Source organism: Phoenix dactylifera, chromosome 1 (assembly GCF_051530095.1).
Source record: "Phoenix dactylifera cultivar Ajwa chromosome 1, Ajwa_hap1_PhDact_Kaust_v1.1, whole genome shotgun sequence".
NCBI lineage: Eukaryota > Viridiplantae > Streptophyta > Magnoliopsida > Arecales > Arecaceae > Phoenix > Phoenix dactylifera.
The window spans coordinates 37,817,172-37,927,440 of NC_143190.1; the positions used below are offsets into that span (position 1 = coordinate 37,817,172).

Genomic DNA, 110,269 nt, shown 5'->3' on the forward strand with positions numbered 1-110,269 from the left:
CACGAGAAAAAAAAAGAAAAAACCGCTCAGCCATTTTGTAATATATTTCAATTTTGGAATGAAGTGACCTCAACGTTAGCTGCAATGAGATCTGGACTATTCTCGTATATCTTTACTAAATAATAGCTGGTACTCGCTTCTAATTCCAGGCCAGGTTGGCTAAGTTGGCGCTCGGGCTGAGCAATATGGGCTTGGGGCATTGGCCCATGGTTTTGTATGAATAGAACGACCTTCGACATTTTTGTAGGGTCTCTTTACATAACTTTATTAGTCCAATGATCACTCATTGTTAACCTGCTAGTGACCTGGTAAGTAGATAAAATTTCACAAGGAAAGAACACAAGATTTGCCTCAGGAGAGGAAGAGTTGCGTCAGGCACTCCGTGAGTTTGTATTTTCTGATTTTATTGGGTGTATTTATATACGCATTATATGATTAACATATTAAATCAAAAAAAAGAAAAAAAAAGAACACAAGATTCTGCTATTTCCTGGGGCATCATTCTGTGGGAGATACGGGCTGAAGCCGGTAGCACCTGTCGACTTCAGTCCCGTTCCCCTTTTGGGAAGAGCGGAATAGAGGATCGCAATTTGCGATCCTCTCCGGCTCTTTCGGGGACGATCGGGGCGAGGGCACCAAAGGTATCCCGCGGCACCCCCTCCAGCTAATCCGCAGCCGATCCGCGGTCGCGGATTTCGCTCGACCGCCTCGATCTTCGCGGCGGAGAGCCATTATGAGAGGGGTGATAACAACCCCCCCTCGCGTCCAAGCCCTCCTCCCTACCCTCTAAGCCTCCTCCTCTTCCTCTCCTCCCTCTCCTCTCCCTCTCCTTCCTTTGCTCCCGCTTCCCAAGTCGCCGGTGAGCCGCCTCGGCCAACCACCACCACCACCCGAGCCTTCCTTGTTTCGAGATCTCCTTCCTCTCGGTTTCGAACGCAGCCGCCGCCGCTTGACCGTCGGATCAAGCCTCCCCTGGCCGAGATCTGCCACCTCCGTCGACTGCCGGTAAGCCCACTTTCCTTTTTGCTCTTCGATCTAGCCGGAACATGCTTGATTTCTTTTCTTTGCTTTGGCCCTAAACCGAGATCACTAGGTTTTCCTTCGACGTCCGTCGCCGCAGCAACCGCCGGCCGCCACTGCATTCGCCGGCCATCGACCGGGCAACAGCCCTCGGCCGCTTAGGCTGACCCCCCAGCCGGCCCATTCTTCCTCCTTTCGGTCTCCATCTCCCCTGTCTATGGGGAGCTCGGTGAGGAAGAAGGCCCGCTATGGGTCGTGGGCAGTTTGATGGGCCATTGGGCCCTATCCATTGCAGGCCAAACTTGGGCCCAGTTCAGATCCGAACCCAGAACCCGAACCCGAACGTGAAACCTGGAACTCAAAATCCGAGCCCATTTGGTCAATAAATGGAATTTTGCAGTTAAGCCTTTGGCAGTATATTATTTTACAAAAGGATATTCTGTAATTTGTATTTGATCCTTATAGGAAAGATTTATTACATAAAGGCCCTCAACTATATTTGTTTGGTCCCTTTACTCAAGCTTTATTACTGTTGACCCTCTAATGGATTTTGATAAATACAAAACACTAGAGTATAATTCCATTTATCTTAACAATTTATTTGAGAATTTTAGGTGATTAATTAATAATATTGTTAAGAAATGTCTAGGCAAGTTCCCATAATTTTTAAGGATTTATTGAAGAATTTTTTAGTTGAAGAAAATAGATCAGGGACAGCCGAGACGTCTCCGGGTTGTCTCAGAGACGTCTCTGGCACAAACAGGAAGAACTGGCACGTCAGGAGACGTCCCCGGCACCTGGCGAGGCGTCTCGCAGGGTCGGAGTCGACTCTCTCAGAGGCGGCAGAAAGGCCGATTTCAAGGGATGCGCGCGAGTCGTCTCCACAGGACGCGGAGTCGTCCCCGCGAGTAAAAAGCAGACTTCTGGAGTCGTCCCCGAGGTAGCGGAGTCGACTCTCTCAGGGTATTCCAGAGGATGTCTTTTTCGATGATAAGGCAGCGGAGACGTCCCCTGAAAAAGCGGAGTCGACTCTCTCAGAGAATTCCAGAGGACTTGTTTTTCGAAGATAAAACAGCGGAGTCGTCCCCGAGGCAGCAGAGTCGTCCCCATGCAAAAAGTGCAAACATCCCGAGACGTCCCCGTAAAGTGGCGAGGCGACCCTCTCAGAAAAACAGAAAAACAAGCATTCAAACGGTTCATCATCAGAGTCGTCCCCGTAAAGCGCCGAGTCGACCCCAAACAACGTCAAAAGAAAAATTTTACAGCCGAGACGTCTCGCGTTGAAGCGGAGACGTCTCCGGAGCGCCTAGGACGCGACTGACACCTTTTTGCAGGTTTGTTTGAATTTCAAACGTTTCTTTTTTTGTGTCTAACGGCTATATTTGCTTTTTGGGCTATAAAAGGGAGCTCTTAAGTGCCTTCCAACAACTTCTCACCAACCCAACACAAGATCATTCAAGAGAGAAGTAAGAGAAAGAGGTTCAAGGGAGTTAGTGCATTCAAGTGAAGAAATCAAGTGCTTTCAAGCTTCCCAACTGATTTCGAGCTCAACTACTCTCTTCCGATCGGCATTCAAAGCTCACATTCAAGACAACGCGATCCACATCGGAAGAACCACCATTTCCCACGCTTCCAACGGCTAAAAGGGTTCTTCCGGATTTTGTTATTTCTCACTGTTTTATCTGTTTATTTAGAGCTTTCAAATCTTTTGTAAAACCTTTGGTTATTGTGCTTGTTCCAGTCAAGGGACTTGGAACAAGGGAAAGGCGTCCCAAGCCTAGGTGAAATTGGGGGTTGTAGGGTTCGTTGTTAGCCCGGTGTAAAACAACGAGTTGGGTAGTGCACTCGCAAAACTACCGGACTGTAATCTTGGATTATAGTGGAAATTCCCAAAGGTGCTTTGGGGAGTGGATGTAGGAGCAGTGGAAGCTCCAAACCACTATAAAACCTTGTGTTTGCGATTGTCTGTTTTCATACCTCTATTTTTACCTTAGCTCATACATTTGTGTGTTTTATTTTTAATTGGACAAAAAGTTTTAAAACACCCAATTCACCCCCCTCTTGGGTGACCATCTCTGGGCAACAAGTGGTATCAGAGCAGGTGCTCTGTGTATTTCTTGAAGACCTAACCGTCTTGGCCAAAGATCTAGATGGCAACACCCTTCAACAATGTTCCTGCTGAGGGGCAGGCAACCAATAGACCTCCACTCTTCAATGGGACAAATTATACCTATTGGAAGACTAGAATGAAGATCTTTATTCAAGCACAAGATTATGCCTTGTGGAGGGTCATAATCAAGGGACCACACGAACCATCTCACATGGTTAATGACATTCGAATTCCCAAACCTGAGGAGGATTGGGATGAGAATGATAACAGGATGGTTCAACTCAATGCTAGAGCCATGAACTCATTATTTTGTGCTCTAGATGTGAATGAATTTAATAGAGTCTCCACATGTAGTTCCGCTAAGAAAATATGGGATAGGCTTGAAGTTACCCACGAGGGTACAAATCAAGTCAAAGAATCTAAAGTGAACATTCTAGTTTACAAGTATGAGTTATTTAAGATGGAACCCAACGAAACCATCTCATGCATGTTCACACGCTTCACCGATATAATAAATGGTCTAAAGAATTTGGGCAAATCCTACACTAACCCAGAACTTGTAAGTAAAATTCTCAGGTCCTTGCCAAAAGCATGGGAAGCGAAGGTCACGGCGATCGTAGAAGCTAAAGACCTCAACACATTGGGACTTGAACAACTATTGGGCTCATTGATGACGCATGAGCTCACAATGAAGCAACATGAAGAAGAGTTGCCAAAGAAGAAGACAATCGCACTCAAGGCTACTTCGAGTGTGTGTGAAGAAGAAAGTAGTGAGAGTGAAGAAGAAAGCGAAGATGAGGACTTGGGTTTAATAGTAAGGAAATTTAAGAAATTCATGAGAAGAAAGAAACCCTTCCCAAGAAAGAAGTTTGGAGGGAGAAATGATTGGAAAAAGGAAAAAGATAAGGAAAGAGACCCAATCATTTGTTATGATTGCAAGAGACCGGGACACATCCGTTCCGAATGCCCTCAACAGAAGAAGCATTTTGGAAAGAAGAAGAAGAAGGCATTGAAAGCAACATGGGATGATAGTGACACATCATCCTCCGAGGAAGAGAAGGAAGAGACCGCCAATTTGTGCTTCATGGCATTCGAAGACGATGAGGTAAGTCATAGCTCAACTACAAATTTTACTTTAGAAGAATTATATGAAGCTTTTCAAGAACTCATGAGTGATTGTAGTATGTTAGGAGCAAAGAATAAAGAATTAAAAGCCTCCAATCAAAAACTAAAGGATGATATTGAAAACCTATTGATTGAGAAGGAGAGCTTCAAAAATGTTAATACCATTGACCTAGAAAATAAAAATTCAAAACTTAGCATTGAAAATGAAACGGCAAAAACACAAATTAAGGAATTAAATCTAAAAGTTAAATTCCTACTCAATAGTAATACCTTACTTGCGCAAAATGTTGAACTCCTTAAAAAGGATAAGGAAGAATTAGTTAAAGAAAAAGTGGATCTCAAGAATGAGGTACATAAGTACAAACCAATTGTTGAAAAATTTACACATAACTCTGAAAAGTTAAATCTTATTCTATCCAATCAAAGAGCTGTTTTTAATAAAGCCGGTCTAGGATATAAAACTAGCAAACAACAAAAGTATCTAAAGAATTTCTTTGTGAAAGCAAAAGATGTCAAATCTGAAAAATCTACATGCTTTCATTGTGGAAAAAGTGGACATAAAGCCTACTCTTGCATTCAAAGAAAGATTCAAACTAACAAGAGTACATTTGTAAGAGGTAAAAACATAACTAAAGTGTGGGTGCCTAAGGGAACCAACTATACTAACCAAGAAGGACCCAAGAAGACTTGGGTACCTAAGAGCATCACTTGATTATTTTGCAGGTATGCCTTGCAGCCGGAAATAGAGAGAGAATGTGGTATCTTGATAGTGGTTGCTCAAGGCATATGACCGGTGACAAGAGTCTCTTCGTCACCTTGAAATCAAAAGAAGGAGGAGTAGTCACATTTGGAGATAATGCTAAAGGTCAAATCGTTGGTGTTGGTAAAATCTCCATATCACCCTCCTCTTTTATTGACAATGTATTGTTAGTTAATGGACTAAAACATAATTTATTAAGTATAAGTTAATTTTGTGACAAGGGATTTAAAGTGTCATTTGAATCATCACTATGCATAATTAGTAGTCCAATTGACAATGAGATCATACTCACAGGACATAGGCATGGAAATGTTTACATGGTAGATCTTGATGATCTCACCATGAAGGATGGCCAATGTCTTGTAGCCATGGATCCCAAAGTCAATGAGACTAGTTGGTTATGGCATCGTAGGTTAGGGCATGCTAGCATGGATTTAATCTCTAAATTAATTACAAAAGATCTAGTCAAAGGACTACCAAAAATAGACTTTGAAAAGAACAAAATTTGTGCTGCATGTCAATTAGGGAAACAAACAAGAAGTTCTTTCAAGTCTAAGAATATAGTCTCAACATCAAAACCCTTAGAACTAATTCACATGGATTTGTTTGGACCCACTAGAACTGCTAGTCTAGGGGGTAAGAAATTTGGTCTTGTAATTGTTGATGATTTTTCACGTTTTATATGGGTTTCATTTCTTACACATAAAGATGAGTCCTTTCCCGCTTTTATCAAGTTTCATAATAGGGTTTCGAATGAACTCAATCTCAAACTAAAAGCAATTAGGAGTGATCATGGTACCGAGTTTGAAAATCAACACTTTGAAAAATTTTGTGACGAAAATGGTATCAATCATAATTTCTCGGCCCCTAGGACACCCCAACAAAATGGGGTGGTAGAAAGGAAGAATCGCACACTAGCAGATATGGCTCGTACCATGTTATGCGAATCGGATCTACCAAAATATTTTTGGGCTGAAGCAATAAATACTGCATGTCACATTTTAAACCGTGCATTAGTCAGATCTATTTTAAAGAAAACACCTTATGAGTTGCTGAATAATAAGAAGCCAAATATATGTTACTTTCATGTTTTCGGTTGTCGGTGTTTTATTTTAAACAATGGAAAGGACAATCTAAGTAAATTTAGTGCTAAATCAGATGAGGGGATCTTCTTAGGTTATTCCTCATCTAGTAGAGCATACAGGGTCTTCAACAAGAGAACTCTCGTTGTTGAAGAATCCATTCATGTTGTTTTTGATGAAGCTAATGGAGATTCTTCTAGAAAAGAAGAAGATAGTGATGCAGGTATACTTGAAGACAGAATGAAGGAGTTCTCCATACAAGACAAACAACTTGAAGATGAAGTCAAGGAAGATACAATTCAGCAAGATGAAGAAGATCAACCTCAAGCAAGAAATCAAGATCTTCCGAGGGAATGGAGGTATGCACATGGTCATCCAAGGGATTTAATCCTTGGTGATCCCTCACAAGGGGTAAGGACAAGATCCTCTCTAAGAAATACTAGTAATTATCTTGCTTTCGTTTCACAAATAGAGCCGAAGTCACTAGAAGAAGCCGAAAAGGATGAAAATTGGATAAATGCTATGCAAGAGGAATTAAATCAATTTGAAAGAAATCAAGTTTGGACTCTAATGAAAAGACCCCCTAATGTTTCAATCATAGGCACCAAGTGGGTGTATAGAAATAAACTAGATGAAGATGGAATAGTTATAAGAAACAAAGCTAGACTAGTTGCCAAAGGCTATAATCAGGAGGAAGGAATAGATTTTGATGAAACTTTTGCTCCTGTCGCTAGGTTAGAGGCTATTAGGCTACTTTTGGCATATGCTTGCTTCATGGATTTTAAACTCTATCAAATGGATGTAAAAAGTACTTTTTTAAATGGTTATATAATGGAGGAAGTTTATGTAGGACAACCTCCAGGTTTTGAAAACCACTTACATCCAGATTATGTTTATAAATTACATAAAGCATTGTATGGACTAAAGCAAGCCCCTAGGGCATGGTATGAAAGATTAAGTAATTTCCTAATTGAAAATAAATTTAAGAGAAGAAATGTAGACAAAACCCTCTTCATTAAAAGAAAAGGAAATGACTTATTGCTTGTACAAATTTATGTGGATGATATAATTTTTGGTGCTACTAATGATAGTCTTTGTCAAGAGTTTGCCAAGCTTATGCAGGGAGAATTTGAAATGAGCATGATGGGTGAGCTCAACTTCTTCCTTGGGCTACAAATAAAACAATCAGAGGAAGGCATCTTCATCAGTCAGTCCAAATATATCAAGGAAATGTTGGAAAAATTCAAGATGAAGGATGCAAAGGAAATCAGCACACCCATGGGCTCAAGTTGCAAGCTTGACAAAGATGAAAAAGGTAAAAGTATAGACTACAAATTGTGCAGAGGTATGATAGGCTCTTTACTTTATCTTACTGCTAGTAGACCAGACATATTATTCAGTGTTTGTATGTGTGCTAGATACCAAGCATGTCCTAAGGAATCACACTTGCAAGCTGTTAAAAGAATTTTTAGATATCTAGTAGGGACATCTAATGTAGGCTTATGGTATTCTAAACAATCTGACATAAATTTAATTGCTTATTCCGATGCTGATTTTGCCGGGTGCAAACTCGACAGAAAAAGCACAAGTGGCACATGTCAATTCTTGGGTGCTAATTTGGTTTCTTGGTTTAGCAAGAAACAAAATTCAGTTGCCTTATCCACAGCTGAGGCTGAGTACATTGCAGCTGGAAGCTGTTGTGCCCAAGTTCTTTGGATTAAGCAACAACTTGAAGACTTCGGTATCAAAATGGACAATATACCAATTAGATGTGATAATATAAGTGCAATTAATTTAACAAAAAATCCTGTCCAACACTCAAAATCAAAACATATAGAGATTAGGCATCACTTTATAAGGGATCATGTGCTGAAAAATGATGTGATGATTGAGTATGTATGTACTGAAAATCAATTGGCCGATATCTTTACAAAGCCCCTTTGTAAAGATAGGTTCAACTATTTAAGGAATGCTTTGAGCTTGTATGATCCTAGCAAATAAATTGAACTTGTATTGCAATGCTTTGCTACTCAAACTAATAATCCACCTCAAAGTCACAAATAGCAAACCTAGTATCTATTAAGTGAAAGCATGAATCTATCTAAGTTAAATGACGAACTGTTTGACTTTCCGGAGGATGGTTACCCTCCCTTGGACTCTTCATAGAGATATTTTCAGAGCCTATTTCATAGGTATTCGAAATTTGGTCAAACATTCCTCATTTCAATATTAATAATTCAAAAAATTATTATCAAACTTTTATAGGGTATATTATTAAAGGGAAGGATCACAAACAAACTCACTCTATATTCACCAAAAGAAATCATGTTGATTAGTGTGGTTAAATAAAATAAATTGGAAAAAGATAGAATTCAGTCTGAAATTTTTCAGTGCCGGAGACGTCTCTGGCAAATCGCAGAGACGTCCCCCCGGCGAGACGTCTCGCGTTAGTCGCGGAGACGTCTCGGGGACCGAACGAGGGTTTTTAAAATAGGTCGAAACAGCTCGAGCCGACCCGAGCTATCTCTTTCGTCCCCAACAAAATACAAAACCCTACCCTCCATTTTTCTCTCCACCTCAAACCGAACCAAAACTCCCCATTTCCCTAGGGTTTCTAATCCATGGCACCCAAAAGAGCTAGGAGAACAAGTGGGAGGCGTCCTAGGGTAGCGACCGACGCCGAGGAACGGAGGGAAGAACCTTCCGCACCGTCTCCTCCGGTTGCTCCGCCAACCTCGACCATTTTTTGTGCGAATCGCACAGTAACCACGGGTAGGTTTATAGATTTCCACTTTTTAGAGAGTGAGGGGTTCTCTATTGGTGAGAGACTCCGTGCCCAAGGTTGGAAATATCTTTGTACTCTCAACACATCAACCTACCCCGGTCTAGTTAGAGAGATGTTTAGTAATATGGCCTTAGGGGACTCGGGGTACACTGCCTATGTCCGAGGGACATTGATAGAGATCAATGAGGATACCCTATCTAGTGTATTACAAATTCCTAAAGACGGTGAGGCTCCGACCTCACATCCCCAAAGGGAAATAGCCCTAAACCTAGTTTTAGGACGAGAGGACTGCGGCCCTCTTGATGTGGTTAACTCACAAGACCTAAATGCCGAGATGAGACTACTTTTGAGTATTGTCAACCGGGTCTTGTTTCCAAAAACCGGTCGCTTCGATTTTGTTTCGGAGCGAGATTTAGTCATCATGCACCACATCCTACTAGGGATTTCCCTAAATCTCCCTAGACTTATGCTAAACTACATTTCTATATGTCATAGGTATTCTAGGTTTAGCATACCCTATGGGATGATCTTTACCCTAGTATTCAAACATTTCGAGGTTCAAATTCCAGAAAATGAGCCTGCAAAACCCTTGAGAAACACCGACTACTATAATGAAAGCACAATGCGTAGAATGGAGTTTCACAAGGTAGATGGGTCTTGGGTCAAGGTACCAAAAAGAAAATCTCAAACCTTAGAGCCCGAGATCCCACATCAGGAGCCTGACCACCACTCTCCTCCACATAGCCACATGGCCTTCCCTGATGTACCCTCCAGCTCAGCTGGACCTTCCACATCTGTGCCTCCTCCTCCTCCAGTCAGTGGGCCCTTCTCCCTATCAGAAGAACAGATGCGCACTTTAGCATCTGTAATATGCCAGCAGATGAGGGAGGAGATGAGATCGATGATTTCTGCTGAGTTGGCCCCCATCAGAACCTCACATGAAGGGCTTCTACAAGAGTTGAAGGAAATTAGAGCTCAGATAGAAGCTACAGCGACAGAACTAGTTCATGTGAGTGCCACCCAATCCTTCAGATCAATTGAGCTACAGGATGACTTGAAGAGCATATCAAAAAGCCTTCAAGAATTGACAAGCCCTGGAGGCAATGTGGGCACTGTGGTTGCCCAACTTAGAGGAAGAATTGAAAGGGCAAGCATTGAATTTGAAGCACTAGTGGCAGCCTTCCATCAATCTCAAGGAGAGCAGTTCAAAACTCTACTGGACTCAATTAATGCATTTATAGATGCAGCTGCTAGGGCTTATGAGCAACGTCGCCGATGAGGGACATTTTGTAGACATCTAGAGTTCATCGGTTTTTGTAAAACCCTAGGCTCATTTTGACACTTCTTTTGTATTAGGAATCAATACTTGTAATGATTTCCTCTTTTTTTTTAACCTTGTAATGCCTTCAAATGATTGCAATGACATATGAATGACATACAATTTCTTTTGAAATCTTGTGTTTGTTTCAAATCCTGTGGAATCAAACTTTGTGTATGCGATTCTGTGTTGTGCCATAAAAATCTCATAACATACCTTAAGTGTTCAGATTTGACACAATTTATCAATGCATATAAAACAGGGGGAGCACATCTTGTGATAACTATCTTAAACAAAAAGAGGAGTCTGAAATGAATTCCAAAACAAAGGGGGAGTAAAATGAATGCTGAATTCTTTAATAAAAATAACTTGAATATCCTTGAGTCGTTCATGGTAATATGCTGAATTCTACTAGGAATTGAGTTTTAAGTACCTAAGGATAATTTGTCCCCTTCATTGTTGATGACAAAAAGGGGGAGTAGAACCAATATGGATATTGGATATATTGGAATGCAAAATTTATGGAGTGTATTGAGTAGATATATATATATGGAGTATATGGAGTAGAACCTAAATATGGAATGCAAAATTTACACTCATACTTAAAAAATTGAATTAGAAAAAGATAAAATTGAAGAATATTGGCTTTAAGATAATTGCCCTTCTGGAAAAGAAAGGGGGAGTCAAAAAGAACTTAGCCTTCAATTGTCTTTAGCATCAATATTTCATTAATTTAAATTTTAACTTGATTCAAATTCAGTTGATATGCTAAAATTGCTTAAGAGCTATTAAGATCAATCTTATGCATAAGGATAGAACTGAAAGTTGACTATTTTGAATTATGCACACTGTATCTAGCTCAAATCAAAACATTATACTTGTACATCTGATCAAATACTGTGTATATGTTTAAATTTTGAATTTTGCATATATTCAGTGTTTTGTCATCATCAAAAAGGGGGAGATTGTTGACCCCCTAATGGATTTTGATAAATACAAAACACTAGAGTATAATTCCATTTATCTTAACAATTTATTTGAGAATTTCAGGTGATTAATTAATAATATTGTTAAGAAATGTCTAGGCAAGTTTCCATAATTTTTAAGGATTTATTGAAGAATTTTTTAGTTGAAGAAAATAGATCAGGGACAGCCGAGACGTCTCCGGGTTGTCTCAGAGACGTCTCTGGCACAAACAGGAAGAACTGGCACGTCAGGAGACGTCCCCGGCACCTGGCGAGGCGTCTCGCAGGGTCGGAGTCGACTCTCTCAGAGGCGGAGTCGACTCTCTCAGAGGCGGCAGAAAGGCCGATTTCAAGGGATGCGCGCGAGTCGTCTCCACAGGACGTGGAGTCGTCCCCGCGAGTAAAAAGCAGACTTCTGGAGTCGTCCCCGAGGTAGCGGAGTCGACTCTCTCAGGGTATTCCAGAGGATGTCTTTTTCGATGATAAGGCAGCGGAGACGTCCCCTGAAAAAGCGGAGTCGACTCTCTCAGAGAATTGCAGAGGACTTGTTTTTCGAAGATAAAACAGCGGAGTCGTCCCCGAGGCAGCGGAGTCGTCCCCATGCAAAAAGTGCAAACATCCCGAGACGTCCCCGTAAAGTGGCGAGGCGACCCTCTCAGAAAAACAGAAAAACAAGCATTCAAATGGTTCATCATCAGAGTCGTCCCCGTAAAGCGCCGAGTCGACCCCAAACAACGTCAAAAGAAAAATCTTACAGCCGAGACGTCTCGCGTTGAAGCGGAGACGTCTCCGGAGCGCCTGGGACGCGACTGACACCTTTTTGCAGGTTTGTTTGAATTTCAAACGTTTCTTTTTTTGTGTCTAACGGCTATATTTGCTTTTTGGGCTATAAAAGGGAGCTCTTAAGTGCCTTCCAACAACTTCTCACCAACCCAACACAAGATCATTCAAGAGAGAAGTAAGAGAAAGAGGTTCAAGGGAGTTAGTGCATTCAAGTGAAGAATCAAGTGCTTTCAAGCTTCCCAACTGATTTCGAGCTCAACTACTCTCTCCCGATCGGCATTCAAAGCTCACATTCAAGACAACGCGATCCACATCGGAAGAACCACCATTTCCCACGCTTCCAACGGCTAAAAGGGTTCTTCCGGATTTTGTTATTTCTCACTGTTTTATCTGCTTATTTAGAGCTTTCAAATCTTTTGTAAAACCTTTGGTTATTGTGCTTGTTCCAGTCAAGGGACTTGGAACAAGGGAAAGGCGTCCCAAGCCTAGGTGAAATTGGGGGTTGTAGGGTTCGTTGTTAGCCCGGTGTAAAACAACGAGTTGGGTAGTGCACTCGCAAAACTACCGGACTGTAATCTTGGATTATAGTGAAAATTTCCAAAGGTGCTTTGGGGAGTGGATGTAGGAGCAGTGGAAGCTCCGAACCACTATAAAACCTTGTGTTTGCGATTGTCTGTTTTCATACCTCTATTTTTACCTTAGCTCATACATTTGTGTGTTTTATTTTTAATTGGACAAAAAGTTTTAAAACACCCAATTCACCCCACTCTTGGGTGACCATCTCTGGGCAACAATTACGAAATAGTACTTTATAATTAGGTATTGGCCCCTAAAATGAATTTTTATTATATAAATAAACCAATTAGAGGCCAACCTTGGGGGCCTTATTGGGCCGAGTTCAGTAGAATTATTTTTGGATTTTGCTTCGCTCTGAAATTTACAAAGAAATTAATTAAATGTTAACAGGTGAACCTGATTCGCCTACCTGAAGTAGGAATTAAGTGAGAAGATGTAAGTAACTTAATACTTCAAGTGTGATTCCCAAATTATTTGATAAATTGATTAAATTTTGACATATGTTTTGTATTCAGTAAAAAGGGTCAGGCATGTTAAATTTTATTTGAAAATTATGTTGTATGCTCTGAAATCCGTAAAATATGACTGGATAATTTATGAAATCTATTTTTGTATATATGCATTCTCAGCATGGCTATGACCTGTTCTGTTCTGTTCTGGCCCCGCCAATGGAGATTATAAGTTGGACCTGTCGACTTGTAATTTGTGAGGAATCGGTTTCGACACCGTGCCACCGGTGATTAGAATAGTGGTTTCTGGACATCGTTGCCACCGGTGACTAACAATAGTGATTTCTGGCACTTTGTGCAACCCATGCCACTAGGTTACGTGGCCGTAGTCTATTATGTTGAGATTCTGATATCAGAGTTTTCGGAAAAATAATAATAAGTTTTGAAAACAGTAAAACGATGTTATTTATGATTTATTCCAGACATTATTCTGTATTTTGATCTGATATGCTCTGATCCTATTTTGGAGTATTTTGTTGCTTACTGGGCTAGTATAGCTCATTATTTTATTTTCTCTATTTTTCAGATCCAGAGGCTTAATCGCATAGGATTGGAGAGTGCGTTAGATTTTCTGATGATTTCTTCGGTCACTGGCATTTTAGTTAGATTAGTTTGGACATTTGAATTATGTTAGTAAATGTTATGTTGGAATTTTGTAAGACTGCTTTTGAATAACTTTAATTATTTATATCAATTTTAAGCATCTCTGATTAACCCTTAAATAAGTTTTGAACATCCGTATTTGCTCCGACATGTTTCGAAGCCTTGCATGCCTGTGCGGCCCGCCGTGTGGGCGTGCGGCGTCTGCCGTGCTCCGGGCTCGGGGCGTGACATTCTGTAAAAGGGAGTGGCTCATGAGGCCTGCCTTCTATGAATTTTAATTAACTCAAACCCAAGCCAGAGTTGGGCCAGGCTGGTTTGATTGGGGGTCTGGGGCTCATCATTCTTTTCGAAATTTGGCATTATCATCGAAAATGATGCAAAATTTCAAATTAGCCTTACTCTGGATCAACTTGAACTAGTTTCATATTTTCTCTCAAATACATTGAAGTACTTCAAAATTTCTGCTTGAGACGGCGTATTCAGCAGGTGGAAGTTCTTAAAATGGTTAACCAAAAGTTCTCATGCCACATGAAATGAGAAGATTGGTTTAAATCACACAAATTAATGCAATCCATAAGGTAGTTGAATTTCAAGTTGCTAAGCCAGCTTTAATGGGCCCAAGAAATTCTTCGTGTGCACAAAAAAGGATTTTTTTTTTCAAATTTATAATGCTATCAAGAACATGGGGCTGTGAAGACCATGCATGGAACAAAGCAAGATAAAGGCAGCTAGGGCCAAATATCCAAATAAATAATTCCTGTAGCACCAAAATTATGGGAAGCCTCCCAATTTGATTATCTCATGGACTTGCTTGCCTTTTATTCATCTACAATGGAGGCTTGCGCTGCCCATTCTACAAAATCATTTGAAAAACTTATGCATCCAAGAAGGTAAAGATATTTCATACTGCTGAAATGCTTGCTAAAAAAAGGTTGCAATATCATTCAAAGCTGCCCTTTATGTGGTGTGTTACTTCATTAGGGCAGTCTGGTCCTCTACTTCTGCACAACTAAATCTCAGGATTTGCCTCTTAATCTCCATCCCTTTTGGTCTACAAGGCGGCGTAGGAAGATCCAAATAAGGTGTTTGGGTTGTATTTTTCGCGTGAAAGAATAATCGACCTTCTTTCATAATATTAACTATTGGATAGCATATTATGCGAATCTCAAAAAACTCCAATATCTTTCTTTTATCAGCTTGCATGAATTCAAAACGGCCATTGCGTGATCCAAAATGGTTGATGACACAAAAGAAGATGAATCATCCATTCGTATGAAAGGTACAACTTGAACCCGGCCCTTTCCGGGATCAATTCTGCATATGGCATGTTTGGCAAGGAAGAATTTCCAAAATCTTCATAAAAAAAGAAATACTCTCCTTGGTCCGTGATGTGTAAGGCCTTTCTCGGAATGAAGGCATCTGTGCTCCTCCTCAGTTACAAGACAAGGCCATCCTCTCTTCTCTCTCCTCATTACTCCCTTTACCTCTTCTGTATTTCGTCTCTCTCGTAACCCCATTGTAACTTATGCTCTTTCTTAATAATGATAGGGGGAAGTTTCTCATTTCCTCCATTTTCACCAAAATTATTGGCTGAATACAAGCTAACATACTCCGAAATTCTTCCTGCTGGCATCTTGAAGCACAATCGATATATTGTTTTATCTGATGACTCTGAAGAGAGAGCGGATTTGACCACAGGTTTTGTGTTTCTTGTCTTTATGTTTCTTGTGGCTGTCTAATGGGCTGGTTAAGATAAACAATGTTATCTTTGTAAATTATGTCTGTGAATTGGTCGGCTTACTAATAAAATGCTAGCTCTAAATTAATGAGCTTGTAACTGTAGTGGTTGAGAATGAGACTTATTGCATCAATAAATAAAAAAAAGAAACAGATAAACATAGTACGACAGTTGTATAAAAAAAGTGAACTAACATGAATTGACATTTGAGTGCTCAACGGCTGATGTTGATGAATTAGAAATGCATGATGATGTCGTTGACGAATTATGTAATCATCATATTTAACAACAAAAATATATCAGAATTGCTTTCTTTTTTTAAAAAAAAAGCATGGACTAAATCTGATCATAATATTGGCCCTAAGACATATTGATGAGAACAAATCTAACTCTAACTACAATGAAAAGCTAGAAACACGGGGCTGCTGAGTAAATAGTTGCTTGTATCACTCTTTCCTTGGTGGGGAAGCTTAAAAACTTAGAAGCTTTTAATAAAATTGTGGGAAGTGGCTTACGTTGGCTCTTTTTAAATCTTCTTTCTGCAGTGTTTCAGACGTAAATTCTTGCCTGCAGTCTTTCTTGTGTGTACATTAACTTTTTCTTCCCCTTTAATAAAATTGCAGGTGACTAATGTGGCTCGAGCTCATTAGTCTCCTATTCTCTCTCAAAAAAAAGAAAAAAAACTTAAAAGCTTTCTTTTCTTTCATATACATTCGTTCTCGATCAGATCTAATAAACTGGGGAAGTGGCTTACTTCCTCCTTATTTCCCTAAAAAAGAGAACAGTCAATTATAGAGACACACCACCTACAACTCACTATCTAAAGCTACGCTCTGTCGTTGTCACTTTAAAAAAAGAAAAAAATAATAATCTCTTTCGTAAGTTGACTTTTGGCATCATACTGGTAGATGGTCTGCATCACAAACCTCTTATGTTTAACCTGTCATATTTTCTAGAACCTAGACGGCCACAAGAAATTTCTAGCGGTCTTAGTTAACAACGTTCAACTTCTAGGAACCTTCTAAATAAAAATAAAATGCCAATACTTTTTTTTTTTTTTGATTGAATGGGAGGTTGTGCTGCCTTTTGTTTAATTAAATAATAATTATGTACATATTGGATTGCTTCATCGGCGGTATGATGCTGACTGAACCCATAGATATCGGCGATATGTAAGGATCTAAATTATGAGGATTAGAAAAGGACTAACCTACAACTCTTACAAAAAAATAACTGAAGACACGAGTTTGTGAATTTAGAAGGTCGATCGTTGGATCGTACCTTGCATGGATCTCAAAAAACTCCGAACTCTCTTATTCATCTGCTTGCACGGATCTCAAAATTACCATCGGCTTGCACAGAAGATCATTGTAGAACTCATCCTTCAAGAACTTGCCTTGAGGGACTTGAATGGTCAAGTAAATGCGAACTTGTCAAAATGACTTCCACTACAAGAACACAGATGTAGGAAGGAGTCTTCATCTCACTACAGAATAGTTTGGGATGTAGAGTTGATAGGACGCTTTCTTCAAGCACATGTTAGGATTATTTTCTGTTACCAACCTCCACAAAATAAATAGGAGAGATAGTAATTTCTTATTATTGGTATTAGCATCGGCCGTTGGGTGAATATTAAGATACTTTGAAGACCATTTGTTTACATTAACAATAATTCTGCATCTTTCCTCCACAGCTGGACTTGCAGTTGTTGATCTTAAATAAAGTCACTCTTCTCACAAATTCAATAATCACATATAGATCAATACTTGGATGAGCTGCTCCTTCCATATCATTGCCTGGTCAATCCTTCTGCCTGAACACATGCCATGTCAAATACTTGCAACATTGCCTGGTCAACCCTTCTGCCTAAACACACGCCATTTCCAGCTCATCCCCACTTGCTTATAAAATCCTGATACCACTTAATTAGTTTTTGAAGGAGATCCAATGCTCGCCACTGATCGACTATAAATTGATACCGTGTCCAGTTTCATTCAGCCGCAGGGGATTCTTCCATAGCTTGGTCTGCAAAAATGGTGTCTTACAGAGCTCTCTTTGGAACCTTGGTTCCTTTGGCCCTCGCACTCGTTCTCATAGGCTCAACAGAAGCACAATTGGAGTATGGGTTCTATAAAAACTCATGCCCCCATGCAGAATTTATAGTTTTCCAAGAAATGACTAAGATCATAGCAAATGCTCCATTCCTTACCGGACCGTTCCTACGGATGCAATACCATGATTGTTTCGTCAATGTAAGTAACTTAAATCTCATACGACATGCACGGTGTTTTATGATCCACGAATTTTGGATAAATCTGTTCTCACAACATTTCTTCTCTATGAAGGGATGTGATGCCTCCCTTCTACTGAATTCTACAAATAACAACCCTGCTGAGAAAGATGCACCTCCAAATCAAAGCCTTCGAGGTTTCGATGCGATCGATGATATTAAGGCTAAATTGGAGATGGCTTGTCCCGGAATCGTCTCCTGTGCAGACATCTTGGCTATGATTGCTCGGGATTCGGTGAAATTGGTAAGAGTTATGTTCTTATGACAAGAATAGTTTAACTGTATCTAAGACACTCGTTCGACTCTCAGTGATCTTCTTCTTTTCCAGACCTATGGACCATACTATGCAATAGAGACTGGCCGAAGGGATGGACGCAGATCAGAAGCCTCAGATACCCAAGCAAACCTGCAACCACCGACCTCAAACATCACTGTTCTGAAAAACATCTTTATCCAAAAAGGTTTAACTGCCAAGGACCTTGCAGTTCTAACAGGTAAAATTGACCGTGGAGCTGCATCTCAAGTTGATTATAACTAATTATTCATACACAATTTCTCAAAAAAAAAAAAAAAAAAAAAATCCAACCTGCTGATCTAAACTAAACCTTTTATGCGACTCTTTTTCTTTTCAAAGAACTAGAATGGATGAAAACACAGACAAACACTGGAGCGAGGGTGCAATCAAACCCAAGTCTCTTGTATTACCGACCCTTAAGGCCTTAACCTTACATATACTAGTCTTAGATTATAAATTTTGCATTTGATAAAGTTCAGAGATCATGGAAAACTCAGGCGTCTACACTGGTTGATAGCCAAGCCAACTTTTGGTTTCTTCATTGCATTCAGGTGCGCATACCATTGGGCTGTCACTTTGTTCATCCTTCACGGAGCGCCTCTACAACTTCACCGGACGTGGCTTCGGCTTGGACCCGGCGTTGGATCCGACCTACGTACCCCAGTTGATGTGCGAATGTAAGCCCAATGACAACACGACCCGGGTGGAAATGGATCCTGGGAGCTCCAGAAACTTTGACTTGGCCTACTACAAAGGTGTGTCCAGAGGGAGAGGGCTCTTCACATCTGATGATCAACTCCTTCATGATCCTGAGACTAAAGCATACGTCGAGCGCCAGGCCATGGCGTGGCCAGAGGAGTTCTTCAAAGACTTTGCGGAGTCCATGGTTAAAATGGGAAGGATCGAAGTCCTCACGCACGGCAAAGGTGAGATAAGGAAGAAATGTGCTTTTGTTAACTAGACCAGGTGTGATAGAAGATGTCAGAAACTTTTGCCGTGAAGTCTATTTTTAATAAGGTTACGAATTCTTGGATCGTTAGGTTGTTGAAAGGAATTGGTGGCAATAAGGCAGAGTTTCTCTGATTCTCTGCTCTGTGTGACAGTTTGTTCCCACTGTATGTGTATCCATTTACTTGAGCAGTAATGGAATGTAGTGAAGTTGCTTTGCATGCATAATTCTATATTATTAAGATTTACACTAATTTATCTCGCCTTTTCCCATTACTGGATTGTATTATAATTGCTGCAACCAAAGGATAGTCTTTAATCAAAAATCTCCTGCCGCCTTCCAAGTTCTGACTCTCAAGTTGCCATCCATCTACTTTGTTCTAACGGAGAGTCCTAACAGCTCCAACATATGGAGAAAAGAAAGAAAGAAACCACTTTAATATTTTCTTTGCATTGTATTATTTGAAGTTGGTATAAAAGCATGCAGTCGTCAGCACTGAAGCAGCCAACTTCTGGGGTTTGTTAACATACCAAAGATACTGCATCGGGGACTCCCTGGGCAGATCAATGGACGGTGGTTCTGGAGGTGTGGGTTTTATGATCACAGACTCTCTGGGCAGGTTGATAGCCATTGGGGGCCGTCGCATGCCAGGGGTCACCGTTGTTGAGGCAGAGCTGCGGGCTACTTGAGAGGGCTTATCCTACGTAAGGAGGGTCCTCGGTGCCGTGCGGGTGCATCTCGAGGGGGACTCTTCTGCGGTGATTGACTGGATCTGGGGTGCGGATAGGTACGGTGACGGTCACCCGCTCATCCTAGAGACTCGGAGATATGTTCAGGAGATGGATGATTTTCAGGCAGCACATGTGTACGGGAGGCTAACAGAGCAGTTGATTGGGTCACCTCCTACGTCGTCCGGCACTCTGGGGAGTTTCTTTGGACATTTGTAGCTGACATTCCCACCTTTTTGTACTCTATTCTTTCTTTGGATTTGGCTGGTTGTACTCAATCTAGAGCTATATGAATTATCATTTTCACAAAAAAAAGAAAAAAAAAAGATACTGCATCCGAAGATAAGGAGAGTTTAAGCAAAAAAAAAAAAAAAAAAAAAGAAAAGAAGATAAGGAGAGTTTGTCAGAATTTTGAAGACGTGAACACTTGCATGAGAGCAGAGAGTTGTAAGACTTCTGAAAGACAGGAACACTTACATGAGAGCAGCTATACTTTAATTCTAGGGGTAATTAATTCCCCACCCTCCAAAGGACCGTGCTATAACAAAAAGTTCCGGTTGACCAGTCTTAAAATCTTCTATCCAATATCTTTACCAAGTTTAATTCCCAATCCTTGAGCCCATTTTATTTTTTTTAAAGGCTGAAAATGCCCCTACCCTCCTTATCTCCCATTCCCAGAAGGAGAAGAAGAAAAAGGCTCCGCCGCTGACCATGGCCCGCCCCCGCCCGAGCTCCCTCTTGCGGCCGCCGCCAGCCCCGGCTCGCCTCCTCCCGAGCCCCCTCCCGCGGCCCCGCCCCCTCTCGAGCCCCCTCCCGCGGCCCTGCCCCCTCCGGAGCCCTCTCCCGCAGCCGCGCCACCAGGATTGCCCCCGCCCCTGCCCCCTCACGAGCCCCCTCCCGCGGCCCTGCCCCCTCCGACGCCCTCTCCCGCAGCCGCGCCACCAGGATTGCCCCCGCCCCTGCCCACTCACGAGCCCCCTCCTGCGGCAGTCGTCGGCGCAGCCCGCCCTCCTCCCGTGTCCGCCACGGCCCGGCCCCTTTTCGGAGCCGCCGACCTCGCGGGAGGAGAGATATTCTCCGCTGGCCAGCCGCGGCTGCCACCGCTGGCGGCCCCGCCCCCTCCCGGGCCCCCTCTCGCGGCCCCCTCCTGCGGCCGCCGCGGCCCGACCCCCTTCCGACGCCGCTGGCTCGCGGGAGGAAAAGAAAGAAGAAAGAAGAAGAAGGGAAAAAGCGAAGAAAAAAAAAGAAAAAGAAAAAAAGAAGAAAATGAAAGAAAAAGAAGAAAAGAAAAGGAAAAAAGAAAAGAAGAAAAAAAAGAAAAGAAAAAAGAAAGAAAAGAAAAATAAATAAATAAATGCATCAATATATATATATGAATGAACGAATAAATAAATAAATAATATATTTAATAAAATAAAATAATTATAAATAAATAAAGCTACCGCGGCTGGACCCCCTCCCGCGGCCGCCATGGCCTGGCCCCCTTCTAGCGCCACCGGCCTCACGGGAGGAGAATATAGAAGAAAAGAATAAAAAAGAAGAAAAGGAAAAAAGAAAAGGAAAGAAAAAGAAGAAAATAAAAAAATAAAAAAAGAAAGAAAAGAAAATAAATAAATAAATAAATAAATTCATAAATAAATAAATACATATATATGTGAATGAACGAATAAATAAATAAATAAATATAATATATTGCAATAAAATAATAAATAAATAAATAAAGTGGCCGCGGCCGGGCCCCCTCCCGCTGCCGCCATGGCATGGCTCCCTTTTGGCGCCACCGGCATCACAAGAGGAGAAAATAGAAAAAAAATAAAAAAAATTAAAAAAAATAAAAAAAAAGAAGAAAAAGAAAAAAAGAAGATTTAAGTGTGTGTAGAGAATATTTAATTGTGTACAGAGAACACTTAATTGTATGATGCACTCAGTTAAGTATTCTCTGTATATAATTAAATCTTCTCTGCACATACTTAATTGTGTGATGCAGAGAATACTTAACTGTGTGCAGAGAAGGAAAGAAAAAGAAAAAGAAAAAGAAAAAAAAAGAAGAGAAGGAAAGAAAAAGAAAAAAAAGGAAAAAAAAGAAGAAAAGGAAAAAAAAGAAAAAAAAAAGAAGAAAAAGGAAAGAAAAAGAAAAAGAAAGAAAAAGAAGAGAAGGAAAGAAAAAAAGGAAAGAAAAAGAAGAAAAGGAAAAAAAAAAGAAGAAAAAGGAAAGAAAAAGAATACTTAACTATGTGATACATAGAACAGTTAACTGTATGCATAGAAGATTTAAGTGTGTGTGGAGAGAAAACTTAATTATGTACAGAGAATATTTAACTTAACTGTGTGATATATAGAATACTTAACCGTGTGCAGAGAAAATTTAAGTATGTGCAAAAAAGATTTAATTGTGTATAGAAAATACCTAACTGTGTGATGCATACAGTTAAATATTTTCTATATATAATTAAGTCTTCTCTGCACACACTTAATTGTGTGATACAGAGAACATTTAACTGTATTCAGAGAAGATTTAAATATGTGTAGAAAAGATTTAATTGTGTATAGAGAACACCTAACTGTATGATGCACACAGTTAAATATTCTCTGTACACAATTAAGTCTTCTCTGCATACACTTAACTGTGTGATGCAGAGAACATTTAACTGTGTGCAGAGAAGATTTAATTGTGTACAGAGAATACTTAACAGTGTGATGCACACAGTTAAGTGCTATCTGTTCGCAGTTAAGTATTCTCTGGACACAATTAAGTCTGTGTGCAGGAAAGACTTAATTGTGTACAGGGAATACTTAATTGTCTTCTTTTTTTTCCTTTTTCTTCTTTTTTTTCTTTTCTTTTTTTTCTTTCCTTCTCTTCTTTTTCTTTCCTTTTCTTTCTTTTTCTTTCCTTTTTCTTCTTTTTTTTTCTTCTTTTTCTTTCCTTCTCTTCTTTTTCTTTCCTTCTCTTCTTTTTCTTTCCTTTTTCTTCTTTTTTTTCTTTTCTTTTTTTCTTTTTCTTCTTTTTTTTTTGTCTTTTCTTCCACTGTATCTATCAATATCAAGAAAAAAAAGGAAGAAAAGAAAATAAAAAGAATAAAAAAAAAGAAAACGAAGAGAAGGAAAGAAACGATACCTATGTGCAGGAAATAGTAGACTGTATGTACAGAACAGAAAACTGTATTTCAGGGTTAATTAAGTATGTGCCATCGTTAATTAAGTGTGTTTCAAGTTTAATCGACTATGCGCTATGCTAAGGTAAGACTTGGCTCACAAGAACAACCTATGTTAAGTGTCTACGACGTCATTATAATTGATTCGAAACATTTTACAAAAATTAGATTGCTTAACTTAACTGTATGCAGAGAAACCATACCTATGTGCAAGAAACGATAAACTGTGTGCACAGAACAGAAAACTGTGTTTCGATGTTAATTAAGTGTATGCATTGGTTAATTAAGTGTGTTTCAAGCTTAATCGACTATGCGCCATGCTAGGATAAGTCTTGGCTCACAAGAACAACCTATAATAAATATCTACCATGCCATTGTAACTGATTCAAAACATTCCACCAAAATCAGATAGCTTAACTTAACTATGTGCACAGAAACTATATCTATGTGCAGGGAATGGTAAACTGTGTGCACAGAACAAAAAACTGTGCCTGACTAGATTAAGTATTAAAACATTGATTAATTATGTACCAAGCTTACTTAAATGTGTACCATACTATATTACCTGTGTACCAAGCTTACTAACCTAACTGCCACTCACTCATTATTTTCCTTTTTCTTTTTTTTTTCTTTTCTTTTTTCTTTTTCTTCTTTATCTTCTTTTTCTTTCTTTCTCTTCTTTTTATTTCCTTTTTCTTCTCCTTTTTTTTCTTTTCTTTTTTTCTTTTTCTTTCTTTTTTTTTCCTTTTCTTTCCTTTTCTTCCTTTTTCTTTCCTTTGTCTTCTTTTTTTTTCTTCTTTTTCTTTCCTTCTCTTCTCTTTTTCCTTTTTCTTTCACTACGAGAAAACACGCGTATAGTGACGGGCAATCCCGTCACTATATCGTGTTTCCGGTTACTAATACGGAATTTGTGACCGAAGCTCCCGTCACTGAATTGATTACAAAAACACGCGTCACTAAATTTTTAGTGACGGCGGCGATTCCCGTCACTAAACTCCGTAACAGAACCGCCGTCACTAAGCCGTTACAAATCCAAACATTAAAAATTTAAAAAATTATGTATTTTCCGTCACTAACCAGTCACTAAGGTAGTGACGAGGTAACTTGGTCACTAATTTTGTCACAGAATTCGGTCACAAATTTGGTCACTGATTTGTCACAACCTTCAGTGACAAATTTAGTCGTCACAAACATGGTCACAACTTTTGTTACTAAATTTGTCATTAATCCCGTCACTGACCTAGTGACAAGGTTACCGTCACCAATTTGTCAACTCACTGAGCAAAATCAATTTTTAGTAACCAAAATCTTGTCACTAAGTTTCTGGCTGCTCGTCACAATACTTGATAAACAATTCAGTAACCAAATTTGGTCACTGATTACATTCCAATAACTTGGTACATTTGGTACATTGATTGGCTCATAATAATAATAATAATAATATCATTAATAGCAAAGGCATTCAACATTATGCAAAAGTCATTTAACATGTCATTCAAAATAGGCATCAACATGTTCTAAATCCATCAAAATCAAAATCCAAAAGTATGTCATAGAGATCAACAGAGATTTCATTTCTCCTAGAAATACAAAGACCTATCATCTAAGACAAAAGCAATCATAATGAAGCATAATCAGCAGAACTAGAATCACAATCAACATCAATACTGGCAACTTGGCTCCTCGAGATCCTGCTTCTTACCTTCCAATTAGTTCTCTCCACTAGTTTCAATACAAATTTCTCACCATTCATGCAGACTGGACAAGATGGGTCAAACTTCAGTCGCATGCGTCATAATTTCCAAACAGTTTGCATGGAAGACATGCCCACAGACCAGAATAGCCACTACAGATATCTCTTTGTTCAGAACTAGTTTCTGGCTACTCCACAAAGATCTATCATTCAATACCTTTGAGCATACTCTGCACATTTGTGAATCAGAATAAAGGAAAGTTGATGAAAGCTGAGTGCTTGAATTTGCAAGTTTTGTTGGTGCAGTAACTTGAGTGTCCGCTTCCAAATGACCATGTCTCTCCTTGGGAAGAGGACATCAATTCAGAGATATCAACTGAAGGCCAAACATCAAAAGACCCAACCTGGGAATCTGGGATCCATCATTGGATAAGTCAGTGCCCGGAAGAACAAAAGACTGCCTTCCTTCAAGAGAGCTGTCCTCATTTAAAGATTTGACAGGTGGAACTCTGTTATCAGAGAGTAGTCTTGATATCATACTTGATGTTTGGCTTGTCTTCAAAGATGATGGGCCTGCTTTAGAAGCCGATGTAGATGGAGAAATTGATGGCTCAATACATGGTGCAATTACTTGTGATCTACTGGAGTCTCTTTCCTATGCTAGGTTAAAAGAATGCAATGTTAAAATCAAAGCAAACTTAATTGAGCATCAATCATGAAAATTAACAGCAAAGAATGAATAGGAATATCTAATAAATGTCTCCATTTTATTCCAGCTCACATTGAAGGGTAAATTTCTTCTGATGGATCCATCTGTTACAAGAATAAGAATATTAGATGAGGAATTATGCAAAGAATGCATGAAAAATTATACCCTCTATGCAGCATTGATTGCATTAACATGAAACATTTATCCACTAAAATTGCAGCAGAAACTTTATTATTCTACAGAAACAAGTTAAGAAGAGTATTAAACATGATTAGTTATCCAGCTATGCTCTTCAAAATTTCCTAGGTACGATAGATTATGATAGTATTTACCATATAAAGAGGATCATGTCATAGTTTGACGAGCCTGAACAACTGACTGGAAATAATTTGACATTTATAAGTGGAACTCGTGCAGTCTCTTTCTAGACATGAGCTGTATGGATTAGAAGAAATCCATACTATATGCCACAGCTTGCGTCAGTGAAAATCACTTCTAAGTTCTAGAATTTACTGATTTGTAAATTCTTTCATGAGTTAAAGGTAAGGGCCGCTCTGTTATTTTGTTAAATTGGAGTAAAAATTTTATATATAACAGCATTTCTTCATATTGTAAAACATTATGTAACTATTAGAAAATTCTATAGATAAAAGCTTCTCAGCACAAGAATGTTTTCCCTAAATATAGAACACAATCCAAATATTTTACCTTCAGCAGCCACTTTGGAGCTACAACCAATGCTCAATTAATCAGAAGACTTCAGTTGTCTGAGTGCCTGAGAAGCTGCTACCGGTGTCTTCCCAGCTAGAAGACCTTCATGATCTGTTTCTATGCGATGCTTAAATTCTGAGTCAATATTCCCACTGTTGTGATGAGAAAACTCAGAATGGTTGTCGAAAACATCCATTGTATGAGTTCGGTTGCCACGTAGAAAGCTCCATCTAGAGGAGCATCCAGCATTCTTATAAGCAGAATGACTGCCGCTCATCTTGTAACAAGAAAACAAAGGTTTCTTCCTTGGAGCAGCCACACAACAGATGGCCCCCATAATCTTGATGTTCAAACTAGAAACCACAAAAAAAACGACTATAACCCTCCAGAGTGAAAGGAACCTCAAATAATTTCAAGTAATCCTGATATTTAGAGCCAACATTATTTGCACCAGTTCTTGGAGAAGAAACTACATTAAATCTCCAGCTGTTCCTGTATGCATTAGATGGAAATCAGTCAATCATAACAACATGAAGGTCAATACATGGAGCTAGAATTCCAAAAGTTATATTCATGCAGACTCAAATAATAAACAATCATAGAGTAGTACCACAGGTAGAGAAGCGCAGAAATTCACTCAATTAAACGGCAAATGAAAGAAAACAAAAAGGACCAATTCATCTAAAGAAACTTGATGAGAAAGATCATCTTAACACAGCCTACATATGCAGAAACAGAATCTCTGTCCAAAATAACCAAAATCATATATGCCTCCACAATGTAAAAAGAGGTTGTGAAAGAAATTCTCATCAAACTCCTAGAAGAACATCAGTACCAGGAAAAAAAAGAACTTCAAGAAGAACATGGAAAATTCTAGTCTAGTTTACTATTTTATTATTTATGCCATAACAGACCATCTCATACCTTTAACAAATTTGGTGAGCTATTGATTCTGGACCAGCGTGCCACAAAAGAAGGCAATCGCCAAATTTCACGTATAGTATCAAAAGAATGAACAGAATAAGAACTGGCACAAAATATTACATCAAAATATCAAAAGAGATTTTAAGTAGAAAGGGAATCTAGATATTAAAATGGCACAAAATATTACAATTACATCAAATGAGAACTGCTATAGCAAAATCCAGACAGCGCAAGCAACTGGTAGAGCCAGCAATCATTAATCAATATTTTTTTTCTTTTTTTCTGATGATAGCCAGCAATCAAAGTCGATAAGAGAATAATGCAAAATATTAAAAGGACATTTATTTATGTTATAAAAAATATAACAATATTTTCAGAACAAGATCAACTCTTTTTGCTAATCGTTTCCTTCTATCTGAAAATTGAAGTTTCTTGAATGAATTTCGATAGAAGATATATAGATAGAAAGCTTCGAAAAAAACTAACCGCGAAGAGCATTTAGAGAAGAGAAGCAATAGAATCGATCCAAGCCCAACACCATGGTGCCTCAGAATCCAATCCATCGCCACAACCTTAATCTCCGGGCTCTTATAAAGGAGTTTCATTAGCCGGTGCGGAACCGGAAGGACGCCCATGAGAATGTCGCCATGGCTCCCAGTGAGAGAGAGAGAAGGTCGGAAGGTAGAGCGGCGCGTGGACGGTCTTCCGGTTAGGGGTTTGTTGGATTTGGGTTAGGGAGGAGGAGGGGTTAGGGATCGCCGGGGGGGGGGGGGGGGGGGGGGGGGGGGCGGCGGCCGCAGCGGTTAGGGATGGGGGGTGGGGGGCCGACTACAGGGTTTAGGGTTTAGGGAGGGGGGAGAGGAGGGTTATTTGGGCAGGGGAGGGTGATTTGGGCGGGGGGGTGACACTTAGTTTCATTTTAGGTTTCCCTCTTTTTACTTTTTTTTATTATAATTACTCAAAAATAATATTTTTTATATTTTTGGAATTACAAATAAAATTTGGTGACTGAAATTTCTGTCAATAATCCGTTACTGCCAAAAATAATCTTTTAAAAATTTATAAACATTTAGGTTACAATTTTTTGTGACGGCTGAATTTGTCACTGTCTCGTTGCAATTTCGGTTACCAGTTTTGTGACAGATATCCCGTCACTATGGTGGTCACTAAGTTTTAGCGCCCACGCTATCCGTGTATTTTGTGACCGGTCTGTCACTAATCTGTCACTAAGTTCACACCACGGTGACCAAATTTCTGTCTGTCACTAATCCGTCACAAATAGTGACTGATAACGGGCCGTCACTAGTTTTCCGTCACTATACGCTTGTTTTTTGGTAGTGTTTTTTTTCCTTTTTCTTTTTTTTCTCTTCTTTTTTTCCTTTTTCTTCTCCTTTTTTTCTTTCCTTTTTTTCCTCATGGAACCCGTCCCCTCCCATGACACCCCCCATGATGGCATCACCCTCCTCGACCTCCCTGGCGACCCCTCCCTCCGCCTCTACCTCCCCGAGCTGCCACCAGAGCACGGTGGCGACGGGTGGAGGAAAGCAGCCCATACTCCTCCAATTCCAAGGCGGAGGCTTCTGCATCTCCCACTTCTCCTAGTTCATGTACCACCAATTCTACTTCTGCCTCGCCCGCGCTATCCCCGCCATCGTCGTCTCTGTCGATCTCCCTCTCGCTCCCAAGCAGCGGCTCCCCGCCGCTATAGACGCTGGCTTCCGCGCACCCCTCCACCTCCGCTCCCTCACTCAAGCTCCACTGCCACCGCCGGAGGCGGCGGCTGACCCCAAGATGGAGGAGAATTCTTCTCCTCCTGCGAGGCCGTCGGCACCGATAAGGGGCCGGGCCGCGGCGGACGCGGGAGGAGGGCGGGTCGTGGCCAGCGACGGCCGCAGGACGCCACGACCGCCCTTCTTCCTCTTCTTCGGCGCCTCCCCACCGTGGGGCGGGGGCGGGGGCATTCTCGGCGGCGCGGCTGCAGGAGGGGGCTGGGATGGGGTGTTTCCGGCGGCGCGGCCGCGGTAGGAGGCTCGGGAGGGGTCGGGCTATGGCCGGCATCGGCCGTGGCGGGCTCGACCTCCTTTTTTCTTTCTCTTCTCCGGTGGGATGGGAGATAAAGCAATAAGAATTAAAATATCCTTGGGGGCGTTCTCGTCTCATAATAAAGTATTGAAATATGACTGGACTAATTGTTAAACAACCAGTCAACAAGGATTAAATGTTAGAGACTGGTCAATAAATGTACCGGTGATTAATTACCCCTCAATTCTATGACCTTTCCTTGTCTACCTACCACCTACCACTAGCCTTCAAAGACACGTAACCACTGTGCTAAAATAAAAGGAGTTTTTTTTTTACCTTTAAAAGTTTTATAATAGCCAGTATGGTAGTTATTTGCCAACGTCCAAATTGAACGCCAGATCTCTCCTACGGAGACAGCCAAGGTGCCGAAAGAACAGTTGTTGGCAAATATATTTTTTCAAAAAAACAAAAAGACAGCTTATCCTTCTAATGGATATATATATCAAACGACAACTCTTTCTTGTATGATAATCCTTCCCCACTTTCTGCCAAGTTTCCTCTCATCCTAGCTACAAAAATTTCACAAAAACTTGTAAATATATGAGTTACTTTAAATTTCTTAACAAAAACTACTTTAAAAAGTTGTACAAATTTTCATTTTATAATGAAGAACAAGTAAACAAGATGCTGAACAAAAGCATTGGCCACAAGACAGATAACAAATGATTGACCTAAATTTTATTAACATAATTTCAGAGTTGGTGCGTGAGCAAAATTAGAGCACAATAACAAAATTTATCAATGTTAGCAACATGGATTAACACATTCGATGTTTGGCCTAGAAAGGTCACCTTGAAAATTTTTGTACGCATGCTCTTATTCTTTTACGACTCAAAATGAAACATTAGGCCCTAGTTTTCATATGGATCAGTTAATCAACACATTAAATGAACATCTGGTTTTTCAGACGGAAGACAGAGTTGTTTGCATGATAGCTTTGTGGTGCAGGCGAACACCCCTAGCTAACTCAATCATGACAGATTATTTGTGAGGTCTAACTAGATACGATGAACAAATCTTTGACGTTACCCTGGCCCTACTTTTTTATTTCATTTAACCTCAATCTAGGGGCATCTGATCTGTTTCTTTAAGTTAAATTTTAGTAGAGTTTTACTCCCTTCGGCTTGAACTAGTTTAGTTGGATCCAGCCAGAAAGCCTGAAATACGTCGCTACATACCTTGGGTAAGGCTGCAAATGAATCGGGTTGACCTGTGACCCGACCCGATCAATTTTGGAGAACCCACGGGGCCGGGTCGGGTTCTAAAATTGGACACATTTTATTTTCAAGTCGGATCTGGGTTTATTAAATTCAGACCCGACCCGACTCATTTAAAATTTAGATAATTTTAGATTTTCAATCCTACAACCCACCCCGACCTGACCCGAATGCATAAAATTATTTATAGAAACAGAAAGGAATGCATTATTATAAAAATAGTTAATAGAGCTGCTGATGACTAAACACCTGAACATAACAGAAAAACAGTAACATTCATAGCATTACCAAACATCAACAAAAACATCAGATATTAAAGGTCTCTGTAAACCAGCTTTTAAGGCATATGTGGCAGCCCAATACGCCGCTTGATTCCCTATCCTAGAGATGTGAGAGGCTTGAATTGCAAAACAAGAGTACGTCCAACATAAAATATCCTGCACCCGAGGAGAAGCCAAGCACCATGTATATAGTTCGGTTCATTAAACATAGAGATAATAGCCATTGAATCCCCCTCGACCCAAATTTGCGAAGCCTAGAACTTCATTATAGGACATTTAAAACCTCGTCACAATCCCAGTAACTCTGCATACGGAACAAAATATTGAGGGAGGGGCCATCCAGCCACCCACATTAGCTAGCTTGTATGATCTCATAGAATAAATCTTGCTGCTGCTGTCAAACCTCTTACGGCTCCATCAAAATTTAGTTTCAAGACACCAAGGGGACAGGAAAACCACTTACATTGCAAGCGAGAAGGGCTAACAAGCTGTTGGGTAATATTTTCCCAGTTCTTTGACTGTGTTTGAACATAAACTTGAGCACTAGGGTAATCATTATTTAGCAAGCAACACAAAGCATTCCTTACCATCATTCATATATTCGCTATGATGAAACCTCACATATTGGCCTGTCCCCACAGTTTACGGAGGGTGGGTACAATAAAAGTGCTATTCTTTGATTTTGGAATAATATTTGTTATCGTTACAATAATAGTTGTTATTGTTATATATAATATGAAATTTTTTGCCAAGATCTGGACCCGAACCAGATCCAACTCAGACCCAAACTGGATCTGAATTTGCAACCTGAATTACTCGTTGGGCCAAAAATTATAGTTGTGGACCCGAACCGACCTAACCCGATCTTCTATTGTATTCAATCTGGATCCAAAATTAGGATCCGAATAAGAAACCAGATTGAGTTGGAGTCACTCATGATCCAGTTCAACCCAACCCATTTGCACCCTAGTCTTAGGCCATTGCCGATTTTTGTGCCCAAGTGGACAGTTCTATGGGGCATAAAAGCCAGGAAAATTGATCCAATGAGCTTTTCGTGGCCCTTGTTAGGGTTGCTAATAAATTACACTCCAAGATTTGTCCCCCCACTCCCAAATCACACTCAAAACACACTTCTATTGAGGACTTATTAGGGTTACCCTTCCACTACTCTGAAAGTTCTCTCTTCAGCCTCGACAACTTACTGTCTGGCTGCCTACAGCTCCCCCTGGATCTCATCAGCTCGGAATTTGGCTGCCTTAGCCTTGCCTAGTAGGATGGGTTGGATAGATTGAGGGTGAGGAATGGCCCCTTCTAATAATGCAGATTATTATTTTGGTATGCATATAAAAATTTAATAAAAACTAACAAATGTTTATTGATATCCAGAGATTCTTTACCTTGAAATTTATGGTAACTCTAAAGACGACCTTGGCTCAAGTTTGAAAATGCAGAGTAAGGTTTAGATATGGACCAATTTAACTCGATCTATTTTCTTGATCAAATTTTGAAATTAGAATGGTTAACTTAACCTAGTTAAAACAATTTCCTAGTACGTTAAGTTGGATCTAGATTTGTGCAAAGCGTATAAAGATGTCAGCTTGCTTGTTTGACACGTTTGACAGCCAATTGTAAAAGTGTTACCCATCGTCCTATGCAGCTCCATATCAGACTGTCTTTGAACCAGACCTCAGGATTAATCTACAAAGCCTGCTACCAAAGTTCTAAGTTTGAATGGAATCCGGACAAAAACCAGGCTATGTCGGGACTAGAAATGCACGTTCCATATGCAACCCTACTCAATATACCATCAGCAGTCTACTTAGCAGCTAAGTTATTATTAAAAAATAAAAAAACTATATAACAAGTCTGAAGCTAAGATTAGAGTCTATTTACTGAAATTTTTTGCGGGTTTGCTTAGATATTTCTGTAAATCTTCTAGGAACCGAGCCTGTTGGCCCATCTAGCTTGCATTTCATAACCACCTCTCTAAATGCAATCTAGATCCTACCTTTTGGCCTGTAGAAAGAAGAAGAGCCGAATTAGGTCAGATGGGACTATGCTTAAATGAACGTTCCAATTTATAAATCTTAGGAAATTTTTAGTCGAGTTATGAAAATTTCATAGAAATAGCAAAATAGATATTAAGTGACAAAAAAAATATAGATCACATTATGGTATATTTGACAAGCTCGAAGCAGATAATTAATCTAACAAATTAATTTTTTGTGATTAAATCCATCAAGCTCGCCAACAGATAGATTATAATATTATTGTTGCTTTAACTTTCTAAATCATTCGACGGTCCCTCACCTTTTCTTTAATATAATGGACGGACATTTTAGGAGTACAGCTCATCCAGGCACTTTGGAGGGAGCTGGAAAAATTGGCTTATTCTCTTTTCTTTGAACTTGAAGTCCACTTCGATGAAAACGTTCAGACCAACATGATGCAGACCACGGTCATCGCACGCCATGTCATGCAAAAGTCCCAATCCACGTGCTCGCCACGCGCTAAAACACTAAACTAATATTAAAAAGAGGTGAGGGGGGACGCCACCCGACCTTCTGGCCATCATAAAATCGGCCATTCGCGCCGCCAACCACACGCATCGCCCACAGTCAAAACCAGTTCGTGTGGCAGCCACGCGCCTTGTCATAACATAATGCACCACCACAAGGGCTTTTTGACCCACAGCCCCACCCTCTCATGTACTTCATTCGTTTAGGTGGGCCCTAATTGCTGGAAACCCTTGACCAGTGATGTGTCATATAGATTTCTAGTTCATAGCAATCCGCATGAAAAATTGTGCACTAAACAAATAAAAAGAAGACCACGAGCCTGCCGAGACTTATAAATAGGTGGTTCGCTGGCTTCAAGCCACAGCATACATTCCAGTGTTCTAAAAGCTTTTGCCACCACTGTGAAAGATGGCCATGAGGCTTTTCTTAAGGTTTTTGTTCCGGTTAGCCCTTGTGCTCTTCCTCCTTGACTCAGCCAATGCCCAAGCCTTGAAGGTTGGTTTCCACAAAAACTCATGCCCAGGTGCTGAGGCTATAGTTCGTAAGACCGTGGCCAGCTACTTTTCTCAGGACCCAACAGTCTCCGGCCCACTATTAAGGCAACATTTCCATGATTGCTTTGTTAGGGTAATGAGATTTTAATATATATGCTTTCATTCGTTTCTCAAACATTACTATGCTTTCGTTCTTGACTAAACGTTTGCACTGGCCTATAGGAGATAATATTTGCAAGCATTTTTATTTGCCACAAGGCTGCGATGGCTCGGTACTACTGAACTCCACTAAGACTAAGGCATTGTTTGGGGAGCTTTTGGAGGGTCAAAAAATACTTTCTAGTCCTCCAAAATTACTTTTAGATAAAAAATGGTGTTTGACAAAATTTTTGAAAAGCTGTTTCAGCTTTTTCGGAAAACTGAAAATAGTTTTTTGGCAGAAGCTCTATTTTGGAACTTTCCGAAAATGTTATTTTGAGCTTTGTCGGGAAGCTCTATTTTTGACCAAAATATCTCCATTTTAAAAAAAAAATCCTCCCCAAAACCTCATCTCACTGCCTGTTCCTCTTCCAACCCACTTGCCGCTGCAGTGTCTCCCTCTCCCTCGCCGCCGCACCCCCTCCTTCTCCCCCGCCGCCACAGTGCCGTACCCCCTCCCTCTCCCCCACCGTTGTAGTGCCGCACCCCCTCCGGCCACGCGGGAGGAGAACCCTTCCCAGGGGGGCAGCCGCGGCCGCCGAGACTGTCGCAGGCGCCGCCGGCCACGACCCGGCCCCCTCCCGTGGCCGCCGCTGCCTGGCCCCGTTCCGGCGCTGCCGGCCGCACGGGAGGAGAAGAGGGGAGAGGAAGGAAGGAGAAGAAGAAGAGAAGAAAAAAAGAAAAAAAAATAAAATAAAATAATATAAAATAAAATAAAATAAAAGAATAAATAAATAAATAAATATTTATATAAATGAATGAATGAATGACTAAATAAATAAGATAACAAATAAATACATTTCAATAAATAAAATAATAAATAAATAAATAAATGCATAAATAAATATATATACGAATGAACGTATAAATAAAAAAAATGAGTGAGTGGCAAATAATCTGATCCTTATCATATTGATAGGTACAGTGAATTTGTCGCCATTGCAAATAGTTAAGTAAAGAGATGATCTATTAAACAGATAAATGGTCATTTATAGTTGTATTATACTATAAATATATTATTATATTACATTATATCATAATACATTAATATGTTATGTTAAATAATTTAATATTATATTATATTATGAGAAATTAATTTATAATAATAATTATATTATTTTATACCTTTATTATTTTAGTATACTATACATATTATATTATATTACATTATATCATAATACATTAATATGTTATTTTAAATAATTTAATATTATGTTATATTATAGGAAATTAATTAATACTTATAATTATAATATTTTATACCTTTATTATTGTATTATACTATAAATATAATATATATTACATTATATCGTAATACATTAATATGTAATGTTAAATAATTTAATATTATGTTATATTATGAGAAATTAATTTATACTAATAATATATTATTTTATATCTTTATTATTGTATTATACTATGCATATTATATTATATTACCTTATATCATAATACATTAATATGTTATTTTAAATAATTTAATATTATGTTATATTATGAGAAATTAATTAATACTAATAATTATAATATTTTATACCTTTATTATTGTATTATACTATAAATATAATATATATTACATTATATCATAATACATTAATATGTTATGTTAAATAATTTAATATTATGTTATATTATAGAAAATTAATTTACTCTAATAATTATTACCATTATGCTATGCTATGCAATGTCATATTACGATATTATAATAATAATATTTTATATTACAGTAATGTTATACTATATCGTATATTATGTATTAATATATGTTATATTTTATTATGCTCTATTGTATAATACTATGCAATGTCCTTTATGGTAATTTTGTCATATAAAAGTACTTTTTCAATTTATTTACCAAACATATGTTAAAGTGCCACAGCACTTTAAAAATATAGTTACCAAACAACAAACAGTTTTTTATAACAGCTCTACTTCCAACAGCTCTACTGCCAACAGCTCCCCCAAACAAGGCCTAATTCGGCATAGAAGAATGCATTGTTGAACCAAAGCCTCATGGATTTTATGTCATTGATGCAGCAAAGGAAGCATTAGAGAAAGCATGTCCAGGGGTTGTCTCATGTGCTGATATTGTAGCTCTCGCAGCTAGGGATGCTGTCTCCTCGGTACATATCTGAAGCTGTTCTTTTGTTCTCAAATTACTTGTTTCCATGACCTAGGGCTAGTTATATTAACGAAAATAGTTTGCTCTGGTTCAGGCCGCCGGTTCAGTCGAGAAAGGGGCTCGGACGGGGGCAACTACATTTGGGAGGTCTCCACAGGGAGGCGGGATGGGATTGTGTCAATGGCCTCTGAGGCTTTGGCTAATTTACCATCTCCTTATGCAGAGATCACTCAGCTGGAAGCATCCTTTGCTGCCAAAGGTCTAAGTGCAAAGGACTTGGCAATTTTATCAAGTATCGTTGCATCAACAAAGGAAGTTCTAGGATGGTTGAACAAATTAGATCCCACACCGCAGTATCAACAAAATATTGTGAATATTTGCATCATATAACTATCGCATTTGTTAAGCCCATTATGTATTAATTGGTTACTTAGCATGGTGTCCGAAGATTAGATTTGCTGGAGATATCTTCCATGTATTTGTTTAACTTGATTGGTTCCAATCATTGTGGTCCCTTCACATATGTGATCCAGGTCACACGTGTGAGGAGATGGTAAGCCTGATATACATTATTGATATTTTTCCTAATGCTTTTTGAGTTAACAGTATTAGATTGTAGCTTGATTCATCTTATTAGTTGAAAGGCTAGATTATTTTTAACAACACATGGTTGTGGCGCACCTGGCTAGTGCATAGTTCTCATACCGCTCTGAGTAATCCTGAGGTCGAGAGTTTGAGCTTCCCCTAAAAAAAAATCTCTCAACCCCTGAAAAATAATGGTGGTATTAATGAGCGATGAGGACAATAACGCATCTTGTGATGCAGGGCACATCACGACTGTCAGATTATTATCTGACGGTACCGGCGTTCCTGAGCTCTTTCAGATAATGACCATAGAATGGTTCTTTGGTCTCAACAAGGAAAGCCACAATTTTTTTAGGACAACTTTAAGAATTGTTTCCATGTTAATTAGATGCGGTCTTAATGACAAATAACATGGCCAATTTTTTATTTTTTATTTTTTTGGTAAAAAAGGGCATTTTATATAGCTCCTACATGGGTACAGCCTGCTAAGTCAAAGAAAATAAAATGATACAATGAAGAAGAAAGCTCAATAGCACAAGTCCAGATAAACTCTCCAGAGTGCCGAGCAACGTAGGAGATAACCCAGTCTGCTACTCTGTTCGCCTCCCAATACACATGCACTGCCTGAAATGATACCATCTATCTGACCAATCTGCAAGTCTCACGCATCAATGGGGGGTCATCTCCATATCGATCCACTCTCCATATCCAATCGATCACTATCGATAAGTCCCCCTCGAGGTGTAACTTATCTGCGCCAAGCACCCGCCTCGTATAAGAGATGCCATTCCATGCTGCCCGGAGCTCTATCACAATGACAGTTGAACCGAGAGTACGCCAACCACCCGCTACAACCAGTGTGACACAATGGTTTCTAATCACAAAACTCACTCCTCCATATGCTCCATCCGCCGATACGCTGCCATCGAAGTTCACTTTGAGATGACCAAGGAGTGGGGGCACCCAAGAAAATAGGGCAAATCTGGATGCTATAATAGCGGAATGGGTGTCCTAAATGTCCCTGGCCATTCCAAAGGAACTCGATGCAGCAGATGTGGTGATCTTTGCCGAATGACGAAAAGCCCTGTCGAGCACTGTCCTCGGATCCGACACCTTGCCTTCGAAGAGGCGGGCATTTCTATCTAACTATATGTGGTAAACTAGGTACGCCCTTCTAATGTCCTCCTCGACTATGTCCGGTCTACTTATGGACTCTCTCAAGTAATGTAACAGATCCTCTACTGACTCCAGTGCCTATGGGAAGGGCATAGAAGACCCCTCCCAAATTCGTACAGCCCTAGGGCATCTAAGGATGACATGGGTGATGGTCTCCTAAATATCCAGGCAGGTCTCACAATGCGGGGTAACTCGAACTCCTTGTCCTGCTAACATCCTTCTGGTCGGTAGGCAGCTCCATGCTACCTTCTATATAGAAAGAACTACTCGCGAATGGATCTGCATCCTCCATATCTAACCTCCCTCGATCTACCGAGCTGCCTCCCCACTGAACAACGCATGGAGGTCCCTGGCACGCACCCTGGATCGCCCCATCGTCATCCATACTAATCTATCAGGCTCCCTCCGGGCTGGAATAGAAAGGGCCAAGATCCGCTCTGCTAAGTGCTCCCCAAAGAACTCCCATATCAGCTCTGCTAAGTGCTCCCCAAAGAACTCCCATATCAGTCCCTCACTCCAACTACCCCCTTCAGGAACAAGTAGGTCACTGACCCTCTATCCAGCCAACCTAGCTGTATCCACCATAATCGGCAACGGACTAATAGGCATCTCCATCACCCAGCTATCCTCTAGTACATCAACAGACCGCCCATCGCCAAGGGCCCATCTAATCACCGGACCACCCATGGTGCTCTGGCACAAATCTCCCTCCAAATAGGTGAGCAGTGGTGTCGCGTCTGGATGCTCACCGCCACCGGATTGGCCCCATACTTGGCCCTCATCAATGAGGACCATAAACCCTCAGGCTCCAACAAAAATCGGGCTGCCAGTCTCACAGCAAGTCCTCCCGCATGGCTACTAACGATGGCACCCCCAGTCCACCAGTTCTGGTCGGCTGGCATGGTACCTCCCAAGCTATCAGATGAATACCTCCTCTGCCATCATGCCTCTTCCAAATGAAGTTTCTGAAGATCTGCTCAAGGGTTCTCAAGTGCGTCATTGGGAGTATAGGGTTGGTCATCAAGTAGATTGAGACTGAGGTCAGAACCGATCGCACCAAGGTGACCTTGCCCAACATGAAAAGTGAGTGCATCTGCCTGCCCTCTAGTTTGTGCCTGATACTGAGCTCAAGAGAGAAGCAGTCTCTACTCCAGAGGCGGTCCCAAGATCGGGACCCCCAAGTATCTCAATACACCCTCCTGCTCACCTACACCCAAAATCTCCATTATGGTTGTCTTCACTCATGGCTTGGTCTTCGGACTGAAGCAAACAGCTGACTTGGCCAGATTGACCCATTGCCCAGAAGCCTCATAGTAGTCCCTAAGGATACCCTTGATGGTCCGAGCAGGTTGCCTCGTAGCTCGAGCCAACAACAAGCAGTCGTCCGCAAAGAATAAGTGGAAAATCGGGGTGGACTCTTGCACTAGTTTGTAGACCTCCAACCCCTGGGAGTCGATTGCACGCCGAAGTGCTCTGGACATAGCATCTGCACATATAATAAAAGCAATGGAGATAGGGGGCACCCCTGATGAAGCCCGCCAGAGGACTCAAAGAAATGCGAGGGTGTACCGTTCATTAGGATGGTGAAGGATCGATGGTGCCCTAACACACCCCAATGCCCATCTGATCCAAGTCTCATGGAATCCAAAGTCCTCCAGCGCCCGTTGTACGAAGTTTCGACACATCTTGTCATAAGCCCTCTCCATATCAAGCTTTATCTCCATCATACTCCTCCTAATCGGGGCCCTATTGAGATCAAATATGAATTCCTGAGCAATTAGAACATTATCAGAAATACTCCGTCCATCCACAAATGCTCCCTACTTAGGACTAATAAGCTTCGAAAGGATGTCTCTCAATCTAACTACCAGTATCTTTGTCGTAGCCTTATATAATATAGCACACAGACTAATCGGATGAAAATGGCCCAACTCTGTGGCGTCCTGCCATTTTGGGACCAGGGTGATAAAGGTTCTCTTCCAATCTGCCGACATCACTCATGAGCTAAAAAACTACTGAATAGCCTCTATCACATCCTATCCAATAAGCCTCCAAAACCTCCTGAAGAAAATCAGTGGAAAACCATCTGGCCCTGGTGCCTTGTCCTCCTTAAGGGACCACACTGCCTCCTGGATCTTTCTCTCCGATACAGGACTGGTCAATGCTGCATTGTCCTCCTCAAACACCACAACTGAAGGCATCGGTAAATCAGGCTGGCTTCCACATTCCATCTGTTCAGTCCACCTAGCCCTGAAGAACTGCTCCAGTACTGCCCTAATCGTATCAGAGTTCTCCGACATCTGATCATTAGTCCCTCTGATAGCTCTGATCCTGTTCCGCTGCCTCTGGATGATCGTCGACTAATGAAAAAATTTGGTATTCCGGTCATCCTCCAAAATCCACTGTACTCTCTACTTCTGTCTCCAAAAAGTTTCCTGCTGGCGAAGCACCAATTTTTTATTCAGGAGCTCTTTTGACAAGAACAAATCTAACTCTAACTCCAATGAAATGCTAAAAACACCGGGTTGCTTAGTAAATAGTTGCTTGTATCACTCTTTCCTTGGTGGGAAAGCTTAAAAACTTAAAAGTTTTTAATAAAATTGGGGGAAGTGGCTTATGTTGGCTCTTTTTGAATCTTCTTTCTGCATTGTTTCAGACGTAAATTCTTGCCTGCAGTCTTTCTTGTATGTACATTAACTTTTTCTTCCTCTTTTAATAAAATTGCAGGTGACTAATATGGCTGAAGCTCATTAGTCTCCTATTCTCTCTCTTCTCTCTCTCAAAAAAGGAAAAACTTAAAAGCTTTCTTTTCTTTCATGTACATTCATTCTTGGATCTAATAAATTGGGGAAGTGGCTTGCTTCCTCCTTATTTCCTAAAGAAAGAGAATAGTGAATTATAGAGACATACCACCTACAACTCACTATCAAAAGCAACGCTCTTTCGTTGTCACTTTAAAAAAAGAAAAAAAAAATCTCTTTTGGAACTTGACATTTGGCTTGATACTGGTAGATGGTCTCCATCACAAACCTCTTATGTTTAACTAGTCATATTTTTTAGAACCTAGAAGGCCCCAAGAAATTTCTAGCGGTCTTAGTTAACAACGTTCAACTTCTGGGGAACCTTCCAAATAAAAATAAAATGCCAATATGTTTTTTTTATCTTTTTGATTGAATGGGAGGTTGTGCTGCCCTTTGTTTTATTAAATAATAATTATGTACATATATTGGATTTGTCGGCGATATGATGCTAACCAAACCCATAGATATTGAGAGACGACGTAAGGATCTAGATGGGGATTAGAAAAGAACTAATCCCCAATCTTTACAAAAAAAAAAAACTGAAGACACGAGTTTGTGGATTTATGACTTCAACTATCTCATTCTTCTTGATTAACGTGCTTTTTGAGAACTAACTCTTTACAAGTCTTTGTTTCATGTTCTGATTAGGCTTTTGTGCCTAATCTTTCCTTAAAAAAGAAAAGAAAAGAAAAGAAAAAAAAAGGATCAACCCTTTATAAGGTAGTGGCATGGAGAAATGGAAAAGGTGATGACTTCATAATGCTGGAAGATCATAGGTTTGGATTGTAACCTTCACAAGAAATAAAAATTGATCTTCTTTCGCAAAGTCAACCGTTGGATCGTACCTCGCATAGATCTCAAAGAACTCCAATCTTCCTCATTCATCCGCCTACACAGATCTCGAAACAACCACTGCGCTGAATCCTTCTTTCGTCCCCCGTCAGAAGATCATTGTAGAACTAATCCTTCAAGAACTTGCCTTGAGGGACTTGAAAGGTCAAGTAAATGCGCACCTGTCAAAATGACTTCCACTAGAAGAACACAGATGTAGGAAGGAGTCTTCATCTCACTGCAGAATAGTTTGGGCTGTAGAGTTGATAGGACGCGCTTTCTTCAAGCACATGTTAGGATTATTTTCTCTTACCAACCTCCACAAAATAAATAGGAGAGATAGTAATTTCTTATTATTGGCATTAGCATCAGCAGTTGGGTGAATATTAAGATACTTTGAAGACCATTTGTTTACATTAACAATAATTCGGCATCTTTCCTCCACAGCTGGACTTGCAGTTGTTGGATCTTATACAAAGTCAGACTCCTCTCACAAATTCAATCACCACATATAGATTAATACTTGGATTAGCTGCTCCTTCTACATCATTGCCTGGTCAATCCTTCTGCCTAAACACATGCCATGTCAAATACTTGCAAACATTGCCTGGTCAACCCTTCTGCCTAAACACATGCCATGTCAAATATTCGCAACATTGCCTGGTCGACCCTTCTGCCTAAACACATGCCATTTCCAGCTCATCCCCACTTGCTTATAAAATCCTGATACCACTTAATTAGTTTTTGAAGGAGATTTCACCATTTCCATAGCAGCCATCTAGGGAGGTCCAATGCTCGCCACTGATCGACTATAAATTGATACCGTGTCCAGTTTCATTCAGCCGCAGGGGATTCTTCCATAGCTTGGTCTGCAAAAATGGTGTCTTACAGAGCTCTCTTTGGAACCATGGTTCCTTTGGCCCTCGCACTCCTTCTCATAGGCTCAACAGAAGCACAATTGGAGTATGGGTTCTATAAAAACTCATGCCCCCATGCAGAATTTATAGTTTTCCAAGAAATGACTAAGATCATAGCAAATGCTCCATTCCTTACCGGACCGTTCCTACGGATGCAATACCATGATTGTTTCGTCAATGTAAGTAACTTAAATCTCATACGACATGCACGTTGTTTTATGATCCACGGATTTTGGATAAATCTGTTCTCACAACATTTCTTCTCTATGAAGGGATGTGATGCCTCCCTTCTACTGAATTCTACAAATAACAACCCTGCTGAGAAAGATGCACCTCCAAATCAAAGCCTTCGAGGTTTCGATGCGATCGATGATATTAAGGCTAAATTGGAGATGGCTTGCCCCGGAATCGTCTCCTGTGCAGACATCTTGGCTATGATTGCTCGGGATTCGGTGAAATTGGTAAGAGTTATGTTCTTATGACAAGAATAGTTTAACTGTATCTAAGACACTCGTTCGACTCTCAGTGATCTTCTTCTTTTCCAGACCTATGGACCATACTATGCAATAGAGACTGGCCGAAGGGATGGAAGCAGATCAGAAGCCTCAGATACCCAAGCAAACCTGCAACCACCGACCTCAAACATCACTGTTCTGAAAAACATCTTTATCCAAAAAGGTTTAACTGCCAAGGACCTTGCAGTTCTAACAGGTAAAATTGACCGTGGAGCTGCATCTCAAGTTGATTATAACTAATTATTCATACACAATTTCTCAAAAAAAAAAAAAAAAAAATCCAACCTGCTGATCTAAACTAAACCTTTTATGCGACTCTTTTTCTTTTCAAAGAACTAGAATGGATGAAAACACAGACAAACACTGGAGCGAGGGTGCAATCAAACCCAAGTCTCTTGTATTACCGACCCTTAAGGCCTTAACCTTACATATACTTGTCTTAGATTATAAATTTTGCATTTGATAAAGTTCAGAGATCATGGAAAACTCAGGCGTCTACACTGGTTGATAGCCAAGCCAACTTTTGGTTTCTTCATTGCATTCAGGTGCGCATACCATTGGGCAGTCACTTTGTTCATCCTTCACGGAGCGCCTCTACAACTTCACCGGACGTGGCTTCGGCTTGGACCCGGCGTTGGATCCGACCTACGTACCCCAGTTGATGTGCGAATGTAAGCCCAATGACAACACGACCCGGGTGGAAATGGATCCTGGGAGCTCCAGAAACTTTGACTTGGCCTACTACAAAGGTGTGTCCAGAGGGAGAGGGCTCTTCACATCTGATGATCAACTCCTTCATGACCCTGAGACTAAAGCATACGTCGAGCGCCAGGCCATGGCGTGGCCAGAGGAGTTCTTCAAAGACTTTGCGGAGTCCATGGTTAAAATGGGAAGGATCGAAGTCCTCACGCACGGCAAAGGTGAGATAAGGAAGAAATGTGCTTTTGTTAACTAGACCAGGTGTGATAGAAGATGTCAGAAACTTTTGCCGTGAAGTCTATTTTTAATAAGGTTACGAATTCTTGGTTCGTTAGGTTGTTGAAAGGAATTGGTGGCAATAAGGCAGAGTTTCTCTGATTCTCTGCTCTGTGTGACACTTTGTTCCCACGGCATGTGTATCCATTTACTTGAGCAGTAATGGAACGTAGTGTAGTTGCTTTGCATGCATAATTCTATATTATTAAGATTTGCACTAATTTATCTTGCCTTTTCCCATTACTGGATTGTATTGTAATTGCTGCAACCAAAGGATGGTCTTTAATCAAAAATCTCCAGCCGCCTTCCAAGTTCTGACTCTCAAGTTGCCATCGATCTACTTTGTTCTAACGGAGAGTCCTAACAGCTCCATCATATGGAGAAAAGAAAGAAAGAAACCACTTTAATATTTTCTTTGCATTGCTTCTTTTTTTTTATTATTTTTTGTTGCTAAACTGGGTGATCTATACAACACGTGTACGGATACACCCAATAAAATCGGAAAACAAAACATCCCGGAGCTCCCGAGGCAGCTCCCCGTCCCCAGCCCATAAGGTACTACCGGCATGGTTAGCCACATACGTGGCCACCCAATCTGCAGCCCCGTTGGCTTCTCTAAACACATGCTTCGCCTGGACCACCCCTTCGTCCCTCATCATCAACCAGATATCGCGGATCAAGGGATGGTCGGCAGCACCGGCTCTCAGACCCCCCTGGATCCAACTAATGACCGTAGCCGAGTCACCCTCCAAGATGACTGATCTAGCTTAGAGCACATGCTGAGCGTGTCGAAGACCCGCCCAGGTAGCTCTCAGCTCCGCTCCAGGAACCGTGCAGTCAAATACCTGACAGCCTCCCGCCGCCACTACCCAGGAGGTCGGGTCCCGAATAACAAAACCCGCTCCACCTATCGTGCCACCATCCAGCACGGACCCATCAAAATTGACTTTGAGGAAGCTTGGGGATGGGGGCTCCCAGGTGAAAAACACCGTGTGAGAAGCTGCCGAGGCAGAAGGGGAACCCCAGATATCCCGAGCTATCAAAAGTCCATCTAAGGAGGAAGCACGACTAATCTCTGCCGTCTGCGCTCGGGCGCTCTCCGCCACGAGCCTTGGCGACTTGCTCTGCTCACCAAAGGTTCGAGCATTCCTAGCCAGCCATATCTGGTATGCTGTGCAGGTCGCTCTAACCGCCTCTTGGCGTGTCAATGTGTTACCCGACCACCAGCGGATAGTTCGTAAGAACTGGTCCCCACGGGTCCAACCCTCCCATGGCAGCCCCGCCGCACACCACGCCGCCCTCGCCCATGTGCACTGAAACAGTACATGGTCTACCGACTCATCAGCTCCACATGCCTCGCACTCTGGGGGCATCCTCAAGCCCCGTTCGTTCAATACTGCTCTTGTCGGAAGCCGAACCCAGGCAACTTTCCATAAGAACAGTGCGACCCTCGGATGGAGGCCTAGGCGCCAGACCCAGGCACACTCCGGTCCTGGCCCATGCTCTGGCCGGAGCACACGGGAGAGGTCCCCCACCCTCACTCCGGTCCTGCACGACGTGCTCCACACCCAGGTATCCGGACCCACATACCCCGGGATCGGAAGGGACCGAACCCTCTCAGCCAAGTGTGCCCCAAACATGTGACCCAACCTAACCTCATCCCAGGCAGCCCTGCCCGGGACAAGGAGGTCACAGCCCGCAGTCCCTCCACTGCCTCAATGTCAACCATAGTCGGTCAGAGTCTCAATGGTAGGGCACCCACCCATGGGTCACCAACCACATCAATACTCTGCCCATCGCCTATCAACCATCTAGTATTCTCCTCGACCGTGGGAAGATATCTAGCGATCTCTCGCCACATGAATGAACAACGACGCCCACTGCGAATCGCCCCTGCAGTGCCAGTACGGCCATATCTGGTAGCCATAGTCTGACTCCAGAAACCCTGTGGCTCCAGCGTGAATCGAGCTGCATGTCGGGCAATCAGCGCCTCACGTTGCTCCACAAGAGACAAAACTCCGAGGCCACCCTCACTCACTAGTAGGCAGACACTCTCCCATGCCACTAGATGCATCCCGTGACCCCCTCCATACGACCCCCACAGGAAGCTCCGAAGTAGCCGCTCAATCCTCATTAGCACTGTTTTCGGAACCACTGTGTTGGCCATGAAGTGGACCGGCGTGGAAGCTAGCACTGACCTAATCAGCATCAATCTACCCATCATGGAGAGTGAAGATGCCCTCCAACCCTCCATTCTGCTCTGAATCCTCTGTACCAGACCAGAACACTCCGCCACCCGTAACCTCCGACCCGTGATGGGTACTCCTAGATAACTCCAGGTCCCGTCCTGATCTGGCATCCCAAGTAACCCCCGAATCTCCTGTCTGACCCTATGCTTAGTGCTAGGGCTGAAGGAAATTGTTGACTTCTGAAGGTTTACCTTCTGACCCGACATTGCACAGTACTCCGCTAATACTCTCCTGAGTACTTGTGCATCCTCTACCTGCGCCCTGGCCAGGAGTAGACAATCGTCTGCGAATAGTAGATGCGATATAGACCGAGACCCTAGGGCGGGAACAAACGCCTCCAGCTCTCGGTTAGCACAAACACCCCGCAGAGCCCGAGACAGGACATCTGAACAGATGATGAACAAATATGGGGATAAAGGACATCCCTGTCTAAGCCCCATAGTAGACCTAAAGAAGGGGGAGGGCATGCCGTTGATCAAGATGGAGAATCTCGACCCCCGGACGCACCCCAACACCCACTCAATCCAGGTCTCATGAAAACCGAAGCACTCCAAAGCGCGTTGCAAGAAACTCCACCGAATTCTGTCATAAGTCTGTTCCATGTCTAGCTTGACAGCCATCATGCTTCGTCGCTTAGAGGCTCGTCGAAGATCCCACATCATTTCTTGGGCCAGCATGACGTTATCAGAGATATTCCTACCCCCCACAAAAGCACCTTGCTCCTGGCAAATGAAGCCTGGCAGCAGATGCTTCATCCTGCCCACCATTATCCTTGCCACCACCTTATAAAGGGTTGTGCACAAGCTGATGGGCTTGAAATGGCTGGGCTCCCTTGCATTATTTGAAGTTGGTATAAAAGCATGCAGTCATCAGCACTGAAGCAGCCAACTTCCGGGGTTTGTTAACATACCAAAGATACTGCATCAGAAGATAAGGAGAGTTTGTAAGAATTCTGAAGACGTTAACACTTGCATGAGAGCAGAGAGTTGTAAGAAATCTGAAAGACGGGAACACTTACATGAGAGCAGCTATACTTTAATTCTATGACCTTTCCTTGTCTACCTACTACCTACTACTAGCCTTCAAAGACACGTAACCACTGTGCTAAAATAAAAGGAGTTTGTTTTTTCCTTTAAAAAGTTTTATAATAGCCAGTATGGTAGTTATTTGCCAACGTCCAAATTGAACGCCTAAGCCCAAAATGAGGCCCGTTTAAATTTAAGTTTGAATTTGAGCTCGGCTCGGGCTCGAGCAGCTCACGAGCCCAAATGAGGGCTTAGTCCAATTAACAATTTAATTGGGTCCCAATTAAACTTGAACTCAACCCAATTAAATTTTATTTGGCTTAATCAATTTAAATCCCAATCTGATTGAACCCAGTTGGATTTAGATCAGACCTAACCCGAGCTAACCCAAATCCATTTAATTTCTTTAAATCGACTTGGATTGGTTCGGGTTCGGACTCAATCCGTTAACCCGAACCCAACCCGTTAACCCATTTTTCTTTTCTTAATTTCTTCTCCTTTCTTTTGGTTTCTCCAGAACCTTCCCTGCTTCCCAACCCCTCCTTTCTTCTCGGTTTCTTCTACGTTCTCCTCACCGGCTCGCCCCCAAGCCTGAAGCCGATGCCCCCCACCCCTCCGACGACGGCTACGACGACGAAGACGATGACGATGACAATGCCGTAGACCCGATCTCAGCTCTCCGAGAAGCTCCGCCACCTCCTCCTCTTCCTTCTCCGCCCCCGATGACGACGACATACACCCGATCCCAGCTCTCCCTTCTCCTCTTCGGCTCTCTCTTCTCCGCCATCGATGACAACGACGATGACGACGCCGTACTCCCTCCCTTGCGGCCGAGCCCGCGGCCATGCCAGCGGCCGACGCCCATGCCGGTGGTGCCTGTGGCTACCCCCTTCTTTCTTCTCTTCTTCTTCTTTTGTTTCTTTCTTTCCTTCGTTCTTCTCTCCTCCGACGAACGATGGGGATGGGAAGGGCACGGGCTCGGGCAAAAGAGCTTTACAAGCCCGAGCCCGTGCCGGATTTGCCAAGTGAGCCTGAGCCTGAGCCGGGTTGTGCCAAGCGAGCCTGAGCTCAATACAGGGCTCGGTACCGAGCCCGAGCCTGAGCCCGAGCCCGGAATTTTATGAAACGAGCCGAGCGAGCCTGCGTCGGCTCGGGGTCGGCTCGGCTCGTTAGCATCCCTACGCCTGATCTCTCCTATGGAGGCAGCCAAGGTGCCGAAAGAACAATTGTTGGCAAATATATTTTTTCAAAAAAAAAAAGAAGACAGCTTATCCTTGTAATGGATATATATATATATATATATATATATATATATATATATATATATATATATATATATATTGTTAAGCAGTGGAGCCGTATCCAACTCTATCCTACTAATCTTTCATGCCACGTGTCACCATGCCATTGAAATCATGGTAGAAGACCTTACCTTCTTAACAAAATGCGATGAAGTTACGTGGGGATGGCGATGTGTGTGGGTTCTGCAACAGAATAGAGGCACAACCTGTTTCAGAATAGGTGATGGGAACAATGACATGGGCTTCTTCCTCTTTTGTGCGGTGAGCAAATGGGAGTTCCTTCTTCCTGATTTGTGGGGTTTGTGAGTGCACTGTAGAGGGAAAAGAAGAGATTAAGAACGTGAGTTCTTAGGTTGTCTTCTTTAGGAAGTAAGTTGTTTCTTTCCTGGTTCTTTTTTCCCTCTGTTTTGTACTCTTCTCAACGAATAGAAAATCATCAGCAGGATCTTCTTGGACGAAGCCCAAACTTGGGGTGAACCACGTTAAAAATTTGGTGTATTCTTGTGTTTTGCTTGCTATTTTATTCCTCCAGCTCTATTCTTCATACTATTCCATCTCCTAACAACTGGTATCAGAGCTATATTCGTGGAAAAGCCTTGCTCTTTTCCTTGGGAAAGCCCTGTTCTTTTCTTTAGAACAGCATTGTTTGTGATTCAAGTAGGAGCAATGGAAGATGGGAAGCTTAGAATAGAGAAGTCCAGCGGGATGAACTTCGGGCTGTGGAAGATGCAGATTGAAGACTACTTTTATTAGAAGGATCTTTATCTTCCGCTTGGAGGAAAAACTAAAAAGCCGATAGATATGATTGACGAAAAGAGGGAGATCCTAGATCGGAAGGCCCTAAGGCCCTCGAGACGATTCGCCTCTCCCTAGCGGCATCTGTTGTATTCAACATATCAAATGAGAAGACCACATCGGATCTCATGAGCACATTGGCAAGGATGTACGAGAAGCCATCGCCATCAAACAAGGTGTTTTTGATGAAGAAGCTGTTCAATATGAAGATGGCTGAAAACGGGAGTGTTGTTGAACATCTGAATGAGTTCAATACAATCACCAGTCAGTTGAACTCGGTCAGCATCAACTTCGACGACGAGATTCGAGCTCTGTTGATCTTGTCCTCCCTGCCAGAAAGCTGGAATGGGCTGGTCATGGCCTTAAGCAACTCCTTTGGATCATCTAATATGAAGTATGATGACGTTGTTGGTGTTCTACTCAGTGAGGAGATGAGAAGGAAAGCGTCCGGCGAAAAATCAGGGACAGCTCTACATGTGGAGGGTAGAGGTCAGTCACAGTATAAGTCAAAGAATCATAGTAGATCGAAGTCAAGAAGAAGCAAATCAAGGTTTACCAAAGACAAAGGAGATGGTTGCTGGCACTGTGGCAAGAAGGGGCATATTAGGCGTTTCTGCAAGGCCTACAAGAATCAGACAGAGTCACAGAAAGCACTACACAGGAGACTAGCTTTTCAGCAAATGTTGCTGAAATTTCTAATACTGATACTTTACTTTTATCTTTGGATGTGTAGGGTTATAGATTCTGGCGCCTCTTTTCATGCTACTGCACAGGAGGACATCCTTACACATTATGCCCAAGGAGATTTTGGACATGTCTACCTTGGAGATGGAGAGCCTTGTAACATCATTGGCAATGGAGATGTGCAGATAAATATGGTGAACGGTTCAGTCTTGAAGCTGACAGATGTAAGACATGTGCCCAGTCTTAGAAGAAATCTTATATCTATTGGATAGCTTGCTAGTGCAGGCTATGCTACTTCATTTGTTAGTGACTCTTGGAAGATCATTAAAAAATCTATGGTGGTTGCTCGTGGTAAGAAAGAGGGCACGCTCTATGTGATAGAGGGCACTGTGAGTTCCATCTCAGTTGCAGAGTTTAGCACAGATTCAACATTATGATATTGTAGACTTGGACATATGAGCGAGAAGGGAATGAAGATCAAGCATTCCAAAGAAAAGCTCTCAGGGCTCAAATCAGTGGATCTAGAGTTTTGTGAAGATTGCATCTTTGGAAAGCAGAAGAAAGTGAGCTTCTTGAAACAGAGATGACCTCGACAGTCACAGAAGTTTGAGTTGGTCCATACTAATGTCTTTGCACCAACCCAGGCATGCTCATTTGGTGGTTCTTCATATTTTGTCACTTTCATAGATGATGCTACAAGAAAACTGTGGGTTTATTTCCTAAAAAATAAATATGATGTATTTGATGTCTTCAAAAAGTGGAGAGCTCTTGTTGAGAATTAAACATGTCTGAAGCTGAAGTGCTTAAGGTCGGACAATGGAGGAGAGTATTGCAGCAAATAGTTTGAGGAGTACTGCGCTATTAATGGAATCAGGCAAGAGAAGACAGTTCCATGAACACCACAACAAAATGGTGTAGCTGAGCGCATGAACAGCACTATCATGGAGCGTGCCAGAAGCATGAGACTGCAAGCTGGGCTGCCTAAATAGTTTTGGGCCGATGCGGTGAACACTGCTGCATATTTGATAAACAGAGGACCCTCAGTTCCATTGGATGGAGGATTACCAGAGGAAGCATGGACTGACAAGGAGGTAAATTTATCACACTTAAGAACTTTTGGCTCATTTTTTATGTTTATGAGGATTCTACAAGTAGAAACAAATTGGATGCAAAGTCTAGGAAATGTATTTTCATTGGATATGGACAGAATAACTTTGGATATCGCTTCTGGGATGAAGAGAATAGGAAAGTCATTAGAAGCAAAGATGTCATATTTAATGAAAATGTGATGTATAAAGACTGATCAGCAGGATAGAAAGGATTATGTAGAGCTTGAGGAGATCTCTGAAAAATGTGTAAAGAAAAATCAAGATAATAGAGTAGTACCTACAGAACAAGAAACCCCTATTGATGTTAGGAGGTCTACTAGAACTGTTAAAGCTCCTAGTCATTATTCTCCTTCTCTACATTATTTATTGTTAACTAACAATGGTGAACCAGAGTGTTTTGAAGAGGTTTTTCAAGTTGATAGTACCACAGCTTGGCAGAGGGCTATGAATGAGGAGATGGACTCCTTGATGACAAACCAAACTTGGGATTTGGTTCAGTTGCCTGCAGGAAAGAAAGCCCTTCATATTAAGTAGGTTTACGGGCTGAAAGAAGAACAAGATAGAACCAAGAGGTACAAGGCCATATTGGTTGTAAAAGATTTTCAACAGAAAGCAGGTATAGATTACACTGAGATTTTTGCTCCTATCGTTAAATTGACTACTATTAAATCTGTGTTGAGTTTGGTAGCATCAGAGGATTTGCATCTTGAGCAGTTAGATGTGAAAACTGCATTCCTCCATGGTGATTTAGAGGAGAAAATTTATATGCATCAGCCAGAAGGTCTTGAAACTCCAGAAAAAGAGGAGATGGTGTGTAGGCTCAAGAAGAGCTTGTATGGTTTGAAGCAAGCTCCAAGACAGTGGCATTTAAAATTTGATAGGTTTATGTCTATGCACGGTTACACTAGATGCAATGTTGACCACTGCTGTTTTGTTAAGAAATTTAATGACTCTATTATTTGCTTTTGTATGTGGATAATATGCTTATTGCAGGATCAAACATGGAGGAGATTCAGAATCTCAAGAAAGAGTTATCACGTGAGTTTGCTATGAAAGTTTTGGGTCCAGCCAAACAAATTCTTGGCATGAGAATTACTAGAGACAGAACAAACAAAAAACTGAAGTCGTCACAAGAGAGCTATGTTAAGAAGATCCAACAAAGGTTCAATATGGAGAAGGCAAAACCAATTAGCACTCCGTTGGCTAGTCACTTCAAGCTCAGCAAGAATCAATGTGCAAAAACTCCAAATGATAGGGCTTACATAAAGGAAGTACTGTATGCCTCAGCGGTCGGCAATCTTATATATGCTATGGTGTTCACGAGACCAGATATTGCATATGCAGTGGGAGTAGTTAGCTGGTTTATGAACAATCCAGCCAAGGCTCATTGGAAAGCTGTCAAGTGGATTCTCAGGTATTTGAGAGGTACAACTGATCATGGATTATGGTATGGAGGCTCAAAGATCAGGCTTCAGGGGTTTGTGGACTCAGATCTTGCAGGTGATATGGATAGGAGGAAAAGGACCATAGGTTATGTGTTTACTTTGGGTAGCGCAGCAGGCAGTTGGGCTTCAAAGCTGCAGAAGATAGTTGCTTTATCCACTATAGAGGCCGAGTATGTTGTAGCAACAGAGGCGTGCAAGGAGCTAATATGGCTTAAGAACCTGATGACAAAATTGGAAAATCCGCAAAAAGATGTTAAATTGCACAGCGATAGTCAGAGTGCGATTTATCTTGCAAGAAATTCAGCATTTCAATACAAGACGAAGCATATAGACATCAGGTATCATTTTATCCGCTCTCTTTTAGAGGATGGTCAGTTTATTTTTATGAAGATCCATACCATCCAAAATTCTGCAGATATGTTAACCAAGGTAGTTACAATTGAAAAGCTAAAGGGTTTGCTTAGATATTTCTGTAAATCTTGTAGGAACTGGGCCTGTTGGCCCATCTAGCTTGCATTTTCTAACCACCTGTCCAAATCCAATCTAGATCCTACCTTTTGGCCTGTAGACAGAAGAAGAGCCGATTTAGGTTAGGTGGGTCTATGCTTAAATGAACGTTCCAATTTATAAATCTTTGAGAATTTTTATTCTAGTTCTGAAAATTTCATAGAAATAGCAAAACAGTTCTTGAGTGACAAAAAAATATATAGATCAAATTATGGTATATTTGACAAGCTCGAAGCAGATAATTAATCTAACAAATTAATTTTTTGTGATTAAATCCATCAAGCTCGCCAACAGATTGATTATAATATTATTGTTACTTTAACTTTCTAAAGCATTCGACTTTCCCTTACCTTTCTTTTTTATACATATAATGGAGGGTCATTTTAGGAGTACAGCTCATCCAGGTACTTTGAAGGGAGCTGGAAAAATTGGCTTATTCTCTTGTCCTTTGAACTTGAAGTCCGCTTCGATGAAAACGTTCAGACCAATTTATACTTAAACGTGCAGACCAACATCATGCAGACCACGGTCATCGCACGCCATTTCATGCAAATGTCCAAATCCATGTGCTCGCCACGCGCTAAAACACCAAACTAATATTAAAAAGAGGTGAGGGGTGACGCCACCCGATCTTCTGGCCATTATAAAATCGGCCATTCCTGCCGCCAACCACACGCATCGCCCACAGTCAATACCAGTGCCTGTGGCAGCCACGCGCCTTGTCATAAAATAATGCACCACCACTAGGGCTTTTATCACCCACAGCCCCACCCTCTCACGCACTTCACTCGTTTAGGTGGGCCCTAATTGTTGGAGACCCTTGACCAGTGATTTATTCTTATTGTGTATCATATAGATTTCTAGTTCATAGCAATCCGCATGAAAAATTGTGCACTAAACAAATAGCAAGAAGACCACGAGCCTGGCGAGACTTATAAATAGGCGGTTCGCTGGCTTCAAGCCACAGCGTACATTCCAGTGTTCTAAAAGCTTTTGCCACCACTGCGAAAGATGGCCATGAGGCTTTTCTCAAGGTTTTTGTTCCGGTTAACCCTCGTGCTTTTCCTCCTTGACTCAGCCTATGCCCAAGCCTTGAGGGTTGGTTTCTACAAAAACTCATGCCCAGATGCTGAGGCTATAGTTCGTAAGACGGTGGCCAGATACTTTTCTCAGGACCCAACTGTCTCCGGCCCACTATTAAGGCTACATTTCCATGATTGCTTTGTTAGGGTAATGAGATTTTAATATATATGCTTTCATTCGTTTCTCAAACATTACTATGCTTTTGTTCTTGACTAAATGTTTGCACTGGCCTATAGGAGATAATATTTGCAAGCGTTTTTATTTGCCACAGGGCTGTGATGGCTCGGTGCTACTAAACTCCACTAAGACTAATTCGGCAGAGAAGGATGCAATGCCGAACCAAAGCCTCGATGGATTTTATGTCATTGATGCAGCAAAGGAAGCATTAGAGAAAGCATGTCCAGGGATTGTCTCGTGTGCTGATATCATAGCTCTCGCAGCTAGGGATGCTGTCTCCTTGGTACATATCTGAAGCTGTTCTTTTGTTCTTAGATTGCTTGTTTCCATGACCTAGGGCTAGTTATATTAACAGAAATAGTTTGCTCTGGCTCAGGCTGCCGGTTCAGTCGGAAAAGGAACTCGGATGGGGGGCAACTACGTTTGGGAGGTCCCCACAGGGAGGCGGGATGGGATTGTGTCAATGGCCTCTGAGGCTTTGGCTAATTTACCATCTCCTTATGCAGAGATCACTCAGTTGAAAGCATCCTTTGCTGCCAAAGGTCTAAGTGCAAAGGACTTGGCAATTTTATCAGGTATCGTTGCATCAACAAAGGAAGTTCTAGGATGGTCGAATAAATTAGATCACACACAGCAGTATCAACAAAATATTGAGAATATTTGCATCATATAATTATTGCATTTGTTAAGCCTGTTAATATAGAGATTAGATTTGCTGGAGATTCCATGTATTTATTTAATTAATGTAGTTATTATCTTGATATGTTCCCATCATTGTGGTCCCTTCACATATGTGATCTAGGTCACACGCATGGGGAGATGATAAGCCTGATATATATTATTGATCTTTTTCCTAAAGCTTTTCATCTTATAATATCTCCAAAATTGAAAGGCTAGATTATTTTTGACAACACAAGGTCATGGCGCAGCTGGCTAGTGCGCACGTCTCATACCTCTCTTAATAATCCTGAGGTCGAGAGTTCGAGCTTCTCCTAAATAAAATCTCTTGGTATTAATGAGCGATGAGGACAATAATAACGCATCGTGTGATGTAGGGCGCATCATGACTGTCAGATTATTATCTGACAATACCAGCGTTTCTGAGCTCTTTCAGATAATGATCGTAGAATGGTTCTTTGGTCACAATAAGGAAAGCCACAAAGTTTTTAGGAAAACTTTTAAGAATTGTTACCATGTTGATTAGAAGCGATCCTGGTGACAAATAACATGGCCAATTTTTTATTCAGGAGTTCTTTTTTCTTTTTTTCTTTTTTTCTTTTTATTCAGGAGCTCACACAATAGGAAACTCCCATTGTTATTCCTTTGAGAGTCGACTCTACAACTTCACTGGAAGAGGTGACACCGACCCAACTTTAGATCCAAAGTATGCAATCAAGCTTAGGAGCCAATGTAAGCCCGGGGATGAGACTACCACGGTGGAAATGGTTCCAGGGAGCTCCACAACGTTTGATACCAAGTACTACAAGCTGGTCATGAAGAGAAGGGGGTTGTTCCACTCTGATGAGGCTCTCCTTCAGGACAAGGAGACAATAGACTATGTCTACTCTCGACTCGATTCGCCCAAGTCTAGTTTCTTCTTCGACTTTGGTGTGTCAATGGTGAAGATGGGACGGATTGGGGTGCTCACAGGCAAGGCAGGGGAAATTAGAAAGCAGTGCGCCTTGGTTAATAGCTAGTCTTCTGAATCCATTGTGGCTGTAGAAGGTAATTAGTATCTACATATTGTGTGGTTACTCGGACAAAACTGCTTACTTTGAGATTGTATCGTTCAAATATTACTTAGTAATTGTAGCGTGGAATAAAATATATCTTATCTTTTGTTTTGCCTCAAACCGAGGACAGAACAGGGCGCCTGATAAAACAATGAACAAGTTCTGAGTTCAATGGATTTCTTTACTTTCACACAAGTTTGAATGCAGAGGACGGGCCAAAGGGCTACTCCAGCTTTATTTTTAGTATTTTCCTGGTTGGATCACCAGGCTGGTCGAATTTATGGTTATCAGATGCCTAGCTATCCAATTAGCCTGAAAGGGAGTTCGGAAGGATTGGCGACAAAATATGAATCTGAGACTAAATCTTGATATATCTTAGAATAATATATTTTTATTACCACAGGATATATTGGCTGCTGCGAATTATCTGATTGGAATGAAATTTGGAATGATACACTCGATGATATAAATTACTTGGAAAATAAACATATATATTCTGTACAAGATAAATTCGGATTGTCACTTGCTCATTTAGAAAATACAGTTTGAGTCGAGTATAAATTAGGGCTGAATATAAACTAAAATTCACATAGAATCCATGCAAAGTCCTCTAAGTACACCGTTTAGATAGGTCTAGGTAAGATTTAAAAGCAAGATCCACATCCAAAGTTATTTTATGAAATGAACGTTCAATCTGGAGACAATAAATCGACATCCATTTTATTGTTTTAATAGAATGAATTGGATATCTTAGTGAGATTCATGTTGTGACAACTCACAGGTAGTTATTTTAGGCCAAAATATTGTGATTCCAAGTCATTTGAGGCTGTGAAACATCATGTCAAATTTTATTCACTATTTTTATAACAAATATTGACCAGGATATATCTTCTCATTTGCCAAGATTTTAACAATATGATGAAAGAGCAAATAATACAAGAGTGAAGATCTGGTTTTCTAGATAGTTCTGAAAATTTTGTTTACTGAAAAATTCTTGAATTTAATTAAAATTTGCTCAGAGAAACCTCAGTTAAAAATAGAGATCTTGCACTGCAGTTCTATAAATCGGGTTTTAAGACAGTAAAATAGGCAATAAGTACTTTCAAGTTTTCTTTTAAAAAAATTTATTATTATTTTTTTCCTACTCCATCAAATCAAATCAAAACTTAAGATTTGGATCAAAATGAATTAAGCTGATTTGATCCCAATCAGACAGATATCAGACCTAAATTCACGTCAAGCTACATGTTCTATGATACTGAGAATGTAATAGATAGCATTAAATCCAACCACGACTCAAGTATATCCAACCCAATCTGAGACCACTGATAGTGGACTCTTCTTCTTTAACGTGCTTCTCTGCTTCAATGTAGAACCTAAACCCAACACATTTTAACTCCACCACCCCTTTTCCCGGCCATGATTCTAGTGACTGTTTCTTTTTCTTTTCAGAAACGTTCGGTTGATACGTCCCGTTCTTCTCCGTTGCTACATGGATAGCTTTGGACTTTGATGTGTTCCATCTGATCTCATACTTCCCCATCATATGAGCAAAAGCCACTAAGATTCACACATTCACCTGATCTCATGATCTGATCATAGTTGGTAGTAACAGATCATGTACTTCACCCTCTTATCAAGTGTGTCATTCTAAGCTTGCACTAACAAATGTGCTTGGCCATGGTAAGGAGAGGAGAAGCATTTCAACAGAGTGGCTGGCCTGAAGCAAGAAAGCGTATTATAAACTTTCAAATGACACCTTTAGAGCAAAGTAAAATAGTATACTATGTTTTGGGGAAATTCTACTTGTACGTGTAAGTAGGATTAATTGAAGTGAAAATCCTCTAACTATAATGATAGATTAACAGGCCTTCAGGCCGCTGGTTGGTACTTGTTCGTGCTTTCCATTGGCAAGAGAGTTGGGTCCGACTTAAAACGGTACCGCTCTTATACAATCATCATTCTGGAGAACGAAATATTCTAAAGCTAGTTATGCAAGTATTTTCATGACTAATCTTTACAATGGACTCTAATATCTCTGCTCTATGAGAGGTCAAAGAATTTTTCTGATTGGTTATCTTCTCACATTTTGTGCATTTGTTGATATTTTTATCGACCAGCCAAGGCCAAGTAAATATTCTGTATCATACGGGATTTGTTCGGGTAAAGCTTGAGTTGGTAGGGTCTAAGAAATTAGATTTCTATTTTTTTTTTTTTAAAGGAAGAAGATCCATCTAATATGACTTTTTCTTTGAGATAACAATAGGCACTTTGTGCCCAAAGAATTTATTGAAGTTGAAATGGATTACAAAAATCAAGGAAAATCCAAAAGAATCCATCCAATATGACTCATGCGTTAAGAGAGCTCAAATATTTGAAATTGCCCCATCCAAGAAATTAAAGAGTTTCATATAGCGATGTAATAGTTGTGCACTTCAAGCAACAAGTGGCATAGGCATAGGAAACAGGCTTCCTATTGTAGATCCTACATAATTCTTAATTTAAGCCTTTGAGGTCAACAGATTACACGCATGATATCAAATCTCAGGATTGCCGGAGGTCATCAGTTTGAATCCCTTTCATGCTATTTATTTAATTATCTCAGTTACTATCTTGACAGATTTCAATCATTATTTTTATTTAATCATCCTGGAAATTGTCTTGACTCATCTCAATCATTATTTTTCCTCCAATTCATGGTTCGATCCATATACGAGGGAGGGGTGTTAAGCCTTAATCTATATTATTGACCCTTCTACATTAGCTTAAACTTGTATAAAGTCTTCTTTTTTATTATTTTAGCATTTTTCCATGTGAACTTGATGCAAACTAGTTAAGCGGGCCATGCCATCAAGCAATTATTTTTTTATAAAGAAAATTTGGAGTGGTTATTTACACATTGTATCATGTTGAAATCACCACTTTTGGGACAAGTTAGTGGTGATTTTAACATGGTATCAGAGCAGAGGTCCTGAGTTCAAACTCTGTCTCTGTACTTTTTAACCTCGTTATTAAAAATTTCACATGTTACGCTCAACCATTAAAGAAAAGTCCAGCCCACATGTGAAAGGGAGTGTAAGAAAATATAGAATATATAAATAAATCTACCTTATCCTATCAGCTTAAGCCTTTGGGGTAAGTGGTGATTTCAACATATCGTACACTCATCCTGTTGCTGGAAATTGGACCCGGGGTGACCGCGGACCAAAGAGGAGAAGCTTCGACTAGTGATGCGATTGCGGACGGCTGTTTCCGGCGGACCTGCAAGAAGCTTTTGGCTGGGGTCCCGGCGAAGGCCCTCCGATGCTTAAGTCAGAGAGGGGCTTTGAATAGAGAGAGAGAGAATGGAGATGTGTTTTTTGAGCCGGGGGAGAAAAAGAGCTTTCTTTTGTGGAGGAGGAAGCCCCCTTTCTCCCTGGAGTTCCCCCCTCTTTATAGGAGGGGTTGTAGTGATTACTCGCAATCCGAGGTGATTATGCAAATTGTGGGTTAAATAAGTTACCTTAGATGGCACGGAATTTCAGGCTAGCTGGCAGTCGGTTGAGATTGCGTATATTTAAATATTAACAGCCGTTGTGGCGGAGACTACGGGATTTGATCCCGAATATAGAGAATTTCTCGGCCTTCTGAGCTCGGCCTTCCGGAGGAGGCCTTCTGAGGTCGTGCCTGCCGAGGTCGTCCTTCTGAGCTCGGCCTTCTGGGGTCGGCTTTTGAGCTCGGCTTTCTGAGAGAGGCCTTCTAAGGTCAGCCTTCTGCGCTCGGCCTTCTGTGCTCGGCCTTCTGAGCTCATGGCTGCCGAGACCAGGCTTGCTATCGGATTTGGGTGCTTTAACCATATGTGCAAAGAAAGATAACTATCATGTTCCTATACGTGGTATAATTGTTGATTAGGTCACATGCCAACTACTCCAAGAATCCAACTCTCCCTTTGGATTTGTGTGTCCACATTAACAAGGCAAGAATAAACATAATAGTATTCAGATATCAGGCTTTACAAGCAAATCGTGCTCGCGGTCTAACTACCAACTTCTCTAATTTATTAAATGACCATGTTCTTAAGAAATAACCAATTTAATCCTACATTCTTGTCCAAAACAATGTCATGACTCATCCCATAATTTACTTCAACAATGATTAAGTACTAGAATTGTAGAAGTACCTATAATTTTCTCTGCCAATAGCATTACCACTATCAAATTGTTACCAAGGCTTAGTTATATTTGTGTAACCGTTTTCTTCGAAAATAACTGAGCCTACCAATGGTTTTAAGCTTGCTGCAGTGTAATAGTGGCGCTGCTATTGGTGAGGAAGGTAGGTCTGGCGCCTTATCGGCTACTTCTCATCAAAATCTACGATGGTCCCCTCCCCCACCTCTTCCTCTTCTTCTTCCTCGCCTCCGGACGATCAGAGACTACCCCAGGAAGCCATCCTCAAAGCCTTTAGGATTAGAATTTTTAAATATATTTTTTTAAAAAAAAAATAATTATGCCAACACTCTTAAGCATTGGCCTACTTTCCGTTTCCACCGACGCTCTTAAGCGTCGGCGGACTCCAAACTAGACCAACGCTTAAAAGCAAGCATTGGCAAAAAAAATTTTCACTCCCACCTACGCGACGCTTTTGCGACGGTTTTGAAAGCATCGGCGCCAAAATTACCGTCGGTACAGGCTCTAAAATGCATTGGGATAAACTTTTTTTTTTTTTTGTACTGAAAGGAGTCTGGTGAACCAATTGCTAATTGCACCAAAAGGAGAAAAACAAAAAAGAAAAGGGGTTGAATTAATGGAAACTCATAGCCAGCATGGCTTAAGCCTAATTACGAAATTGTATCCCTTGTGGGGTTGGTACGAACTTGGCGTGCACACAAGTTGCATATCAGTAGACATATACATGATCTGTAATGATAGTGATATGTAACGTGGTAAGGTCGTATCCCCATTAACAGACGACTAACATCACAGAAAAAAGGACAAGCTAACAAAGACCAGCTGGTATACCCAAAACACTGCTCAAATGCCACCACAAATGGTGGTTGTTACCGTGAGGCAGACAGACAATTCAATCATAAGCCAAAAGAGTGCATGTCTGTTCTACGAAACGGAGTTGGTGAAGTCTTGGTTTCTTTTGATGTTAGATATCTGCGGAAGGATATAATGAATATGTTTTCTTAAAGATCTCATAACAAAAGTCAGTGAGACACCTAAGATTGCCCAACTGTTCAGACCTTCTTTCTGTCTTGTACTCAACTTTGCCAAAGAAGCTTGCTCTCAGCTAATTCTCATATAAAAGGTTATAAGGACAGCACCTGCTCTCATGAAGAAAACTGCAGGGGAGGCCTATAAATCTATTGAAGCATATAGAACATAAAGGGAGTAGTAAGGGCCTTTTGCATCCAACTACAGGTCAAGTTTTGTAATTCATCTTGTCTTAGAGCAATGAGGAAGACGAGCATCCAGTGCCTTGTGGTGTGTGCAGCGTTGAGTTTATTTTGTGCAAGTGCTGATCTCAAGTTGGGTTTCTATGATGAGAGTTGTCCAAAGGCTGAGAAGATTATATTCGACTATGTTAAGAAACACATACCTCATGAGCCATCGTTAGCTGCCCCTCTTCTTAGGATGCACTTCCATGATTGCTTTGTCGGGGTACCTAAATGCATGCGGCACAATTCTTCGTTCCATTGTGTCCTTTGTGTTGCATATGTGACTACAAGTTTTGTGTTGAATTCTCCTTTGTTTCAGGGTTGCGATGCTTCCATTCTGATGAACTCCACTAGTAAGAATCAAGCAGAGAAATCAGCATTCCCAAATCTAAGCCTTCGTGGTTTCGATTTCATTGATAGAGTCAAGACCTTAATAGAAGCAGAATGCCCTGGTGTTGTTTCATGCGCCGATATTCTCGCCTTAGTTGCAAGAGATTCTGTTATTGTCACAGTAAGGAACCTATACTTTGCTAGTCTTTTTCCTTCTTACCTTCTTCTTTTTGGCCTACTCCATTTTTATAAAGAAACTTCTCTAATAATAAAGGACTTCAATTAGCTCTTTGGACTTTTGATTTGCGCCTTAGAGATGAATGCAACATGCCAAACCTACACTTTTGCCTGACTTCCAAGTATAAGGAAGCTTTAAGGTACTAGTTGGTTACATGAGTCTGTAACCAGTAGGGCATGTCAAGCATTTTTGCCCGGTCGTTCTCTTGCCTGAAGTTGTGTACAAGAAGTTGGCACCAAGTTATAGGATCAACATCAGGCTTGAATGCCGGTTGTATGATGTTCTTAACCTTCAATGAGCCATAGGTTTGTTCATTATTACCTACAGTTGTGGTCCTTGTGGAAACTTCTCTAATACTGAAACTTCTTAACTATCAAAGCTGTTCTTTTCTTATTGCAACAGGGAGGTCCCTTTTGGAATGTTCCCACCGGGCGAAGAGATGGTTTGATCTCAAATTCCATAGAGGTCTTGAAAAACCTTCCAGCCCCAACTTTTAATTTTAGCATCCTCCAAACGTCTTTTGCTAGTAAAGGACTCAGCTTAAAAGATCTAGTACTTTTGTCTGGTAAGTGGCTAATGGCATGTTTTTAACATTTCATATAACATAGATATTTTCCCTTGTATGAAGACTAAAATGCTACACAACAGGAGCTCATACAATTGGCGTCTCTCACTGCTCATCATTCAGTAGTCGCCTTTATAATTTCACTGGAAAAGGTGATGAAGACCCTTCTCTGGATAGCTTTTATGCTGCAAATTTGAAGAAGTACAAGTGCCAAGTTCCTAATGACACGACAACAATTGTTGAAATGGATCCGGGTAGCTTCAGAACTTTTGATCTTGGATACTACAAACATCTACTCAAGAGAAGAGGTCTCTTCCAATCTGATGCAGCTCTGATAACTAATGCTGCAACAAAGGCCTACATCATTCAGCTTGTCAACAATCCTCTTGAAGTATTCTTCAAAGAATTTGCTTTGTCCATGGAGAAGATGGGAAGGATTGAGGTAAAGACGGGATCTTTGGGTGAAATTAGGAAGAACTGTGCGGTCGTGAATAGCTAGATGGTTGCAAGTTTTGGTTGATTGCTTTAGGTTTGTGATTTTGATGGTGAATGATTTGTCTCCAAGGAGACTTCCTGCAAGGATTTGTGTTTTCTTTTCTTCCTTTTTCTTCTGCAAGTTTTTTCAAGCAACTGTAATAAACGTATGTGCTAAAAGGTAGAGATTGGTTGAGGAACTTTTGAAATTAAAAAAAAAATGGAAACTATTGTTAGATACTTATTCACTCTCTGACATAACTTAAAAGATTCCTCCCTTTTCCTCAAAAAAGATATAATCTAATTATAACAGCAGGCTCTCACACAATAAATCCTTGAAAAGAAGAGACAAGAAGGTAGGCAGAAATGAGATGCATCATGCTTGGTTGGTGAACTGAGAAATCGAGCTAATAACTTCCCTATAGACAACTTATCAAGGAAGGATAATTAACCTACAAGCATAACAAATAAATACAACAATGAATTGATGGACCCATTGTCACAGTTGCAAGTCTTGGTTGATTTTAGTAGAGGAATAGGAAGTAGAATAGCTTGCCTAAATGTCATATATTGTGAGAGGATGATACTCTCATGGTTCCACTCACTGTCTTCAACTCACTAATGAATTGAGATACAACTATAGGAAAAATATGAGCTTCGAGATGAGACAATTAACGAAGAATATAAAGACAAACCGTGAGATACAATTAGTTTCTCAACTTGTTGATGTATCACCATTTACTTTTCGACAGCTCAGTCTGATCTCCCCTTGTTGTCCTGTTAGCACACCCACATTTCCAAGTTTGATCAAGGACTCTGAAAACTGACTGCTGAAAAAGTTTGGATCGTTCGCATATCGTGCAGATAATCTACTTGTAAGATCAGTGAAAGCCAAATCTTGGTCTAATTTTAGAATTGCCTTCTTATTAAGCACGCCAAGATAAAATGAGTTGTCAAGAGTATAAGGCGTGGAGGCAACTTGATTCATGGAGACTGTCGGGTCTTTGGTTATGTTAGCAAGTTCTGCAACATGAGGGGGGCATTTCTGTTTGAGGGTTTCCAGCAAGCTTGGTTCAATCTGTGGATCTGCTGAAGCGGTGCCCCTGTAGTTGTAAAGCCGATCGATGAAGAATCCACAGTGACAGAATCCGACACTATGAGCACCTGAAGTTGGAAGGAGAAAATAAGAGAACCAGACTATCCATGTTATTTTACAGATTGATGATAATTATGCATGCAAAATGCTCCATTCAGGACTCTTTTTGTATCATGAACTTCAATATTTCTCAAAAATATGGTCTACTTCAAAGTTGAGGAGCAGAGAGAGGTCAATAAGTATGCAGAATTTCCTCCAATGAAAAAAGGAAAAAGAACAAGAAGAAAAAGTGCAATGCAGAATGGATGGCTTTGGAAGAAAAATGGCACAAGCTACAATCCTGGTTAATTTTCATTGTATCATCACCATACATAATTTTTAATGACTCTTCTTTCACTACCATTTAAAAATTTTCCATATTGTCTTATTTAGAGATTTTCCCGACAGGAACTCTAAAAACAGTATACATAGAATCTATTTGGCGAGATTGTGATCAAAGTAAACAATAGTTATCAAATTAAGGGTTATAGAACTACTTCATGTTGCATGACCTAAGAACTTAACAGAAAGCATAATTCACTGAATTATATTTATAACAACTACATAATAAAATGAAGTACATGAACTGATACCATGATTATGGTTATGATGCTTTTATCATAGACTGAAAAACCAATACAACTGAAGCACTGCGCTTTTTTGCATTTAGAGAATTGTCTTTGGCTTTAAATTTACTGACCAAATTGATACAATTATCTTCAATTCAAGGGCTGCATTGATCGTATCATGCAAAAGGAACTCACTTGAACAGAGATTCAAGGTCAAAAAGCTAACGACTGTTAGCATAGTTTGTTAGCACAAAATCAAGGTCAAAGACTGCTGGTGCACTAATATCATAAAATTAATGCAGCTCTTCATTGAAAGTGTCAAAACATAATAAAAAGAGCTAAATAAAGCCATCTCCAATCATAGAGGTATGGGACTTGCAAGCAGGAATCGAACTAAGCTGCATATTGATGCACCTCAAGGTATTACAGTGCAAGGAAGAGTTGGATCAACATCTGTTGACATATCCTAGGTATCACATTTTTCGAGAAAATCCCAGGGTATTATATTATAGACTTGAAACAAAGTGCACATCACTGCCTTAAATCAGATCTACTTGTAAGCTAGCTAAAACCATTATCTACTCTACTCTATCAAAGTAAACCATGTTCCATAGCAAACTGCTGAACTACTTACAATGAGGTCAATTTACCTAGCAATGTAGTGAGATCCCACAAGTCGAGATTTATGCTTTTGAAGGCATCTACTGCTTCTTGAACGGAGAAAGTGGGACTTGGTAAACGAACATCTTCCATTCTAGAAATAATCCCGTCCCTCCTCCCAGTAGGAAGAGCATAGGCCGCTCCCCCGGACAGTGCCACCCCATCCCTTGTGGCTAAGGCTAATATATCGGCACACGACACGAGCCCCCTGCATTCCTTCTCTAGCTCAGCCTTTATATCATCTATCACATCGAATGTTCTCAGCGTTAGATTTGGAGGAGCCTCCTTCTCTGCTATGTTGTCATCAGTGCTGTCGAGAAGAACTGAAGCATCACAGCCCTATCACAACAAGATGGACTCTGAACGATCACGATCCATCAAAAGAAGAGGTAAACAATAAGCTAACGAGCGATGAAAAAAATCTGGAAGTTAACATACTCTAACAAAACAATCATGGAAGTATAGGCGAAGTAGGCCAGCAGGGACTGATAGGTCTCTTTGGAAATGCCTTCTGACTACTTGGCTAACTATGAGTTCAGCTCTGGGGCATGAGTTTCTATAGAAGTGGATTTCTAGAGAGAGGGAAGTGGCGAGAAGATTGGCTAATAGGAGAGCTATGGAGATAGCTGCAGCCATTTGAGAGCAGGCCGTTCTGTGCTGTGATTTGGTTAAGAAGACGGTGAGTGCTACGAAGAGAGACGTGAGAGCCTTTTATTGGGTGTTGTAGGACTCCATCAACTCCATGTGATTCTTTGGAAGCTGTGGGAGGTGGATTGCTTACTCTTCACTTCTGTGCCTCTTGGGATTCCAGTGCCAGTTCACTGCTGGGAGAAGGTGCCCACATGGTCTCATCGCTCTTTAAAATAAAATAAAAAAAAATTAAAAAAAAAAAAAGGGAAGGGGAGGGGCAGAAGTACTCCACTCGCGTAGCAGCCTCCACTGGACCTTTCTTCTACCAAAAAATATTCGATGCGGGTCGCAAGTTTCCGCGTGTCCTTTCCAATCCGTGAAAAACTCTACTAGGCCATTCACGTGTGAGTACGTCACCCCAGTGCCATCTCAGTGCTGATAGAAGGAAAGCATATCCACACAGAATCATCCGGTTATAGAGCATGCGGTTTGCTGATTAAATCGACGTCAGCGCATTTCGAATTCAGACAACTCGAATAAAACCCAAGCTCTCTTAACACCAGATTACCACCTTGGTCTCACCGCTCTTTGGTTTTATAAATCGGATAGCGCTCGTTCCAATTATGGCGAGAGCTTTACCCTTGATTCCAATATGTTCCCCTTTTTAAAGAGAAATTGTCTACCAGTGCATTGATAGGACTCCACATGCACATAATTAATTAATTAATCTGCCTAATTAAAATATTGAAATTTTTCTTCAGGGAAAGATAACAAGGTATTAGTTTAACAATAATAGATGTTCAGATGTGATGGTTTTACGTACGCACTGTGAATTCTTAAGTATATAAAAATGTCCATGCACTGACCTAGAAGACAAATCCGTCGTTCTTATTGTTTTTTATATGATGGTTGTGCTATCAGCCAAGATATCGGTAAGTCTTCCGTTGACCAGGATCTGAGCACTACAAAAAGCTTACATCTTAGAAGGAACGACCTGCGTTTATACCTATCTTGAACTAGCTAGTCTAGCTTGCATGTGTGCCACTTCCATTAGATTCTCTCTCAGTCACTCTCATTATATCCTCCTATTCCTCATTTTATTCTTTCAATCCAAATTTTGGTGGTTCATCCACTTTTTGCAAAAAAGAACAGAGAAAAATTTGGACAATAGATAAACCACCCTATCTCATTCTATAAAATGTGAAATGTGAAAGAATTAACCAAAACTATCATTTTTAAAGCAAAGGAAAAAACGAAAAAAAAAAGTTTATCATGTGGAACTAAGGCAAACACCTGGTCATAAATTCCCTGGTTCCATAGTTATGGGATGCCTATAGGCTATAACATTGATTTCTCTTGGACTTATATCCTATTCTTTGCATGTTCCTACTTAAGTTTTCAATCCTATGCACTGCAGATGCCACAGGCAACTAGCGAAAGATGACAATTCTACCTTTAATTTCCATATTTTCTAGAGATCCTTGATGATAGCACTTATTGGAAGTAGTATTAATTCCATGGAAGTTAATAGTAAGCAGCCCCCCCAGACGTAGTTCGACCCTCTCAACACGGATTTATGTTGCAGCATGTGATTATATGCTTCCTACAGTTGTTATTTAAAGGGTGTTCCTTTTTGTTTTAGATGAAATTCGAAGGTTTTACCACCCCGTATCTTTCGCGCAAAAGAAGGATCCACCTTCCTCTGCAGGAATCACGGTTGGCTCATCCACTGCTCAATAGTTCAAGTGATTATTTAAGAGCTGTGCAGGGGTGACCTAACGGTCGATTCGTGCGAAGAAAAATGAATCCTTCTTTCATGCGAAGGATACAACCACAAACCCTATCTGTAATGTTTATTAATGCAGCTTGCTTGGTCATTGGTAAACTCTTATAAATTTTGCACTTGCTTTGCTTCTCTCTCATGATAGGTGCCTGCATGGTGTATAATAAGGGAAGTAAAAAAAATGAGAAAGAAGTGAATGTGCAACCCCCCTGGCAGTCACTAGAATGAAAAGTCCACAATTACATATGTATATATGTTTGTATGTATGCACCTACATGTATCTACATGCATACATAGATACATGCAGGCTCTCTCCATGGTCTAGCAGATCAGGGGCCTGAATGAAAACATATATGTTGCTATGTGCAGCGTATGACGAGAATTGAGCCCAATTCTTAAATGACGGCTTCATGACTTGACTTAATGCAGCCTATCCGTGCCTCCTAATATTTTTGTGACCAGCAAATATATTAAGTACTGCATCAAATTTGGTTTCTTTTTAAGACAAATCAGTAACATAATATGGGCAATGTAATGGCTTCAATTTTAATTAGCTCTTTTTTCTTCTTTTAGACTAGAAGTAGACCCTAATTTTATTCTAACTTGTACCCACCCAACCCTTGGAGACTAACTCCATGTAGAATTGAGTCTTAAGCTATTACCAAGGGATGATACCACCCAAGCAAGTATTTGGTGGTTTAGTTTAGACTAGCTATTCATTGAATTTAAATTAAAATAAGATTTATAGAGTTAAGAGCTGCTAATAGATAAGGTCATATTGGTGTTTATATGATCTCAGCTTAATCCTATTTCATGTTCGAGTCTTGATTTTATATCCAGATCCAACCTATTAGCTATTTAAGTTGGCTTGAGGTCAAGTATGGTTCGGAACCATCCGCCGGAGCCGCCAGCCAACGTAGTGGGAAGGGGAAGTGCCGGAGCCCGGGAGGGCGCCGCTGACAAAGAGGAAGGAGGCGGCGGAAGATGAGGTGGTAGCACCGCGCCGAGGTGGGGTCACCGAACCGATCGCAGTGGAAGGGACAGATCGGATTCGGCAAGGGGTTTTTGACATGTCATTGTTTTTTTTTTGGTCAAAATCTCAGAAAGATTCTTCGTTTGTAAGAGTATATATAGTACTTATTTTTTTGGTTAGTAGGATAAAATACTTCCTTTAACACGACTAATAACCGACTTGGTTGATTATCATCCATTTAACAATAATTATAGTATATATCATTTTTTATTAAAATATATACATCTTAAAGAAAAAAATGTGAATGAATGCTTCAGTTTGTGATATAATAATAATAAAATTAAAGCATCATCAGTATTCTAAAATTCATAACTAGTTGAATGCCTTTTTGTCCTAATAGTCAAAAACATGTGCTACATGTATTCGATTGGCTTGGAGAAGGAGGACTGACATATCAAAATCTTTTGAGAAAAAAAAAGAAGATATATTTGACTCGAGCTTGAGATGCTACTGTGATTTTAACCTAGGCTTGAATATGGCTCAGCTTGCTCATATTCGACTTATTACACTTCTACTAACAATAAATGTTTAAATATAATTAAATTAAAATAGCTAAGAAGAGATTGGGTTGTTGGGATAAGCCAATTTGGACAGACATTTAGGGTGGAGGAGAAATGGTTTTACATAATTCCGGATGTTGGGTTGGGATGATCGGGTCCAAGCTTGATCTAGTATATTTTTTATTGATCCAATCCAAACTAAACCTGACATATTGCTTGGTTAGATTATGTCATTTTACAAAATATAAAACCCAACTCTAACCTGGTAAAACCCAACTCAAAAAAAGATTTGTTTGGGTTTATCCGGTCGGGTCGTTGGTCAACCTGACAAATTTGCAACCCTTCATTGAATAGATTAATATAATATCCAATGCAACAAATGGAGAACTTTACCAATCCAAATTAAATGAATTATGAAAACAAATATTAGCTTAGAGAACGCATCAAATATCCAGTAATAGGCACAAACATTGCCTACTTTTTTTTCAGAGGAAAAATGACACAAACTTTGAATCATCGGAAGATAGAACTATAGGTATTTCTTCAAAGCACCATAACATAAGCAAAAAAATTATCCTATTTAAACTCTAGGCAATACAAAAGCATGCATGGAAACCTCATAAGGTGTTCCATCACAAGTTATGCATAAGATAGACTGAAAAATTCGACTGCAGCTTAGCTTGTTCTTGTCTAATTTAGCCAGCCTGAATGCGTCAATGTTAAGCGACTGAGCTGTGATCATACATCACAGCTCAGTTCATTTTCAGATGCGCCTCGGGCAGAAGTCTTGCGCATGGCCTGCCAATCGTTATTGGACAAGAAATAGAATTGGGCTAATGTGCACATATCCACCATTGGATCCCACAATGGCTGCTTCGAGGTCTTTGCAGGCAGATAAATGAAAGAGTTTCAAATGCTTTGAGAGCTGCATGGTTGTGATCTCTCTCTGTCTTTCCTTGATGGAAAATCTAGCAGCCAATGCCACGAAAGAGGATCAATCATTCTTCGGTGCAAAAGATACAGCCCGAACCCATGCACCTTTGGCATCATTGATCCCCAAGTGACCCAAGGCTTAAGTTTGGCTAATACCTAAAGGTTAAAAGCCCCCGGAGATATTACACAACATGTACTTTACAGCATTACAAGCTTAAGCTGGTACTTCATCCCCTCCCCTCTATGTGCTTTCTTTTCTGCTCCTCGTGTCTTCTCTCTGGTGTTTGAGGAATACCGTTTAAGTGCCACTCAAGGGATACTTGATGGTTGTTGATTCTCTCTCTTTTTGGACCCCAAGCTACCCAGCCCACAATAAGCGACCGGATTTAAATCAAAATTAATCCATGTAAAGCTGATGCAAGAAGAACCTACAGGTGAACCTAATTCAAAATTTTTAAACTAATTAGGCACTACTTCCATGAACATATGATGCATGTGAAAAAAAATTTGAATGATTGTGGCTAAACGCAAGGAAGGATGCATGGTTATGATATCTTGTTTAGAAATAAATTTTAATGGCTAGCTAATTTTCTCTTGCTCCATTCCTTGTTATATGGTTTGGAGAAATTAAATTATATTCTTATCAGCAAATTGCTGATGGTTAACCAACAACTTGGTTGGCACCCATCTCTTTTTAGAAAGATACCCCAGGTTCAAAATTGAAGTAGCAAAAAAACTGTCATATTTCATTTTTTTTTAAAAAAAAAACTTCATAATACCGCTATGTTCATTGGTACCTATGCGGAGGAGTCGGCCCATGGACAACTTTAATAATTGAGTAAATTATAAAATTTCTTTTGAGATTTATCTTTATTACACTTATATCCATTAATTTGTAAAACCTATATAATTAAATTAACAACATTAGTGAATCCATTTACCTTATATAAAAAATCAAAAGTATCTCTGAGTAATGAGTAAATTATAAAAAGATCTTTATGATTAGGGGTAAATTATACTTATATCCAGTAGTTTGAAAAATTTACGCTTATTCTTCTGAGGTTTGTTTTTTATCCAACACTTTAACCCATAACTTAATAGAATACTAGCCAAATAATTAACTAAAATGAGACCTAAATATCACGTCAGAAATAATTTATAAAATGACCAAGCTAGCCTTAAGTGGTATACATCCACCCAAGGAGGAGAACAATCGTGAGGTGCCTGGATCTAAGCTTGATCTTGATGAATTATCAGAAAAAAGTTATGTGCCAAGAAAAAAACAATTTAGATTTCTTAAGCAAGTGGATGACTCTAAAATTTTCTTTTGCAGAAAACTAACATCAAGAGTTTTATCGCTTGGCCAGCCTATTCATAATCCAAGCCAGACTATGGAACCATAACTGATGCACCCCCAAAAAGAAGAGTTCACACACACGTACTGATTTGGATCCTTTTGATGATAGGTGCCAGAGCTATTATAACTCTGTTGCTGGAAATTGGACCCGGGGGCAATCTTCGGTCGAGGAGAGGGAGCGGGGAGTGAGTTCTCACGGCGGGGCGGCGGTCCGTCGGCGAGCGGCGTCCTCCGTCTAGGGCGGACGGAGAGAAGGGGCGGCAGGTCCTCATGGCGAAGCGGCGATCCGTCAGTTGGCGGCGTCCTCCGTCCGGGTGCCTGCACACGTACCGGTGGCCGGGTTTTCCGGCGCCGGCCCTCCGACGCTCAAGTCAGGAAGGGGGCAAATAGTGTAGAAAGGGAGATAAATAATGTCTGTAGAGTGTATCCATCCTCCCTCCACCGTGGGGCCAAGGCTCCCTTTTATAGGCGGGGGTCAGTTTACCTGCGATGTAACAGGGCGAGGCCGTAGTACGGCTCGGCGTGTTGTTCAGGTCGGCGCATGGTCAGGCAAATCATTGCTCTGATGTCGGCGGTGAGGGCGTCGTATAACCCGAACTAGCACGCTGTCAGACGAATTATTGCATTGGTGTCGGAGGTATGGCCGAGATCGGAGACTTATCATAGTTGACTAGACTCTGCTGGGCTGATTTGCCGTGGAGAGCTGAGAGTCCGTAGATGACAGGAGCCATGCGCATTTATGATGGAGTAAGCTGGAGATCCGCATTTATTGTGGAGTAAGCCGGAGATCCGCATTTATTGTGGAGTAAGCCGGAGATCCGCATTTATTGTGGAGTAAGCCGGAGATCCGCATTTATTGTGGAGTAAGCCGGAGATCCGCATTTATTGTGGAGTAAGCCGGAGATCCGCATTTATTGTGGAGTAAGCCGGAGGGTTACAGCGACCATGCGCAATAAATGCCAGAGAGGCGTCAGGGTATGGTCCTCGGCCAGACCTCTGAGGCGCACGGCCGTAGTAGGTGGCTGACAAGAGTAGACCTCGAACATCGGGGTTTTTCTTAGGTCGGAGGTCTCGAGGTCGGGCGTTCCGAAGTCGGACGCCGACTTCGGCCGTCCGGGGTCGGAAGTTGTACGGCTTCTTTGGGGCATTTATGTCATTTGGGAAAAAATCTTATTCCCCCCAACACTACCCCCCGACTTCCGAGTTCGAGCGACTTGTGGGCTCGGACGTGGGAAGTAAAGTCTGTCACTGAGGTTGGGGGGCGAGTCTCGTCCGCCCCCTTGCGCTTCTCGGAGCTTTCATGGTGAAACCTGCGCCCTTTGGCGTCTCGAGGCTGCTTTATTCAGTGAGCTTATGATGAAGCTCGCACCATTACGCTTCTTGAAGCGGAGGTGGCGTCTCTTGAATCGCCAGGATCGCCTTACGGCGGATTAATGATGGGGGTCCTCGAGCTCGTCGAGGCGGTGCCTCAATCCCGTAATCGAGGCTTCTCGCTCATTAATGAGTGTGCCGTTACGGGGTTTAAAACGGATACGCGGCGTGACCCAAGGTCGGACGCTTCCGATTTCGTGTTACTGGATCACAATTCCGGAGAGGTGGAGGCCACATCGAGGCTCCACGTGTCCCAGATCTTATTAAATGAGGGGAGCGGAGCAGCGTCCGCTCGTTCCTCAAGACGATTTGATTTTGCAGACCCATGATGAGGCCCCGAGATCCGATGGGACAACGCTTCGATTTCGTACCCGATTTATTAATCCGGAGTGATCACGGTGCCTCGGCTTCCGAGGTCGACACGTGGCGCAACCCGATCGGGGGATGGGAACCGACCCCATCGATCTGGGCCGTCAGGGGGGTCTATATAAACCCCTCGAGGTTGCCCTAAAGGTCTTGTTTGGCTGCTTCTTATTTTCGTTGCCTTTCTCCCTTGCTTCCTTTCTCAACCGAACCTTGCCGTCGGTGCCCGGAGCGATTTCCGGCGATGTCCAGTAGGTTTTCACCCTGTTTTCACTAGGGTTTCCTCTTTTCTTCTCCTCCCCAGCTTCCATTTTCCGCTTTTTTTAACTTTTATTTCGTTCTTCTGTGGGAATGGGTTTGGGTCCTGAGGAAGTGGGATCGAGCCTGTCGGGGGAGGAGTTGGAGCTGATCCGCTCCCGGTTCTTCTTCCAGCCCGGGTTTCGTCTTGAAACTGCGGGGCCGGAGGACAGGGTGACGCAGCCGCCCCCAGGTCGGATCGCGGTCTACCGCGAGACACTTTGGGCTGGCCTGCGTTTTCCTGCCCACGAGTTCGTGAGCCAGCTGCTGGCCGAGTACCAGCTCGTCCCGGCGCAGTTGGCTCCGAACTCGTGGAGGACCATAATCGGGTTCTTGTCCCTGTGCCTCGGGCACGGGATCCCGATCTCGGTAGGCCTCTTCCGCCGGTGTTTTCTGTTAAAGAAGAACCCGGCGGACGCAGGGTGGCTATACTTCGCCTTTCGGGGCGGTATGTCACTCTTCCAGGGTGCCCCTTCCTCGATTCATGAGTGGAAGGGGAAGGTTTTCTTCCTGGCGTCCGAGGCGCCTTGGGGGTTCGACCCGAGGTGGGGGAACCCTCGGTTGAAGACCCTCAATAAGCTCTCCGAGCCCTCGAGGAGGGAGCTGAGGACCCTGGACTCCGTGCGAGCCCTCGGGAGGGGCAACGACCTGACCGAGCTCCTGCGGGAGGACGCCCTGGCGAGCGTAGGTCTGAGCTCGGCGCGCCCCGAGGGTAAGGGTGGTTACATTATTTTATTTTTTCTTCGTTCTTTGCTTTTACTGTCACTGGTCTGACACTTAACGAAATTTTGATTTCAGATATTTTCCGCCTGCCGACCAGCAACACATCACTTTTCTCTCGCCTGAGGAGGCGAGAGGCCGAGGCCGGGGGAGCTAGGCCCCAGCCCCGGAAGAGGGCGAGGTCGGACGGCGCCTCCAGTTCAGCCGGCACGAGTGGCCCCGAGGCGGGGGCCCCTGCAGCCGACCCGAGGCGGGAGCGGGTCGTTAGTGATGCGGGCCCGTCGGCCCCTCCTTGCCCTGCCCCCTTGCCCAGCGGGGGGAGTCGTCCATGGCCCCGCAGCAGCCAGAACCCGGGCTTGCTCGAGGCCCCGAAGCGAGCGGCTCCGGGACCTCGGGCCCGGTCGTGCCGAGCTCTTCACGGGCTTTCCGAGAAGAGTCGGTCGAGCCGGACTCCCCTATTCCCGAGGGGAGCTCGGCCTTTCAGGATGCCGAGGTCGCGCGCTCCATGTTGCGGCGTGCGGTACTTCCAGCGGACCGGGCCGTGTTCCGGAATGTTTCGCTGGAGGAGGTCGTTGGCAGCGCTTACTGCAACACCGCCCGGGTAAGCTTCCTTCTTAATTTCCTTGAGTTACTAGCGTACTTGTGTGCTTTTCAACTCACAATACCCTCGTTTCTTTCTTTTCAGCATATTCTCGAGCTCGACACCTTGGCGTTCATCGCCCACGGGTGTCGGGAAGAAGTCCGACAGCTCGGCCGACAGCTGGAGCCGGCCAAGAAAAGAGTCGCCGAGCTGGAGGCGGCGTTGGCCGCGACCGAGGCTCGGTGGGCGGCCACCGAGGCTGAGCGCCTCGCTATGGCGGAGGGGCTCGGGGAGGAGAAGGCCGCCCACGCCCTAACCAGGTCGGCCTTGCGCGGCACGGAGGCGCGCTTAGGGGAGGTCCAGGCCGAGGTCGCGGCCCTCAGGTATGAGGACGGGGTCTCCCGCCTCCGAATCGAGCAACTTGAGGCCCGGGAGAGGAGGGCACTCGAGCGAGCCGAACATGCCATGGAGCTCTTCAAGGAGTTGCAAGAGTTCCGCGACATGTTGGAGGAGGAGACAGTGGACGGGTTCCTCCGAGGTTTCGAGAACTTCCGGGCTCAGATGCGCCGGTACTGCCCTCAGTACGACCTCTCGACGGTCCGTCCGAGGGAGGACCTGGGCCTGGGGTCCGACGTGGAAGCCCTCCCCGCCATTTTGACATCCGAGGCGGGGATATACGAACAAGACCCCGCCGAGCCTTCGACGGGGGCGGCCGAGGCGGTTGGCACCATAGAGGCGGCTCCGGCGGCCGAGACGGACGCCGTCCCGGAGGTACCCGAGGCCCCTGCCCCCGACCCCGAGCCTGTGCCGGCTGAAAACCTCGAGATCATCAATGTGCCGGACGACCCCCCGGACGTTGCTCCCGCCGCTTAGGACTTAGCGTATTTTTTCTTTCTTTTTCATTGTATCCGAGGTCGGCTCTTAAATGGTCGACCTCCAATTTTGTAATCGGCCTTCGGCCTTCTGTTAATGAAAAACACTTTCATCATTACGTGTTTGCCTTTCTTTTTTGTTGCGAACGAGGCTAGAGCCTTAGCTAACTGCCTCGACGACCTCTAACTTCACATCTTTGTTTTCGGGTTGCTTAACGAAGTTGTCCTCTTTCCCCGGGCTATGTCTTAGCCTTCTCGGGTTCCAGTCATTCCGACCAAAAGGAGCTCCGAGTCTTAGGTTTTTTAGAAAATTCCTCTAAGTCCCATAGCTCGGATCTAAGAATCGTGGAAGTCATCACGTTTAGCCTTTAGGGAAATCCCAAGGCATCGAGGTCGGGCCTTAGCCCTTCAAGTAAGACCGGACTAGGTCTATGCCTGCTGCTATTCGGGGATTTTAGTCGGGTTTCCGAACTTAACTCCGAACCCCTCGTAGGGAGCGCGGGCTAATAAGTAAGTCATCGTCGAAGGTTTTCGTAGTTATCGTTCTCGGACTCTGCCGAGATCTCGGTGAGCAAGGCTGGGATTTCCAAAAATTGCCTTGGTATCCATGTTTGGCTGATACACTCATGGTCGGGACCACTTTCTCAGCTAGATGTCGGAGTTTACGTAGAAGAGCCGAGTTGGGCCCTAATTTATGAAGCCTTCGTACAGATTGCGGAGACTTGACGAACGGAGCCTGCATAATGTAGTTAGGGGGTCGATCTTAAGCCGACCCATTGGAGAGGCCCGACTTTGGGGCGAGATAAGACTCCAACGTTGGGATTCCGCTCAGCAATATGTAGATAAAATTTAACAAGGAGGGCGTCTAGTTGGATGTACCTCTTGCATTCTCCGAGTCACGCTTTGCATGGTGGAGTAGGTTGCCTCCTTTCCTCGTTGACCTCCGGAGTCATTTTGACTTAAAGGGGGGCTCGGGTTTCTCACGGACCCAACAGCGCCCACCGAGGTTGAGAGGATTTGGCGAGGCTTTATTGAATTGTAGCTCTCTGCGAGGTCGAGGGAGTTTCAGACCCCATGGTAGGACCTCGGGCGCCTCAACCTTGGTCGAGGAATCTTGCGTCAGGTCGGCGAGTCCGTGGACGCTTTGCTGACCTGTGGTGCCTCCCGTGGTCGAGGGAGTTTGGGACTCTACGGTCGACCCTCGGGGCATTCCGACTTTAGTCGAGGGATCGTTCGTCAGGTCGGCGGGTCTGGGCACGCTCTACCGACCTGCGACGCTTCCCGAGGTCGAGGGAGTCTGGTTCTCTACGGTCGACCCTCGGGGCATCCCGACTTTAGTCGAGGGATCGTTCATCAGGTCGGCGGGTCTGGGCACGCTCTACCGACCTGCGACGCTTCCCGAGGTCGAGGGAGTCTGGTTCTCTACGGTCGACCCTCGGGGCATCCCGACCTTAGTCGGGGAATAGCTCGCTTCGGGGATCGGGGATCGTCGACCGCTCCCGGGGGTCCACTTCGTGGCGCCCCGGGTGGAGCCACCCTTTCCACCCCTTACGGCTTCTTTCCGAGGTCGAGGGAGTCTGGTTCTCTACGGTCGACCCTCGGGGCATCCCGACCTTAGTCGAGGGATCGTTCGTCAAGTCGGCGGGTCTGGGTACGCTCTACCGACCTGCGACGCTTCCCGAGGTCGAGGGAGTCTGGTTCTCTACGGTCGACCCTCAGGGCATCCCGACCTTAGTCGAGGGATCGCTCGCTTCGGGGATCGGGGATCGTCGACCGCTCCCGGGGGTCCACTTCGTGGCGCCCCGGGTGGAGCCACCCTTTCCACCCCTCACGGCGCCTTTCCGAGGTTGAGGGAGTCTGGTTCTCTACGGTCGACCCTCGGGGCATCCCGACCTTAGTCGAGGTAGGAGAACGAGCCGAGCTCATCTGGTCAGAGAGGACCGTGCTCATAGGGGGAAGTTGATGGAGAACGAGCCGAGCTCGTCTGGTCAGAGAGGACCGTACTCATATCTTGACGTCTCGAACATCCCTATAGCCGGGGCATCCCGACGAAGCGGGGCATTCTGACCTTAGTCGAGGGAATTTCGCGCCAAGTCGATATTTCATCGTCCTGCGATTCTTCCCGAGGTCGAGGGAGTTTGGGACTCTACGGTCGAGCCTCGAGGCATCCCGATTTTGGCCGGAAAATCTGAGGATCACAGACGACCCAATATTAGAAGAGAATTACAGCCATCAAGATAAGAGAATTGTTTGCGAAAAGGAAGCTGAGTCCATTGTCCTGATTGTCTTGAACCCCTAGGAGTTTTACTGGTAGTACATTCGTAGATTCTCGGAGTTCCAGCTTCGCGGGATCAGGGTCCCCTCTAGGGACTTTAATTTATACGCCCCTGGTCGTTGTACCCGGGCGATCCGATACGGCCCCTCCCAATTTGGGGCGAGTTTTCCTTGCTCAGTCGGTTGAGAAGCCTCGGCTCTCCTGAGGACGAGGTCCCCCACTTTGAAGAGCTTGGGCTTGACTCTAGAGTTGTAGTATTGGGCCGTTCGCTGTTGGTATCTCGCCATGCGGACCCGGGCAACCTCTCTTGTCTCTTCGACGAGGTCCAAGTTGCTCCTGAGCTGGGAAGAATTGGTGTCGGGGTCGTAATGCTCCACCCTTGGAGAAGGCAGGCCGATCTCCAACGGGATGACGGCCTCGGTGCCGTATGCTAGGTTGAAGGGGGTCTCTCCCGTGGGCAGTCGGAACGTGGTCCGGTACGCCCAAAGGACATTGTACAAGTCCTCGACCCACTGTCCTTTGGACCGATCAAGCCTAGCCTTGAGCCCCTGCAAAATAGTGCGGTTAGTTACCTCAGTTTCCCCGTTTGTCTGGAGGTGAGCGACTGAGGTGAAACGGTGATCAATGCCGAGCTCAGAGCAAAATTCCCTGAAACGAACATTCTCAAATTGTCGACCATTGTCAGATATAATGATACGGGGTAGTCCGAATCTGCAGATTATGGACTTCCACACGAAGTCTCGCATCTTTTGCTCGGTGATCCGGGCGACGGGTTCGGCCTCGACCCATTTGGTGAAGTAGTTGATGGAGACGACCAGGAACTTTCTCTGTCCGGTGGCCAGGGAAAAGGGCCCCAGGATGTCGATCCCCCATTGGGCAAACGGCCAGGGGGCGATGATGGAGGTCAGCAGAGCTAAAGGTCGGCGCTGGACATTGGCGTTTCGCTGGCACCGATCGCACTTCCGGACGAAATCCGTTGCATCCTTCTGGAGTGTGGGCCAATAATATCCTTGTCGCAGGACCTTATGGGCTAATGCCCGACCCCCCAGGTGATTTCCGCAGATCCCTTCATGGACCTCTCGGAGGGCATAGTCCGCCTCGGAGGGACGGAGGCATCTGAGAAGGGGAGAAGTAAATGATCGCCGGTAGAGTCTATTCTCGTATAAGACATACCGGGGGGCCTGGCGCTTGATTCGGTGAGCTTCCGTCTCGTCGTGAGGTAGGGTTCCGTCCTGAAGGTAGCAGACGAGCCCATCGATCCAGCTTGGCTCGGAGTCGATGCACATGGTGGGCTCGGGTTCCTCCGTGCTGGGGATCCGAAGATACTCGAGCGCTGTTCCCTTGGGAAGCTCGCTTATGCGGGAGGTTGCCAATTTGGATAGTTGGTCTGCCCTGAGGTTTTCCGCTCTGGGGATGTATTGAATATTGAAAGAATTCAGGGCAGATATGAGTTCCCGCACCTTTTGGAGATACTTTTGCATGGATGGCTCTTTAGCTCCAAAATCCCCTTGGACCTGGTTCACCACCAGCTGGGAGTCACTGAAGGCCGTCAGGTCTTCCACTCTTAGTTCTTTCGCCAGCTTGAGCCCGGCGATGAGAGCCTCATACTCGGCCTCATTGTTCGAGGCCGGGAATTCGAGGCGCAAAGCTTGCTCGGCCACCACTCCGTCTGGACTGGTGAGGATAAGTCCGGCCCCGCTACCCCCCGAGGTCGAAGACCCGTCCGAGTGCAGGACCCATGGCTGCCTCGGGGCCTCCTCTACGGATTCGGGTGGCCTCTCGGGGCTGTCCGGAAGGGTGCACTCCACGATGAAGTCGGCGAGTATCTGAGCTTTGATAGCCGGCCTGGGCCGATATTCGAGATCGAATTCCCCGAGCTCGACCGCCCATTTGGCGATCCTCTCCACACGATCCGACCTTTCCAATATCTGCTTCATAGGCTGGTCGGTCAATACAGCTATCGTGTGGGCTTGGAAGTAAGGCCTGAGTCTCCGAGCCGAGATGATGAGAGCGAAGATGGTCTTCTCAAGTTTAGAATACCGGGTCTCAGCATCCCTGAGAACCCGGCTGGTGTAATAGACCGGCTTTTGGAGCTTGTCCTCTTCCCGGACGAGAACTGAGCTCACTGCAGCTGGGGAGACGGCCAAGTATAAGTAAAGAATCTCGCCTTTCTGGGGCTTGGTGAGCAGCGGGGGAGAGGCCAGAAGGCTCCGAAGCTCCTCAAAGGCCTGCTGGCATTCTTCCGTCCACCGGAAGTCTTTCGGCCGTTTGAGGCTCTCGAAGAAGGGGAGGCATCGCTCGGCTGACCGAGAGACGAACCTTCCCAGGGCGGCAACCCGCCCTGCGAGCCGTTGCACCTCCTTAACAGTCTTTGGAGGCGACATCTCTTGCAGTGCCCGGATTTTCTCCGGGTTGGCTTTAATTCCGCGCTGGGTCACTATGAAACCCAGGAACTTGCCCGAGGTGACCCCGAACGCGCACTTCGCCGGGTTGAGTTTCATTTGATATCTTCTGAGCTTGGCGAATGTCTCGTTGAGATCGGCTATGTGGTGTTCCGCCGCTCGGCTCTTTACCAACATGTCGTCCACATAGACCTCCATGTTCCGGCCGATCTGGTCTTTAAAAATTTGGCTGACCAGTCTCTGATAGGTGGCCCCAGCGTTCTTCAGGCCAAAGGGCATCACCTTGTAGCAGTAGGTGCCCTTGTCGGTGATGAAGGCCGTCTTCTCCTCGTCTTCTGGCGCCATTCGGATTTGATTGTACCCTGAAAAGGCGTCCATAAAAGTTAGCAGCTGGTGTCCTGAAGTGGAGTCGACGAGCTGGTCGATGCTCGGGAGGGGGAAGCTGTCTTTCGGGCAGGCCTTGTTCAGGTCGGTATAGTCCACACACATACACCACTTCCCGTTGGCCTTCTTTACGAGGACTACGTTGGCGAGCCAGTCCGGGTAGGAGACCTCCCGGATGAAGCCGACCCCGAGGAGTTTGTCCACCTCCTCAGCCGCAGCTCGTTGTCGTTCCGGGGCGGAGCCTCTTTTCTTCTGCTTTACAGGCCGGCTGGTCGGTCTCACCTGGAGTCGGTGGACCATGATCTCAGGGTCAATTCCTGGCACGTCCGCGGGCGACCAGGCGAAGACGTCAGCGTTGTCCCGCAGGAAGCTGACGAGGCAATCCCTCTCGCGGGCGCCGAGGCCGGAGCCGACCTGCACAGTTAGCTCGGAAAAATTTTCTTGTAGTGGGATTTGAATAAGGAGCTCACCGGGCTCTACTTGCTTCTTCCAGAGGGTGTCCCTCGCATCGAGGGTTTCTATGGGCAGCGAAGGGCCCATCAGGTGATCCGGCGCCTCGGCTGGTTGCTTTACTGTGTGGGCCGCCATGTAGCATTGCTTGGCGACCAGCTGGTCTCCGCGGACCTCGCCTACTCCTTGGTCGGTGGGGAACCGCATGAGCAAATGGCGAGTTGAAACCACGGCTCGAAGGGCATTTAACCCTGGGCGCCCAAGGATGGCGTTGTAGACCGAGGGCAGACGGACCACCAAGAGGTCCATCCTCACTGTGCTCTCCCGGGGGGCGAGGCCGACTGTGACAAGGAAGCTAGCCTCACCTTCAACCGGGACTGCATCTCCGGTAAACCCAACCAACGGGGCATTGACTCTCCGGAGATGCCCTTCTGTCAATCCCATTTTTTGGTAGGCATGATAATACAAAATGTTGGCTGAGCTTCCATTGTCAACTAGGACACGCTTTACATCAAACCTATTTACAATCATAGAGATGACCACAGCGTCATCATGGGGGGTTTCGACCCCTTCTAAGTCCTCGTCCGAGAACGAGATGACTTCACCAGTACGTGGGCGCTTCGGGGGTGCTCCCAGGGCGGCCGTTCCTGCCGAGGCCCGCCCGATCATGTTGATGGTGCCGGCGATGGGCCTGTTGTCGCCCGGATTTTTGGTTGGTACGACATTCTCCGCCGGCCTCCTTTCCTCAGGTCGGTTCCTCACGAACCGGTTGAGTACTCCCCGTCGGATGAGCGCTTCTATCTCATCCCGAAGTTGGTAGCAGTCCTCCGTGTCGTGCCCACGATCTCGGTGGAAGCGGCAATACTTCCTGGGACTCCGGGGGAATCCCGTGTCTCGCATAGGAGGCGGGGGTCGGAAGAAGTCCCGACCCTCGATTTCCATCAGGATCTCGGCCCGGGGAGCGTTGACGGGTGTGTAGTTCTCGTACTTTCCCGGGTACGTCCGAGGCCGTGGTGGGGACCTCGGCCGAGGAGGGGTCCTTTGCTGAGATCGCCTCTGCTGTCGGGGCGGACTTCTCAGTCTGGGGAGGTTCTTCTCTCGGCGGGGGGATCGGCTCCTTTGTCGGCCGCGCTCCTCGCGGCGTTTCTTCTGCTTCTTGGAGGCGGGCTCAATTGCCCCCCGCCTGGATGCAACTGCCTCCTCGACCTTGGCATACTTCCGGGCTCGGGCCAACATTTCAGTGAAGTCGGCCGGGAAGCTCTTCTCAATGGAGAAGAGGAATCGGTAGGAGCGAACCCCAGTCTTCAGAGCCGACATAGCCATCGACTGGTCTAGCTCGCGAACCTCCCATGTGGCGGCGGTGAAGCGGTCCAGGTACTCCTTGAGGGGCTCCCCCTCTTTCTGTTTGATGTCGAGGAGGGAGTCTGACGTCCGTCGCTGGCGCCGGCTGGCAGCGAAGTTGGTGGCGAACTGCCTGCCGAGCTGCTCAAAAGAGGACACCGTATTCGGCTTCAGTCCAGAAAACCAAAGCCGAGCGGTCCCTCGGAGGGTCGCTGGGAAGGCCTTGCAGAGTATGGCCTCTGAGGACCCTTGTAGGGCCATGAGGGCCCGATAGCTCTCCAGGTCCCGTTGTAGGGTTCCACCTGAGGCATTTTGAACCTCGCGGGAACCGGCCCATCCTCGATCTGGCGGGAGAAGGGGGACTTGGTGCTGAACTCAAAGTCTCCCTCTTGTCTTGCCTTCTTGCTGTGGAGCGCCGCAATCTGACGCTCCAGATGCTCAACTTTCCGGTCGAGCTCCCCCACCCGTGGGATTGTCGCTGTGGTTTGCGCCGGCTCACGGTGATCTGGGGCTGACTCTGCCTCAGAAAGTTGGGGTCTCCGATCGAAACCTTCTCCCGGTAACTCCCTCCGGGGAGAAGCTCGTTCTCCGTTGTTGGCTCTAGAAGAGCCATGCAAGTTTTGGCTTGGGAAAACCGGGCCGTTGGGGAGACACTCCGGCGGGGTCTGAGCCCGTGGGGGGAGCGTAGGTAAGGCTTCCTCGCGCCGCAAACTCTGAACGGCGGCGGCCAGGGCCTGGACTTGCTGTACCAAGGCGTCGAACTGTTCCGGCTGGACCAGAGGAACTGGGTCAGCCGGAGTTGGAGAATTCTGGACAGAGTGTCCAGGGCTTTGCGGGGGACGCCGGGAGATGTTAGAGGCTCCCTTACTTCTCAACTTCATGACTGCTACTCGGGCCCTTCCTCTAGCGCCAACTGTTGCTGGAAATTGGACCCGGGGGCAATCTTCGGTCGAGGAGAGGGAGCGGGGAGTGAGTTCTCACGGCGGGGCGGCGGTCCGTCGGCGAGCGGCGTCCTCCGTCTAGGGCGGTCGGAGAGAAGGGGCGGCAGGTCCTCGTGGCGAAGCGGCGATCCGTCAGTTGGCGGCGTCCTCCGTCCGGGTGCCTGCACACGAACCGGTGGCCGGGTTTTCTGGCGCCGGCCCTCCGACCGCTCTAGACGGAGGACGCCGCTCGCCGACGGACCGCCGCCCCGCCGTGAGAACTCACTCCCCGCTCCCTCTCCTCGACCGAAGATTGTCTCCGGGTCCAATTTCCAGCAACAGTTGGCGCTAGAGGAAGGGGCACCCTGGAAGAGTGACATACCGCCCCGAAAGGCAAAGTATAGCCACCCTGCGTCCGCCGGGTTCTTCTTTAACAGAAAACACCGGCGGAAGAGGCCTACCAAGATCGGGATCCCGTGCCCGAGGCACAGGGACAAGAACCCGATTATGGTCCTCCACGAGTTCGGAGCCAACTGCGCCGGGACGAGCTGGTACTCGGCCAGCAGCTGGCTCACGAACTCGTGGGTAGGAAAACGCAGGCCAGCCCAAAGTGTCTCGCGGTAGACCGCGATCCGACCTGGGGGCGGCTGCGTCACCCTGTCCTCCGGCCCCGCAGTTTCAAGACGAAACCCGGGCTGGAAGAAGAACCGGGAGCGGATCAGCTCCAACTCCTCCCCCGACAGGCTCGATCCCACTTCCTCAGGACCCAAACCCATTCCCACAGAAGAACGAAATAAAAGTTAAAAAAAGCGGAAAATGGAAGCTGGGGAGGAGAAGAAAAGAGGAAACCCTAGTAAAAACAGGGTGAAAACCTACTGGACATCGCCGGAAATCGCTCCGGGCACCGACGGCAAGGTTCGGTTGAGAAAGGAAGCAAGGGAGAAAGGCAACGAAAATAAGAAGCAGCCAAACAAGACCTTTAGGGCAACCTCGAGGGGTTTATATAGACCCCCCTGACGGCCCAGATCGATGGGGTCGGTTCCCATCCCCCGATCGGGTTGCGCCACGTGTCGACCTCGGAAGCCGAGGCACCGTATTCACTCCGGATTAATAAATCGGGTACGAAATCGAAGCGTTGTCCCATCGGATCTCGGGGCCTCATCATGGGTCTGCAAAATCAAATCGTCTTGAGGAACGAGCGGACGCTGCCCCGCTCCCCTCATTTAATAAGATCTGGGACACGTGGAGCCTCGATGTGGCCTCCACCTCTCCGGAATTGTGATCCAGTAACACGAAATCGGAAGCGTCCGACCTTGGGTCACGCCGCGTATCCGTTTTAAACCCCGTAACGGCACACTCATTAATGAGCGAGAAGCCTCGATTACGGGATTGAGGCACCGCCTCGACGAGCTCGAGGACCCCCATCATTAATCCGCCGTAAGGCGATCCTGGCGATTCAAGAGACGCCACCTCCGCTTCAAGAAGCGTAATGGTGCGAGCTTCATCATAAGCTCACTGAATAAAGCAGCCTCGAGACGCCAAAGGGCGCAGGTTTCACCATGAAAGCTCCGAGAAGCGCAAGGGGGCGGACGAGACTCGCCCCCCAACCTCAGTGACAGACTTTACTTCCCACGTCCGAGCCCACAAGTCGCTCGAACTCGGAAGTCGGGGGGTAGTGTTGGGGGAATAAGATTTTTTCCCAAATGACATAAATGCCCCAAAGAAGCCGTACAACTTCCGACCCCGGACGGCCGAAGTCGGCGTCCGACTTCGGAACGCCCGACCTCGAGACCTCCGACCTAAGAAAAACCCCGATGTTCGAGGTCTACTCTTGTCAGCCACCTACTACGGCCGTGCGCCTCAGAGGTCTGGCCGAGGACCATACCCTGACGCCCCTCTGGCATTTATTGCGCATGGTCGCTGTAACTCTCCGGCTTACTCCACAATAAATGCGGATCTCCGGCTTACTCCACAATAAATGCGGATCTCCGGCTTACTCCACAATAAATGCGGATCTCCGGCTTACTCCACAATAAATGCGGATCTCCGGCTTACTCCACAATAAATGCGGATCTCCGGCTTACTCCACAATAAATGTGGATCTCCAGCTTACTCCACCATAAATGCGCATGGCTCCTGTCATCTACGGACTCTCAGCTCTCCACGGCAAATCAGCCCAGCAGAGTCTAGTCAACTATGATAAGTCTCCGATCTCGGCCATACCTCCGACACCAATGCAATAATTCGTCTGACAGCGTGCTAGTTCGGGTTATACGACGCCCTCACCGCCGAATTCAGAGCAATGATTCGCTTGACCATGCGCCGACCTGAACAACACGCCGAGCCGTACTACGGCCTCGCCCTGTTACATCGCAGGTAAACCGACCCCCGCCTATAAAAGGGAGCCTTGGCCCCACGGTGGAGGGAGGATGGATACACTCTACAGACATTATTTATCTCCCTTTCTACACTATTTGCCCCCTCCCTGACTTGAGCGTCGGAGGGCCGGCGCCGGAAAACCCGGCCACCGGTTCGTGTGCAGGCACCCGGACGGAGGACGCCGCCAACTGACGGATCGCCGCTTCGCCACGAGGACCTGCTGCCCCTTCTCTCCGACCGCCCTAGACGGAGGACGCCGCTCGCCGACGGACCGCCGCCCCGCCGTGAGAATTCACTCCCCGCTCCCTCTCCTCGACCGAAGATTGCCCCCGGGTCCAATTTCCAGCAACAAACTCCATATGTGGATACATGAATCTTCATTCACAGTGACAATGTTAAGAAATTATTTCTATAGTATTAGACAAGTAAAACTCGAAATCAGCAAATAATACACTGGCATCTTCGATCTCTATAATGCGGTGGGCGAAGAAGCGAGAACAAAACGTGATCTCGAAGGATGGAGGCTAGTTGGAGAGGATGCTCATTATCGGATATCGGTTGGGAAGGAAGATTGTCATTGGCCGTTTGTGGTGGGGTGGCGAAGTGAGAAAGAATCCCTAATCTTGAAGAGAAAAAGACCCGAGAAGACGTAATACTTCGAATAGTTTCAAGAGTCAGAAAAGTGAAAGAGGAGCCTTATTTTTTTATAGAGGTAATTTTGACTTTTTACAATAGATAAATGGCTTTACTAACATTGTCAATTTAATGGGTGTAAGTATAGGTTTTTACAAAATATTGGATATAAGTATAATAAATATAAATCTCCGGAAGGTTTTTATAGGGTTATTTTGATTATTTTTAAAAAAATTTCTAACATAATATTTGGTCCCATTAAAAGTTAAAGATTTGACTAACATTCTATTAAGTTATGAATTGAAATATAGAATAAAAATAAGTCTAAGAAGAATAAGCGTAAAATTTTCATGCAAGTGTAATTTATCTCTGACCTAGGAGGTTTTTGTAACTTAATCTTACTAATTCATTCATGTTTTAACCTAAAATTGAATTTGTTCTACCCCGCATACTAGACCAACTCGGGTTTGGGTCGGCTCAATTTAGGTTGGTTCAATGATCAGCTTAATGAACAAGAAAGAAGCAAAGTTTAAATATTCCTTACTTCCTCAGCCAAAAAAAAAAAAGAGTGAAAGAGTAGCCCACCATCTCTGTTCTTTCCCCACATCCATAAGAGAATTCCGTCACCGTCCATTCACGAGAAACTTTCCCTGCTCCAAAGTCGCATCAATGTCGTCCGCGTTCCAGTCACCGGTCCCGACCCAAACCCGGTACCATCCCCACCGGTCCCGGTTCAGAACCAGCTGGGTCAGGGAGCGCCTGACGACGAGGTTCGCCATGGGCGTCTGCTCGGTTCTCCTCTCCCTCCTCCTCTCAGCCGGTGTCATCGTCTTCATCCTCTGGCTCAGCCTCCGCCCCCACCGCCCCCGTTTCCACCTCTCCTCCTTCTCCACCCCCGCTATCGCCCAGCCGCCTCCCGCCCTCCTCAACTCGCCCATCTCCTTCAACGTCACCGACCGCAACCCGAACAGGAATGTCGGCATCTACTACGACGTCGTCTACGGCTCCGTCTTCTACAAAGACCAGCTGGTCGGTTCCGGTCCGGTCCTGAACCCGTTCTACCAGCCCCCCAAGAACACCACGCTGGTCCTCGGGGATCTCACCGGGACGGCGGCGGCGGCGGGGGACAAGCTGGCAGCGCAGCTGGCGGATGACGCCGCGGCCGGCCGGGTCGAGTTCCGGTTCGAGTTGAAATCGGGCATCCGGTTCAAGGTGAAGATTTGGGACACGCACCACCATACGTTGCACGTGCAATGCGACGTGGTGGTGGGTCCCGATGGAAGCCTCCTGGCTGAGTACAGGGACAAGAGGTGCTCGATCTACTTCTAGGACGTGTGCAATGTTGCAACTTGGTTGTGTGATGAGGCTCTCCTAACTTGATCCATATTTATTCTCATTTGATTGCAACATTGATTTGTACAACTTCTTTTCGAGTTTAAAAATATAATAATATAGCTCTAATTTATCATTTCTAAAATCTTATCTGGTAGCTCAGCTCGTCAACCAGATAGCAACATATGTTTAATAAAATCAACGATCGATCAAATCTTCGAACCATTAAATTGATCGGTTACTGCTCAATGCGATCTCAACATGCCCGAAAAAAAAATACCATAACTGACAAGATCACAAATAAAAAAAAGCACCCAATTACGGAACACCTAAAAAGGAATATCTTAATTATCCTGATCAATTGATATGATAAGAGCTCAACTGCTTGTGTGGGAATCGTATAATCCTAACTGCACATATTTGCATCCTCTCTTTTATAGATCAGCTCCATTATTGTGTGATGCTTTCCAAACTCAATCAAGTAGAATAATTTGCTCGTCAATTTGTCCATCCATCAAATTGGATCTTGAGTGGGAATATATAACAATAATGTGCCGTATCAATAATAGAAAGTATTTAATAAATGGATGCATTCCCATGGCATAATGATTTTTTTAATTCAATATTCTTTATCATGTGTGATTTATTAAATACACTTCTAATTTGAATTGATTTTCACCGAGATGGCTATCGCGGAGTGTGAAGGGAGAAGGAAACAACGGATTCTCTTTTCTTTTTTCAAAAAAAAAAAAAGAAGCATGTGTAGAGCAGTCTAAACAAGGTATAAAAAGTGATTTTTGTTTTCGAGTAAAAAAGAGATGGAATGATGCACCACAATTTTACAGAAAAAGTATAAAAGGGGTGCCACCAAGATGATAGTATGGTTGGAATGGGGCTAAGATTTCACCGGAGTGACCCAGGTTCAAAACGTGCGGGCGTCGATTTAATGTGGGGACCGGATACCCCCTACCTGGTTTGTCCGATGGAGCTGCTATCTGGTCCGCCGGTACTGAGGTGGCGCTGGAGTAACGTATTCATACATGGGATAATCCATGAGTCGGAATGGTATGAGTAAAGGATGGTCATCTCGTCTACCCGCATCGAATATTCTCTAGTGGTAGGGGGTCCAGTGGGAGTTGCTACACGGGTGTGGTTTTCTCTTCTATTTCTATAAAAAAAAAGAAGAAGAAAGAAAGAAAGAAAAACCAGGATACCCCCTGCCTGATTTGTCCGATGGAGCTGCTATCTGGTCCGCCGGTACTGAGGTGGCGCTGGAGTGACGTATTCATATATGGGATAATCCATGAGTTGGAATGGTATGAGTAAAGGATGGTCATCTCGTCTACCCGCGTCGAATATTTTCTGGTGGTAGGAGGTCCAGTGGGAGCTGCTACACGGGTGTGGTTTTCTCTTTTATTTCTTAAAAAAGAAGAAGAAGGAGAAGAAGAAGAAGAAGAAAGAAAGAAAGAAAGAAAGAAAGAAAGAAAGAAAGAAAGAAAAAGAAAGTATAAGAGGGGTGGAAATGGCACTGCCACTAGAAGCAAAAGATAAAAACCGGGGAAATAGAGAGGAAGAGACAACCATGTCCGTGCTCGATGATGTCACCTCTTGCCACTTGGGCAAGAGATCATGGTTCGATTCCCATTAAAGTCAAATCCAAAGAATAAATATAGGATTGAAAAAGGTAAGATTAGCCCTTTTTAGTCCTAAACAAAAAAGATGGGAAATAGCCTGGCCCTGTAGTAAGAAGTAGGAAAAGAAATAAAGAAAGGAAGGTAAGCAGCGAGTGCTAGATCGACCCTCCACTGAACAACAGACTAGCGTTATAGTTTTGAACTCAGAACACACAGTGCGTGGGCTGAGAAGAGGAGTGTCATTCAATAGGCCCTAGGTCCTGGATTCTTGTCTAATAATTCAACTAAGTAAAAGAGTTGCCAAAGATTAGTGGCATTGATTCACTCATTTTTCTTTTTTTTTTATTTTTAAAATCAAAATTATGTAAATAAATCACTCTTACCATTTGTATTATTGCATTATTTTAGGGATCACGTAATAACCTACACTATCCATAATATTTTTCTTTATTAATGTGATCATGTATCAATCTATATTATTTTTCTTTATTAGCATAATTTTGTTAGAGTAATTTTAGGAATTACATAATAACTTGTATCACCTATAATATTTTACTTTGTTATTGTGATCATCTATCAGCCTATATTATTTTTCTTATATGGAGTTTGTATACGAATATATAACCTTATGATGCACCAAACGTGACAGAACAGAAAAATAAAATCATTTTTTTCTCTCTTTTTCTCTTGTATTTCTCTTCTTCTGCAAATATTTTAATATGGTATCAGAGCCACTGATCACCTAATATGCTTCGTCATCTCTTCCGCCTTTGCTGTAGCTGTCGTTGCTATGTCTAGAAGTTTTGAAGACCTTCTTTGCCAATCTATCGATGTCTATTTATGGGTGAATCAACCTCCGAAAATCCTCTATTTTTCGATGGACCCATAGACCCTCTGTTTTTCTACAGATCCTCTATTTACTAGTAAATCAACATTTGAAAATCTTATATTTCTTAGAAGATCTTCATATCTTTTTTTTAGTAAATTAATATCTGAAGATCTTTTAATTTCTAATGGATCCGCAACTCCTCTCCACCAATTTTCTCCTCAGCTTCAGATCTTCGATCATCTCTCCTCACCGTCGTTCAACCCTTTTCTCTCCATCTCTGGTTTTATTTTCTGCCTTTGGCTCCTTCACCATTCAGTTCAAAGCTAATTACTCCTCTTTCATGGTGCCTCGATATGCAAGAATCATTGACTTACAGTTGCCTTTATTCTGAGCTCTGCTCTCGCTGCAACTGTCATCTTCTATGTATCTTCTCACTACGACATCATCAGACAAACCAATCAGCCACATCGGTAGATATATCAGTCAGACACATCGACAGATACCAATTTGCTATGTTAGTCAGTCATGTTAATGAACGTCAGTTAGTGATGTTAGTATCGCCAAACACATTAGTTTGCTCCATTAGTTTTCTGATTTGCCGCATCAATTTCTAAGTTGCTATATCAGTTTCTATTCTGCTAATCAAATTCTATATTATCACATCAACTTGACATATCAGCTTGCCGTATCGACTTTTGAGTTGCTATATCAACTCTTAATCTACTACATTAGTTTTTGAGCTGCTATAAAAACTCATATTTTGCCACATCAGACTCTGTTATGCCACATCAGGCTTTATGCTGCTATGTCAGCTCTTAATCTACCACTATATCAGTCTTTGAGCTGTTATGTCAGCTCCTAATCTATCACATCAACTTCTGAGTTACTACTTTAGCTCTTGATCTAATATACCAATTTCTGGGTACATTCGTTATTTAGTTTTCAAACTCAAGTTGGCATGTACAATATTATTTTGACTTTGAAGAAAGATGTTGGCATAATTTTAGGAATCACATAACAACCTGCAACACTCATAATATTTTGTTTTATTAGCATGATCTCCTATTAGTTTATATTATTTTTTTTAAATATGGAGTCTGTACACGAGTATATATAATTTTAAAGAAGTATCAAATATGATATAAAAAATAATAAATTATTATTTTTTCTTATTTTTCTCTTCTTCTGTAAATATTTTAATATGCACGATGGAAAGCTTTTTGAAAGAGAAGATTGGAGACCTTAAGGTTTACATGATACTCTGTTCTGATTATTTTCTGACAGAAGATTGGAACTGAATGTTGCCGGACAGAAATGCAGAGATTCTATGTTTAACCCTTTCAAAACTTAGTCCTACTTCTTTTATTATTTTCCAATCCATGAGAAGATACAAGCAAATGATAGTAAGGAATATTCACAGACTTTAATCCATTTTTCAGATTGATAAAAAAAAGGGCAACCAAAGGTCTTATCTTAGATACTCCTTGCATTATAAAACTGCAGTAGAATATTTGTTGTGGTCAACCACCATGTAGTCAAACGAGCCAGGGAACACAAAAAATCTGGGTAACTCATCACCAGTCACCCATTTCCGATGTTACCATTAAATAGACGGTAGTTGATGGAGAGAATCCAAGGCCCTGTCGAGCATCATACGCTTTCCGATACCTTTCCGCTAGGGCATCAAATTCTTAATTTTACCTTCGAAAAGTAAAAGCTCCCCAATTCCGCGAGAGGTGGAAGGGGCGATCATGTCCGAATCCGGAGGCCTGTGCCGGTTGTGCGTGGGGTGCCAGCTCACTATGGGCTTCATCGCCCTCTTCCTCTGGCTCTCCTACCGCCCCATCAAACCCCGCTTCTACGTCACCTCCTTCTCCCTCGCCGCCGCCCCCAACTCCACCGCCTCGAACCCACCCCTCGGTGACCCCATCGCCTCCTTCGTCCTCGAGATCGAGAACAAAAACAAGGAGATGGGCATCTACCACGACGACCTCAACGTCTCCCTCTCCTTCTTCCCCAACTCCTCCTCCTCCGCCGCCGGCGCCGGCGCCGCCCTCATCCCGGCCTTCTACCAGGGCCACCAGAAGACCGCCGACAAGCCCGGCAACTTCTCCGGCCCTGGTCTCCGGAAGGAGAGGGCCCCTTGGGCAGCGGCAGTCACAAACGGGACTGCCGTCTTCCGGGTCGGGGTGGAGTCGGCTTTCCGGTACAAGGTGTTCGGAAGGAAGACCCGGCACCACCCGGTGCGCCTGGCAGGGGATGTGCCGGTCGATGCCGAGGGTAAGAAGACCGGGAAGAAGGGGATCCGCCTCCGTTCCGCTGCTCCCCTGGTCCTCGCTTCTCGCCCTATCATGCTCCTCGTCTGCACGGCTGTATATATTTTACTCACATACTGCTATTGATATTGATTGATGAAAGAGCGGACGGCCGAGATTTGATCACTGTGGTGAGCCTATTTCTTTCCCGTTTCTATTCTCACCGGGTCGGGTTATAACTTATAATCCGACGCATGTACGAGCCCCAGCTCCTATCCAGGCGATCGATAGGAAAATCACAGCCATTAATAAACGACAGCAAGATGACCGTACACGACTAGCCGTTAGATACCAATTGGAGGGCCTTGATATATTAGTTCGCAAACCCTAGCCGACTTATGCCCACCGACAAACTCTATATATATGGTCGAAGCCGCTTTGCCCAAATAAGCCGTTCTTCTCATTCCTCTGCCTCCTTGAAATCTCAGGGCATTGTGAGGCGAAAGGATTTCAATCTTTTTCGCTTGATTTCTTTTTTTTTTTTCCACTTTGGCTTTGCGTCCCACCGATCTCTTGCTATTTACACATATTTTTACCTATGATTTCTCTTAGATTTTTTTTACTGTTATTTTGGTGCAGTGATGAGGATATTGTGGACTAGAGTTTCTGATCTGGTATATAATACCAGCAGTTGAAGACAAACCCTTGGCTGTCTGAGCACTACATAATTCCCCTTAATCTTTTTATTTATTTTCTTTACTTCGTGTTTTATATGTTTATATAGTTTTCTTTTATGTGGTAAATGAATGTTTTTCTATTGAAATTTCTGCATATCTTTGTGGTAAATAGCCTCGTTGTGCAAGTATATTTATGGACATTCGCAGGAAGATTTGTGGATGCGTCCATTACCAATTCTAGTGGATTTCAATGGGTTCCTCTAGGCATAATGGCTCGGGCGCTACATTAAATTTATGTGGCTATCCTGGTCTTTGGCTTGATTTATGGGTGCCATTTGATCCTGGAAACACCACATATATTCCTTCATTCCTTTTTGCCTTTTTGCCCTAAAACTAATTCAGAGTTGCATCAAAGTTAAATTTATCACAGTGTTCGAATTCGATTTTTATTATCATGTAAAGAGAATTTCCATTAGGATGTCTATTGATTGGCGAACCGGCTAAACTGGAGATGATCTGAGCTCTTATGCAGGATTTCCATTTTGTGTGTTGATTTTTTTTTTAATTCCCCCAATGCCATTTTATCCCGTGTGCCGGGTTATAACGCTTCATTGTCTATATGTCGTCTTGATTCGGGTACTTGGATCAAGGAGCCAGATTTATCTAGACATGTATTAGATGGATGATCAACTAACGGGATGAAGGAAATTTGCCGATTTGTGTTTTTGTTGTACGGCTATTTTTCTCTCTTTTTTTAAAATTAAATGGGAAGGGTTTTTACTGAAACTTCAAAATTTGCTCTTTAATTTGTAGCATGGATGTCACTAGGGTGCATGTACGTATATATGCATATTGGTTACAAAAGCTGCAAATTACGAAGCAAGCAAACCAACTCCCAAGGCATTTGGCTGTGACCTTAGCAGCAACAGGAGCAAAGTTGTCAAGTCCAAGTGATTACTAACATTAATTATTATCTAACTCTTGAATAAATTCTATTCTTTGTTTATTATACCTGATGAAGCATGAGAAGAAGGGGACTCTGCTTTGAATACATATACATATATATATATATATATATATATATATATATATATATATATATATATATATATATATATATATATATACATATATCTATCTATATATATACATCCATATATGTATGTATATTCATGCACCATGAGACACTGTTCTTGCTGCTTCTCAAAAGGCCTATTTGCATGCTGATATAATTGTGACACTTAGGGCAGAAAGTGGGCCGGGCAATGCGCCCCTACCCAAACTTGTCCTGATTTTTTGGGGCTTTGGGCTGGGCTTAAGAACAGATATTCTAGGCCCGAGCCCAACTTGAGCCCTACTTGAACTTGATTGAGCCGGCTCGAATCATCTGTTTGGGTCAAATATAGGACCAGTCTGACCCATTGAAGTTTAATATTTCATAATATTGTTTCACAAATAAATGAGCTTGTTAACAATTAGGCTCTTTTCTATAATACAAGTAAATAATACATGATACATTATTCTCAGCTAAACTTATTTTAATTTATTATTTATTTTCTCATTATTCTCTTTAAATAACAATATACAAAAATAAATTGATTTGGGCTTGATTTTGGGCGCCGTTTTGGACCTTGTTAGGGCTTATTCTCGGGCTGAGCCGGGCCAATGACATACCTAAGCCTTGTTTGAAAACAAATAGTTCTACATTTAACCCTAAACCCGATTTGAACTCTTTTGGCTGTCTCCAAGCCTGGCCCTATGCTTTCGGACCGGCGTAATCCAATTTCCCACTCGAGCGGCGCTGCATCCAGATGCTGTTTATATGAACTGAAGCAGGAAGATAAGAGACACAATCAACAAAAACATGAAATAAACTAGAAGATATGTTTACCCAAATGTGTCTACTTGTAGGATGAACCGGTCATGGTAAAATTGAAGCCCCAAGTAGTTGTACACATGGACCTGAGGGACAAGCAGTTATGGCCAACTTGCTAACGTTCCATTGGATTGATGTTATCGTTCCCAACTTTCATGATAATATATGATACAAGTTTGCTCTTTGATGGGGACATCAGCTAGGTCCCCATTTTATTTACATATTTGCTTATTGTTATTTCTGGGTTTATTTGTGTTTAGGAATTTATTTGTGGTTTATTTTATTCTGGGCTTATTTTCATTTTAGGGCTTATTTGTGGGGAATTATTTTATGTAAGGGGTTTATTTTAATTGTTCTTATGGGGCCCTATTTAAAGGAAACTTGTAAGCAGATTAGGGTTTTAATGCAGAATTAAAGAATTTCTTTCCCCACGTTTCCCTCTTCTTCTCTTCTCCTTCCTTCTCCTTCTCCTCTTCTTCTTCCTCCTTCTCCTCTCCTCTTCTCCTGCTTTCATTTTAAAATTGGTCCGGCATCAACTTGGTATCAGAGCAAGGCTGGTTTTGCCCCTGCTGCCAAAGCCCCGATCCAACAACAGCCCTTCTTCCCCATTAGTTCTCACAGTGCTTCAAGGAGAACAGGGCCTTCCCTCTGTCAGCCTGTTTAAAAAAAAAAAAAAAAATCGTCTTTCGGTTTTCACAAAAAAGGGGACAAAGGGATCAACCCTGATTCACCGAGCTTCTCTCGGTTCCTCTCCTTCCCTCTGTCAGCTTCACACACACAAAAAAAAAAAAAAAAAGAAAAGAGGAAGCTTTCCCCTGACAGAGCAGTCCCACTGTGTCCTTCTCTCTGCAGCGCCGCCTCTGGCCCTCCACCGGAGCCTGCAACCGACGCCACCACCGCCTCTGCCGCGTCTTCACCGTCGTGCCACCACCGGTGTATGGCTGAGCGTCGCCGGATTCCGGGATTTCTGTGGCCGCACGAGTATTACGCCGTACGTCGACCACGGACACCGGAGCGCGTTGAAGGACCGCGTGTGACTCCCGCTGCCGGAAAGAGGAAGAGCGTCGCCGATCTGTTTGCCACCTTGTCCCTCGGCACTGTCGACGCACCCGCCGACCACCGCGCGCAAGATTCCGGCCGCCACCACGACCACGAAGCTGCGGCCGCAAGCTCCGCCGCTGCCACGCCGTTCGGCCGCTCCGCAACCACCGCCGAAGCGGCCGGAACGCCCTCCCGAATCGATCGGGAGGTTGAAGAAGAAGTTACGGTAACGGGTCGACTCTAAACCCGTTACCGCAAACCCGATAGCCCGGGTCCACCAGTAAGTTAAAAAAAAAAAAAAAAAAATTGGCACGTGACCCGCACGTGCTGAGTTTTATCGTTATCGGAGCGGGTTTCATTCGAAACCCGAAACCAATAACCCGAACCCGTTAAGGTTCAAAAAAAAAAAAAAAAAAAAAAAAAAAGAGAGAACAAAAAAAAGAGAAAAAAAAAAAAAAACTTACCTCTGTTTCTGTCGAACGGAAACCCTAGGGTTTCCGCCGCCGACGCCATTGCCGCCGCCCCTGCCGTGCCTCTCTGCCGCCGGCGTCTTCTCTTCTGTCAACCGAGCCGCGCCGCCCCTGTGTCCGAGCCGTTCGGGTCTCATTCCGCCTTCGCCGCCTCCGGTCGTGCCGCCTCTTGCCGCCGCCGAGATCCGCCTTCGCCCGAGTCCGTTTTCTCCCTCCCGCGCCGCCTCGCCGTCGCCGTCCCCGCCGCTTCTGCGACCTCCTGAGTGCCACCACCGCCGCCGCCTATCCCTCCTTGCTTCACCGCTGTCCCTCCGCTCGCACGCCGCAAAACCACCGCGTCTACCACCATTTCACCGCCTTTTCCCCACCGAGCCGCGCCGCCTGCAGTTTCCACCATCCACCACCGCACCCGCCGCTGGAAGACCGCCGCCGGTTCCGTGTCCGAGCGCCCATCAGCCAAGCTCTTCTCCCGTCGGCCGATTCCGTCCATCGCTGAGTACCATCGACCTCCCTTCCCCCTTCTTGCATTCAGTCGGGTCTTCATTGTGGGCTTCATTAGACCCACTGTCAACCACCAAATTCACAGTTGGGCCCAACAAATCTGGCCCTGTTTTCACTTGCCCATCAGGCCACATCCGAGCCCGACCAGCCTGGTCGAGTTCCTTGCAGCAGGCCGCCAGCCCAGCCCGCGCGCTATACTGTAGCACGGTCCAAGCCCAATTGACCGCAGATCCTTTTACTGGCCCGATTCAGCATCTTCTTCAGCCCGTCCCAGAAATTCAGAAGGTTTTTGTGCTGCAGCCTCGAGTCTACGGTTCCAGCTAACTTCGCCCAGTGCTGACTTCGTGTTCGAGACTCCACGAGCAGACGATTCTGGTCAACTGCATTCACCACAGGTAATTGGTACTTCCTCCTTTGGGCTTGCTTATCTAAATATGTTCTAGTTCTCTTGCATGACAGTCCTATTTTGAAACTTATTTTCTTGTCAAACTGCAAAAAAAAAAACCAAGAACATTTTCCACCACACCCGTCCTACCTACCAATTAAATCTAAATATTAAATTAGCACACCTTAGTGTCAGGACATCATCAACATCCATAGATCAGATTACTTTCGGACTTTGAATGACTGTAATACGTGTTTGCAACCTAACTTCTTATAGTGACTAGTTTTCTACTTTAATTCTGAAATAACCAAAGTACAAATTAGTAAAATTTAATTTTAAGTTACTTTTGTGAAAAAGTTGCTGATTTCCGAATTCATAGTAGGTTGCATTAGTGGGTTGCATCAGTAGGTTGTCCTGCATCACATTTAGACAATTAGGGTTCATTCGTAGTATTGCATATCATATCACCAGTTAGGGTAGCTCCTGTATGCCCATCCGTAGTGGTAGAGAGTACCTCCTCACTGACTCTCAGACCCCTTCATCCACCATGGACCCCAGAGTCATACAAGATATTCTGGAACAATTAGCTGCAATACGAGCTGATAACGACGAATTCAAACGTGAGATCCGTGCTCAAATACAACACCTTAGGACTCCGGAACCATCATCCCCAATCGCAGCTTACCCCGAGTTTGGTTTGACCACACCGCCTGCAGCTTTTCCCCATCCCCCTAGGAACCAACATCATCCTGATCACCAGCGCGATCTTGACGAGCGACTACTTCGTACCGTGCGAGTAGAAGCCCCCACATTTGCTGGTCAATTAGAGCCGAGCGTGTACCTTGATTGGAGAGCAGCCATGGATAATTATTTTGAGTGGTACGATATGACTGAAGATAGGAAAGTACGGTTTGCCAAAATGAAGCTTATTGGGCAAGCTCACTGGTACTGGCATAACGTTGAACATCGGCGTGAGACCCAGAGGCTTCCACGCATCACCACGTGGGAGGATATGAAAGAGAAACTGAATGAGAAGTATCTGCCATTCTCTTACCGACAACGCCTTATGGATAGGTGGCAGAAACTAACTCAAGGAACTTCAACTGTTGCCGATTACATTGCACAATTTGAGGAGTTTCACATGAGGTGTGGTGTAATCGAAGAGGAGACTGTTACTCTTTCTAGGTTTCGAGCAGGACTCCGTGAGGAGATCCAGAAAGAATTGATCCTCCGAGAGATTACTACCCTTGGCCAGGCATACCAATTGGCTCAAGACGTGGATAGTTTTTTACGAGTCCCTGTGGTGAGACGTACCGACTCTCGGTTCTTACCCCCAGGAGCCCGACCTAATCAAAGCCATCTCCCACAACCCAGACCACTCTCCAACCATCCTTCCCAGCCCGGTTCTAGCCAAACACCGACTAGGACGTTCCCGGTGCCTGCTCAAAGTACATCAACTGATAAAGGAAAAGGCATATTAGGGTCCAACCCGCCCTTAAGAAACCAAACCCAGTGTTTCAGGTGCCAGAAGTTTGGCCATATTGCGTCCCAATGTAATGCCAAGACCTATTTGATGACTGAACTGGAAGCAGGAACCCAGGATACTGAATGTGTCGAAGAAGTCTATGAACCAAACATCGAGGATTTTGTAGATGACTTTGGAGACGACAAGACCGGATTAGAATTTGTTCAGACTGAACACCAAAATGAGCCCACTGATAGGAATGACCAAAACCATAGGCTCCATGTGGTGAGGTGCACACTAGCCCAAACAAAGACCGAACAAGACTGGCGAAGAACCTCCCTATTTTATACACTTATTAAGATCAATGGTAAAACATGCAAAATCTTATTTGATAGCGGGAGTTGCATCAATGCCATTGCGTCTGGAGTTGTTTCTCGCCTTGGCCTAAAATCTACCCCTCATCCTAATCCATATAAAGTAGCCTGGGTAGATAAGACGTCCATTTCGGTTTCAGAAAGATGCCTTGTCCCGATTCAATTCCTATCTTATAAAGACGAGATTTGGTGTGACTGCCTTCCGATGGACGTAGGTCAAGTCATCTTAGGAAGACCTTGGTTATACGATAGGAACGTCACACTTCATGGTCGGTCAAATTCGTGTAGTTTTATGTTCCAGGGTCGGAAAATTATATTGAATTCATTGCCTCCTAGAGAGCCCATACCTGAGAAGAAGGGCGCTACACCACAAAAGGAAGAGTCACTCCACATCATTACTTCGAAAGAGGTAATGAAAGATATCGAGAGCCATTCACCTGTGTTCGCCCTTGTGGCTAGAGTTATTAATGTGGAGTCAAATGTCGAACACTCGGCCGCCGTAGTTCCTCTGTTGGAGGAGTTTCACTCTGTCTTTCCAACTGATCTTCCAGAGGCACTTCCTCCAATGCGTGATATCCAGCACGTCATTGATCTCATTCCTGGAGCGTCACTGCCAAATCTTCCCCACCATAGACTCAATCCAAACGAGCACACTGAACTGAAACGCCAAGTTGACGAACTCGTCACTCGAGGGTATATTCGTGAGAGTTTGAGTCCCTGTGCTGTACCTGCACTCCTCACTCCCAAGAAAGATGGCTCTTGGAGGATGTGCGTCGATAGCCGTGCTATCAATAAAATCACGGTAAAGTATCGTTTTCCCATTCCTAGGCTGGACGACCTTTTGACTACATGTCTGGTGCTACCGTTTTTTCCAAGATTGACCTAAAGAGTGGGTACCACCAGATTCGGATTCGTCCTGGGGATGAATGGAAAACAGCATTCAAAACCAAAGATGGACTCTACGAATGGTTAGTAATGCCTTTCGGATTAACAAATGCTCCAAGTACTTTTATGAGGGTGATGACACAGATTTTTCGACCTTTCTTGAACAAATTTGTCGTTGTATACTTTGATGACATCCTCATTTATAGTCAAACTCAAGAGCTCCATCTTTCACACCTAAGGCAGGTTTGTGAAGTCCTGCAGAGAGAAAGCTTCTTTGCAAACCCTAAGAAGTGTGCCTTCCTGACTGATCACGTCACTTTCTTAGGGTTCATAGTATCTTCCAAGGGTGTCTCTGCTGATCCAGAAAAAGTAAGCGCGATAGTCGATTGGCCTGAGCCCAAGACCTTAGCCGAAGTACGCAGTTTTCATGGTCTGGCTACTTTCTATCGTCGCTTCATTAGGAATTTTAGTTCGATAATGTCTCCCATCACAGATTGCATGAAGAAAGGAGACTTTATCTGGACTAAGTCGGCATCCCAAGCATTTAAAGATATTAAGCATAGGATGACCGAAGCACCTGTCTTGCGCCTCCCTGATTTCACTAAGGTATTCGAGGTCGCATGTGATGCCTCTGGAGTTGGCATAGGTGGTGTGTTAAGCCAAGACGGTCACCCTGTCGCGTTCTTTAGTGAAAAGTTAAGTGACGGCAGGTTGCGTTATTCCACCTATGATAAGGAATTCTATGCGGTAGTGCAAACTTTGCGACATTGGCGACACTATTTGCTACCGCAAGAATTTGTCCTGTATTCAGACCATGAGGCTTTAAAGTATCTCAATTCTCAAAAGAAATTAAACTTTCGACATGGCCGATGGATTGAGTTTCTACAAGCCTATACTTTGGTGCTGAAACATAAAGCTGGAGTTGAGAATAAGGCTGCTGATGCGCTCAGTCGACGGATCTTCCTCCTATCCATGATGAGCACTGAAGTAATTGGTTTTGAAAGGATCAGGGAACAATATACCACCTGTCCCGATTTTAGTAATGTATACCTGACCTTACGAGATGGAGTAGAGAGAGAGCACGATGATTTCTTTTTACACGATGATTATCTCTTTCGCTCCGACCGATTGTGTATTCCTCGAACTTCTTTGAGAGATTTTCTAGTATGGGAAGTACACGCTGGAGGACTGTCCGGGCATTTCGGGAGAGACAAAACCATTGAGATGGTGGAAAGACGTTTCTTCTGGCCGAGTCTCAAGAGAGACGTGGCCAAGATCGTCGCTCAGTGCCGCACATGTCAATTAGCCAAACAACGTAAACAGAACACTGGGCTTTACACTCCACTACCAGTTTCTGATTGTCCGTGGCAAGATGTTAGCATGGATTTTGTGTTAGGGCTTCCACGTACCTCGACCAAACATGATTCCATTTTTGTAGTAGTGGACCGGTTCTCTAAAATGGCTCATTTTCTACCATGTTCTAAGACTTCTGATGCTTCTAGGATTGCGAAACTCTATTTTGACGAAGTCGTTAGACTCCATGGTCTTCCTAAATCTATTGTGTCCGATAGGGATGTTAAATTTATGAGCTATTTTTGGAAAACTCTTTGGCACATGATGGGTACCAAATTAAAATTTTCCTCTGCCTATCATCCCCAAACTGATGGCCAGACCGAAGTTGTCAACCGAAGTCTAGGGAGTCTTCTCAGATGTCTGGTAGGTGAGCATACTAGGACTTGGGATCTCGTGTTACCAACTGCTGAGTTTGCATATAATAGTTCGGTCAATAGGACCATAGGCATGAGTCCTTTTGAAGTGGTGAATGGTTATAAACCTAGGCAACCCATAGACTTGATCCCCATGTCTCATCAACATAGAGTCTCTGAGTCTGCACAATCATTTGCTTCACACCTGCATTCATTGCATCAGGAGATCAGCAAACTTATTCACTCTAATAACTTAAAATATAAATCCTTTGCTGATTTGCACCGCCGTTATAAAGAATTAAATGTAGGTGATTCAGTCATGGTAAGAATTAGACCTGAACGACTTCCTTCGGGGACGTTCAAAAAGTTGCAATCTCGTAGTGCGGGACCATTCAAAGTTCTAAAGAAAATCAGTTCGAATGCGTATGTTGTAGATCTTCCTGAAGACTATGGGATTAGTGCGACATTTAATATTGAAGATTTAGTCCCATACAAGAAATCAACATTCATTCCTTCTGACCCTTTTGTGGATACATCCACTGTTGTTGATCACCCTGCTCTAGCACCTGCTAGTGAGCCTCCACTTCCACAGTTTCATGCACGCAGAGAACATATAGAACATATATTAGATGAGCAGGTTATATCTACCAGGAGAGGAAGCTACCAACGTTACCTTGTTCGGTGGAAAGGTCGACCCGAATCAGATGTGTCGTGGATTTCGCGAGCTGAGTTGCAGCGCCTTGACCCGGATCTTCTGGAGCAGTACGACAGCCGCCCCGATTTACACTCGACGGGGTCGAGTTTTTCTCACCCGGGAGGAGTTGATGGGGACATCAGCTAGGTCCCCATTTTATTTACATATTTGCTTATTGTTATTTCTGGGTTTATTTGTGTTTAGGAATTTATTTGTGGTTTATTTTATTCTGGGCTTATTTTCATTTTAGGGCTTATTTGTGGGGAATTATTTTATGTAAGGGGTTTATTTTAATTGTTCTTATGGGGCCCTATTTAAAGGAAACTTGTAAGCAGATTAGGGTTTTAATGCAGAATTAAAGAATTTCTTTCCCCACGTTTCCCTCTTCTTCTCTTCTCCTTCCTTCTCCTTCTCCTCTTCTTCTTCCTCCTTCTCCTCTCCTCTTCTCCTGCTTTCATTTTAAAATTGGTCCGGCATCAACTTGGTATCAGAGCAAGGCTGGTTTTGCCCCTGCTGCCAAAGCCCCGATCCAACAACAGCCCTTCTTCCCCATTAGTTCTCACAGTGCTTCAAGGAGAACAGGGCCTTCCCTCTGTCAGCCTGTTTAAAAAAAAAAAAAAAAAATCGTCTTTCGGTTTTCACAAAAAAGGGGACAAAGGGATCAACCCTGATTCACCGAGCTTCTCTCGGTTCCTCTCCTTCCCTCTGTCAGCTTCACACACACAAAAAAAAAAAAAAAAGAAAAGAGGAAGCTTTCCCCTGACAGAGCAGTCCCACTGTGTCCTTCTCTCTGCAGCTTCGCCTCTGGCCCTCCACCGGAGCCTGCAACCGACGCCACCACCGCCTCTGCCGCGTCTTCACCGTCGTGCCACCACCGGTGTATGGCTGAGCGTCGCCGGATTCCGGGATTTCTGTGGCCGCACGAGTATTACGCCGTACGTCGACCACGGACACCGGAGCGCGTTGAAGGACCGCGTGTGACTCCTGCTGCCGGAAAGAGGAAGAGCGTCGCCGATCTGTTTGCCACCTTGTCCCTCGGCACTGTCGACGCACCCGCCGACCACCGCGCGCAAGATTCCGGCCGCCACCACGACCACGAAGCTGCGGCCGCAAGCTCCGCCGCTGCCACGCCGTTCGGCCGCTCCGCAACCACCGCCGAAGCGGCCGGAACGCCCTCCCGAATCGATCGGGAGGTTGAAGAAGAAGTTACGGTAACGGGTCGACTCTAAACCCGTTACCGCAAACCCGATAGCCCGGGTCCACCAGTAAGTTAAAAAAAAAAAAAAAAAAATTGGCACGTGACCCGCACGTGCTGAGTTTTATCGTTATCGGAGCGGGTTTCATTCGAAACCCGAAACCAATAACCCGAACCCGTTAAGGTTCAAAAAAAAAAAAAAAAAAAAAAAGAGAGAACAAAAAAAAGAGAAAAAAAAAAAAAACTTACCTCTGTTTCTGTCGAACGGAAACCCTAGGGTTTCCGCCGCCGACGCCATTGCCGCCGCCCCTGCCGTGCCTCTCTGCCGCCGGCGTCTTCTCTTCTGTCAACCGAGCCGCGCCGCCCCTGTGTCCGAGCCGTTCGGGTCTCATTCCGCCTTCGCCGCCTCCGGTCGTGCCGCCTCTTGCCGCCGCCGAGATCCGCCTTCGCCCGAGTCCGTTTTCTCCCTCCCGCGCCGCCTCGCCGTCGCCGTCCCCGCCGCTTCTGCGACCTCCTGAGTGCCACCACCGCCGCCGCCTATCCCTCCTTGCTTCACCGCTGTCCCTCCGCTCGCACGCCGCAAAACCACCGCGTCTACCACCATTTCACCGCCTTTTCCCCACCGAGCCGCGCCGCCTGCAGTTTCCACCATCCACCACCGCACCCGCCGCTGGAAGACCGCCGCCGGTTCCGTGTCCGAGCGCCCATCAGCCAAGCTCTTCTCCCGTCGGCCGATTCCGTCCATCGCTGAGTACCATCGACCTCCCTTCCCCCTTCTTGCATTCAGTCGGGTCTTCATTGTGGGCTTCATTAGACCCACTGTCAACCACCAAATTCACAGTTGGGCCCAACAAATCTGGCCCTGTTTTCACTTGCCCATCAGGCCACATCCGAGCCCGACCAGCCTGGTCGAGTTCCTTGCAGCAGGCCGCCAGCCCAGCCCGCGCGCTATACTGTAGCACGGTCCAAGCCCAATTGACCGCAGATCCTTTTACTGGCCCGATTCAGCATCTTCTTCAGCCCGTCCCAGAAATTCAGAAGGTTTTTGTGCTGCAGCCCCGAGTCTACGGTTCCAGCTAACTTCGCCCAGTGCTGACTTCGTGTTCGAGACTCCACGAGCAGACGATTCTGGTCAACTGCATTCACCACAGGTAATTGGTACTTCCTCCTTTGGGCTTGCTTATCTAAATATGTTCTAGTTCTCTTGCATGACAGTCCTATTTTGAAACTTATTTTCTTGTCAAACTGCAAAAAAAAAAATCAAGAACATTTTCCACCACACCCGTCCTACCTACCAATTAAATCTAAATATTAAATTAGCACACCTTAGTGTCAGGACATCATCAACATCCATAGATCAGATTACTTTCGGACTTTGAATGACTGTAATACGTGTTTGCAACCTAACTTCTTATAGTGACTAGTTTTCTACTTTAATTCTGAAATAACCAAAGTACAAATTAGTAAAATTTAATTTTAAGTTACTTTTGTGAAAAAGTTGCTGATTTCCGAATTCATAGTAGGTTGCATTAGTGGGTTGCATCAGTAGGTTGTCCTGCATCACATTTAGACAATTAGGGTTCATTCGTAGTATTGCATATCATATCACCAGTTAGGGTAGCTCCTGTATGCCCATCCGTAGTGGTAGAGAGTACCTCCTCACTGACTCTCAGACCCCTTCATCCACCATGGACCCCAGAGTCATACAAGATATTCTGGAACAATTAGCTGCAATACGAGCTGATAACGACGAATTCAAACGTGAGATCCGTGCTCAAATACAACACCTTAGGACTCCGGAACCATCATCCCCAATCGCAGCTTACCCCGAGTTTGGTTTGACCACACCGCCTGCAGCTTTTCCCCATCCCCCTAGGAACCAACATCATCCTGATCACCAGCGCGATCTTGACGAGCGACTACTTCGTACCGTGCGAGTAGAAGCCCCCACATTTGCTGGTCAATTAGAGCCGAGCGTGTACCTTGATTGGAGAGCAGCCATGGATAATTATTTTGAGTGGTACGATATGACTGAAGATAGGAAAGTACGGTTTGCCAAAATGAAGCTTATTGGGCAAGCTCACTGGTACTGGCATAACGTTGAACATCGGCGTGAGACCCAGAGGCTTCCACGCATCACCACGTGGGAGGATATGAAAGAGAAACTGAATGAGAAGTATCTGCCATTCTCTTACCGACAACGCCTTATGGATAGGTGGCAGAAACTAACTCAAGGAACTTCAACTGTTGCCGATTACATTGCACAATTTGAGGAGTTTCACATGAGGTGTGGTGTAATCGAAGAGGAGACTGTTACTCTTTCTAGGTTTCGAGCAGGACTCCGTGAGGAGATCCAGAAAGAATTGATCCTCCGAGAGATTACTACCCTTGGCCAGGCATACCAATTGGCTCAAGACGTGGATAGTTTTTTACGAGTCCCTGTGGTGAGACGTACCGACTCTCGGTTCTTACCCCCAGGAGCCCGACCTAATCAAAGCCATCTCCCACAACCCAGACCACTCTCCAACCATCCTTCCCAGCCCGGTTCTAGCCAAACACCGACTAGGACGTTCCCGGTGCCTGCTCAAAGTACATCAACTGATAAAGGAAAAGGCATATTAGGGTCCAACCCGCCCTTAAGAAACCAAACCCAGTGTTTCAGGTGCCAGAAGTTTGGCCATATTGCGTCCCAATGTAATGCCAAGACCTATTTGATGACTGAACTGGAAGCAGGAACCCAGGATACTGAATGTGTCGAAGAAGTCTATGAACCAAACATCGAGGATTTTGTAGATGACTTTGGAGACGACAAGACCGGATTAGAATTTGTTCAGACTGAACACCAAAATGAGCCCACTGATAGGAATGACCAAAACCATAGGCTCCATGTGGTGAGGTGCACACTAGCCCAAACAAAGACCGAACAAGACTGGCGAAGAACCTCCCTATTTTATACACTTATTAAGATCAATGGTAAAACATGCAAAATCTTATTTGATAGCGGGAGTTGCATCAATGCCATTGCGTCTGGAGTTGTTTCTCGCCTTGGCCTAAAATCTACCCCTCATCCTAATCCATATAAAGTAGCCTGGGTAGATAAGACGTCCATTTCGGTTTCAGAAAGATGCCTTGTCCCGATTCAATTCCTATCTTATAAAGACGAGATTTGGTGTGACTGCCTTCCGATGGACGTAGGTCAAGTCATCTTAGGAAGACCTTGGTTATACGATAGGAACGTCACACTTCATGGTCGGTCAAATTCGTGTAGTTTTATGTTCCAGGGTCGGAAAATTATATTGAATTCATTGCCTCCTAGAGAGCCCATACCTGAGAAGAAGGGCGCTACACCACAAAAGGAAGAGTCACTCCACATCATTACTTCGAAAGAGGTAATGAAAGATATCGAGAGCCATTCACCTGTGTTCGCCCTTGTGGCTAGAGTTATTAATGTGGAGTCAAATGTCGAACACTCGGCCGCCGTAGTTCCTCTGTTGGAGGAGTTTCACTCTGTCTTTCCAACTGATCTTCCAGAGGCACTTCCTCCAATGCGTGATATCCAGCACGTCATTGATCTCATTCCTGGAGCGTCACTGCCAAATCTTCCCCACCATAGACTCAATCCAAACGAGCACACTGAACTGAAACGCCAAGTTGACGAACTCGTCACTCGAGGGTATATTCGTGAGAGTTTGAGTCCCTGTGCTGTACCTGCACTCCTCACTCCCAAGAAAGATGGCTCTTGGAGGATGTGCGTCGATAGCCGTGCTATCAATAAAATCACGGTAAAGTATCGTTTTCCCATTCCTAGGCTGGACGACCTTTTGACTACATGTCTGGTGCTACCGTTTTTTCCAAGATTGACCTAAAGAGTGGGTACCACCAGATTCGGATTCGTCCTGGGGATGAATGGAAAACAGCATTCAAAACCAAAGATGGACTCTACGAATGGTTAGTAATGCCTTTCGGATTAACAAATGCTCCAAGTACTTTTATGAGGGTGATGACACAGATTTTTCGACCTTTCTTGAACAAATTTGTCGTTGTATACTTTGATGACATCCTCATTTATAGTCAAACTCAAGAGCTCCATCTTTCACACCTAAGGCAGGTTTGTGAAGTCCTGCAGAGAGAAAGCTTCTTTGCAAACCCTAAGAAGTGTGCCTTCCTGACTGATCACGTCACTTTCTTAGGGTTCATAGTATCTTCCAAGGGTGTCTCTGCTGATCCAGAAAAAGTAAGCGCGATAGTCGATTGGCCTGAGCCCAAGACCTTAGCCGAAGTACGCAGTTTTCATGGTCTGGCTACTTTCTATCGTCGCTTCATTAGGAATTTTAGTTCGATAATGTCTCCCATCACAGATTGCATGAAGAAAGGAGACTTTATCTGGACTAAGTCGGCATCCCAAGCATTTAAAGATATTAAGCATAGGATGACCGAAGCACCTGTCTTGCGCCTCCCTGATTTCACTAAGGTATTCGAGGTCGCATGTGATGCCTCTGGAGTTGGCATAGGTGGTGTGTTAAGCCAAGACGGTCACCCTGTCGCGTTCTTTAGTGAAAAGTTAAGTGACGGCAGGTTGCGTTATTCCACCTATGATAAGGAATTCTATGCGGTAGTGCAAACTTTGCGACATTGGCGACACTATTTGCTACCGCAAGAATTTGTCCTGTATTCAGACCATGAGGCTTTAAAGTATCTCAATTCTCAAAAGAAATTAAACTTTCGACATGGCCGATGGATTGAGTTTCTACAAGCCTATACTTTTGTGCTGAAACATAAAGCTGGAGTTGAGAATAAGGCTGCTGATGCGCTCAGTCGACGGATCTTCCTCCTATCCATGATGAGCACTGAAGTAATTGGTTTTGAAAGGATCAGGGAACAATATACCACCTGTCCCGATTTTAGTAATGTATACCTGACCTTACGAGATGGAGTAGAGAGAGAGCACGATGATTTCTTTTTACACGATGATTATCTCTTTCGCTCCGACCGATTGTGTATTCCTCGAACTTCTTTGAGAGATTTTCTAGTATGGGAAGTACACGCTGGAGGACTGTCCGGGCATTTCGGGAGAGACAAAACCATTGAGATGGTGGAAAGACGTTTCTTCTGGCCGAGTCTCAAGAGAGACGTGGCCAAGATCGTCGCTCAGTGCCGCACATGTCAATTAGCCAAACAACGTAAACAGAACACTGGGCTTTACACTCCACTACCAGTTTCTGATTGTCCGTGGCAAGATGTTAGCATGGATTTTGTGTTAGGGCTTCCACGTACCTCGACCAAACATGATTCCATTTTTGTAGTAGTGGACCGGTTCTCTAAAATGGCTCATTTTCTACCATGTTCTAAGACTTCTGATGCTTCTAGGATTGCGAAACTCTATTTTGACGAAGTCGTTAGACTCCATGGTCTTCCTAAATCTATTGTGTCCGATAGGGATGTTAAATTTATGAGCTATTTTTGGAAAACTCTTTGGCACATGATGGGTACCAAATTAAAATTTTCCTCTGCCTATCATCCCCAAACTGATGGCCAGACCGAAGTTGTCAACCGAAGTCTAGGGAGTCTTCTCAGATGTCTGGTAGGTGAGCATACTAGGACTTGGGATCTCGTGTTACCAACTGCTGAGTTTGCATATAATAGTTCGGTCAATAGGACCATAGGCATGAGTCCTTTTGAAGTGGTGAATGGTTATAAACCTAGGCAACCCATAGACTTGATCCCCATGTCTCATCAACATAGAGTCTCTGAGTCTGCACAATCATTTGCTTCACACCTGCATTCATTGCATCAGGAGATCAGCAAACTTATTCACTCTAATAACTTAAAATATAAATCCTTTGCTGATTTGCACCGCCGTTATAAAGAATTAAATGTAGGTGATTCAGTCATGGTAAGAATTAGACCTGAACGACTTCCTTCGGGGACGTTCAAAAAGTTGCAATCTCGTAGTGCGGGACCATTCAAAGTTCTAAAGAAAATCAGTTCGAATGCGTATGTTGTAGATCTTCCTGAAGACTATGGGATTAGTGCGACATTTAATATTGAAGATTTAGTCCCATACAAGAAATCAACATTCATTCCTTCTGACCCTTTTGTGGATACATCCACTGTTGTTGATCACCCTGCTCTAGCACCTGCTAGTGAGCCTCCACTTCCACAGTTTCATGCACGCAGAGAACATATAGAACATATATTAGATGAGCAGGTTATATCTACCAGGAGAGGAAGCTACCAACGTTACCTTGTTCGGTGGAAAGGTCGACCCGAATCAGATGTGTCGTGGATTTCGCGAGCTGAGTTGCAGCGCCTTGACCCGGATCTTCTGGAGCAGTACGACAGCCGCCCCGATTTACACTCGACGGGGTCGAGTTTTTCTCACCCGGGAGGAGTTGATGGGGACATCAGCTAGGTCCCCATTTTATTTACATATTTGCTTATTGTTATTTCTGGGTTTATTTGTGTTTAGGAATTTATTTGTGGTTTATTTTATTCTGGGCTTATTTTCATTTTAGGGCTTATTTGTGGGGAATTATTTTATGTAAGGGGTTTATTTTAATTGTTCTTATGGGGCCCTATTTAAAGGAAACTTGTAAGCAGATTAGGATTTTAATGCAGAATTAAAGAATTTCTTTCCCCACGTTTCCCTCTTCTTCTCTTCTCCTTCCTTCTCCTTCTCCTCTTCTTCTTC

At 43.8% G+C, this 110,269-nt stretch overlaps 7 protein-coding genes, 1 long non-coding RNA gene and 3 other non-coding genes across 15 annotated transcripts; 9 read left to right on the top strand and 2 right to left on the bottom strand.

The window, feature by feature from the left end:
* The first annotated feature begins 17,120 nt into the window (after positions 1 to 17,120).
* On the top strand, positions 17,121 to 19,161 carry LOC103717697 (peroxidase 1-like). The gene is made up of 4 exons (XM_088724160.1): positions 17,121 to 17,626; positions 17,720 to 17,908; positions 17,993 to 18,158; positions 18,511 to 19,161. The coding sequence occupies exons 1-4, from the start codon at positions 17,408 to 17,410 to the stop codon at positions 18,918 to 18,920; spliced, it is 984 nt and encodes a 327-aa protein (XP_088580286.1). The 5' UTR covers positions 17,121 to 17,407; the 3' UTR covers positions 18,921 to 19,161.
* A 5,095-nt stretch (positions 19,162 to 24,256) lies between these two features.
* Positions 24,257 to 28,264, bottom strand: LOC148714380 (uncharacterized). 5 transcript variants are annotated; one of them, XR_016413279.1, is made up of 3 exons: positions 27,312 to 27,726; positions 25,899 to 26,393; positions 24,257 to 25,294 (listed from the first exon to the last, which is right to left on the bottom strand). It is a non-coding gene; the product is annotated as an uncharacterized LOC148714380 (long non-coding RNA). The 5 variants fall into 5 exon arrangements; XR_016413278.1 differs by lacking the exon at positions 27,312 to 27,726 and adding exons at positions 26,826 to 26,853; positions 27,019 to 27,305 and having other exon boundaries at positions 24,257 to 26,393; XR_016413277.1 differs by lacking the exon at positions 27,312 to 27,726 and adding exons at positions 26,826 to 26,853; positions 27,013 to 27,305 and having other exon boundaries at positions 24,257 to 26,393.
* Positions 28,265 to 36,528: 8,264 nt separating this feature from the next.
* LOC113463428 (small nucleolar RNA snoR114) lies at positions 36,529 to 36,616 on the top strand. The gene has a single exon (XR_003387620.1). It is a non-coding gene; the product is annotated as a small nucleolar RNA snoR114 (small nucleolar RNA).
* Positions 36,617 to 41,757: 5,141 nt separating this feature from the next.
* Positions 41,758 to 43,759, top strand: LOC103717677 (peroxidase 1-like). The gene is made up of 4 exons (XM_017845324.5): positions 41,758 to 42,227; positions 42,321 to 42,509; positions 42,594 to 42,759; positions 43,109 to 43,759. Exons 1-4 carry the CDS (start codon positions 42,009 to 42,011, stop codon positions 43,516 to 43,518), a joined length of 984 nt encoding a protein of 327 aa, XP_017700813.1. The 5' UTR covers positions 41,758 to 42,008; the 3' UTR covers positions 43,519 to 43,759.
* Positions 43,760 to 53,634: 9,875 nt separating this feature from the next.
* On the top strand, positions 53,635 to 55,752 carry LOC103717698 (peroxidase 56-like). Its single transcript, XM_039125201.3, has 4 exons — positions 53,635 to 53,883; positions 54,008 to 54,196; positions 54,290 to 54,488; positions 55,201 to 55,752. The coding sequence occupies exons 1-4, from the start codon at positions 53,665 to 53,667 to the stop codon at positions 55,608 to 55,610; spliced, it is 1,017 nt and encodes a 338-aa protein (XP_038981129.2). The 5' UTR covers positions 53,635 to 53,664; the 3' UTR covers positions 55,611 to 55,752.
* Positions 55,753 to 60,889: 5,137 nt separating this feature from the next.
* On the top strand, positions 60,890 to 62,912 carry LOC113463425 (peroxidase 3-like). The gene is made up of 4 exons (XM_026808670.3): positions 60,890 to 61,288; positions 61,385 to 61,576; positions 62,036 to 62,198; positions 62,282 to 62,912. Exons 1-4 carry the CDS (start codon positions 61,082 to 61,084, stop codon positions 62,695 to 62,697), a joined length of 978 nt encoding a protein of 325 aa, XP_026664471.1. The 5' UTR covers positions 60,890 to 61,081; the 3' UTR covers positions 62,698 to 62,912.
* A 279-nt stretch (positions 62,913 to 63,191) lies between these two features.
* On the bottom strand, positions 63,192 to 66,107 carry LOC103717699 (peroxidase 57-like). The gene is made up of 3 exons (XM_026808666.4): positions 65,475 to 66,107; positions 65,027 to 65,375; positions 63,192 to 63,836 (listed from the first exon to the last, which is right to left on the bottom strand). The coding sequence occupies exons 1-3, from the start codon at positions 65,670 to 65,672 to the stop codon at positions 63,388 to 63,390; spliced, it is 996 nt and encodes a 331-aa protein (XP_026664467.1). The 5' UTR covers positions 65,673 to 66,107; the 3' UTR covers positions 63,192 to 63,387.
* A 20,636-nt stretch (positions 66,108 to 86,743) lies between these two features.
* LOC103717700 (NDR1/HIN1-like protein 26) lies at positions 86,744 to 87,901 on the top strand. The gene has a single exon (XM_008806180.4). The coding sequence runs from the start codon at positions 86,755 to 86,757 to the stop codon at positions 87,586 to 87,588; it is 834 nt and encodes a 277-aa protein (XP_008804402.4). The 5' UTR covers positions 86,744 to 86,754; the 3' UTR covers positions 87,589 to 87,901.
* A 3,484-nt stretch (positions 87,902 to 91,385) lies between these two features.
* Positions 91,386 to 93,037, top strand: LOC103717679 (protein NDR1-like). Its single transcript, XM_088724181.2, has one exon. The coding sequence runs from the start codon at positions 91,806 to 91,808 to the stop codon at positions 92,454 to 92,456; it is 651 nt and encodes a 216-aa protein (XP_088580307.2). The 5' UTR covers positions 91,386 to 91,805; the 3' UTR covers positions 92,457 to 93,037.
* On the top strand, positions 92,939 to 93,034 carry LOC113463426 (small nucleolar RNA Z157/R69/R10). Its single transcript, XR_003387618.1, has one exon. It is a non-coding gene; the product is annotated as a small nucleolar RNA Z157/R69/R10 (small nucleolar RNA).
* A 179-nt stretch (positions 93,038 to 93,216) lies between the features above and the next one.
* On the top strand, positions 93,217 to 93,348 carry LOC113463427 (small nucleolar RNA snoR80). Its single transcript, XR_003387619.1, has one exon. It is a non-coding gene; the product is annotated as a small nucleolar RNA snoR80 (small nucleolar RNA).
* Positions 93,349 to 110,269: the final 16,921 nt, after the last annotated feature.

What these genes read in the sequence shown, in the direction of transcription:
- LOC103717697 (XM_088724160.1), top strand. Translation starts at nt 17,408, where the DNA reads ATGGTGTCTTACAGAGCTCTCTTTGGAACCTTGGTTCCTTTGGCCCTC. An exon ending in ACCATGATTGTTTCGTCAAT is followed by an intron (nt 17,627 to 17,719) that starts GTAAGTAACTTA and finishes TTCTCTATGAAG; the next exon opens with GGATGTGATGCCTCCCTTCT. An exon ending in CTCGGGATTCGGTGAAATTG is followed by an intron (nt 17,909 to 17,992) that starts GTAAGAGTTATG and finishes CTTCTTTTCCAG; the next exon opens with ACCTATGGACCATACTATGC.
- LOC103717677 (XM_017845324.5), top strand. Translation starts at nt 42,009, where the DNA reads ATGGTGTCTTACAGAGCTCTCTTTGGAACCATGGTTCCTTTGGCCCTC. An exon ending in ACCATGATTGTTTCGTCAAT is followed by an intron (nt 42,228 to 42,320) that starts GTAAGTAACTTA and finishes TTCTCTATGAAG; the next exon opens with GGATGTGATGCCTCCCTTCT. An exon ending in CTCGGGATTCGGTGAAATTG is followed by an intron (nt 42,510 to 42,593) that starts GTAAGAGTTATG and finishes CTTCTTTTCCAG; the next exon opens with ACCTATGGACCATACTATGC.
- LOC103717698 (XM_039125201.3), top strand. Translation starts at nt 53,665, where the DNA reads ATGGCCATGAGGCTTTTCTCAAGGTTTTTGTTCCGGTTAACCCTCGTG. An exon ending in CTAGGGATGCTGTCTCCTTG is followed by an intron (nt 54,197 to 54,289) that starts GTACATATCTGA and finishes GCTCTGGCTCAG; the next exon opens with GCTGCCGGTTCAGTCGGAAA. An exon ending in GGACTTGGCAATTTTATCAG is followed by an intron (nt 54,489 to 55,200) that starts GTATCGTTGCAT and finishes CTTTTTATTCAG; the next exon opens with GAGCTCACACAATAGGAAAC.
- LOC113463425 (XM_026808670.3), top strand. Translation starts at nt 61,082, where the DNA reads ATGAGGAAGACGAGCATCCAGTGCCTTGTGGTGTGTGCAGCGTTGAGT. An exon ending in TCCATGATTGCTTTGTCGGG is followed by an intron (nt 61,289 to 61,384) that starts GTACCTAAATGC and finishes CCTTTGTTTCAG; the next exon opens with GGTTGCGATGCTTCCATTCT. An exon ending in GAGATTCTGTTATTGTCACA is followed by an intron (nt 61,577 to 62,035) that starts GTAAGGAACCTA and finishes TTATTGCAACAG; the next exon opens with GGAGGTCCCTTTTGGAATGT.
- LOC103717699 (XM_026808666.4), bottom strand. Translation starts at nt 65,672, where the DNA reads ATGGCTGCAGCTATCTCCATAGCTCTCCTATTAGCCAATCTTCTCGCC. An exon ending in TCCATGATTGTTTTGTTAGA is followed by an intron (nt 65,376 to 65,474) that starts GTATGTTAACTT and finishes TTGTTGTGATAG; the next exon opens with GGCTGTGATGCTTCAGTTCT. An exon ending in GGATCTCACTACATTGCTAG is followed by an intron (nt 63,837 to 65,026) that starts GTAAATTGACCT and finishes TTCCAACTTCAG; the next exon opens with GTGCTCATAGTGTCGGATTC.
- LOC103717700 (XM_008806180.4), top strand. Translation starts at nt 86,755, where the DNA reads ATGATCAGCTTAATGAACAAGAAAGAAGCAAAGTTTAAATATTCCTTA.
- LOC103717679 (XM_088724181.2), top strand. Translation starts at nt 91,806, where the DNA reads ATGTCCGAATCCGGAGGCCTGTGCCGGTTGTGCGTGGGGTGCCAGCTC.